At 37.6% G+C, this 122,993-nt stretch overlaps 3 protein-coding genes across 3 annotated transcripts; 1 reads left to right on the top strand and 2 right to left on the bottom strand.

Annotated features, from left to right (window-relative positions):
* Positions 1 to 1,312: 1,312 nt before the first annotated feature.
* Positions 1,313 to 73,406, top strand: LOC134796731 (actin-histidine N-methyltransferase). The gene is made up of 9 exons (XM_063768925.1): positions 1,313 to 1,747; positions 2,618 to 2,839; positions 3,306 to 3,394; positions 4,088 to 4,227; positions 64,861 to 64,969; positions 65,628 to 65,755; positions 68,639 to 68,838; positions 72,036 to 72,213; positions 73,139 to 73,406. The coding sequence occupies exons 1-9, from the start codon at positions 1,441 to 1,443 to the stop codon at positions 73,239 to 73,241; spliced, it is 1,476 nt and encodes a 491-aa protein (XP_063624995.1). The 5' UTR covers positions 1,313 to 1,440; the 3' UTR covers positions 73,242 to 73,406.
* Positions 4,258 to 29,103, bottom strand: LOC134796691 (putative uncharacterized protein DDB_G0292292). The gene is made up of 5 exons (XM_063768861.1): positions 28,469 to 29,103; positions 13,336 to 14,118; positions 8,213 to 9,461; positions 7,285 to 7,857; positions 4,258 to 6,005 (listed from the first exon to the last, which is right to left on the bottom strand). Exons 1-5 carry the CDS (start codon positions 28,613 to 28,615, stop codon positions 5,509 to 5,511), a joined length of 3,249 nt encoding a protein of 1,082 aa, XP_063624931.1. The 5' UTR covers positions 28,616 to 29,103; the 3' UTR covers positions 4,258 to 5,508.
* Positions 73,407 to 77,701: 4,295 nt separating the features above from the next.
* On the bottom strand, positions 77,702 to 105,220 carry LOC134796954 (cuticlin-3). The gene is made up of 12 exons (XM_063769148.1): positions 105,202 to 105,220; positions 101,900 to 102,090; positions 101,099 to 101,146; positions 92,358 to 92,499; positions 89,922 to 90,005; positions 84,490 to 84,623; positions 82,937 to 83,073; positions 82,007 to 82,161; positions 79,475 to 79,553; positions 78,854 to 79,016; positions 78,363 to 78,516; positions 77,702 to 77,891 (listed from the first exon to the last, which is right to left on the bottom strand). The coding sequence occupies exons 1-12, from the start codon at positions 105,218 to 105,220 to the stop codon at positions 77,713 to 77,715; spliced, it is 1,485 nt and encodes a 494-aa protein (XP_063625218.1). The 3' UTR covers positions 77,702 to 77,712.
* Positions 105,221 to 122,993: the final 17,773 nt, after the last annotated feature.

Genomic DNA, 122,993 nt, shown 5'->3' on the forward strand with positions numbered 1-122,993 from the left:
CGCGAATGCTGAGCATTCTTCGGCCGAAAGTGGGGCGAATTCAAATAACATTTCTGGGAAGCGCCGCCGCTGATGCCAAGTGCCCGATGCACCATTGCCATTGCCAAGCTTCGGTTGTCGATAGGTTGACATTGTATCGCATTCTTAACCTTTTGAACGTTAAACACCAATGCTAAAAGCCATGCCACTTAGATTTTATTAAACTATCATGTCCTTTTATGTAAATTTCCATTGAACTTATTTGGTATCTTGTTTTCTACATACTTGGGCGATTCCTGAGCCCGATCCACATAACTAGGCTAGAACCTCTGCGAGGTTCTCAGAAACTTTCATGCGATCGAAAAACGCTCCCTCTACTCTAGATTAATCAAAGGTGACCCAATATGTGAATCAGCATTTCAACAGCTGATTGTCTACTCGTTGTGTCTAGTGTACCTAGCAAAATCTTAGCTATAGGTACATACAATACAATCAACATAAGCGACTACGACAATACGTCTAATCTTATGTCCGCTACTATTGATGCTCTGTATCTAAAGCATAATCTAGGTAACGCCTTGATGGCCTTGGTCGTTCAAGGGATTACAATCAGTTACAATTCTTTTTTTTTTCAGTACTTAATACCTTATACATCCGCGCGTTGTAGTCCCCACTTCTTCTGTGCGCAATCGCATCTTACTTTTATGTAAGGTTCTGACTGTAATAAGCTGTTAGGTGTTAGATTCGGAGGTCGTTTCCTACCTACTCTTGGGCCTTAGCCTTCGCACCTACAAGTAAATATTTATAGTTGGTCAAGCAGATCTTGTCAGTAGAAAAAGGCGGCAAATTTGAAAAATGTAGGCGCGAAGGAATATCGTCTCATAGAAAATTTGAATTTCGCGCCTTTTTCTTCTGACAAGATTTGCTTGACCACCTATACTTAAGCCTTTTTCACACGGCGTATCCTTTTTTTTTTCGTCCATCTGGACAGGCTAAAGCTCTAAGCCATACTGCCTTGTCATAAGTAGGTTTTTTTGTCTTTTCAGTAAGTTCAATCCGGTAAACGTCCTCAGTAAATACTATTCATCGGCGTATCCTATGAAGTCAAAGAACAGTCACGTACCTAGCAGACTTTGTAAACTGAAACGCTGTCACAACTGTCATACGTCAAATCCATTCACATAGCCGCTAATTTGCCATTGTTCAAGTGTAAGATCTAAAATATGGCAATACAAAACTACCTTATTACAAGTATCATAAGATCGTTTTTATATTATCACAGATCTCGTATACTGATTTTTATAACGGGTACAATGTCGTGTCATAAGTCAAGTGTCAAGTGTCGTCTTTCAGGAAAACAAATCCACACGAAATTAGTATTTTAGAAACCTATTTTTAGTTTAGTGAGTTTAATAAATTTCATATCGCTTTAGTTTAATATTTACGTTATAATTAGTCACAATGGGAAGAAAATCACATTCAAAGCAATCTGCTAAGAAAAGCTCTGGGAAAGAAAATTATAAATTAAGTCAGAATATTCGAAAAGAGCTTGCGGTTTACGTGGACAAGTTGCTTAAATTAACTAGCGTGTTCCAAACTACGGTTAATTTAACCAAGAGTTGGGAGCATCACAATGACATTGAGGCGATTCTGGGAGAAATTAGGAATATTGAGTATCCAATTAACAGCCACAAGGTGTCGAAGTCACGGCAGTCACGCAAAGACAACTTCTTTAGCTGGCTGAGCGAAAATGGGGCGGCATTTGAAGGTAAATATAACCTATTCACAGTTTCTTGTAAAAATATACATTCATGATGATTTAAGTCTATAAAAAATCAAAATGTCATTAAACATATGTGTACTTTCTCTTTAAAACAGTTGTTGGTTAAAATTACATCTGATAAAAATCACTTTTCCTGTTACAATATTCTCCTGACACTTGTATTGTTATACTTAATGGGAGATTCCAGCCTTTGAATGTTTTGTTTTGTGGATTATAAATTAAACCAAATAAACTATTTTGTATTTTTGTATTATTTAATAATTAATGTCAATTATGACAATTAAGACAGGGTGAATGCACAAATTCACCAATTAATATAAGATAATATTCAAAGAGAGGAATTATCTTATCCTCCTGAGAACTCCCGGGCTACAAAAATTTGTACCGGGGGTCTCAGGAGAAGAGTAATTGAGAGTTCCAAATTCAAAAACAATACAAATACTTCTGGACTCGTTAGGTTATAATGAATTTAAATATGTCTGGTTGACGTAACTGGTGACCAAAGAGCTGGTGGCTACCTCGCACGACGTATCGGCATTGTGATACAGCTAGGAAATGCTGCCAGCATCCTTGGTACAATGCCTCAGGGGCCAATTTTAGATTTAAGCTAGTTATTCATTTCGTTTAGTAGTACCACTGTATATATCTTGTATGTACCTATTTTATAAATTAAAAACCAATTCCTTCCCAATTTATTTTAAAGCTAAAAAATATTTGATTTTAAAAATCTAATTCCATAAAGTCCATTGTACCAATGCAAATTTGTGAAATTCTGTATTAATTGCATTTTGGTTAAAGAACAACTATCTCTATATCAGTTGTATTTATTTATTTATTTTTTTCTAATATTTACAGACATTGACATCCAAGAGTTTGAAGGCTATGATCTTGGCCTGGTAGCGAAGAAGGAGTTCAAAGAAGGCTCGCTGGTGCTGACGGTGCCTCGGAAGCTGATGATGACCGAGCAGAATGCCCGGGACTCTGCCCTGTCAGAGTTCATAGCTGTAGACCCTTTGCTTCAGAACATGCCAAATATTACATTGGCATTGTTTTTGTTACTTGAGAAGAATAATCCAGGTAATAATAAGTTTTTGGCAAAAATTACATTTTTGGTACAAGCTTTTATCGCTTTTTTCTTTCCACAGTGCACAGGCAACTAATAATCATCAAGATAACTCTAAAAACCGCAAACACAAGTAGGTTGCGTCATTTTATCATAGAGTACCTATGGCCAACTTCTGTCTCCATCATCAGATCAGCTCAATTGTACCATCATATTGTATTGTCAACCGACTTACATATGCATGCAAATTTTCAGCTTCATCGGAAACGGGAAGTGGGTTAAATTTGACTTGCAAGATTTAACCCTTACAAAGAAAAAGCCAGTCTCATACATTTACATTACCTTGGATGTACTTGTACCAACATATCTGATTGCATCTGGCTGGTGTTTTTGCCAAAAAAATATTTTTGTGTCTATTACTTACTATGTTGATAATGGTGAAAAGACACTTGTTTCATGTTGTGTGTATATCCATTTCAGAATCATTCTGGAAACCTTACATTGATGTGTTACCTGAGAAGTATTCTACAGTTCTATACTTTACCCCTGAAGAAATACTGGAATTGAAGGTCAGTTTATTCAATAACCTTTAAATTGGTATTCCTGTCGTTACCAAAGGCCAAATCCTGAGTACTGAGTCATATTGAAATACAAACTTTGTTTTAAGTACACATATTCGTTAGGTAAGTACTTATCGAGTTTTCACTGTTAACTTGTGTCTATGTGTATGTAACATATAACCCATCTCAACAAGGGCACAGAATAAATAATAGTACTAGGTACAGAAGACTCACTCTCTAACAAAACGCGTCTGTTACGATCAGGACAGATATGGCCGCTAGGTGGCGACAGCGCCACGCGCGGCTTATGGCTAGCCACCAAAATTGGTGTGGGACAGATGTACTTTTAGCTACCTGTAGCAAAGCGACGAAATCGCGGAGTGAGCCACGCCTGACAAGGGTTAGGCTAAGCGTATGCTGACACGCAGGTGACGCAGTTCACCCAGCGCAGCGCAGAGCAGATTTTGTAAAGTATAGAAGGTCCTTTAGCTATGCATGCTGCATCTCAAAAACGTTCCATACTTTACAAAATCTGCTCTGCGCTGCGCTGCGTGAACTGCGTCGCCTGCGTCTCAGCATACGCCTAGCCTTAAGTAGTTTAAAATGTAAAATAATTTTAGACATCCAAACTTTCATTGTCAAGAACTAATCAAGAACATGTAACAAAAATAATTCATGTTTTTTCTTCTTCATAATTTACAGCCATCTCCAGTCTTCGAGTCTTCACTGAAATTATATAGGAGCATCGCCAGACAGTATGCCTACTTCTATAACAAGATTCATACATTAGACTTGCCAGTCCTCCAAAACCTCCAGGAAATATTTACGTATGAGAACTACAGGTATGTGTATTTTCCATTCAAACATTGTTATAGTTTTTACTTTTTTATTACAGTTTTATTTTAGATACAAAAATAGAAAACAAAAAACAACTTATATGCCACATTGCACCATGCCACATAATACTGAAAAGTAATAAATAATAAATAGGTGATAAAACGTTTTTGTTAGTTATTCTTGCAGTTAAGAACATGTTTTTTTTTATAAACAGCTAATAAATTATTATTCCTATTACTTCAGTGCAGCCACATTCATTCAATTTTCACAATAAAATTCCTATTTCAACCTTAATGGCTGAATAAACGATAAAATTTGCAATGACAAACTTTGTAAATTAAATTTATCCTATAGGTATTTGTGTGCAAGTCAAGTGTAAAAATATGGATGTAGACAACTTACTCAAAAATATGTCTCATAGTTCTTCATTCGCAGACATAAGAGCTATGGGACATATTTTTCAGTATGATTTGTGCACCCATATTTTTACACTTGACTTTACAACGGCATGCGCCCATTCTGAGCATGCTATAGGAGCATTCCATGTGTCATTCCAAATTGTCTACCGTTTGTCCCGTACAAACGCGAATTCTCTGAAGATTTGCAGGTATAAGAGTTTCCTTTTCTATGACAAATGGTCTAAAATATGCGCAGAAAAATAATCGCCTGCTTTAAATGCCGAAAAAAAAAGTCGCAACACAGGAAATAAAATGCGTTTGTACGGGACAGGCCGTGGAATGCTCCTATAGCGTGGAATTATTAAAAGGAGATAAATAATTAATCTTGCATTATTAATCGACAGTTAAGGGCTTCTGGCCAGGCTGCAATGGCGCCTCATATCAGCATTTTTAATACTCATTGTTTGACTACATATTTGCTTCTGCTATATATATAGTGTGATGCGCAATTCTGACATAATTTTACTAAAATTGGTTACAACTATGCTCTTGTGATTATCGGGTATGGAGTTTTAGAAAGGAATTCGAATGTATGTAGCCGTCCTCAGTCTAAAATAGTAGGTACTAGTATTATAATTATGATACCACAAACATTTACCTAATTTGTGCATGACATGAACATCCTACATTCTTATAAAATAAAAATGCATGTGCAAGTCTAACCTAAAAAAATCAATCTTAATTAATTTGAAGAGTTATACAATATCCCTTACTAATAATATCAGGTCACTCACTATTTAATTTAAAACTATATTAAGCATCGTCTGTAAGATTATGGTTCATTATAAAACATATCTTAGAATTTCAGTCTATGCTTATTAGAAAACGTTACTGGAATGGTTTTCTCAGAGAATTCCACATATAGTCAGGCGACTCCTTCCCGCTATTAGTGTCTAAAGTGCTCATATAAATATTAGTATTAGAAATCATGGGACTAATACTTCGGCTACTGCAGTTAGTTTTATTACCCTTTCTGTTCTCGAAAACTGGCGTAGGAATCGGTCCATCGCAAAAGCTTTCCTTCTTTCTCAACTTATTTCTTTGCTGTTTCCATTTAAACGCTATATAAGTTAATAAGAAGAGTATTGCAGCCAGACCGAGTATACTGGCTGTAGCAATAGCCACAGACCTTGTATTGTTTGGTAACTTATTAAGAATACCTGGATTTTCTGATAAATTCTCTCTTTTCCCCTGTATGTTTATTTCTACATTTTCGCCCGAACCGGATGCTACGCCACTTTGGAAGTTTTCGGGGTTCCGAAGGTCTTCTAAGATCATCGAACCGTCTTCATCCAAGTTTTCTAGAGATTCCTTTTCCTTGTTTCCTGAAATAATAAAACATCTAAGTATACAAAGTACATTTTAAACATTGAGAAATAAGTAAGTTCAGTCAATGGAGCGAGGAAATGTCCTTACTTCCCCCTTGATAAATAATAACTATAATAAAGTGTATGGGAGGTAAAGGGAGGTAAAAGCTTAAATTTTGTTACAAATAAGTTTATGCAAAGCTCGCTTAAAACTTATTAAAATGTCGTCATCTATATGTGTGGAGTGATTACTCTAAGCTTACACATTTCTGTATGTTTCAAGGTTCCGAATAGGGTATTATTAACGTACGTTTCCACCCGATCGTTTCCACCCTTATAAAATAGTTATTTGTACAACAAGAGATCAAAGTTTGATATTTCTTCGAGTGCTTATTTTGAGTCCCGTGCAAGCGAAATATTCTATAATAGATTCACGAGCGTAGCGAGTGAATCTAATTTAGAATCTTGAGCGTAGTAAGGGATTCAAAAGCGCACGAGATGTAAATAACTTTGATCTCGTGTAGTACACAAAATTTTTCACCCTAAGCAGTGAGAACATACCTAGAGGGACAGAGATAATAGAACCCAAGTATATCGAACTTGTATTAGACCCCGCATGTTGAAATGACATTTGACTATAAAGGTCACTCGAATGTCATTTTGTCTCAGTGAGACAAAATGACTCAGTGAGCAAAATCGCATTTTGCTCACTGTTTTTAAGTAGCAAAGTACCCTTGTTCGAGCTGCTGAGGTGAAAAAGCTTTTGTTATTTAAAAGACGTTTGAGCATTCATGCTAATCACATTTTCTTCTGTGGATTTGTCATGAAAGTAGTAAAGTAAATAAAGATGAAAGTAGTTGTTTGGTTTTGGTTTGGAATTTTGTTTAAAACTTGAGTAAGTGTGAAAAGTGAAGTGGTGAAAAGTAAAAGAGTGGAAGAAACCTGACGACGACCTGGCCTAGTCTGGCCTAGTGGGTAGACCCTGCCTGCGAAGCCGATGGTCCTGGGTTCGAATCCCAGTAAGGGCATTTATTTGTGTGATGACACAGATATTTGTTCCTGCGTCATGGTTGTTTACTATGTATTTATATATTATATATATATATATATATATATATATATATATATATATATATATATATATATAGTTGTCTGAGTACCCACAACACAAGCCTTCTTGAGCTTACTGTGGGAGTTAGTCAATCTGTGTAACAATGTCCTATAATATTTTTTTTTAAACAGACAAGATTGCCTAATGGTTTACTAATTATTATATAAGGGTATTATATTTATTTACCTTTGTCCAGGACCTGTAAGTCCTCCTCAAATGTACTAATGTTGTGCGCCTTCATAAACGACAGTAGTTCGTTCCAATCTTCACTGTCTCCCATTGCTCTGCTTTCCCTATTTGTATCGTTAGCGTTTGTGTCATTCACACTAATAATCGAGCTTACATACGGCGTTCCGTCTGAATCCTTTCTTATTTCAGTTTTATCTATCGTTTCTTCATTCTCAGCTATTTTGTTGAATAACGATATGATACCCATGCTTTCTCCATTTTCATTGACATTATTTCCAAAGTTCATAACCACTGGAATTTGTATATTCTTTTGTTCTGCCTGCGACGATACGGATCTAGTTGTTGTTTCGTAAGTGTTGGCTTCTAAGATGGCGCGCAATGGATACGTTTCCTTCGATATAGGTTCAATAGAAGATTTTGTTAAGAATGGTTCAGGAGGGTTGGGTTCTTTGGAGGCGTTGTGGAAAATGTCGGCTAGGTGCACGTGGCTTGAGCCCCGCTCTCTGTGATTCACTAACTCGTTTAGAGTCATGTTTCGCTCTCGTAGTATTTTTGCTAGTCTTTCTTTGGCTGAAAACAAAAAAGAAAATTAAATTATTGACAATCACTTGTTTCGTTCAGTTTTTCGTGCATTAGAGACGTTAAAATTCAATACAGAATTTCTGCACTTACTCGTAAAAATATTGGCAGACTAAAATTAATAAACTTTGATTTATCTTTAAGAAATATTATAAATAATATTAAAAAATATATGACCGGGCCGGACCGGGCTAACACCTAGACTTTTTAGCATAGGACAATAATACATTTGGACTTTTTGGCACTTTTTCACCGTTTGCGACGTTGTGCCGCTAAAAGTATTGGGTACAACACGCCTGGTTTAAGTAAGTACCTAAAGAAAGTTTAAAATGCAAGTGTTACTTACTCATTTTATCATTCAATATTTCCTGAATTTCAAATTTCGCTGTTTGTTCCGTAGTGCTTGTACTACTTGTATGTGCAAGAATTCTAGGCGTGGTTGAAGTCGTAAATCTCGAATTAGATTTTACTCCGCCTTCAACAGTTACCGGCGGCGTCTCTGTTGTCAGGAAATCTTCTAATTCCGTCGCAAACTCCGTATTATCCATTTTGAGAGTCGTATTTGGTTTCTGAGTCCTTTCTATAAATTGTGAAGCTGATACCAAATTCGCCATTCCAAGGAAATTCCTCATCAAATCGTCCGACGGATTTTCTGTTGTAGAACTTTTTTGTTTGAGACGTTTTCGTTTTAATCTGTTGTTGAACGCTTGGCGTCTGAGTGTAGAGTTGTTGGCAGTAGGCCTCATGATTGGTGTACTCTTTGGTTTTTCGATTTCGCTCATTATTTCGTCAGGCATAACTTCTATGGTAATTGTTGTTGTTGCTTCTGTGGTAGTTGTTGCGATGGTTTCAACTTCGTTATTCTTCACGTTGCTAACGTTTTTTTCGCCAGAAAGTGAGTAGGATGAATTAGAAATCTTCAAACTAGATGTCGTTGTATCAACAGGACCATCTGTAGTTGTTGGCGCGATTTCTGTAACTTCGACATTATTGTCTTCATTATTATCAGTGTTACTTCGGTCAGGCATCATAGGTACTATATCTTTCCATTCTCTAGATTTAGTAACGTTCTTGTTATTATTAGAGTACTTTCTTGTACTTATGGCTATTAAATCTCTGCTTAACTGAGCTTTAAGAGTACTATTTAACGTTGGCCTCATTCTTAGCTTTCTGCGAATACCGGTAGGAAAACGTCGTTTGGTACTTATTCTTGGCTTTGATTCTTGATTTTTTGTTTCAGTTGCGTCCTTATTAGCAACTGGTTCATCATTTTTAGTATTTCCATTACTTTTATGTCCCTTTGTATCTTCATCTGAACTTGATTCTGTCGGTGCAATTTTTTCATTTGATGTTTGTCTTCTTGTAGGATATTTGGTTTCTTCTTCATTGTTTTCCAAGTTACTTTCCAACGAAATATCAGTAGACTGTTGAGGCTCGTATGTAGCGCCATCATTTAGTGCTGAAATTGCTTCATTTCTGCCTTGCAACAAATCTGTCAATGACAAATTGTGTTGTTGCAACAATTCGCTCAAACTAGATCCATTTGATCTCTTCAAAATTTGTTTCAGCATAATCGGGCCAATCGCTTCCATTTCCTGTAATATATTTTTCATTTTATAATAGAATAGAGTTAGACCAAGATAAGTCTGCAACGATTTTGATAGCACACGCACGACACGCAGTGCAAGTGTTATTTATACGTCGTAATGTCATAGAAGTTTGACGTTTAAAATCACACCTGCATTGCTGTGCTATCAAAATCGTTGAAGACTTCTCTTGGTCTAACTCTAGTCTAGAACACAAATACAATCAAATAAGAATGTTATTTGAGTACTAAATAAATTATAACGTATTACACCACAGTTACATAGGTTACTCGTATCAGTATGTTAACTAATTTTAATACTCATGGGCATTAGTTTCAAAAATCCTACACAGGAACTTTATCAGTGCAGTGGTGGAAGAGAGAGAAGACATTTCTTTAGACTGTTTTTCATAATTACTTTGCATTTTCCATCTGATAGAAAACGACGAAAAGGCTAAATCCCTCTGGTTTTAAATAAAAAAATGAATATTAATTTAACTTCCTTTAACCTTCAAGAAAATAATGTACTCCCAACTCCCATATTAAAGGCCGGCAACGCACTTACATCCCTTATGGTTTTGCAGGTGTCCATGGGCAACGGTAATCGCTTACCATCAGGCAATGCGACTGCTCGTTTGCCTTCTATATCATAAAAAAGTAAATAGGTTGTTGATACAGTAACATAGAGGCTTGTTTAAGAGACCTAGATCTTATTTATAAGGGAACAGTTGGACAGATGATAGGAGTGTAGGTATTCTATAATTTACTAGTTCTCAATGTAAATTTGTCCACGACGAAACTGATTCTCGCGCATCGACGTTTGGTGATGAAACAAAAAAGTTCAATTCTGCGTCCACTGCTTCTTGTATTTAATGGAACATTGTCAAGTACCTAATTGTAATTTGGATGACAACTGGATCGTATCGTAAGCAAAGAGTATATGAGTTCAGCACTCTAGTAATTTCAAGAGCACTACATATATTATGTTATGGCAAGTATTCGCGACATTTTTTATATTACGTTCCAAGGCATTATCAAACGCTTCTCAAAGATGAATGCTAGGTAAGGTATTCTTATTTGTCGTGAAAAAGCTCCTTTGAAGTGAACGGAAAAATTAGTCCATAGCTACTGATATTAAAATAATAGCGCATATCGAGTAACACGGAAATTGGGTTAGACAAATGTTTAAGAATGGAATGAATGCTAATGAAATTTTATCGTTTCACGTTTATATTAGTTGTGTAAGTATGGACATTTTTATATACATTACAACCTTAAATTCTTCTGGCATGCTTACAAATTCAAAATTTTCGTCTAGCGGTAGAACAGGGATGAGAACATTTACTGTACGAGTCAATTTATTTGTGTTAATCATTTTCTTTGAAAAATATCTCTTATTTAAAGGTTTTCTGCTATACTTGATGACACCAGTTTTATCGCGAAACCGTTTTGCTCTGCTTAATGTATCTAGTAATATAACGGTTTCTTTGTCAGGTATATATGCACTATCTTCCTTTCCATCAGAATGGGTGTTTATTTCTTTTTCTTCTTCCAGTTTTGGCACAGAAATGTTTAGTTCTGTATCGCGAACGCCTAAGTTCACGTTGGATGATGTTGGATTGTCATTGTCTTTCAAACGATAATAAATGGCTATAAACTTTTTTGGCGATATTGGATAAAGAATGTAGTGTAATTTTTTATCATCATGGTCTACATAAATTGAACTATAAGATTTTCCTGTGTTAGGTTCCGGGAATTTATAAGCAGGAATACCTTTTTGTTGTGGGTGTTGGACGTGGGTGAAATCATTTATCCTTTTAGCGTCGTTATTAGAAACACCGTAAGCAAGAAGAAATTTTTCCGCCGGTATTGATAAATGTATGTTATTTGTATTTTTGTTGCTCTTCAAGTCTAGATTATTTACTAGAGGAATGATTCTGTCTGTGTTGCTGTACTTGCTATTCGAGAAGCCTTTACTTGTTATAACTTTTTTCGTTGAATAATTACTTTTTTCTGTTGGCGGTGTATTCTGGTTCCGAATATAGTAAGGAAGAAAAGCTTTTACTATCGGCATTGGCAAATTAAAGATTTTTGGTTCTTTAGGGCGATGGTGAATATTGGGTTTTCCGGACCAAAATTGTGACTTCAAAAGACCGCCTCCTGCAATAACTTCATGTGCCAATTTGTCACCGTAACTTAAACCTTCATCTTGCTCTATATCATTTTCCAAAATATCTTGTAAATTAAAAGGATTTTGCAGCGGTTTCACCAAACTCATATTGTATATTTCTTTATCTGTATTGAATAAGCTTATATTATTTGTTACATTACTTGTATTTTCTGTGATATTTTTCAAAACACTGTCTTCTTCTATAACGTTCTGTGGTGATTTGTCTTTGCCACCATAGTTAAAGTCTTCCACTTTCCACAGCGTAGACGTAACGTCAGACACAGAAACTTTGGGCAACTGTGTTGTTAAACTCATTTTGGTAGTTTGTTTGCTTGTGGGGTCTGTGTTAAATACACTATTTATATTACCGTTGGTTGTTTGTGTAACAAATAAATCCTCTAAGTGATTATAAATTTCCTCTAATGGTATTAGCAAAGGAAGATGACTGTGTTCTGTGCCATTAATTATAATACCTAACTTCAATTTGTGACCCTAAAATGAAAAGATATAGATAATTAGTCTACGCCGTGTTTTTTTTAATCCGTTAATTTCAAGGATGCATTCCTGAACTTAAATTAAGTAACTTTCTCACAGAAACCGGTATTCTAATTAACTCCATTTTGGAGATAGTCAATGATTTATTTTTGTCTGGTAAGGCCCTGCGAGCGTGTACACTTGCCTTAGGGTTGATTAACATATTGATTATCGTTTAGTATAAGTCTCGTATAAGTTTATAAACGCAAGTTCTATCTCGGACGATCGATATTCGAAATGTCATTGATATGTCATAGTTTTCCATTGTTTGCTAGATAAAATATAATGTCCGTGTTACAACATTATTTTTTATATATTTCCTACAAAAACCTACTTTGGGGCTATAAGGTCCCTTCCGGAGGGTCTGGTTGCTCCTAAAAACAACTTGCTTTGATGCCTTTTATCGACCTTATTCGGAACATCCATCAAACCTTATTTTCCCACAGCGCTAGACAGGCTAGACTATTTTAAGACTGACTGATTTATTTTGTATTTAGTTATTGCTTAAAATGACTAGATTAAGTAAGAACGTTTTAGTTTGCTCTGTATTTGTTTGACTTGTCGCATTTAACTTATAGCTGGGGTGCCGACGATGCTAAATGTGTAGTTACTCGAGCGTACGTATATACCTATTGAAATAATATTAGATGATAAGAAGAAAAAAAACTTATAGAAAGTTTTTTTTCCAGCGAGCAGGAAAGCGTCTGTAATTTTTTATTTTATTTCGGGAGATTGGTGGAGGGTTAAAAAGTCGTTAAGCAGTTTGTGGATGTGGTCGTTTTTGTCCAAGTTAGTGCTATATTTTTTCTATAACTTAATATAACACTTATTTGTAGGCATTTTCTTAATCGGACGAACACGCCTAATTTTTACATTGTAACCGTCAGATTAATGAAATGCGTACAAATAATTAACAGATTTAGTAATAGTACAATTATAGCGTTATTTTGGACTAATATGACTAAATCCACAATCTGTTTAGCAATTTGTTGAACCCCCCACCAACCAATGGCTCAACATAGACGGCTAAAAGGGGTAAAGGTAGACTACACGGGGTAGCAAGATATCACTCATATCTTAATCTGACGCGCTCGAGTAACTACAAAAATCCCCTCTTGGGCTCCCGTACTATTAAATATGCACCATAATCGATATACATCACAAAATAAATTCATCTTACCTTTGGTCTGTTTATCGTAATGCCTGAATTCTTTTCTGGATTGGATGTAGCATTTTCTGTACTCTGTGCTCTTGGTTCTTCCTTTGCAGCTTCTTCTGTTCTTTTTGTATGTATATCAAGATTATGTTCGACTGATGACATAGATTCAGATTCTGATGCTCCATTACTATATTGGTTTTTTTCTTCAGAACCGTTTGGTCTATTATAATATGTTTCATATTTATTATCATATTCGTAAGGTCGATCATTCACATCAGTTTCTAATCGTATCTTTGCTTGGGGGATCTCCGTATCATGTTCTGTGTTTAAATAGTCGTAATCGAATTGCTTATATTTAGGAAATGATTGAGGATGATCGAGTTTGGTATCGACTGTCTCAAAGTCAAAATCATCTTGATTGGGTTCAGCTAACTGTCCATCGTAATCAGGACGTTTCTTTCTTAAACCCCGTCTTCGTAGCGGTTTATCGCCGGCTAGTGCTGGTTGTTCTGTGAAGTGGGAGTTAATGTGAGCTGGTCTTTTGCGTCTTCTCTTCGGGGCATCAATTGTTTGGTCGTGGAACTCTGTAAGCGCGGCTTGTATGTTTTCTTGGTGTCTTTCGAGCGGTTCCGTGTCTGGATAAGGCAGCGGCCGGCGTTTCCGTTTCCGAACAGGTCTTCGCCGTGGCGGCACCTCTTCTACCGACCTTAAGAACTCGAGAGACTCGATCCAGCCATCAGGGCGGGTTGGCTGGTGCACTGTTTCTGGTGGTTGGGGTGGTGGGTGGTCTATCGCCTTCCAAGGCTGAAATTAAAAATATGGTTTTATTAATTCTTTTGCCTTATCTTTATTAATCCGGTTAATTTCCCTAAGAAATTTTAAAAGTATAGTGCCATTAAAAAGAAAGCATCAATCTTGGCATGCTTATGTGTAGGTAGGTAAGAAAGAAATTAGAAGAGGAAGAAACTTGTCAGGTGGATGCTTCCACCCAATCGTTTTCCTAATAACATTGAATAACTGTAAAATGGGACACAGAAGTGGGAAATACCCAGTTGACAATTTGTATCCAGTTTTTTTACTTAGATTATTATTCATGCTACGGTTAGGAATGTACTTTACGCTTACGAGTCTACTATATATTGCATACTATCTTGCATAAAAATCAACCGTAGAGACACCCGCTCAGCATCAAAATCTGCCATTAACGAACCTCAGCTTGACAGACTACGCTTAAATAAACCCTCGTGTTATATTACCTGACTAGTTCATAGTAAGTTGTACAGGTAAGTAGTTTTTGTATCGAAATATACATATATATTTCAAAATATTAATTTAAATAAATTGAAACCATACGACCTTCACAAGGCGGCTGGTAAGAACTGGATCAGAGTTGCCGCAAATCGTGCTCAATGGCGTACAATAGGAGAGGCCTATGTCCAGCAGTGGACAAGAGTAGGCTGATGATGATGATGATGATGAAACCATACGATAAGCAGGTAGCCACTGTCCTTTTTTTTACAATGAATTTAATAAGTATTCTCGTGCATTAAGAGTTACGGATTCGTGTGATTCTTAATGAATGTTACTCGTGTAAACATTTTGGCGGTCATTACCTAGACCATCTACTAGTCCTAAACGGATATGATGGTCGTTCTTGTCCACGTGACAGCGTGATACAACGGTGTCCGTCGCTTTCTATCGCGCCGTGTTAAAAAGTGACAGTTCTTTTATCACGTGGATAAAACCACCCATAATACGCCTGCAGGTAAATACCTATTTCGATTAAATGGTTTCTGTTGCATTAGCAACCGGTGTTGTTTCTTTAATTTCAAGTTATCAACAGTTTACACTGGCTATCGTAACATAGTGTAAAACTATCTATCACGGTTTCCATTAGCAAAAAAGTAATATTACGTATACTATTTCACATGACACCTCGAATTTTCGCACCAAGTCGATTTCGAATTCTCCTACGGCTCATGCCTCATCTTTACATAGATAGTTAGTTAGAATGTGAACTATATGTTGCTAATTTTAAGATTGTTTTTTTAATTACACCATACCTACGTCATGTTAATGTACCATTACTTTTTCTCATACTAGGTATTTCGTAAGTGAAAACGTGTTACGTAAAGCGTTTAGATGTATGCTCCATATATCTCATTGTGTGCTAATGGTCGAAAAAATGCGAGTCGTGTGAAGGTACGACAATGGTGCAGAATAGTCGGCAAAAACACATTGATTATGGCGTAATTAGGTAGATAGAGTTAGCATGCTCATTGACAGTGAATGTGGTTTTAGTTTGTAAGCAAATACCGTTTTATTTATACTTAACTCGTAGCTATAAGAGGCCTTCGCATGATAAAATTTGGAATAAGTACCTAAAGTTGCGATGCATGTAGTGTAGGTTGACACTCGAGTCCTTTGAGTCCTCTGCTTTAAGACTCTACTGTGTTATTCAGACTCATATAATTAAGACGAATATCAGTACTGATATAAAACACTGCATCAAAAAATTGAAATGGAACTGGGCAGGCCATATTATAAGAACAAACAAAGACAAATGGGCCAAAGATGTGATGGATTGGTGTCCAAAGTACAATAAGAGGAAACAAGAGGTCAATACTGTAGATGGGAGAACGACATAAAGAAAATAGCAGGAACAACATGGATGAGAATAGCAAAAGACCGACTGGCATGGAGAAATCTTGGGGAGGCCTATGCTGCAAAGCAAGACATTCTACAGAAACTAAATTAACCGGTGCCAAAAGATAAAAGAACAAATAATTTAAAATAAACATGTAAACATAATAATAGGTACTTGAAATATGTATGTAAGTAAGATTGTTAATAAAGGCTTTTATTATTATTATTATATAATTAAGACGAAACTCGAGATTGTTCAATTTGTTGGACTACTATAATATAGCTATTATAATATAGCATCGTGAAGTAAAATACACAGTACTGTGGGACTAGGTCGATCTGTGTAAAATTGTCCTATAATATTTATTTATTTATTAAATGTTTATCCCGAAAAGAGCCGCGAAAAGATTAAGTACCTATGTTAATTAAATAACTAGGTAGTACAACAACGACATATACGAGTAAGTAAGGAATAGGAAATAATTTAAGAGTATTTATGTTTGTTTATAAATGAGAAAGTAACCAGTGAGCTGACTAGGCAATGTCGATTCTTGTAAGATATATATGGTTAGCTTAACAACGTTCCATTATTGGCTGACTGCTTCCACGTGTTGCGCTTTCTACAAATGTGTTGTAGATTTATCCATACTAATATTATAAATGCGATAGTAAGTCTGTTTGTTCCCTCTTCACTCTTAAACCGCTGAACCGCTTTAGATGAAATTTGTTATGGAAATAGTTTTAGGCCCGGGGAAGGACATAGGTTAGTTTATATCAATCATTATCATTCCACGCAGACGAAGACGCGTACAGAAGAAAACTAGGGAATAAATATTTCATAAGAATATTTGGATTAGAGAGAGAGATTAGAGCTATATATATCATTCAGAATTTATAATACTTATTAACTAACGTTTCTGACCTTATACGGTTACTTAGTTTAATTAAAAGGTTTGATTTTTTTTTTGATTAATTCGTTTATCTTGGCTATTTTCTTTGATTTTAGTGTAAGTAGACACTTTATTATAGTAGAGTAATTTGTGCTGTAGGTAAAAATAAAAATAGGTATGTAGGTACCATGTTAAATTTTAAAGTTACCATGCATTAATTTGTTTGTATTTATAACGTTGAATATCTCAATCGTTAAACAACAATCAGTTTAAGTAATTCTAAAGATAACGCCGGTTCCGTCTCGACGATAAAACCTCTGGAGCATTAAGCGTAATGTTCTTGGCTACGATATATCGCTGGCCCAATATTACAGGGTTCTATGTTACATTTTCAAGATAGTTGAAATTCGACTTAATGTCATTATGACAATGTTCAAATTTCAGTTCGATAAAAGTGAAACATAGAACCCTGTAATATTGGGCCAGCGATATCGCAGGTAATGTACCATAGATAATGCTCCTCTACTCAGTCGGCCGTTCATCATCGATCCCATTGTAATCGATGAGTTATCGACTAATGATAATCTAAACGATGTGTACAGTCGCCATCAGATATATCGGTACAGCTAAGGCGCTCACAAATATCTGAACACGCCTCTATTGTCAGGGCGTTGAAATGCGTGTTGAGATATTGTGAACACCTTGGCTGCTCCGATATATCTGATGGCGACTGTACATTGATCTGTGATCGTTGCGTTGCTTGTTCAGTTTCTATACACATTAACGAGAGAGACGCCATGGTACAACTACTTACTATTACAGAATAAATCATAGTACTAGGTACAGAAGGTTCTCTCTCTAACAAAACGCGTCTATTAGACAGATATGACCGCAAGGTGGCGCAAGCGCGAGCGGCATCCGTGCCGTAGCGGTGCACGGCAACTACTACTGCTAGACACCAAAATTGGTGTGGGCCGCATGAACTTGTAGCGACGAGACGAAATCGCGGAGTGAGCCACGCCTGCTACTATTACGCTTTTATACACTTCTATAAACTTGCCATCAATGTTTTACTTTGAAATTCCCCTAAGGAGGTAAAATTGGGGTTAAAAGTAAGCATGGAAGTAAAGTTTAATGGCTTAGCAGGTGATGCTGGTAAAAGCGATCGCATCAATGCGATAATTAAAGAGATGAGAATAAGAACTTAATGAATGAGTAAGTAAGTAATTTAGATTTGTACAAGTACGTCGGATGCAAGATAACTACAATACAACAACAACAACTACTATACAAGCTACAGCTACAGATGTGCTAATAGTAGAAAAGTTGGAAATATCGAAATTTCAAGAAAATTTAATAGGAAATGAAGAAAACGTTCTTTTGCAAACGGAAAATTTCGATCACCATACAAAAATATGAGAAGTTTCCGATATTTTTAAATGTGGAAAGTTCTCAATTTTGGAAGGTTTCCGAACGGCACATTAGTATCTATAACCATCTAGCATTTACATCTATAGATATCCGCGTACTTCTTACAAAGCTTTCACACATGACATGACATAATTTTCCAAAGCATATTAGTAGTCCAATCACACCAACTTGTCAACTATAATTTCGTGCCTAACATAACTCTCTAAGTGTCCAAGCAAGCAAGCAATTAACTGGCGATTACTCCACGCATGTCAGACATAATTCAGTTATCTCATCGCCAAGAAAGCTGTTACAAAACATGGCATAACGCGGAGGAAAGTCGAAAGCCGACCGGTCTGACCGGTGGATCTATGACCGCTATGACTTATGCAAAAAGGTCATCTCGTGCGAATCGTGCGATGTGGTTTCGGATTCAATAAGCGGTTTCAGGCGTCATTTGCGGGGATTTAAGTTAAAAGAGTAGACTAAGTAATAGATTTTTTTTGCCTACTTTGAACATTTCATGCTTGTAACTATAATAACTGTGAATGGGTTCAAATTTTGCGTTCATGTTCGCTAAAACTGTAAATTCATATTAAACATAAGAAAAAAACAATGATGTGCCTTCTTTGGCGCAGGTACCTTATTTGCATGATACTTCCCAACAAAATATATGTTCTAATACAAAAAAGGCGATCGTAAATGTAGCCGTAATACACCTCAGTAAGTAATGATTCTTAATTCTTATAATGAGATACCTACAGATTAACTCAGCAGCATTTTATTATTTTTAAAAGGCTTAGAATTTGCACAGCAATATTTTTAAGCAGGGATATGCTTTATAAATAAATAAAGTTTAAAACTGCATAAACCACTGAAATGATTTACCGTACGGATCTTTTAATTATGCATATATTTCGCGGTGCCCGCGCCGAATTCAGTGGACCTCAAGAGTAGCATTTTGTTGTATTTCACAAATTCTACCAACCACTTTGCTGAAAAACCAGTATAAGTGCCAATACCGGTTTTGCAGGATTTTTACTGACAGCAACATACTTCACTGGACATTGATATACCTTACCATTGTAATATGGTTTACGAATAATCTGTTAAGAGGGGGCTTAGGGGGCTAACGAAAAATTTTAGTTTTTGTTATAAGATTTTAGGGGTATAAGTAAGGGTATAGGGTGGGTATAAGCCATAAAAATTCACATCGAAACTAGACTGCAACCCAAACCAAACCCAAGTGATATTTCTGACCGATCTGATAGCAAAATTTGAAAAAGAAACATCAGAGTAGGTAATTGGGACCCGCGCAATGGCCACTTCTTCCATCACAAGTTTTTTTTGCTTAAATTTCCTGGCTTAACAGTATCGACGATGGTACAAATGAGGGGTCATAATACACTAGCGATGGTCATAGTCGAGCACATATTTTTGTGAATTGATAGGCAGGAATTGAGTTCATTGTGCTTGACTTTGTTATGCGCTCTACATTGCCAATTATTGCTGAAATTTTAATTCAAGGTAAATAAAAGCTACTTGTATGGTTGTAATGGTAAATCGTGTTACCAGATTTATTTTATTGTTACTTGTAGGACTTGTACCATTTGTCGCACATACTTAATCTCAATCTTATTGGTTCATTTAGAATATATGTATCTATGTATGTATAAACTCTTTATTACACAAAACACAAAACACAAATATGGCACTAGATAGGCAGTACAAAGGCGAACTTGTAAATGGATGGGTTGAACGTAATTTATTTACTTCCTTCCAATAATAATCATATTTGATGATGCCAAAATTTAATACCGCCTGGATTAAATTATTTAAATTCGTCGGCTGTTTACGCCCACCTATAGGTACACACCTTGGTTTCGTGTAACACTTAACTCGTATACGTATTGTAGCTTAATGATTGTAGGTTGATGACAGTTCATCAAGTAAAATCCGTCTATAATCGGCGTCAATGCACTATGTAATAGCACGGTGCACTAATTGTAAGATAGATGTTCGAACGCTCCACTTACCCGGCTCCTCCCATGATTTCTAGGCAAACCAGTTTACATGAGAGTCTGACCGCTTCCTTGCTTTTCATCTTTCTATCCGGTTTTTAATGCGTGATGCGTACACAGGACTTACGTGATAACTGATAAGTTGGTGTCTTCCAGTTTGGACCTTAAGTTTTTGAAAATACGACACAAATTGAAGAGAAAGCCAAAACTAAAATGAAAACTACTATTTCATTCATCTGTGAACAAATTTTTAATGGGGTTGGCAACTGCCAAAGGTTTTTAAAGATGGCGGCAGCATAATTAAGTTTTACCTGTATCTAGGTAAGATTACCTAATCTCTACTAACGGCTCAAGTTAGCTAACGGTACACTTACTTAACCCTAATAAAAAGTAAAACGTAATTTTTGTAAATTACAAATAACGAATAGTCTTAAGTAGTAAGATCATAGTAGTTTGTGATATATACTGTTCTATTATATTATTGTACAATCAAGAATATTTTAATGTTACATATTAATTTGTAATCAATAGAGCCATAATTTACTATGCGAATGCCATTTATCTTTAATTTCAAATGCTAGTTATGCCAAGTTAGCTAAGGCCCCAAAACTCTGTGGTCCGGAACTCAACGCTCTCATCAATTTGCTACAAACTTACGTAACATTGAACTATTATGGTTATATAACCATAACGAGGTTTGATAACTTAGAAACAGGTGTTGTGATAATGATAATGACTTTAAAGGCAGTAATGGTTGGTTGCGATTCTAACCTTCACCTCGAACAAGAATGGTTTTCCAAACATTTTTTTTTAAAGAAATGTTTTACAGCATGTGTAGGTGAAGACAAAAATATACTATTTTTGTTCTCACTTTACATTTTATTTTTTTAACTAAATAATGTTATGGGCAAGAGAAAGTTAATTGAGTAATTAATTACTAGTTCAATGGCTAGAAGAGTACGTCTCATACAAGTCATACGGTCATTACTGCTGTGAAGAAGAACGAAAGTCAGTTTAGCATAGGTATTTTTCTAATCTTGAAGCGTTTACAATGAAATGTTTAACACATTAGTCGAAGTCACACATGTTGTTACACTTAAGTTAAATAAAGAAAGTGCCTAATATTTGGCGACAAGCAAGTTGCTTTTTCTTAATCCAATTTTTAATACAACTTACAAAAAACAAATCAAGAGGTACAGCAAAAAAATAAATTCATATAGTGGGAATGCACTATTGCAGCTGGGTGTACAATGGATTGAGTAGATCTATCTAATTTAGTCCCGCTTTGACATGTCCCTTCCCTTGTACTTTATTGAATGTATGTACATACAGTCAAATAGTCTATGCAGGGGAGGTCAAGTGAACTATCTCTGCAGCTGACGGTACATAGATTGACCGTGCATTTTTTGTTGCTTTTCCATATTTGCCATCTACTTTGTATGTAAGTAGAACGTGTTCCACTTCTTAAAAAAAACTTGTCTTTAGGCCGATGGGACATAAACATAATAACAAAAAAAACCGGACAAGTGCGAGTCGGACTCGCCCACCTAGGGTTCCATACTTTTTAGTATTTGTTGTTATAGCGGCAACAGAAATACATCATCTGTGAAAATTTCAACGGCCTAGCTATCACGGTCCATGAGATACAGCCTGGTGACAGACGGACGGACGGACGGACGGACAGCGGAGCCTTAGTAATAGGGTCCCGTTTTTACCCTTTGGGTACGGAACCCTAAAAAATGCAGATCAAATAAGACATTCCAAGGAATACTCAGTTTCGTGATTATCTAATCAAACGCGTGTTGTTATGAGTGCTTAGCTTGTGTGTACAAATGAACGATGTAGACGAAAAGTAAACTTTCATTGTTACCTAGCTTGCCGAATAGCCACGCATCAATAATGCACACACTCGTTACCCAAACAATTGATTTTGGCACGAATAGGTGCATTATGAATGCTTGTTTCAGTACCACTAGGTACTGAAACAAGCAAGCAAAGCAAGCAAGCAAGTGGTAGGTAGGTAGGTAGGTAGGTAGGTAGGGGTTGTTTGTTGTAGTGTTGTTGTTGTAGTTTGTGTATGTCGGCTGTACACACTCGTCGAGAGCCTCTCGCCGAGAGTCTCGGCACCGCTTCGATCCAATCGGTGAAGCGCGAGACGTAACAATGAAGAGCGAGACGAGAAGGGAGCAGCATGTACGGTCGACGTCAAAATATATTTACATTATTCGCCTTATTACAAGGGAATACGGTGCAAAAGTGTAAACATATCTTTGACGTCGACTGTACACACTCGTTCTCGACCAGTCTCGAGGTCTCTCGACGAGTAAGATTTACCAGAAAATAATGAAAAGTTCACAAAACAATAAAAGTTGCACTCTTGAAGATACTCCACTTGAAGATTTCTTAGTACCCATCTCCACCTAGGTATATCCTCAGGAGTGCCAATTCTTGTTTCAAAATCAGTGTAAATATGACCAATTTCCACCCAATGTAAATGTCATAAGAGAATAGTGAACACATGAACAGCCATGTCAGTCATTATTTCTTAAAACGTGGTCCCTATTTTCATGCTGACGTTATGTTGTGATTACTACTGTATTCCTGAGATGATCCAGTTAGAAGGTCGAACCATACTGTTCTAACTTAGTGATGGCCAGCGGGCGCCATAAACCTTCAGTAAGAAGTGTATATACTTGGAAAAATTCGACCAATGCCGACATCGGTATGGCCACATAGCCCGGTGGCCGAATGGCTTATATAGGCACCTGCCGCGATAGCAGAGGACACTGGTTTGTTTCCAGCCTGAACCACTGGAGGCCTTGGTCACTTTTTCTTAGTAGGTATATGACATTTATTTCAGTTTACTACTGTATTGTTTACATCGTCAAAAAAAGTTCGGTAGTCAAATATCACGAGCCTTCTTTGAATTTAAGATCCGTCACGTGTATTTTACATAATTTAATGTCGCATCAAAAACTGGTTTTGGTATTAAAAGAAAGTTAATGTTACTGATTAAATATTAAACTTGACGTTTATTAAGTATATTTGAGCAATAACGTAACAATCTTGTTTTCAACAATTTATTAACAGTTGTCATTTTGTGATAAATATAATAGCTTTTAAGATTTGGATCAACAACGACCTCTTAGACTGGTCGGTCCCTGCCTACTAAGCGGGAGGTTCCAGGTTCGGATCATGGTAAGGGCATTTTATTTAGTTTGTGTGTTTATCATGAATATTTTTTCCTGATTTACGAATGATAGTTATCTTATCTATATCTAAGTATTCTAAGTTTGTATTTGTCTATATAATTACGTATATCATTGCCTAGTTTTCTCTAAAAATTTACATACTAAAGCATTTTCGTACAGGCTGAAACGGAGACATTTACTCCGCTCGTTCAATAATAGATTTAATTTCAAGTCCTTCCTAGATATTATCAATTTGTAGAATACAATGCATTGTTTACATGCAATACTAGTATGCCCAATATATTAATTACCTACTAATAACATGTGTTATATGACCGGAAACGGGCCATTGAACAGTGGTAAAAAAAAAAAAAATATATCGCCGCTAACCCGCGAAATACGTCGCATTTATTTCGGTGATTATTCATTTAATTAAAAATGACATGCGCAAAGTAACACTTTATAAATAAGTTAAAAAGAAACGACGGAAGTAAATGTATACAAAATAAATTCGCGATAGACCCGCTAAAATTATGATTTAGCACGTAAAAAAGTTAATACTAAAGCATTAAACACGTTAAGTGTGAGGAACTAAAATACGGAACTATTTAACTGAAATTAGAAAGAGGTCGTGTAAAATTAGTGAGTTTAGTAAAAGGTGTAGTTAATTAGTCTGTCCGTCTTTAGCCTCGTAAGGCTCACTTCTACCTTATTACTACTACTACTTACATTATTAAGTCGATCAACTTTAAATCATGTTCAATCGGAATAGAGTTGCATTTGTATTGTTTCGTTCTATTTTCAAACAAAGCAAAATTAACTCTATTTCATACAAATATCTGGGAGACCGAGCTTTGCTCGGAAAATATATAAAAACTCAAAAATGCACGTTTTCCCAGAGATAAGACCTAGCTAGATCGATTTATCGCGCCCGAAAACCCCCATATAGCAAATTTAATCGAAATTATTAGCCGTTTCCGAGATCTACAAAATCTATCTATCTATCTACTACCTTTAAATGAGCAATTCTTGTTTATTTATTTATTTATATGTATATATATTTCGGGGATCTCGGAAATGGCTCTAACGATTTCAATGAAATTTGCTATATGGGGGTTTTTGGGGACGATAAATCGATCTAGCTAGGTCTTATCTCTGGGAAAACGTGCATTTTTGAGTTATTATATGTTTTCCGAGCAAAGCTCGGTCTCCCAGATATTATATATATAAATAAATAAACAAGAATTGCTCGTTTAAAGGTATTTTATTTAATCGTATGGCAAACATATTTTAAAAATAGAAACAAATATCTACAATCAGATGTCTACACTAAGACCATTCAGCCACATTATGGCTTCGTCGCTCAGGGTGATCAGGTCTTCGGGAGGAGGAGTCTTGTTTAAAGGTATTAAATAGATAGATAGATATAGGTTTAAAATTCTGTTTTTTTTTTGTATGGCTGGGCCTTAGGAGGCAATCTCTACCAAGTTTTTTTACTCCATTAATTATAAGGGTAAATTCAAAGGGTTTATTAACTTTATTTTGAAGATAATGAATATGTATTTTTAATTTGCATTTGATTACTCGATCGAGATTCCGCTATGCTACCTACAAATTTCCCCTACGAATTACTTTATTATTAGTTTAGTCAATCAGCCAATGCAACGTCGTCATTATTTAACTAATCATTGTTATACATTGTCATAAATAATTATGACCGATTAGTTCCATGGACCGGTAGATAGGACATGTAGAACTGAATTTCGGTTTTACGTTATTATTTACTAGGTGTGCCCGCGGCTTCGCCCGCGTGGAATTCGGTCTGTGTCAGTAAGCGGCTAATTTCTAATCCCAATTTCTCTCCCTCTCCCCTGGAGGCGGAACTTGAAGTAAAGTTGACAAATAGGACTGTAGTCCAGATAAAATATTTTACAATTAGGTACCACTAAATAAAACTACACTCTAAAATCAATAGTTTTTTTCGCCCTTATTCAAATTTTACACGTGATTTAAACGACAGAGTAGTAGGTGTATATCGGACGACACAGTACCTAAGGTATACGGATTTGTTAGACAATTTTAACAAAAGCATATTTTCCGAGTAGCGAATTTTCACATCGCATTTTATCACGATCGCAAATTTCATTAATCGTCTTTTTTAATGCAGCGATTTTTCATGTAGCGTTTTTCAATGCTCGTATATTTTACCAGTTGATCATTATATCACCAACAAATATTTCCAGTAGGTACCATTTTTTTCGAAACTTTAATTGCCATACTGAATTTTTTAGTATTCGCGTTAATTTTTATTTGTATAATTGGCGGTTCTACATAGGATATCGCATAATTCGCGTATGTATGTGTGATCCAGCAAAGTTATCTGCTACACTCCATTGCATAATTATTTTACGTCGCGTGTGTTAAAACACTCGCTACGCTCAGGATTCTATTTTCAAAACATTCTTTTCGCAGGTGGTTTGTATTCCTTTCGCTTACTCGTGTCTCAGTCATGTACCTACTCGCCGGTAAAATACAAGTTTGCACCATTGTATATAAGTTTACACCTGCAACTTTAAGTGAGAGACCAATTTCGCCCTTTCGTTTATTACCACACACGATAGGTTTCTAAACTATTTTTTTAAATTCCATACAAAAAAAGATGACGTCATAACTCCTCTCGTTTTTTTATTTGTTGGTGCTTCGGGTCAAATTGTTTCTAATGTTCTAAAGATCAATCGTACCGATTTTCATACCTTTAATATCATTTGCAGCATTTTACTGAATTTCTCGGTCTACCGCCAGCGCTATTAATAACCTGAAATATTTTAACCACGCATTTCTGAGGCCAAAGTGCTATTGCTTAGAACCGCCAATTACACAAATAAAAATTAACGCGAATAATAAAAAAATCAGTATGCCAATTAAAGTTTCGAAAAAAAAAAGGTACTGGAAATATTTGCTTGTGATATAATGATCAACTGGTAAAATATACGAGCATTGAAAAACGCTACATGAAAAATCGCTGCATTAAAAAAGACGATTAATGAAATTTGCGATCGTGATAAAATGCGATGTGAAAATTCGCTACTCGGAAAATATGCTTTTATGAAAATTGTCTAACAAATCCTGAGGAAGACCACGTGCCCCTTGTAACCTCAATGCGTTGCGAGGCTTTCGCGAATGATTCGATTTTTTTCGGGAAGGCATGTTAATGCGTATTATAAAATGCGAGTCCCAAATCGTTTGACTCCGCAAACGACCAGTGCGGGATTAAGATACTTTGATGCCCTAAGCATTTCTAGACCATGGTGCCCCCTCTCCCTAGGGTCATCAAGATTACATTGAATTTTTTTGGTAAATTGAGTGACGTTCATTGCCGCATTACAGCGAGATGGAAATCAGTCACATCATTTTATCACGAAAATTGACAGTGCCGCAGCAGTTACGTTGCAACAGAGTACCTAATGCTGCTGCAGTCGCCACCCGAATGTCACCTTTATCGTATCTTAGAATTTTATTGAAAACGCGAGCGAAGCGCGCGCGAAAATTGTTCGATATAAAAACGCAATTTGATAGACAGTTGTAGGTACATTTTTACTTTTAGTATGGAAATCAGTCACATCATTTTATCACGAAAATTGACAGTGCCGCAGCAGTAACGTTGCAACAGAGTAATGCTGCTGCAGTCGCCACCCGAATGCCACCTTTATCATGTCTTAGAAAGTTATTGAAAACGCGAGCGAAGCGAGCGCGAAAATTTTTCGATATAAAAAACGCAATTTGATAGACAGTTGTACATTTTTACTTTTAGTCCTAACCAAGCGCGAATCCAGGATTTCATACAGAGAAGGGATGGGACATGTTTCTATCAGCCTAGCTTCGAATAGGGCTCGATATTTAAGGGTCTCAGCGAGGTTGTTTTCATACAGAAAAGATGCAAGAAAGCAGAGCCGGGAATTGACCAAGTGAATTGAATTGGCGAAGTGTGAGCAAGGCAGAAGGCCCAGCTGCGAAAGAGGAAAGCTTGGATTTGGATCCACGCCCAAGTGTAATTAAGGCAGAAGATCAACTTTGCCGTAAGGCGAAGGCCTCGCATAAGACCTAACGCCGAACTGCAAAAGAGTGGTTTGAAATCGAATCTATGCATGTAATCACGACTCTTCTACTGCTCGCTCTTTGGCTTCACTCGAAAGCGCTACTTGATAGGATGCTTTTAGTTTTCGGCTTTCACAGGGCCCCTTATAACACTTTGACAGTTAGGACTCAGGATCGCGGCTAAGGAGCAACTCGGCTTGGCCGACAAATCTGGCGTGCAAGAGAGCAAAATTCGCTATAAAATCGGTAACCTATGTCGAAAAAATCGGCTGGCCGCAAGCCCGAAAGCAAGATTTTTTAGTTTTCTTGATTACTTAATGTTTACTCAGTTCCCCAAAAGATGGCACTCTGCAATGAGGAGCAGTTAATTTACTGTCGTTTAATTTTGTTGTATTATTAAATCAACATAACTATTCAATTAAATTTGTTGATATCCATACCCCTCTTCTAAACTTAGAGTTAATTTGGCAAAATCCTTCCTCGGTGGCTTATTCATGTTACAAAGTATTAAATTCAGCGCGTTCTGTTAGTTTACCAGGGTACTTAGTGGTAGCACATAGGTAGTTGAAAAAAGTTAGCGGTAGCACAAAGTTAAAAGCTCCTTCCTAAGTAGCGCCATATAAGATTCAGGGGCAAACTTAAGTCAATCGAGTGTTGTGGCTACCCCCCCTCCCCCTTTTAGGGGTTAAATTTTTATAGCCTATAACCTGGCCGGGGATTTTCTCGACAGATTAGTAAAATTTTCATCAAAATCCGTTCAGTCGTTTTCACGTGATGCGCGGTCAAATAAACAGACAAACAGAAAAAAATTCTAAAAACTGTTGGAACGTGTTCTGTTGTCGATTCTAAGTATCCCCAGCCAAATTTTTTTCGAAGCTAAAAAGTGTGTAATAAAAGTTACCTGTTCATAACTGGCCGTGTCCACGGCTCTAGGGCGCAGGTCCCTCCTGTGCCCTCGGTTCATCTCCTCCTCCGCGGAGTGCACGATGATCACCAAGGCCGCCAGCGTGCTCAACAATGGCATTGTGGACCTCCAGATTATACCCATAGTATACCAGCGACACTCAACTGTACAACCGCTTTACTATTCACTCGGTTATTGACACTGGTTTTCACTGCACTGATGCAAATATTGTAAACTTTCGCAGTCGGTAAAAGTTAAAGGAACTCGAAAAGCTAAGTCAGAAGAGGAAAGAAGGGTAGCAGGAAGCGAGACGCCCGAGGAAAACTCACGCGCACTATATTCGTAAATTTTACCAAACGTTCCAAGTTCGAAATTTTGTTAACCGTTTTTTGAACACATCATAACTTTTTATAAACTATCGTTATCGCGTTGAAATGTGCAAGATTTCTAGAGGTTACCCGCGGTTTTTTGTATGCGAGCGTGAAAGTAACTCAGCACACGTTAGGCCTCGTCGGTAGGACTGCGTGGAGTGAGCCGGCGCCGCTGCGCGCGCGGCTGCGCAATTTTTACTTTTGTTTGGCGTTTATTTTTAATCGAGAACAATAAACTTATCGATAACGAGCCTATTCATCTTTCAATAATCGCTCGCGACTAATTTGTCGAGTATACAATCAATAAAACCCTCATTTGTTTACAACTTTACATCATTTTTATCAAAATAGAAATGGTGTGCCTATTCGCAACTAGAGCAATGGTCAGTGCAGCAGAACAAAGACGCTATGAAGAATATGCATATTGCATAAGATTGATTTCCATTCGTCTCATCTCACTCACGTAGAGCTAAGTAAATGTAAAAGTGTAAATTGAAGAAATACTAGCCCCCTTATTCATATATTATATAAAACTTAGCATTCTTACCTCTGTAAATTTTGTCTTTTTCTAATAAACAGAATTGTCAAAATGACAGATAGCGACAAACAGTTTTCAACTGTTACAATAGAAACACGTTGAAATATGAACAACGCCATAGATCGTATATAGTGTAGTAAATGAAGCAAGTTGTTGTATGGAGACTAGAGATGGGTAAGTACCCGGGTAAATACCCGAAAGCGGGTATTTACCCGGTAAATACCCGATATTTACCTACCCGCGGGTAAATACGCGGGTATTTTCGTTTTTCTTCTAAATTTAATGAGTTTAATGGTATGTGAGGTTAAATAAGATTAATTTACGTATTTTTTTATAATGTTACATAAAATGTATGTTCAAACTAATTACGAAAAGGTTGCTATGAGGTGAAGTTCGATTTTAATATATCAGTACAATTATGAAAATCGTGTAAAAGCATTCCCTGGCTTCCGGAAATGTTTTAAAACGCTTTTAATATACATTAGAAAGATGAAAATAAAGACTACTTATGAATGATAATAAAAAAAAATTGTGCAGTATCACAACTTGGGAAGCTCATAAGTCAAATACAGTTAGTTTTAGGACAAAAATGTATATAACCTTTTTTGTAGAAAATTATGTCTATTTTAGTTTGTACATACAACACTTTTCGATATTAATGACAGATTTAAAGAAATATGAAAAAGTTCTATTTTACCCCCCTCCCCCCAACAACACCCCACGCTGACCGAAGTTGGAATGTGTATTATCAACGTATAAGTACGATAATTTACTCAAATCTAAAAAAATAATCTTATGACGGCCTTTTTTTAATATTTATCAATATTGCACTAAAAATTCCTTAGTAACAACTGCAGGTTTCACTAAACCATTTCATTTTAAATGACACACAATAATTACAACCATTAACTCGGTTTATATCTCCACTTTAACACAAATCGACATGTGCATCAAGAAATGAATCTACCCGTCCATTTGGGTAGATACGGGTAAATACCGGGTAGATGGGTATTTACCGGGTATTTACCTGGGTGGGTAAATTGGGTAAATACCCGCGACCCATCTCTAATGGAGACCCATGCATTAATTTCTCAGTCGATGAAATTTAGCTTGGTTATTGTATAGTATGAGCCGAGACTAACATATAAATATCCAAAAAAAAAACACTCCTAAGTTAGGTAAAAACACAAATCTGAATATATATTGAACCGAGTAATTCCTCAGTCCAAAATTATTTTACAAAATAAGTTATTTGTATCAGTATGTGATACTAGAAAAAAATCTAAAAGTTTTGTCAAACATGAGAATATTTTTTTATGATACTTCCTTTTTTTGACGCTCATTTTCATCGGAAAATTGCTCTGTCATTTTTTTCTTCTTATATGATCTTAGAATATAATTTGGCGCAGTGGGTAAAAAAATCCAAAAAAAAATGCGTATCGAAATGTATGTATTATAGAACTATTAAAAACTGAGAGTGGAAAATTTTTAGATTTCCATTTTGTAGGTATAAAACGGCAATAAAATGGCATTCCAGTGAAAAAATTAGACTGAGCAATTTTCCGGTCCAAGACACGCCAAAAATTTTAATTTTATTAATACTGGTATTTCTGCTGGGCTATTTTTTTGATATTTCATATATTGTTGCAATACGTTACATGAATATGTCTGGTGAAGAAAGTTTGAACGGAGCATTTTTCCGTAAAAAGATTTTAACAATTTAAGACTTTAGGTATTTACTTTAATTCTATTATAATTATTCTTTGGAAATTTATACAATACTTTTTATTTATTGATACTTTATCATACTGTAAAGTTTTTTCTGGCTGAGGAATTACTGCGGGGTCCACTACCTTTATTTACTACACTAATAGGCCAATCGGTACAACTGACGGAAAATTTGCTCTGATCCGAAAGATACCTTTATATTATATGAATTCGTTGTCAAAAATTGTAAAAAATGGCCGCCACTTTAAATTTCTTTTTTTTTTTGTTTAATCGTGTTAAAATCCGAACTTTTTTTTCACCAGTATCTAATCCACCACAACCTTGCTGGTACGTAGTGACATTGTAATTGATGGTGGATTCCTTCTACATTGAGTGGTTTTGTCAATCCAAGGTAAAATGTACCTCCCAAGGCTCCCTAAATTTATCCACACCTGGAATGGAGCAAACTCGGATTATACCTACGCATTTAGGACCAAATAAGGGTATTAAAATGATTTCCGGCTTGCTGGGAATTAATTTCTCAAACCGCTTTTTTTGGATCTAATTTGATTAGCCTATAACTAGTTATTTAATTCGAAACTAAAATATTGTTCTCAAATTGAAAAAAGTCGACTACAATACATTGGAAAGTTATAAACAAATATAATAGGAGACGACTATTTGACAATATCGTTTTCAGAAATACGAAACCTATGTATTGTCGTCAATACAATGTATTGACCGTCAATACATTGTATTGACGACCGGTCTGGCCTAGTGGGTAGTGACCCTGCCTGTGAAGCCGATGGTCCTGGGTTCGAATCCCGGTAAGGGCATTTATTTGTGTGATGAGCAGATATTTGTTCCTGAGTCATGGATGTTTTCAATGTACATATTTAAGTATTTGTATATTATGTATATCGTTGTCTGAGCCACAACACGAGCCTTTTTGAGCTTACCGTGGGACTTAGTCAATTTGTGTAAGAATGTCCATGTAATATTTATTTATTTATATTTATTTATGTCTTGTATACGTAGGTATGTAGGTATTCATGTTTGTCAAGACAATTCCGTACGTAGCTGACTTCAAGAATTTTTCTATTCAGTTATGACATCAAAAGAAAGGTAAACACATTTGTCGTTGATTGTCAATTGTTTATGTATCATGTCCCTATTTGTCGACAGTTGATGCGTTAGTTACATCACCTATTGTGTTGCATCTAGCTTTTCACTATTGCATATTTCTATTGATGTAACGGTGACAATTAAACTGTTCAATTATATGTATTCGTTGTTTTGGGCTAATTGTTCGCTTACAAAATTTTGTAGGCCTGTAAAAGTATTGCGCATCAGTTACGTGAAAATTGATGTTTACTGTGACAGAACAATTGCACCATAGGATTGTTAACTTGACAGGATCCGACTACGGGCTTCATTTACAGCCAGTTGCACGAAACCGTCTGTCAACAGTGTCAACTTCAACGTAGTTTGTTAAAACTTCCTTGTTGTTCCTATTAAAGCGTGCGGCTTCCGAACTGGAGGTCGTGGCTGGGACCCTGGCTCAAAAACCTTAACAAGAATGAAATGACTGAATGAATAAAAAAATCTCAACAAGAATGGTTGTCGTCTCGCGCACCTATACCTAAGTGCGGGACGGATGCCTTATTGAGACAAGTCGCGATGCATTTACCGCGCATCAATAAGCGCAAGCGATCGCATTATACCAAAACCATAACAGATTTTAAGAAGAAAATAGGTAACAACTTTATACATATAATCTCAAACAATCTTATCCAAACCAGGCGTGGCTCACTCCGCGATTTCGTCGCTTTGCTACAGGTAGCTAAAAGTACATCCGTTCCACACCAATTTTGGTGGCTAGCCATAAGCCGCGCGTGGCGCTGTCGCCACCTAGCGGCCATACCTGTCCTGATCGTAACAGACGCGTTTTGTTAGAGAGTGAGTCTTCTGTACCTAGTACTATTATTTATTGTGTGTCCTAACGCATCTATCACCTTCTTCAGTCCAGATTTACATTTCGCCGTATCACACCAACACCAAGTTCAGCCTCGGTGAAACGGAATGCGCGCACGCGCCGCCTGCCGCGCGGAATGTTGCGCATCGGCAAATCATTGTTATTGTCTACTATAATTAAATCATCGACACGCCAGGTACTTTAATTCGCTAGATGAATCTTAGATGTACCTAGACCTTGCGTCCACAAAACTCAATTCCCACCAGAAAATTAGGCAAATTTTTCGCGAACTAGGAGATAAATACAAATTTAAAAAAACCGGACAAGTGCGAGTCGGACTCGCCCACCGAGGGTTCCGTACTTTTTAGTATTTGTTGTTATAGCGGCAACAGAAATACAACATCTGTGAAAATTTGTAATCATCAACTGCCTAGCTATCACGGTTCATGAGATACAGCCTGGTGACAGACGGACGGACGGACGGACGGACGGACGGACAGCGGAGTCTTAGTAACAGGGTCCCGTTTTTACCCTTTGGGTACGGAACCCTAAAAAAACATTCGTGTTTTAAAAGTAGTTACACCACTATTTAAATTATAAACTGATATAGATGTCATATACGTAAGAATGAAATACTAAGGCTTATGTTTGACGACCGGTCTGGCCTAGTGGGTAATAGTGACCCTGCCTGTGAAGCCGATGGTCCTGCGTTCGATTCCCAGTAAATAAAGATAAAAGATAAAAAGATTTTTATTCGTGACGATCACAAAACATGTACGAACATGTACAGACAACAACAGCAAGAACAGAAGAGAACAATAAGTGTGCATCACGAAATGGACCCAACTCAGCATAATGCTAGCTATAAAGCCAGCGCTGGTCTTCCGTAGGGCCCATTCGGTGATGCCACGACAGATAACACAAAAAGATACATATTAAAACATTGCAAAAGATACACAGAAGAAATAATTAAGAAAACAGAAAATACAAAATACAAGAAAACTAATTAAGAAAAGAAACAAAACAAAATGAAAAGAAAAGCATAAACATAGACAAACATTTATAGTAGACGTAAAATTATGAACGCGACCATACCATGCGTCTACGCTTGCCTGCAGCTGCTAGCGCCAGCGGCGACTTGCGTAACTAAAACTATCTACAAGCGTGGCATGGCATGGTCGCACCATGGGAAAAGATAAACTATAAGAAGATGGACAACACAATATTAAGTAGGCGTAACTTAAAATTATAAAGAAGTGAAAAAAAGAAGCGATATGGCAAAGCAAAAGGGACAATAAACGAACGGTAAGTCTATATAAATACGAGAGACAAAACAGGTTATATGCAACTAGTGTCATGACTCAAAGTTTCCTGTGATTTTTGGTGTAAATACATAAACTATTTAAGTTTGCACCTAAAAGTGTTAACATTTTGCAGGTTCCTGATTGGCGGAGGAATATTATTCCAAATCTTTGCTGCTGCATATCGGAAACTACCACGGAACGCTGATGTAGCATGTCGAGGTGGAAGTAGATGTATCGCACACTGCCGGCGTTCACGCGTCCTATTGATCGTCAGCTTATCGTAAAGATATCGTGGGGCACTGAACTTCAAGACACCAAAAAGAAGCATTATTAAATGGCATTTATTTGTGTGATGACAGAGATATTTGTTCCTGACTCATGGTTGTTTTCTATTTATTTAATTATTTATATATTCTATATATCGTTGTCTAAGTACCCACAAAACAAGCCTTCTTGAGCTTACTGTGGGACTGAGTCAATCTGTGTAAGAATGTCCTATAGTATTTATTCATTTATTTATTTAAGTGCCCTTAAGTTGCGATCGAACCAGCGTCTTTTGCATTCGCGGCAGACGCCATAACCACTAGGCCACCCGGATTACACCCACATTTAAAGAAGCAAGAAATTAAAGATAAGTGGCCCACTGTTTTAGCTTTATCTGGTATTCCAACTAAATAACACCCATGTGATACAAACATTTTGGGGTATAAGCCTCCCTTCGATTAGGCCGACCATATGGCATCACATGCTTATTAGTCATCTTCGTGATATAAAATATGCAAAGATCAGAAAAATTTCTTCTGAACTTCTTTACAATTGAGTTAACAACATATATATATATATCTATCATAAGTATGTTTTCTATCTCTACTTTATTTATAAGCGTAGTTATCATACGGCAGTAAAATGCACGAACAAGTGCGGCTATCACCACTTAATATTGTCGATAAATTCTGTCGTTCTTGCAACCAGTTTTTGTGATATTTTCTTTCCTCATACCTACTTTAAGCCGCTTAATAGTTTTATTTTTATTTATTTATTAAGGAAATTGTGACTTGTCAATATATTTAACCATAATAAAACGGAACTATGAATTTAACCATACTTCCTATTCGCGACCTCAGCGATTTCAATTTTCACGCCTGCGCGCCGCCATTTCTCTTAATCTGTTTTCTAGCAATATACCGCTAAATTATAGCTTACGTAATCATTCGAAATGAACTGCGCTACTCTTATTAGATAATGGATACTGTCAAATGGCAATTCATCAAATGGAATTATAGAGTTGTCAATACAAAGATATTATACAAATACTTTTATATAGTAAAAATGTAGACAAAGCAATTGAGGTGTGTATTTTTTTCTTTTGTTTTTAACGATTTGCAGTAGGACTACTTACTTTAAATTGTTTACAATATGTTTAAAGTATAATACGCATAAATTATAACCATACGTCGTTATCGCGGGGGCATCAACGATTTGACAGTAGTGAAAGATTATGACAAATAAATAATAACAGAAGTGACATTCCAATCGAGTAACGTGTATAACTACCTATGGGTTCAAAATGTAGCAAAATCGAATTTAAATAAAAGTTTGGTTATCTATTACTAAAATCACATGAAATACTTTCAGAAGTAAATACTGATATAAATAATTAAATACATTGGTGACTTATTTTTCAAGCTGACACGTTGACTTATAGGTATACGTTTACAAAGTGAAATACGAGATTAATTGACCTTTTCCAGCGAAAACTTTATGCTAGATATGAAGAACATCTTACAGGTTTAAATGTGTAGGCAGTATATTCCACTTTTACAAAACAGACGTTCTGTTACATGTGTTCTTTGACAGGCTTGTTTTTGCTCCCGCGATAACGACGTATGATTATAACATACAAAACCTAACTTAAACTTTATACAGAAGCTCTACCTACTTAACTATCGTAATCGCTCTAACGCATTCTATATCGTTGAATGATAATTATCATCTACTAAAAGGCTGTCTTCTGTGAACATTTTGTTCTCAGAAATCTGCCTTTTAGTATTTGACGGCAGCATTATCATTAATCAATCATTGCATCAACTTAATTATATTTATATTTGCCTTTCCAACAGTCCAACTCGAAACGATGTCCGATATGATGATACTTACGAGTATATTGTTTCTTAGATTGTTATCATTAAAAATGGCTCTGCACACCTTTTTATCACATGTGTGATGTTGTCCATGTTTCACACAAGTATTAGACAGTCAGTTAAGAGTTTATTCCTGTTTCTTAACTTACACGAAAAACTAAAAAAAATGAAAATTGGTTAGGAGAGAGTAAAATTAGCATTCAAAACACGTAGCCTGTTATCATTTCGCCGTACTATATATCTGTAACATGTCCTCAGACTTTTTCTCACGTCGCAATTTTGAAATTGTAATGAACTAGCTCATTACGATTTACATAATACTGATGTTAGATATCAAACAAACTAATGAGGTGAGCCCACAGACGCACGTCGGAAATAGACGCCTCACATACCCTGACTAAAAGCGTTCTAAGATAACACTTTTAGCACAGAATAACTAATAGTACTACCGCTTTTAGTGAGGTTGCTACGAAAATAGATAAATACATTTTATTTTATTTTAACGGCCTCCGTGGGTTACTCTACCTACGAAGCGGAGATCCCGGGTTCGAATCCCGGTAAGGGTTGTTTTAGTGTACCTAACTGTAACTGTTTTAGTGTTTAACTTTTACGGTTTAACCCAAATATCGCAGAGCCAAAAGGAAGTATGGTACTGAATATTTTTGCATCCATTTACGTTCCGTTTACTTTGTTATTAAGCGACTTTAATGCACGAGATGTAAATAAATTCGTCTTTAAATCGTGGGTGACATAGACTACATTTTAAATCGACTAAAAAGGTTATATACGAAAAAACTCCATGTGTTGTTTGTTGTTTGTGTTTTGACCTTTAGATCGTTGGCAGTGGCACACAGTAGGTTAGGTGACCTCCTCATATATGTCTGTGCTCAGGTCATTGTAGGCGCGTTCACACGCGTACCCCGACTCTTACTTTCAGTTCGTATCGTTTATTGAGAGATCTCCGTGAGATGCAAAAAGCTCGTTACGTGCAATGTGGCGCATCTGCAAGTAATGCTTATACAATCTGTATTAGCGCTGGATCATCGTGAGCGAGGCATATTTTTATGCATGTATTGGTAATGCTGCATGTTAAATTACGTAAAAGATGTGCCGTGTAGTATAAATATTTATTTAAAGCCTAGAAAAAATAGGTAGGTAATCTGAAAAAATATTATTTAAGATTAAAATCCTTTTAGCAAGTATTTGTTTCTTTTTCTATAATTTTCATTGTAAAGATCAAGCATTTTCATTTTTAGGCCATGCTTCATTATGATAAGTTTATCAATGCACATAAACATAACGCATCATAATGGAAGCAAAGTTAGATTTATAGCGAACCAAAAAAAATGTGTAACATTTATTAAGGATTTAGGAAATTTTATTTGTATCGATGCTTTAAACACAACTACAATGATTAATACATTAATTACTTATTCGCTTTTTACCTTTCGTTTTCATATTTCCATTGTCATTCGTAACATAAACACAGGAAGAAGTTAGCAAACATTCCGTCTACCATTTTCCGTTTAAGTATACTTATTGTCACTAGATTTATGCAAGAAATACTTATGCAACTAAGTCTAAGTATTCTCTGCAATTTACTTTCATATTTCTTAGGTCTTGCGTTTGGCTAAACCACAGAATGTTTTTCGGTAATCTTCAGTATTATGCGGTTACGAAGTGTCGAGTTTATTATAAGGCCTCGTGTAGTAGCACCTCAGGTGCTATATAAGGTACCATGCAGTAATCCCAAACTTCTATATAGCCATCGAGATAATTTTAGCTAACTCCGCGTTAAGATCAGACCCCGTAGACAACATCCCAATCGCTAACTCTCCGTAGCTAACGAAACGCAACTGTCACTGTCACACTAATATGCAAGAGTGATAGAGAGACACAAAGCGATCCGATGGCGAAGCGCAAACGATTGACTCCTTGGCTAGGCCGCCAGACCAGTACATACTTGTAATGACATTGTTGGACTTACATACAATATTCCTGCAAAATGTTAGCTTAATCGAATAACGAGAAACTGGTTTCATTTATTAGCAGACATCGTAAATTTTATAGCATTTTCGGTGCAGCGGAGTGGTGTTAACGGAATTGGTGTAAACAATTTCAACCCTAATGATTAATTAGCGTTAATTACGTTAATATTAACCTTAATTTACCATTTCAGTTGGAATTATACCAATTCCGTTAACACGACTCCGCTGCACCAAAAATGCTATATAATTTACGATATCTGTAATTATTATGTAATAGACAATAAACATTCAACTAAACAAAAGTTCGTAGTAACGCTTGTATTTGTTTAAGTTTAATCGTTTATCACCACGAAAGTAGTTTCGCTTGTACAGTAGGGTGGTCCTTATTTCGTCTTCTAAGTACGTCTTAAGAAGTCTTAGAACCCCTAAAATATGAATAAATAATTTAAAAAAATCAGCGGCGTTATATTATGTTTAGTTGCACATTAATACACCCTGACTCTTCACCCCACAACGAAAAATCGAAAAAGAAAAAAAAAATGTATGGAGGGTCCAAATTTTCAAAGTGCGGTATCGACTCCTAAAATGTAAGTATTTAATAATTCTGAAAAAAAATATATTGGTTTTTTAGGGGTAGATTTTACATTAAGCGGGTGCCCCGTAGAAAAATATGACATCGACTAAGGACCACCCTATTGTACAGTCAACGTCAAACATATGTTTACACGTTTGCACCTTACTTCCTATTTAGTATACTGTGAAAAATGTACACATAATATCTTTGACGAAGACTGTAAACGTAGCCTTATACTTAGAGCCGGGTGAATGCATCCTTTAATGCTTTAACACATCGTTTTTGCGAAGTCCGCGTTTACTTCGATTTATTACCGATTACTGTGTGTGTAAACTCTCATTCATTACGTCTAAGTATTTCGTAATTTTTACCAACTCGAAGTGTTATGAAATACGTTCGTAAAGTGACATCAAAACTAGTTTTGTTTCATGTAAATGTATAGTTTACAAATATCTAATGTTACATCATGTTACGTATTGTTGATGTTCATTATACTTTAATGAGCTTATCTATTAATTTAGATAAAAATCACAATTAATATTAGATGTGCAAAAATACGACAATCTCACGGGAGCATAATAAAACAATAGACGAGCGAACAGACGACCTTTCACAGACTCCTCGGTATGAAGAATTACCGAAGACTCGCGGTCTCTGCCAATACGCTCTTTTCCCTCAAAAATCATTACACTATGAGCCGCACCATTATATTGCATTCTACAACATTTAATAACACGACCCGAGATCCAGAACTCATTTTAGCGCGCGGAGGCCTGTTTCACGAAATTGCTTACCTAAGAAGTAGTGTCCGACCGAAGGTTCGGTTTCGGTTTCGGTTTCGGCCAGTTTCGGCCAAAAAATCATGTTTCGGCTGTAGTTTCGGTTTCGGCCAAAAAACGGCCGAACCTTTCGGCCGGGCCGAAACTTACGAAGTGGTACTTCGGACAAAGACCAATAGTTTAGACCAATAAGTAGGACAACAATATTAATACTTACATATAGGAATACTGATTCATGTATATGTACAGAAATTAATTGGTTTATTATAAAACACAATTCCAGTAATGAGGGCGCCACTGGACGGTCGACGCAGTCTTAAGAGGCTGTCAATACCTATAACGCGCACACTGTCTAATTGTATCGGAGTGAATGAGATAGCACTGTCGCATGTTACTGGGCCCTGGGCAAGAGAATAATAAGAAAGCTCATCATCTTCCTCGCGTAATCCCGGAATTTTTGCCGAGCCGTGGCAATGGGAATGGGAACCTGGGGTCCAATAGACAACTAATCCCAAGAATTGGTGTAGGCACTAGTTGTTACGAAAGCGACTGCCATCAGACTGACCTTCTAACCCAGAGAGTAAACTAGGCCTTATCGGGACTAGTCGGGCTTCCTCACGATGTTTTTCCTTCACCGAAAAGCAAATAGTAATCAAATATCAAATTCGATGTCTTTTTCGCTCTTATTCACTCACTTATTCAGTAATTTTCCTATCTACCTCTAATGGCAAATTTTAAGCGAGGCAAAAGGCTACGCTCAACTAGTGCCGCAAAGTTGATTTTCTCAATAGTTAATATTTAGCAAGGCTGAACAGCTGACTATTGATTAAAACGAAGAAAAATCCCTTAAAAATATTCCCAGTACAGTTTTCATACGAATACTCGACCTTAGCCTCACTTTTTACCTCAATTTGCCATTGGTTTGTGTTAATTATGTTCCACATGTCCTCTACTTCAGCTTATCCTTTGGCCTCGCTGAGCCTTGCTCGGCCTGCGGTCTCGCTTTTTAATACAATGGACATTGGTTGGAGTATGTGCTCAACTACTTATCCTGAAACCTGAAGCACGGCTTTGACTTCGCATGAAAGTTCGCCTCACTGGGGCACTTCGGACTTTTAGGCCCAGGTGAAGATCGGTACCCGGCCTTGCGATATTGTTAACAAAAAATTTCGCGCTCGCTGCGCTCGCATTTTTGGTTGGTTTTATGGTTGACCCTGTATCTACATGTTAGCTTGACTGGTGAATGAATAGAGTTAGCCCAATAAAATTCTGCAATGATTTTGATAGCATACGCAGTGCAACTAGTGCAAATGTTATTTATACGTCATAATTTCATAGAAGTTTTGACGTTTAAAATAACACTTGCATTGGGTGTGTTATCAAAATCGTTGCAGAATTATCTTGGTCTAACTCAAGTAATTTTCTTACAAAACTGCTTAATTAACATCAATCTCAAGGACATTTGGGTATTGACAGCCCCATAATATGTGTGTAAAAGCGGTTTTATGTCATTTTTTCAACGATTTTAAGAAGTCTAGAAAAGTTTCGGTTTCGGTTTCGGCCGAAACTAGAGCCAAAGCCGAACATTCGGTTTCGGTTTCGGTTTCGGCCAAAAAACATGTTTCGGTCGGACACTACTAAGAAGTTATAGCGAAAAGCTCGTTTTAATTTATTTTAATAATTATCAGAAAGAGATTTCCACATTGAAAAGTTTCGGACATTTCTCATATTGTTGTATGGGGATCAAAATTTCCGTTTCCAACATGAAAGTTTCCTTAATTTCCTATGAAAGTTTCTTGTAATCCTTGAACTTTTTTGAAACTTTCCGCAACTTGTACATCTGTCTACGCTCCATCTAGGAGGTAAAGTGATCTGCCCACGAGTGTCAAAACAAAAGTGAATATTTACGTAATTAAACGCAAAGTAAAAGCTTGCCTATAACGCCTATTGTTTGACGAACGCAGCTTTGCTAAGATGAGAAAGATGACTCTTAAACAGCTTTCCCCTCTTAATGAAGCATGGTAATACTAAGCAAGAAACGTATTATTCCTCGTTATGATAGCTGCGTTGATTATTGTTTTATTTAACTCTACTCCTAAAATATCTGTGCTTTTCTGGTTATCTTTTTAGGGTTCCGTACCCAAAGGGGAAAAACGGGACCCTATTACTAAGACTTCGGTTTCCGTCTGTCTGTCTGTCTCCAGGCTGCATCTCATGAACCGTGATAGCTAGGCAGTTGAAATTTTTACAGATGATGTATTTATGTTGCCGCTATAACAACAAATACTAAAAATGGAATAAAATAAATATTTAAGTGGGGCTCCCATACTACAACAAACGTGATTTTTTGCCGTTTGTTGCGTAATGGTACGGAATCCTTCGTGCGCGAGTCCGACCCGCACTTAGCCGGTTTTTAATGGACTCCGGGTTCCATTTGACTTTCAATACTCAAGATTTGGCTTAGCTGCAATCTTGATGAAAAGGCCATATTCATAGGCAAATTAGGACTATTATAGTCCTAATATAGGCCTACAGGCTTATATGTTCAGGTACTTTTCTTAAAGACGAAGAATATTATATTAATAAGAGCTGTGATTCTAACACTCGACTTTCGGTATGCAAGCCCATCTCTTAAGAGCGCTATTACATTTCGGCGTTGAGCGAGTTTAGGTATTTTACGCGCTGCGGCAGGCCGTGCGAGCTCAGTATGCCGATCCCTTCTACCACACTCGCACTACAATGATGGATTAAACATTCTTGATCCTTCGCGAAGCATATCATATTGAAATCAACCATAACAACACTAACTGTACTTAACTTTTAAAGTTCTAAAACTGTTATTTGGTAAGTACGAAAATACTAAATGCAGTGCAAATGTACATAGGGGCTGTTCATAAATTACGTCATCTATTTTTGACGATTTTTGACCCCCCCCACCCCTCAAATCATCCAAAAATCAAGCTTCGGATGAATCTGTTTCCTCCGTCATGTTACCATCATCCGATGTCCAGACCCCCCCCCCCCCCCCCACTCCTCCCATTTGAAACGACGTAATTTATGAATAGCCCCATACTCGTACTTATGAAGGTATATTACTCGAAAGAAATTATAGGTACCTACTCGCTTATTTACATGTTTCGTCATTGCATTTGGTACCTATAGGTTGTAAAGTTTGTATCAACGAGGGTTTAAAAACGAACTGGTACTGAGGATCTGATGATGATTAAGGTGGTCACGGATACCAATCAACCATGTAGTAACATGATTAGGCTCGTTTGATTCGTCTCAACAAGATATTTGACACTGAAGATACACAGGGTCTGATGATGGAGCTGGAAGGTGGCCACGGGTACCAGTCTATCATGTAACTAAACAACTTCGTGTTTGGGCTCGTTTGATTCGTCTCAACAAGATCTTTGGCACAAGATAATACTCAGGGTCTGATGATGGAGCCGGAAGGTGGTCACCGGTACCAATCAACCATGCAACTAAACCACTTCGTGTTTAGGCTCGTTTGATTCGTCTCAACAAGATCTTTGACACAAGATAGTACTCAGGGTTTGATGATGGAGCCGGCAGGTGGTCACCGGTACCAATCAACCATGCCACTAAACCACTTCGTGTATAGGCTCGTTTTATTCGTTTCTATAAGATCTTTGACACAAGATAGTACTCAGGGTCTGATGTTGGAGCCGGAAGGTGGTCACCGGTACCAATCAACCATGCAACTAAACCACTTCGTGTTTAGGCACGTTTTATTCATCTCAACAAGATCTTTGACACAAGGTAGTACTCAGGGTCTGATGATGGAGCGCGAAGGTGGCGACGGGTACCTGTCTATCATCATCAGCTCCATCATCAGACCCTGAGTAGTATCTTGTGTCAAACATCTTATTGCGACGAATCAAACGAGCCCAAACACGAAGTGGTTCAGTTACATGGTAGACTGGTACCCGTGGCCACAGTCCAGCTCCATCATCAGACCCTGAGTACTAACTTGTGTCAAAGATCTTGTTGCGACGAATCGAACGAAGCCAAACACGAAGTGGTGTAGTTGCATGGTTGATTGGTACCGGTGACCACCTTCCGGATCCATCATCATACCCTCAGTACTACCTTGTGTCAAAGATCTTGTTGCGACAAATCAAACGAGCCCAAACACGAAGTGGTTCAGTTACATGGTAGACTGGTACCCGTGGCCACAGTCTAGCTCCATCATCAGACCCTGAGTACTAACTTGTGTCAAAGATCTTGTTGCGACGAATCGAACGAAGCCAAACACGAAGTGGTTTAGTTGCATGGTTGATTGGTACCGGTCACCACCTTCCGGATCCATCATCAGACCCTCAGTACTACCTTGTGTCAAAGATCTTGTTGCGACAAATCAAACGAGCCCAAACACGAAGTGGTTCAGTTACATGGTAGACTGGTACCCGTGGCCACCTTCCAGCTCCATCATCAGATCCTGAGTACTATCTTGTGTCCAAGGTCTTGTTGAGACGAATCAAACGAGCCTAAACACGAAGTGGTTTAGTTGCATGGTTGATTGGTACCGGTGACCACCTTCCGGCTCCAACATCAGACCCTGAGTACTATCTTGTGTCAAAGATCTTATAGAAACGAATAAAACGAGCCTAAACACGAAGTGGTTTAGTGGCATGGTTGATTGGTACCGGTGACCACCTGCCGGCTCCATCATCAGACCCTGAGTACTATCTTGTGTCAAAGATCTTGTTGAGACGAATCAAACGAGCCTAAACACGAAGTGGTTTAGTTGCATGGTTGATTGGTACCGGTGACCACCTTCCGGCTCCATCATCAGACCCAAAGTATTATCTTGTGCCAAAGATCTTGTTGAGACGAATCAAACGAGCCCAAACACGAAGTGGTTTAGTTGCATGGTTGATTGGTACCGGTGACCACCTTCCGGCTCCATCATCAGACCCTGAGTACTATCTTAAGTCAAAGATCTTGTTGAGACGAATAAAACGAGCCTAAACACGAAGTGGTTTAGTTGCATTGTTGATTGGTACTGGTGACCACCTTCCGGCTCCATCATCAGACCCTGAGTACTATCTTAAGTCAAAGATCTTGTTGAGCCGAATCAAACGAGCCCAAACACGAAGTGGTTTAGTTGCATGGTTGATTGGTACCGGTGACCACCTTCCGGCTCCATCATCAGACCCTGAGTACTATCTTGTGTCAAAGATCTTGTTGAGATGAATAAAACGAGCCTAAACACGAAGTGGTTTAGTTGCATGGTTGATTGGTACCGGTGACCACCTTCCGGCTCCATCATCAGACCCTGAGTACTATCTTGAGTCAAATAAATACATATAGAATGTCAGGTCCTTTCAAATATTTTTAATCCTGTCCGGTAGTTTATTAAACTGTACCATTATAAATTATAATACTATAAAAACAGTGCTAGGATCAAAGTCTCTCGTTGCGGTTTACACGCACACAGTATAGCGTTTTACACGGCGCCCGCCGCACACAATGATAAAAAACCTCGTCGTCGCCGTTGAAAATGTGCGGAGCCGACCGACACACGTCCTGCCTCTACAAGCTCTGCCGCGGCACTGAGCTGGCGCAGCGCGCGTCATCGGTAATATAGAGTAGTTTTCAAAAAATTGCCAAAAAATTATAGTAGAATTTCATAAACACTAATGTATACCAACAGCATAAGCAAACGTTGCAGATTGCTTGAGTATGAAAATGACTTCGATATTAAGTAGATTTTCGTAGGAATTGACACTTGTTTCGGAGAGAAAATCGAGTTCGTTTTACTTTGATTTTCTCTTTCTCAAAGGTATGTAGGAAAAATATAGTTTGATATGCCTAAAGTACAGGGTATTAGTAACACAAAATAGCCAGGTTTAGCAGAGTAAAATTCTCAACATTTCCAAATAAGAGCTCGCCATTCAGTGCTTCACGGGGTTTTTCGGAAACGACCATCAGAAAAAAAATCATTACTAATTTAATAAGTCCTTTTTCTAATATTTACAACGATATTTATAAAGATAAGAAGACGCTTTTACTGGAACAAGTACTCATTGTTTCTAATAATGAGCGCAAAGTCCTGAATTTCGTCGACTAGTATCATCAATTTTGCATTATTTCGACTTTTCTTGTAAGAGCGCTCTTAATTACCATAGCTTCCCTATTTACTTTCGCTTTAAAGAAATCTTAACAAATAACTTCAAATAATATATATTTTACGGTAAATAAAGTATCTACATTAAGTAAATAGTTTCTCTGACAGGTTAAATAACTGTAGAACTTTATAGCTTTTTAACACATTGAATATTCATAGGCACTTTGTATGCAAATATAATCTCAAGAGGCGCTTTATTGATAAAAACAAAGAAAGAAATAAACAAACATAATAAAACTTAAGTACCTCCAGATAAAAAATTTGGCCCAGATCGCCGTCAACGGGCAAGGTACCCAGAAGGCTAGCCGTATTTCCCCGCTGTATGGCGATACTAATACGCTGGGCGAAATAGTGGCCAGCCCTCTGGTAATTCTTGACAGCAAATGAGTTCTGTGTCGGAATTTCGTGACAATTGTCGTATTTCTTGTGACAATTGTCATTAGCTTCGCAAAATAAGTACTTATTAACTGGCGATATAGTGGAGTTTTTTTTAATTAACATGTTGGTGGCAAACAACCTCACCGCCTGTCTGATGGTAAGCGGTTACCGTAGCCTATGGAGGCCTGTGACGTCAGTAACAGTGATGTCGACAATTGTCGGACCTGTCACGTTGGTGAAATAGGGGCCAGAAGCCTCTAGCCCGCAGAGCAGCCGCAGCGGCTCGCCAGCAGGAGACTGATAAACTCCAACTTACCTTGCTGGAGTTGAAAATATCCAAGGAATCTTGTGCTCAATTGCTCAGTGAAAGGGAAGACAGTGAGAAGGAACTATTATTAGTACTTAATAGCAATGATAAGCTTAAAAAGGAACTTTGCTCATTAGAAACTGACTACAATAATGTAAATTCAGAGCGGGCCCGGCTTCAGGAGACGGTTGACAGGTTCACTGAGTGTAGTGCTGCGTATGAGCAGGCCCTGAAGGACATCAACTCATTGGAGAGAGCACTGCACGACGCCCACGAACAAATCTATGAGCTACAGGAGGCCCAACACAATGCAGCAGTGGCACACTCTCAGAGCTTGTTCGAAGAACTGGTCCGGCCCGACTCTCAGTTGGTTGCCGCACCAATTGAAAACCTTGTGGCCCCTACAGATTTAGCCTATGATACTACCACACCAAGGTTAGTAAATTGCAGCGGGAACAAACTAAAGAAATATATTAAATTAAATAGACTAATAAAAAAAAACCGAAACTTGTCAAAAATAAATAAATTGTTTTTTAAAAAATTGAGGTTTTGTAAAATTAATGTTAATTTAGTGGATAAGTTAGATTTATATTCTGCCCAGTTAGAAAATAGTCAATTGCAATATGAAACCGACACACAGACTTTAAAATTAAAAATTCAGAGTTTGGAGGATTCCATAGAATCCTTAGAAAAAATAAATGAGAGTTCTAAAAAGGTGATTAATGAATATTCTTTGGCCATGGATGATTTAATATCCCAGATTAAGCTTAATTCAGAACGGTTTGAGTCACTGACCAATGCCCAGTCATGTGCAGTGACTGAACATTCCTCGACCAGTTTACTCGACCTAAGCCTGTGTGACGGTTTACCACAACAGCATGTAAATGATAATAGCTCCTTCCACACTACACAACAAAGCACACCTAAACCTAATGTTATTATGTATTCTGATGAAATTGGAAGCAATATGAGCTCATTTTTAAGCTTTTACCTAAAGGGACTTAGTACAATCAGCAATTGTCTGCCTCACAGTAGCTTTGAAAATATCTTAAAACAAATTTTAAATGACAGTAATATTAATTCTAAGACAACACTGCTTATTCTTATGGGGAATAGGGGTAATGTGAACAAAAATAATTTAATTAAATACTTTGAACAATTAAACTCGCTTGCAGTGCATGAAATTATTTTTTTCACATTCCCCTATTGTGAGCAAATGTCAGAGGCAGAAAATACCACTAGACATAAGTTAAATATATCTCTATATAATCTTTGTACATATAGTAGTAAGTTTAGCATAATTGACACTAACAATTTTGTTAGTAAATACCATATGCCTATGGTGTTTTTGACTAAAGGCAAGTGTTGCCTTTCAAATTATTACAAAAGACAAATAGCTTTATCGCTATCATATTTACTTGACATTTCTGCCAAGAATTTGGCAGACAATTCTGCTCCTATTGAGCAGCCCAGTATGAACATGGAATTGGTTCCAGTCATAACCAATGATTTAATAGATTTAAACTAGGTGTTAAGACAAAAGATTCTGTCTCTGGCAATTTAGTTTTAAATAAATATAATGAAAAATACTGCAAACATGGAAAGTATATCCACCTGGTGCATCAAAATATTCAATGTATTAGAGGAAAAAATTTACAGATAGAACTTTTTTTGAATGATTTTAATATTGATATTTTATGTCTTACTGAACATTGGTTAAATAATAATGAATTAATGCCCCAATTTAATAATCACCAGGCGGGAAGTTCGTTCACCAGACTTAGTTCCATACATGGTGGGTCATTAATTATATTAAATAGTCAGTTAAAATTTAAGGAACGTAAGGACATTGTATCCATGTCTGTTGAACGGACTATAGAACTAAGTGCAGTAGAATTAGAGCAATTTATTGTTGTCTGTGTGTATAGGCCGCCATTAAGTAATTTTGAATTATTTGAAAACATAATGGAATCTGCCCTACTTAAAATATCATCTTCTAGTAAGAAATTGCTTATATGCGGCGACTTTAATGTAAATATTATGGAAAATTCAACAATGTCTTGTAGATTATTGAATCTTTTTAAATCTTGTAATCTCAACCACATGTTTATGGAGCCCACTAGAGTGACTGCTACTAGTGCAACCTGTATAGATAATATTTTCACAGATATTTTTCCTATTGCTAAAAAAGTTATCAGCAATTTAGAATCAGACCACTTAGGTCAATTAATGGTATTTGAGGCATTAAGGAAAAATACCATGAGAAAACAAATAACTTTTGTACCAGTAACCTCGGACCGCGTGGAAAGAATGAAGCTAAGTTTAGTTCAGGCGCTACCCTTTTTGTCTTCCGATATGAGTCCTAATAGTATGTATAATTCATTCTTTCACACTTTTATGGATCATTATAATGCGATATTCACCTCAAAATCGGTCGTAGTTAGTGGTGCATCAGTTTTTAGTGAGTGGGCTACTGCGGACTTACATCAAAGAAGACGTGAACTGTATGCCTTATATGAGGAACGGCGGTTTAATCAGAGTAATGAATTTAAAGAACATGTGAAGGAGTATTCGAAGAAGTTTAAAGTAGATTGTCATATAGCTAAGCGAAATTATCTAAGTCAGAAAATAAAAAGTAGTTCCGACATTGTTAAAGCAACCTGGAAAGTTATAAATGTGGAGACTGGTCGCTCTAAACACACAATTAAAGAGCTTAAACTAAACATTGATAACAAAATTATAGATTCCAATTTAGAAGTAGCTACAGAATTTGAAAAATTTTTCACCGAGGTACCAGTATCCACAACTAAGGATTTAAATTCATCACCCTCATCTGCTGTTACATTATTAAAACATAACGCTCCAGAGTGTTGTGGAGACCTTCATTTTGAACATGTTTGTACCTCAGATGTAATAAAGGCGTTTAAATCAATTAATGTCAAAAAAACTAATGACCTCTGGGGAGTCTCTGTCCATGCTGTCAAATCCTTAGTTGAAATTGTAGCGCCTGACTTGGTAGTTATATTTAACAACAGTGTTGATTGCGGCGAGTTTCCTGATCTAATGAAACATAGTAAAGTAATTCCTTTATTTAAATCTGGTAGCAGCTCTGACCCCACTAACTTTAGACCGATATCTGTGCTACCAACATTTAGCAAGATTTTTGAAAAATTAGTTCTTTCTCAATTAGTACGACATTTTAACGTTAATAATTTGATGCATAATAAGCAGTTTGGTTTTACACGGGGTCGCTCAACAACCGATGCCGGTGTTGAGCTAATTAAGCATATTTTCGATGCCTGGGAGGAGTCACGAGATGCTTTAGGTGTCTTCTGTGATTTATCTAAGGCCTTCGACTGTGTTTGTCATGAAACATTAATCAGGAAACTTCATTATTACGGAGTTAGAGGATCGGCACTGAATTTACTTAAGTCCTACTTAAATGGTAGAATACAAAGGGTCGATGTGAATGGACAGCGATCACCTGGGTCATTGGTCTCTATGGGTGTACCACAGGGGTCAATATTGGGGCCTTTCCTGTTCCTTATCTACATAAATGACTTGCCATTCCTTGTTAAGACCCACCATGATATAGTATTGTTTGCAGACGACACCTCACTTATTTTCAAAGTCAAACGACAGCAACAAGCTTACAATGATGTAAACAATGCCATTTCAAAAGTAGTAAATTGGTTCAATGTTAATAATTTATTGTTAAATGAGAAAAAGACTAAATGTATTAAGTTTGTCACTAGTAGTAACGTAAGGCATGTGCAAACAAGTGTCATTGTGAAGGATGAGGAATTGGAATTAGTTGATAGTACAGTTTTTCTTGGCATAACTTTAGATTCTAAACTCCAGTGGGGTCCCCATATTGCTACTCTTTCGAATAGACTGAGCTCTGCAGCTTTTGCAGTGAGCAAAATCCGTCAGTTAACTGACGTGAAAACAGCTCGATTAGTATATTTTAGTTACTTCCATAGCATTATGGCATATGGTATTTTACTGTGGGGCGGTGCTTCAGAGATAAATACCATTTTTGTTCTGCAGAAGAGGGCTATTCGAGCAATATACAAAATGAACCATAGAGACTCACTTAGAGATAAATTTAAGGAAATTGACATAATGACAGTGCACTGTCAATACATTTATGAGAATATTCTGTATGTACATAAAAATATTGTAAATTTTAGGAAAAATTGTGAAATTCATAATATTAATACTAGAAATAAACATAAGCTCGCAGTGCCCTTCACTCGGCTCCATAAAATTAAAAAATCATTCATGGGTAATTGTGTAAGATTTTATAATAAACTTCCAAACCATATTACTGAATTATCTATTAATAAATTTAAGAATTATGTAAAGCGTAAACTTATTTCTAAAGCTTATTATACCACACAAGACTACATGAATGATATTACAACGTGGGATTAATTGTTATTCGAAATGATTATTTATTTATTAGGTACATTTGATTATTGATGAGGAAATGGATATTCCGATGTAATACTATCTACTTCTTTTGTTACTTATGCTTTTTTTTGACATTTAGATTTTATTCTAGAAATTCTAGACTAGTATTTTTTTATACAATCTTTTTAATGTTTGACGATTCTTTTGTGAAATTCTTAGTGTTAAATTTGATATGTATAATAATCCAATTTTATTATAGAATAATATTAACATCAATAAATTGCTCAATAAATTGCTCTGATAATTAGATTAAGATTAATTACGATTCATAAGAGCTTGTTGCTAGGCCTACATGAATAAAGTATATTTTTGATTTTGATTTTTGATTTTGATTTCTATTAGGCGCGCCGACAAGTCTTTGTAGAGTCGACGCGCACTTGGTCCCCACGGCCCCAAAGTTTCGAGTGTATTTTTTTATTTTTATATTTTCATCTCAAGTGTATTAATGCACTTCATAATAAGGTTTTATTTTATAGCATAGTAGCTTTTAGCAGGCATTATAGTAAAACCCGCTTAAGAAGATTCTGTCGGTCTAACTCGACTGGACAACTCCATTGCGCACCGCGTGACCGACTGACCGCATCTTCAAGACAAAGTTTGGTTTTGCGAGCCACATTAGGGCATTTTATAATCCGGATAAGAATTGTTGATGGAGTCGCCATTGCCGGATAGAGTCTGTGCGGATAGAGAAGAGTCGTAGAATGTATTGGACCCCATACATTTCACGACTCTTCTCTTCTACGGCAAAGAAGATTGATATGCTGGTACAGTCAGCGTCAATAGTAGCGGACTGTGGATCAAATAACGCGCCATTACAAAGTACGAGTATCTGCCATCCCTAGAATACTCTTACAAATAGAGATAAATCTCTAGATACAGTTCGCTATCCAAAGTATCTGTTATTTTGCAATGGCAGTGCAAATTACCATAAAATTCTTAAATAGCTGTAGCTAGTGACTTTCTTTCTTTCGTATATTATACATTCAGGGTGATTTTGTTGTGTCTGACCATACTCTGAGGGATGAATATGTGGGCTACTTAACTACCTTTACTATGGTGCCAACCCCGACATCGAAAAAAAAAATCTGCCCTCTCATACATTTCGGTGAATCACATGAATCAGATGTTTTTCCAACGTACTCGTTCAAATTGACAGAATGTAGGTATGTGACTATGTACGTATCTATTGATGAATGGCTCGAATGTGCGATGTTGCGTGATCTGTTCCTATTCTAGATCAATCGCTTCCTATATATGGCAACATTTATCTGTTCTCACTAAAAACCGTTGCTAATCGGCCATGGAAGAATGTTTTATGTTTCTTGTGCCTTTGGCTAACTGCCCAAGTTACTTTGTAAACTGATGTTTAAAAAAAATGTGGGTCGGTATACTCGCTATACAGACCTTACCTTTGAATAAAAACTAGATTATCACGTATCTCTAATCTAATATATTTAAACGAGCGAATCTAATATCTTTATTTGTTTATTTATTTATATATTTCGGGGATCTCGGAAACGGCTCTAACGATTTCGATGAAATTTGCTATATGGGTGTTTTAGGGGGCGAAAATCGATATATCTAGGTGTTATCTCTGGGAAAACGCGCATTTTTGTTTTTTGTATGTTTTCCGAGCAGAGCTCGGTGTCCTAGATATTTTTGTAAGATAAATTATCACATTCTCAATAATGCGCCGATTAATTAATTTAAAATTAGAAAACCGGCCAAGTGCGAGTCGGACTCGCACACGAAGGGTTCCGTACCATTATCTATAAAAACGGTCACCCATCCAAGTACTGACCCCGCCCGACGTTGCTTAACTTCGGTCAAAAATCACGTTTGTTGTATGGGAGCCCCACTTAAATCTTCATTTTATTCTGTTTTTAGTATTTGTTGTTATAGCGGCAACAGAAATACATCATCTGTGAAAATTTCAGCTGTCTAGCTATCACAGATCACGAGATACAGCCTGGTGACAGACGGACGGACGGACGGACGGACGGACGGACGGACAGCGGAGTCTTAGTAATAGGGTCGCGTTTTACCCTTTGGGTACGGAACCCTAAAAAATTAACACAAAATTTAGTGACAGTTTGTAACATTTTAAGGTTTGTTTATTATTTGATTTAACATAAAGTTGTAACATCTCCCACCTCTCTCCTCTAAATAACCCTACTTACCCTACTTAGCTAGACCTAGACCTACCTAAAATACTAAAAATTCCAATAAGAAAATCTAAAATTCTAAAAAACCTTAAAATACCGCAAACCGTATCTACCTTGACTAATTATTATAAAATAATGCAAATAACCTAAATAAATTCTAATTAATAAGTTAATATCTTGAATTGGATCAGTAGATTGGCCAAATGATCGTTTAGTGTTTATGTAGGACCCTTCGTCGTAACCGCTAATAGTAACCAAAATCCTTTTCGCATAATAGGAAAGAGTTATGAATTATACGCCTATAAATCCTAATAAAGTTAAGTAATTATTAAACCGTGAATTATGTCAGAGTAATAAGAAATATCATTGCAGGTTATAGTAATGTTTGACTTAATCAGATTAAGTCTGTAATAAGATGTAATCAATAAGTCAATAGTAAGTATGTCAAAATCAAATAAGTCTGTAGAATGTCATAGTTAAATTGTCAATAAATTATGTCATAGTCAAATTGTCAGTAAAGTATGTCAAAGTAAGTAAAGTCTGTCAAATGTCATAGTCAGTTGGTCAAAGTACAACTACTAATAAATGTCACAATATTTTGTTTTTGGGGTATAGATATCGCCCCGCCTCCGCGACACCCGTGATCATCATCCAGTTGCAGGTCAGAATCCCCGCCCCAGTTCTGAAGGAACTATATTGTGGTCCAGAAGGGACATCTTTTAATAATGACAGGCCTATTCCATCATTCGACCATGTCATTATTTTGTGACATTTTTCGTCAACAATGAGAGGACATTCAAAGGGACAATTTAACATAACAAAATACTGGTAGTAGAGCAGCTGTATTTGATCCACTCAAATTCTCCAGAATACTGTAATTTTGTAATACATTTTAGTAATCAATGAAGTAATATTAACCAAACTATAATTGTAGTCATTTTGAATCACACTTTCGGACCAAAATAAACCACGGATCTTGCATCTGCCTCGATCTAGCCTGGATAAATCACTCATTGATATAATTTCAATAATATATGACCCCGTATTTTTAAGGTCAAGTGTTAAAATCACAGATAATCTGCAGAAAACAGAATGTAATCGTCATACAAACTGCTAAGGGACAGGCAAAACAAATATTTCTTTGTAAGCAAATTGATTCTACAATACTACATTATATTGTGGTTATTTACTTTAGTTTTTCCCACAATATATTTCTACCAGTAGCGTTGCAAAGGAACAAATATATACAGTCATGTCATAAGTCAATATGTCAAGTTTGTCAATAAGTCATAAATAAATATATGTAATAAAATCCTAACAATCCCTAATCCCACACTACATCCTAGCTAACGCTAAACTGAAGTTAACCCATAAACCCATAATAATGAACAACAAATACAATAAAATAGCCATAAATGTATCGAAAAGGAACCTAGCTACCTACTGTAAATATCTAATGGCTTTGATATATTAAAATTATAAATCTAGATCAATCCTACAAAAGCCCTAGACCTGATAAATAAAAACCCTAACCTAACAGCTAATCTATCCAACTATTCTACCGATATATTTGAAAACTAGCATCCCGGGATGCACATTTAATTTACTTACGTAATTACTCACGTAATTACTCAATGTGCAATGAGTAATTTCTATGCTATAGCTAACTAAGACGAGTGGAGACACCTCGTTTTAGACCTAAAAATCCTATTTCTCCGTGTGCTAGCCATACTTCCACACAGTGGATTGGGACAGCAGAAGTAAGGCCGGAAAGGGGTAATATAAAAGTGAATATATAAGTATATAGATACGGGATAATTGGACTAGAATCTGGCTTTTTTAAGAAGTCTAGATGACAACCCAAATCTTCCAGATCCTAGGGGGTGACCCTGTCTTAATAAATGCAGGAACTGCCAGGTCCCCACCTGGGTTTTATCAAAAACACCGCAAGTTAGTAATTTGGACTATAGTTGACACCGTGAGGTTACCCGTCCAACTTACTAACCCCCCAACACTATGTTGGATCGGAACTAGTTCTCTCTACCCCATAAGAAAGATACGAAATAACTCACGAAACTAAATTTAAATTAATATATAGAGTATTCCAACCAAGTTCATTTCAGTGCTAAATATCACTAAAATAAACCAGGCCAAAACACTACACATATTTAACACAATTAAAACACAAACTAATTAATTTTCACTGGAAACAACTCAAGATTTTACAATCTTTAAGACTCTATTGACTTATAACTTAGACTTCACTTAGTATATTATAACACACTAGCGCTTGTCTAAGCACAAATCAATTAAAATTCTCTATATTATTAAATCCACTATGAACAATACTAACTTTACAATATTAATAAGTCTATTGATTTATAATTTAAACTTTACTAGTACAATATTAAATACTAGCACTTGTCTGAACCACAAATCAATAAACAACACAAAAGGAATTAAACTCACTAAAATTAACACAATTTAAATGTACTTCTCTAAAATTATTCAAGTAAAACCCCACAACAAATTACACTATATTATGCTCCAATCCAAACTCTACCAGAATCATGAGAAACTAGCAAAGTCCAGGTCAGGACACAATATAGGTAACCTAGATAGACCTAGCTACCTAAATCGAGAACACGTCCGACAGTTTGCTTAAGGCCACGAAGAGTGATCTCGTAAGGGACTCTATTGATCCCTACCTTAGATCCCGTCATCCCTGCTATTTCCCACTTCCTTGTACGTCATTGGTTTCCCCATAACCAATACTGAAGTTCATAATTTCGTACAATCCTCTCACTAATTACACCTTATTTCCTAATTAAAATAAGGTCCAAATTGACCTACTTTTGGGTGTGGTTTAAACTATTTCTTTACGCCTATGGGATTGACACTACAGTTTTTATTCTAACCACCGTTTGTTTTTCTATATGAGCACATATTGTAGAACTCCGCCCTTTCTTAATTCTTTATTATATGGTTCAAATTTGCATAGAATATTTTAACCAAAACAAACATTATTCATTCATTTTTACGACGACGTGTGAAATACGAGTCTAAGCCCTTGAAACATAAGAAACCAAACTGATTTTTAACAGATTTTTAAACTACAAAAGCTTTATGACATTGAAATAAAGTTCAAATTATTTTATGAATAGATATCTTAATATATTGGTTTACTATAAATTACTAGGCCCTCCAAACTTTGTTTCTAGAATTTCAGACGAAATGGCCCACTTGAGATATGAGAAGAAATATAAATACTTAAATTACCGTGGGACACAATATTGGAAATTTAACCGACTTAAAAATAGAACAATACTATGTTCACATATAATGTTAACATGGAAGGGAGCCTCTGACATGTTACAATCGCCTCCCAAAATTTGCTGTAGCTTAAATATATTAACTATATATTTGCGAAAGTAAATTTTCGAAACAAATCAAAATAAGTATAAAATAATAATCGTAATCAAAAATAATGCAATTAGATTATAATAAGAACCCTTTTAACATTCTTCCCTTCTGTGTGTGCCTTTTTTTTTTGTTGCGGCTGTGTGTGGTGTGTGTTTAAACCAAACTAAAGAATGAACATTTCTGAAAGAATAAGTTTCTAAGTTCAGACATGTTAGAAATAAACAATTAAAAAAACGCAACCAGTTCAGCTTGCCTCAACAAGAAAATAGAAGTTGTGCTTGTAGGACATTTGTCCTAACCTTCTATCGATCCGAATGATACATACGACGTTTCCGACTTTATGTCTATATTTTAGCGACCAAGAGAGGAACTGACGTATCTCTTTTTAAGACAAGATTGAACCTTTTACCAAGGAGCATTTTATGCCACTCGAGGGGTTTTTAGGGCATTCTATGCCACACATTTTCTTTAAAAGATTTAATTCCAACACCGTAACTCAAGACTTAAATCTTCCAAAAAGCCTTTCCCAGTCGGGCGCATGTTCATCATTAACGGGACGTTAAAATTAAAGATTAAACTAATGCTTAACCTTTCGTTTCTACAATGAAGCGCTAAATAAATAAGTTTATTTGTAATAATTATTAAAATTCCTAAATAGTACTGACCAATAAAAAAGCACAACTAATCATTAAACGGATTCGAAATGAGCTACATAATACATATTTTCATTAAAAGTTCTAAGCTCACTTCGCATTATGCTTTTCCATATGAAGAAAGTACTATGACGTCACATTAATGATGGGTGTGTGAGTTCTAGTTCTGGTGTTGTGTGTAGTATAGAGATAACACGGAAGCAGTTTAAACTCTGCAAGTATGCTCTTTTTTTAGCGAGCCTAACCTAACTCCAAACTACCGTGTTACCTCCCTTGTATAGTGTAGTGTTCCAGTCAGAATGTCAAAAGAAAGTGTTTTGAATTCAGTTTTGCTATTTTCTCAGAGCCCTGCATAAACAAATATATTTCATGCAATTACTAACATGCACTAACTCGTAGTTTAACATTCATCGAATTTATTCGTCTTCATTCTTTTTTTTTCATACATCCCTGAAAATTTAACAATACTTTCGCAAAAAAACAATTAAAAAGAAGTATTAATAATGCGTAATCTTTTTTATGAAAATTTACTGATAGCAAACATACAATCAATACATCCATTACAACAAAACTATTTTTTTTTTTCAACTGCAGTTTCACTTTCAGTGCAATATACTACATAGCAAAGTTTATATATTTATACCATCTTGTGATAAAAAAAACCTAAACAACATCTACTTGCTATAAATTGTAACTATGGAGAGCCTGGCAAAATAATAACAAACTTGTTAAACTTTGTAATTATTTAAAATTAACAAAATAAAATTAAATAGGTAGGTATTTATGTCATAAACATGAAAAGAAACTATCTAATGTGATAACCTGATAACCATCTACATTACCAGCTATAAAAATTAAATAATACTTTAAACTGTATTTAAAAATTACTAAACTTCAAAACGTAAATAAAGAATAAATAATATGTTTGTAATGTAATACATTATTATTATTTTTATTTTAACCTAACCTACTTGTATTGACCAATATATTGTACGTAATTAAATATAGAAATTTCATTATTTATGTGTATTTTAGTCTAAATTTATTAAATTCACACGTAATTAGATCTAAATGCAAACCCAGATTAACTAAACCAACTGCAAAAACGCCCTTATTATAGGTGTCACAAGCTTCACAAATTACCTGTTTGTGGATATAAAACTATTTAAGTCAACCCAAAATTGTGGCTTATAGAAAAATGTTTACTGTACTATTTACTCATAAATATTCCTAGCATATATGTGAATAATGTAAACATATATGTGAAAAATGTATGTATACCTGAAAAGGTAAAGTCTCAAAATAAATGAACGTGTAATTATATACTATGCAACTCGATTTTTATATAGGTGCCATAAAAACGTTGAACTTTAAAATACTTATTGTCATTTTATATTTTAAATTATTCGCTTTTACAATTCTAGCTCAGAAATTGTAATACTATTAACAACCTATGTTTACATATATAAGAACAATAATAACAAAAGTAATAAGCCATTTCAATGAACACTAGATAAAATAAAAACAATGGCTTAATCGCGACCGAGTAACTGACGCATTTCTATACCTACTCAATGATTTCAATAATAAAGATAGACCCATTCATATAATGCCGAACGAATATGTGCACCAACAAAATGTGTACAAACTCCATTGCGTACCAATTATCTAGTCCACTTTGTTATGTTCGTGAAACCCGTCTGTACGAAATAATCTATGTAAGTCAATGTACCTTTCCTACGGACTTTGTCAAAAAAAAGTTAGTTTAAAATCGCAATATTCACAAGATTGAGTGTTAGTGACCTACAGTATTTTGTGAAATAAATAATTGATGTTAATACTCAATTATGTATGTATACAATTTATTACTATACTTTGATGAATTAGACTATTATCGTAACCAAATATAATTAATCTATTAAAATAATACTATCCTAAAGCACTAAGCATAAAACCAACCCATAAATATGTAGGATATAAAATTTATTTGAATTCATACCAAACGCTATTCCCTACATGGTAAAAAAATAAAACATTCAAACTTTAACTTTGAGCGATAACAAAAACAACACTCAAGTGGTTTGGCACAACACTTTTTGTAATTCTTCGAATGATTTCAACTTTAAACTCAAATTTCAGTCAAGTGGTCGGCGCGACATGCGACATTCTCGATAACTTTTAAGAATGTCTCGAGTGACGCCGATAACAAATGAACTATAAACATACAGAGTTAAAATAACGTATTAACTTATTTCAACGTGACTATTTTACGTACCCTACTGTACTTACATAATCAGTTTCATAACACACTAACGTAACCTTTGGTCTCCTAATAAGCCAAAATTAAGTGTACGATAAGTAGGTAAACTAGTAATACCTCTGAATGACTAACCCTAGTATAATTTTTAAAGCTTTATAATACTACACTTTAATCAAGTAATTATACCAAACAACGCAATGATAAGAGTGTACTAAATTCTGTATGAATACATGTTCATGATTTATAGAAACAGAAACACAAGACACAAAGTTACAATGTAAATTAATGCAAAAAATGAACTTATCCCTGAATGATAATCTCCCTAAATGGATAATTTTGATGGATAATTATTAATAATATTATGTGTAGTATATAACCGAATTTTTAACAGTAATTAATTAACTTTTATTTATGAAAACAAACAAAATGATGCCGTTTTAAATTTGCTTTAAAAATCGCAATACTATCGTAATCAAATTTGCCCGTATTTTTTTCCAACTTTTAGTAACTGACTGAAACTATTGTCCTACTGAAACTGTAATATCGAACGTATATCCCGAAAACAACAAAACTTCATTCAGCCTTGCCAGTTGGCAATGATAATGTTTGTGTTGTGTTAAGTATACTAAAATATACATTAGTATTAAAATGTTTTCTGACTTTAACTATCCCTATTTTAAGCCACTGCATCTGGGAATCGAACCCAGATTTTATTTATTGTAATTACACAACTGACTTCAATACAAATTCAACACAAACTAAGGCTACGTTAGTTTACATTAATATGCCTTAGTTTATGTAAAAGTAACGTAACGTAACTTTATTTTCATTATAGTTTGATGAACTAATTATTAAACAAACTGATGGCAAAACTTAACATGAAATCACTTTACGCTAAGTGAACCTTAAATGTCTAATTTATGTTAGACGAAATAAAATATAAAAATATAGACTTGTGTCTCTAATTTCTATCTACATTGTACATATGTATAAAATTCATATAGAAATCTAATAACAACAAAACCGCAATTTAAGACTATTTTAAGCATTACTACGTACGCCTCCCCATGTATACAACTTTAATAATTTTAGCTAACTACTTTTCATAAAACAATTCTATAAATAGACCAAAATATATTTTCATAAGTTCTAGTATTTAAACGCGTAAAAAACTTGTAAAAGCTATGACTAACATGGCATACGCAAAAAAAATAAAAATCATAAAAACGTTCTTAATTTACACAATACCATTAATAACTCTATTCCAAAATATGCTATCCGTCTTCACAACAACAATTGTGTTGCTATAATCGACCGTTTACACAAATCAACTATAACAACAACTTTGATCCAAAACAAGACATGTAACTTACAATGAAACTAGTAACGTTAATAAAAATAATTAAAACCGAATTATATAGACTCGCGGCATAATTACATAAATATACGAATTATTATGAAATATACTTAATATATTAAACTTTATCCTGGTCTTACGAAATCAATCGTATTAAATATACGAATTATTATAAAATAACAGACTTAATCCTGGTCTCAGACAACAATTTTAATAAATATACGAATTATTATAGAATAATCAACTTAATCCTGGTAACTACGGCACCAATTGTAACATCTCCCACCTCTCTCCTCTAAATAACCCTACTTACCCTACTTAGCTAGACCTAGACCTACCTAAAATACTAAAAATTCCAATAAGAAAATCTAAAATTCTAAAAAACCTTAAAATACCGCAAACCGTATCTACCTTGACTAATTATTATAAAATAATGCAAATAACCTAAATAAAAAAAAAATCTTGAATTGGATCAGTAGATTGGCCAAATGATCGTTTAGTGTTTATGTAGGACCCTTCGTCGTAACCGCTAATAGTAACCAAAATCCTTTTCGCATAATAGGAAAGAGTTATGAATTATACGCCTATAAATCCTAATAAAGTTAAGTAATTATTAAACCGTGAATTATGTCAGAGTAATAAGAAATATCATTGCAGGTTATAGTAATGTTTGACTTAATCAGATTAAGTCTGTAATAAGATGTAATCAATAAGTCAATAGTAAGTATGTCAAAATCAAATAAGTCTGTAGAATGTCATAGTTAAATTGTCAATAAATTATGTCATAGTCAAATTGTCAGTAAAGTATGTCAAAGTAAGTAAAGTCTGTCAAATGTCATAGTCAGTTGGTCAAAGTACAACTACTAATAAATGTCACAATATTTTGTTTTTGGGGTATAGATATCGCCCCGCCTCCGCGACACCCGTGATCATCATCCAGTTGCAGGTCAGAATCCCCGCCCCAGTTCTGAAGGAACTATATTGTGGTCCAGAAGGGACATCTTTTAATAATGACAGGCCTATTCCATCATTCGACCATGTCATTATTTTGTGACATTTTTCGTCAACAATGAGAGGACATTCAAAGGGACAATTTAACATAACAAAATACTGGTAGTAGAGCAGCTGTATTTGATCCACTCAAATTCTCCAGAATACTGTAATTTTGTAATACATTTTAGTAATCAATGAAGTAATATTAACCAAACTATAATTGTAGTCATTTTGAATCACACTTTCGGACCAAAATAAACCACGGATCTTGCATCTGCCTCGATCTAGCCTGGATAAATCACTCATTGATATAATTTCAATAATATATGACCCCGTATTTTTAAGGTCAAGTGTTAAAATCACAGATAATCTGCAGAAAACAGAATGTAATCGTCATACAAACTGCTAAGGGACAGGCAAAACAAATATTTCTTTGTAAGCAAATTGATTCTACAATACTACATTATATTGTGGTTATTTACTTTAGTTTTTCCCACAATATATTTCTACCAGTAGCGTTGCAAAGGAACAAATATATACAGTCATGTCATAAGTCAATATGTCAAGTTTGTCAATAAGTCATAAATAAATATATGTAATAAAATCCTAACAATCCCTAATCCCACACTACATCCTAGCTAACGCTAAACTGAAGTTAACCCATAAACCCATAATAATGAACAACAAATACAATAAAATAGCCATAAATGTATCGAAAAGGAACCTAGCTACCTACTGTAAATATCTAATGGCTTTGATATATTAAAATTATAAATCTAGATCAATCCTACAAAAGCCCTAGACCTGATAAATAAAAACCCTAACCTAACAGCTAATCTATCCAACTATTCTACCGATATATTTGAAAACTAGCATCCCGGGATGCACATTTAATTTACTTACGTAATTACTCACGTAATTACTCAATGTGCAATGAGTAATTTCTATGCTATAGCTAACTAAGACGAGTGGAGACACCTCGTTTTAGACCTAAAAATCCTATTTCTCCGTGTGCTAGCCATACTTCCACACAGTGGATTGGGACAGCAGAAGTAAGGCCGGAAAGGGGTAATATAAAAGTGAATATATAAGTATATAGATACGGGATAATTGGACTAGAATCTGGCTTTTTTAAGAAGTCTAGATGACAACCCAAATCTTCCAGATCCTAGGGGGTGACCCTGTCTTAATAAATGCAGGAACTGCCAGGTCCCCACCTGGGTTTTATCAAAAACACCGCAAGTTAGTAATTTGGACTATAGTTGACACCGTGAGGTTACCCGTCCAACTTACTAACCCCCCAACACTATGTTGGATCGGAACTAGTTCTCTCTACCCCATAAGAAAGATACGAAATAACTCACGAAACTAAATTTAAATTAATATATAGAGTATTCCAACCAAGTTCATTTCAGTGCTAAATATCACTAAAATAAACCAGGCCAAAACACTACACATATTTAACACAATTAAAACACAAACTAATTAATTTTCACTGGAAACAACTCAAGATTTTACAATCTTTAAGACTCTATTGACTTATAACTTAGACTTCACTTAGTATATTATAACACACTAGCGCTTGTCTAAGCACAAATCAATTAAAATTCTCTATGTTATTAAATCCACTATGAACAATACTAACTTTACAATATTAATAAGTCTATTGATTTATAATTTAAACTTTACTAGTACAATATTAAATACTAGCACTTGTCTGAACCACAAATCAATAAACAACACAAAAGGAATTAAACTCACTAAAATTAACACAATTTAAATGTACTTCTCTAAAATTATTCAAGTAAAACCCCACAACAAATTACACTATATTATGCTCCAATCCAAACTCTACCAGAATCATGAGAAACTAGCAAAGTCCAGGTCAGGACACAATATAGGTAACCTAGATAGACCTAGCTACCTAAATCGAGAACACGTCCGACAGTTTGCTTAAGGCCACGAAGAGTGATCTCGTAAGGGACTCTATTGATCCCTACCTTAGATCCCGTCATCCCTGCTATTTCCCACTTCCTTGTACGTCATTGGTTTCCCCATAACCAATACTGAAGTTCATAATTTCGTACAATCCTCTCACTAATTACACCTTATTACCTAATTAAAATAAGGTCCAAATTGACCTACTTTTGGGTGTGGTTTAAACTATTTCTTTACGCCTATGGGATTGACACTACAGTTTTTATTCTAACCACCGTTTGTTTTTCTATATGAGCACATATTGTAGAACTCCGCCCTTTCTTAATTCTTTATTATATGGTTCAAATTTGCATAGAATATTTTAACCAAAACAAACATTATTCATTCATTTTTACGACGACGTGTGAAATACGAGTCTAAGCCCTTGAAACATAAGAAACCAAACTGATTTTTAACAGATTTTTAAACTACAAAAGCTTTATGACATTGAAATAAAGTTCAAATTATTTTATGAATAGATATCTTAATATATTGGTTTACTATAAATTACTAGGCCCTCCAAACTTTGTTTCTAGAATTTCAGACGAAATGGCCCACTTGAGATATGAGAAGAAATATAAATACTTAAATTACCGTGGGACACAATATTGGAAATTTAACCGACTTAAAAATAGAACAATACTATGTTCACATATAATGTTAACATGGAAGGGAGCCTCTGACATGTTACAAAGTTCCATTGCATACAGGCTGCTCTAAAGTAATTAATCGTTTGTCGGTAAATACCCCATTCCCAACTCATTCATAATCTTTACCTAACTAAGACTGTCATGGTGGGGAAGTTGGGATTAAAAGTTTCTTCTTCACATAATATTTATTTATCGAGTTTCTCTAATTGTCGACAGATGGGCAGTATCCACGGTAATGACTCGTCAGAACAACTTGGAGCAGTCAACCACGGACACGACCGCGTTCATTCCTCTATGGGACATGTGCAACCACGAGCATGGCAAGGTACTGTTTATATGTAGTACATATATATTGATATAGGTATAAGCGTCCACGGCGAAGACTTGTCACAATCTGGAACAGTCAAGTATCGCCTTCATACTGCTCTGGGACGTGTACAACCATGAGCACGGCAAGATATATGCACTGCTGACAGATGAGATACGGTGATGACTCGTCACAACCTGGAGCAGAGCATGGACGCGACCGTCTTCGTTACGCTCTGGAAAATGGTTTCCACGAACACGGAAAGGTACAAACATTGTTGAGAAATGGGCCATGGTGTTGACTTGTCATGACCAAGACCGGGTTCAGTACAATTTTCCCATTTTAGGTACTAACTCATTAAACTGATCATGTTAAACTTTATTGCGACAAGATAACGTCTACTGATGGTCAGTTAACTGTATTGTTGTTAGTAACACGGACATGTGTCTAGCTTTCTAGTAGGCACATGAACAATGCAGCTGTTTATGGTTTTCCTCTGTTGTAGGAAACTGAAGTGCATTGAACTTTGACAGTAAATTAAGCTGCGTTTCGACAGATTCGTATAAGCTGATACGGCTATTGTAGCTGTGGTACTTTCGTATCCGACAGTTGCTATAGTGACATTCAAAGATTGAATGCCATTCCTTTATCTATGCGTCCAAATGTTTGTTTCCAGTTAACAACAGATTTCAACAAGGAGCTGAACCGAGGCGAATGCTACGCGTTACGGGACTTCAAGCCTGGGGAACAAATCTTCATCTTCTACGGGGCTAGGCCTAACGCTGATCTCTTTCTACATAACGGGTACGAATTTCTATCTTCTATATAGGATTGTAAGGTTCAATTAACGTTGTGGGACTTCAATCCTGGGGAACAAATCTATCTGGCCTATTCGGATTTCGAGAATCACAATATCTTGAGACGATTTAGAGATCAACTAGATCTACATTAGATATCGACTAGATGTGACTTGGATATCTAAGTCATAACTTGTAGAAATCGTTCAAGAGGACCTCCAGAATCGCGGAAACGTCAAATTTGACATATCTATCTTACAAATATCTTTAAATTATCCGTATCGTAACTTGTCGAAGTCTAGTAGAAATCTAATTCATTTTCCGAATCGAGTCGTAAATATGTTCTACAGTGCCCGGCCTAACGCCTATCTCATTCTGCATAACGGGTACAATTTTTTTACAGTCGCATCTTTCAGACTGAATCTGAATCATCTTTTATGTTACGCTCTGTCTGTACTGTCTGTAGTCACTTTCCAACAGTAGAAAAAAAATAGTTTAAAATAAATAAAAAGTTATTACCACGTCCATTTAATAGTGAATTTGGCGAGGACATACTGAACTTTTGTTTTGTTTAGCTTCAAAAAACATTGATTGTTGATTTTAAAAACTCAGAGTAACCTAGCAATTTACTCGGTTCGCTTATTGCACCTACGTGACGTTACCTACTGATATAGTGGAAGTCATAAAACTTATTATTTGTAGTCATAATACCACGATTCTTGCCAATTACGTCTAGAAAGTCTTATTTTAAAGGATCACGTCACGTGTTTCCTCTCCAATATATTTTAACAAGGACGATGGCTTGTTTTAATGTTTACTGTTTTAGTATTATATTACTGATATTATGTTACTCGTTATGAGGCATATTTTTTCGTCTTTATTGCACTTTCTCATAAAAAAAGTATCGTAAAAATTTGCAATACGCTTAACATGGATTATGTTTTTATAAGGCATTTTAAATACGATTACGGTGAATTGTATTGCTTCATACGGATATCACAACGTTATGACTTAACATGAAGTTATTAACATGTTTACTTTACTTTTTACTTTTCTTAAGCTTTGTTTTTAATCATATTTTTCCGGTATATTTGTTTGTATTGGTGCCAATTGTTTTATATCGGATGAGGATTAAATATGTATGTTACAGAATCTCTGATTTCGTTCCGTTTATATTCATTAGCTGTCTATAGGTTGTTTTTTCGGTACTTTAACTTTCGGTATTTAAAAGAATAAAAACAAACATAATCAGGTGGCTCATTATGACAATTATCCCATATTTAGAATAGTACAACCTGCCTACCTAAAAAACAACCTACCTTATATAATAATGTAACATTTTTCAATTTGTTTGCTTTACCTGGCGGTAATGTTCTGTGGATCTCGTCAGAGTCGTCTCTATAGAGTGTAATATACCTATTGACGTACAAAAAGTACCTACAGGCGATGGCAGTATCGGACTATAAAAATCATGTTTTGGCCGAAGGTGTTTCTTGGTGTCGGCCAATTAACTGCAGAACCTTTCGTCCGCGCCGAAATATATAAGGTAATGTCAGGCCTGAGTTTCGGTTCCGGCCAAAACTAGAGCAAAGGTTTCGGTTTGTGCAAAAAATCCAGTTTCGGTCGGACACTAGACGACAGTAAACGCTTGAATCAAAGAAATAGAATATTGTGGCTTGAAATTGTATTATTTAGATTTTTTAAGCCATTAGGGCTGTACAGAAAACTCAATTCTGTATTCATATAACGTTGTCTTGTTTATTGTATCAGTGCCGACAGTATTCGATAAGTAAGCAACATTGTTCTATTGAAGCGTAGGTAAGTACCGGGAACAACACTGACGTAATACTTGCGCCCGCGCCGCGTCACACTGTCACAGCATCGATTACATACGCACTTTATTGTTTTGTTTTTGTTAGTTTCGCTAAATATGACTGAGAGAAATTTCCAACGCTCAAGTTGGGCAAGCCAACTCGTGCAACTAAAACGTAAATGCTGGCCAAAAGTTGTTGACCAAGATTTTTTACTGTGCGTAGGTATTGTTGATAATTAAATAAACTTTGTGTTTGTGTATCAAAATCAAAGTAGAATATTTTGAAGATAATACGTTTTATTTCAATTAAATGTTTGTAGTTTTAATTTTAATGACATCTTGTAAGAGATGTGATGTGTTTTCTTTTTTCAAAGTATTTATAGCCCTCCTGTATTCAGGACAACATCACTACTTTCATGAAAACCCTAACAATAGTTTTTTCAAAAATAAGTAGATTAGTTTTTGCTTTCTGTTCGACATAACCGCTTAAAAGGTTATAAATGTGGTAAATGTGGTCAGAGTTACCGTTACTTTGCCGCCCTCTATTGTACGTGTGCTTTTGCCAAAATATCTACAATACAGCTTTCAAATCGTTACATAACATTTGAAAGCTATATTTTACAGATTTTGGCAAAAGCACACAATTTTATAATCATTCATAGAATAGTTTGAAACACCGATTTTCCGATCCGATTTTATAAAGCTAATAATTACAATGTCCTGGTCAAGAAAGTGCCAGTCATGTTAACGTCATTTACAAAATGGTTACTTACATTTTTATAGCGGCCCCCAGGTCTAGCCAAGATGACTCGTCCCTACATTACAAACCCCAAACGAAAAGAAAAAAAATATCGGGATGACAATTGCTACGAAAAGTCACGAGACTAAGTATTTCCATACATTATTTAAGATTCAATTCCCGTTTTCTATCAACGATTGCCATCTTGGCTAGGCGCCCTGGTATGATTACAATTAGAAATGTCGAAACAGATTTTTTTTTATCTTAGATACAAGATAACTGTTTTGTACTTTCGAAGTTTACATTTATCCTGACTCGAATACTATTTTCCTTTTCAGTTTCGTGTACGCAGATAACCAGCACGACAGCCTCTCCCTTGCCCTCGGTGTTAGCTCAAGCGACCCTCACCGGGACACCAGAGTAGCCCTACTCAGCAGATTGGGGCTCTCCGGTGTCACTCACTACAGCTTATACCGTGGAGACAGCCCTATCAGCGCCGAACTACTCGCTTTCATTAGGATATTCAATATGAATCAAGGTTTGTTACTACAATACTCACTAGAGTGGCTCTATTGAGCAGATTGGGGTTTGGTGTCACTCACTATAGCTTGTACCGTGGAGACAGTCCCAGCAGCGCTGAGCTGCTGGCTTTCATCAGGATATTTAATATGAATCAAGGTTTGTAGTAGCAACACTCACTAGAGTGGCTCTATTGAGCAGATTGGGGTTTGGTGTTACCCATTATAGCTTGTACCGAGGAGACAACCCTATCAGCGCCGAGCTGCTGGCTTTTATTAGGATATTCAATATGAATCAAGGTTTGTTACTACAACACTCACTAGAGTGGCTCTATTGAGCAGATTGGAGTTTGGTGTCACTCACTATAGCTTGTACCGTGGAGACAGCCCCATCAGCGCCGAACTACTCGCTTTCATTAGGATACTCAATATGAATCAAGGTTTGTAGTAGCAACACTCACTAGAGTGGCTCTATTGAGCAGATTGGGGTTTGGTGTTACCCACTATAGCTTGTACCGAGGAGACAGCCCCATCAGTGCCGAGCTGCTGGCTTTCATTAGGATATTCAATATGAATCAAGGTTTGTAGTAGCAACACTCACTAGAGTGGCTGTATTGAGCAGATTGTGGTTTGGTGTTACCCACTATAGCTTGTACCGAGGAGACAGCCCTATCAGCGCCGAGCTGCTGGCTTTTATTAGGATATTCAATATGAATCAAGGTTTGTTACTACAACACTCACTAGAGTGGCTCTATTGAGCAGATTGGGGTTTGGTGTCACTCACTATAGCTTGTACCGTGGAGACAGTCCCAGCAGCGCTGAGCTGCTGGCTTTCATCAGGATATTTAATATGAATCAAGGTTTGTAGTAGCAACACTCACTAGAGTGGCTCTATTGAGCAGATTGGGGTTTGGTGTTACCCACTATAGCTTGTACCGAGGAGACAACCCTATCAGCGCCGAGCTGCTGGCTTTTATTAGGATATTCAATATGAATCAAGGTTTGTTACTACAACACTCACTAGAGTGGCTCTATTGAGCAGATTGGGGTTTGGTGTCACTCACTATAGCTTGTACCGTGGAGACAGTCCCAGCAGCGCTGAGCTGCTGGCTTTCATCAGGATATTTAATATGAATCAAGGTTTGTAGTAGCAACACTCACTAGAGTGGCTCTATTGAGCAGATTGGGGTTTGGTGTTACCCACTATAGCTTGTACCGAGGAGACAGCCCCATCAGTGCCGAGCTGCTGGCTTTCATTAGGATATTCAATATGAATCAAGGTTTGTAGTAGCAACACTCACTAGAGTGGCTGTATTGAGCAGATTGTGGTTTGGTGTTACCCACTATAGCTTGTACCGAGGAGACAGCCCTATCAGCGCCGAGCTGCTGGCTTTTATTAGGATATTCAATATGAATCAAGGTTTGTTACTACAACACTCACTAGAGTGGCTCTATTGAGCAGATTGTGGTTTGGTGTCACTCACTATAGCTTGTACCGTGGAGACAGCCCCATCAGTGCCGAGCTGCTGGCTTTCATTAGGATATTCAATATGAATCAAGGTTTGTAGTAGCAACACTCACTAGAGTGGCTGTATTGAGCAGATTGGGGTTTGGTGTCACTCACTATAGCTTGTACCGTGGAGACAGCCCCATCAGCGCCGAACTACTCGCTTTCATTAGGATACTCAATATGAATCAAGGTTTGTAGTAGCAACACTCACTAGAGTGGCTGTATTGAGCAGATTGGGGTTTGGTGTTACCCACTATAGCTTGTACCGAGGAGACAGCCCTATCAGCGCCGAGCTGCTGGCTTTTATTAGGATATTCAATATGAATCAAGGTTTGTTACTACAACACTCACTAGAGTGGCTCTATTGAGCAGATTGGAGTTTGGTGTCACTCACTATAGCTTGTACCGTGGAGACAGCCCCATCAGCGCCGAACTACTCGCTTTCATTAGGATATTCAATATGAATCAAGGTTTGTAGTAGCAACACTCACTAGAGTGGCTGTATTGAGCAGATTGTGGTTTGGTGTTACCCACTATAGCTTGTACCGAGGAGACAGCCCTATCAGCGCCGAGCTGCTGGCTTTTATTAGGATATTCAATATGAATCAAGGTTTGTTACTACAACACTCACTAGAGTGGCTCTATTGAGCAGATTGTGGTTTGGTGTCACTCACTATAGCTTGTACCGTGGAGACAGCCCCATCAGTGCCGAGCTGCTGGCTTTCATTAGGATATTCAATATGAATCAAGGTTTGTAGTAGCAACACTCACTAGAGTGGCTGTATTGAGCAGATTGGGGTTTGGTGTCACTCACTATAGCTTGTACCGTGGAGACAGCCCCATCAGCGCCGAACTACTCGCTTTCATTAGGATACTCAATATGAATCAAGGTTTGTAGTAGCAACACTCACTAGAGTGGCTGTATTGAGCAGATTGGGGTTTGGTGTTACCCACTATAGCTTGTACCGAGGAGACAGCCCTATCAGCGCCGAGCTGCTGGCTTTTATTAGGATATTCAATATGAATCAAGGTTTGTTACTACAACACTCACTAGAGTGGCTCTATTGAGCAGATTGTGGTTTGGTGTCACTCACTATAGCTTGTACCGTGGAGACAGCCCCATCAGTGCCGAGCTGCTGGCTTTCATTAGGATATTCAATATGAATCAAGGTTTGTAAAGTAGCAACAATCACTAGAGTGGCTGTATTGGTGTCACCCACTATGGCTTGTACCGAGGAGACAATCACATCAGCGCAGAGCTGCTGGCTTTCATTAGGGTATTCAATATAAATCAATCCACGCCACTCTAGAGTGGTCCTACTGAGCAGATTGAGGTTTGATGTCAGCCACTTAGCTTATGACGAGGAGACAACGCCACAGGATCTTCAATATGAATCAAGGACTAAGGTATGTAAAGTAACAATCCCAAGAGTGGTACTAATGAGCAAATTGGGTCTAGTTGATGTCACCAACTATAACATGTACCTATTTAAAGTGTAATTCTTTGGAACTTGCTAACAATGTAAACAAAAGTCACTATGAATTTACATTCATCATTTTACACAGTTTCAAATGTTTCAATATGGCGGTTTGTTTACATAGTTAGCAAGTTCCATAGAATAACACTTTACTGGCTTTTATGATTCGTCTTTATTGTTAATTTCATCTACATACTTAAATATCAACACAAAACTGCCTCAATTTCAGACGAACTGACAAAATGGTCGAACCACGGCCTCCCCGGCGACCTAGTGTCCACGGAAGCGACCAGCGCGGCGGCGGTGGGCGCGGAGCTGGACCGGCGCGCCTACACGTACCTGCTCACCCGCTGCGGACTCATCAAGGCCATGTACAAGACTAAAGATACCACCGATAATACGCACACGTATGTATTTTATTAGAAATTTCAGTACTGACACGATGGTCGAAGCTTACCCGACGACCAGATACCGTAGCCGTATCGAGAAGTAAAAATTTTATCAATAATGTTTTATTTGCTATATTTATGAATGTGAAATGAGAGCCAAGTTCAACATTAACCTTTTGAACGCCAAACGGCGCATCCATTTGCGGTGCCACTGACGCCACGGGGGTAAAATTTAGTTTTGTGAATAAATAATGCCAACCTAAAAGTGGGGTGTTTTTCAGCAGATTTTCATCAAAAAACGATCGACGTCAAATGCCGTCTTTGGCATCGTTGTAACGATTTTGCGTTGACGTCAATTGCCGTCTGTGGCGTTCAAAAGGTTAAGAATATGCGTCCTTGTTGACTTCGCCGGAAAAAGAATTGAGATCTAGGTAATTAAAGTTCTGGATTTGACTTGGCTAGTTTTTACGTACACGCTATATTTGTCTATGTTACTTTTCTAAAATCTAGTTTGTTGGTATAATCACAGAATAACTAATAGTACTACCGTACAGAAAATTCACTCCTTCACAAAAGTCAGATTTAGGTATAAAATTATACCTATATACCTACTTGCCGACTGCAGCAAAATCGAAACTTATAACCGCGCACAAACGGTGAATCTTGTTTGCGCGAGCGCCACGTGACACGACCACCGTGCGGTCGAGCGGCGCCCGCTGCCCCGCGCCGGCCCGGGCGGCGCGCCGGCCAAATGTACCTAAACTGCGTAGTGAAACCCCCCTGGTATAATGCCATAGCCATTCAAATGTTTTAGGTACTTTATCAATTACAACATTTTTAACACCGTAAAAGCATTGGCTATTATTCAAATTTGCGGACGGGGTATATTTATGTAGGATATTCAGTTGCTACAAAATCCTAATGCGATGTCTTTATTTTGCAGCAAAAACATCAAACTACTGAAGCAATGTGAAGTGCAAATCTTAGACGGTGCCATAAAGTACTTGGAAACCGAACTACAGAAGCTACCCGCCGCCAACAACTGAGACAGGTACATATCGACGATGTTTTTAAGGTACCTCACGTGCAATCCCTATTTTTAAATGTTTATTTATAATGAGACAAGTAAACGGTACAGACTGTTAATCGTTACGACGTTTGATCAGTGAGCTCGTCTTGGTCATTTTTAAATTCCGTCTACGTCAATTATGGACTTGGCAATGGGTAAACACAGAATGAAAGCGCCAAAATTTAATGTTTTCGCTATTTAGCGAGTTCTCTTCAATCTTTGTCAAGCTTGCACTGATATAGGAATGGCAATTTACAGAGTATGGAAGCACCACATTTAATGAATCTTATTGCCTAGGTTATAAGAATGACTTATAGTAACTAGAGCTACAAAAATCAAGATACCATGTATAATAATGATGAGGCACTCGGCTCTATGAAGAATCGGAGATTAATCGTCTGTATTATTTATTTGTCCCTCTTTTTGTGCACAAAAAACACGGTAAAAGGTATTTTAAAAACATTGTTGATATAAATAGTAAAATACAACGATGGATCCTACATGGTCCTTTACACAATTATATGATAAAGTTAATGATAAGTATGAATCATCATCGCTACAGTCAGTGGAGGCAAGTACATTCAGCAGCAGAAGTTGCTAAGCGGACGAGGTGTTCAAAATGATCTTGACGCGACTTTATTGTTAAGAGAATAAGAGCGTGTCAAGGTAATTTTGATCACCTCGCCCGCTTAGCAACTTCTGCTGCTGACTGTACGCATTTTGTATTTTGAAAGTAGGTGCAGTTGTCTCATCTGCCGGGCTAGCACATGATTGGTGCGACAGTATCTCGCGGCGAAATAGACTACCCGTCCCTCTTTCATTAACATAGAAAAATACGGGTAGTCTAACTCGCCGCGAGATACTGTCGCGCCAATCATGTGCTAGGCCTACTCATCTAGTTAAGTAGTTAATACAATAGCCGAGCTCAACGTATAAGGAAGGCCATTTTATGCTGTATAAGCTTCAGTCCGGGCAATGTAATTAATTAGTTATATTATAAAGTAAATGTTATTTGTTGTTAACCGACTTCAAAAAAGGAGGAGGTTATCAATTTGACCGTATGTTTATTTTTGATCTATACGAATATAATTCAGATCGAATCAAACTATACTCTCTTGCAAGCAAATTGATTAAATGTTCATGTGGCCTGTTTAACATCTTATATTATAAGCATAAAATATGGTGTAGAATAATAAATCAATTATGAACAACTGACTACAGTATTTTAACACTTTAAGGCCCACTTGCACCATCCCACTAACCCGGGGTTAAGCGGTTAAACCGTTAACCTAGTGTCAAATTGTATGGGTAACCATGGCAACTACAGGTTTAACCGGTTAACCCCGGGTTAGTGGAATAGGGCAAGTGGGCCTAAATGTATTTATAAGGGCATTGTTTTGTGCAACGAATAAACTCTTACACGGTGGGTATAATTTAACAAAAGAAAAAAACTATCAGGATAGAACTTCAGGTAAGCCAGACCTGAGATGCTATGCTGTATGAGTTGTATTCACGCGCGCGACTCCATACGTCGAGCGCGACTTCATGTATGGACTCGCGCGCGAGAAAGCAACTTATGCTAGACCGCCAGTAATAGGTACCTATATGATCACGCGCCATATTGCGGAATTTCATTAGAACTAATTTTTTCATACTAAACTGAACAGTCACTATATACATGAGAATAACAGCGCGCTCTTGACAATGATCATAATATTTCTGGTCGGGCTTTAATTATATAGCGACCCGTCCCAGCTTCGCACGGGTTAACAAATTATACACCTAACCCAACCTAACCTTCCTCAAGAATCACTCTATTGATAGGTGAAAACCGCATGAAAATCCGTTCAGTAGTTTTTGAGTTTATGGCGAACAAACATACAAACACTGAAACAGACAGACGCGGCGGGAGACTTTGTTTTATGTGTAGTGATTCAATAATAACCTTGATTTGACATTATTGCTATTTATAATGTTGCTCGCACCGTGTAAAGAATTTAATTGTGATTTCTCTTTTGTGTGCATTTTCTATGTTGTTTTTGTTATGTTATGAATCATGACATGTACTTACAAACGTATTTTAATATACTTTGTGTTGTTGAAACGTTGTTTTATTTTACATGTAAAACTAAAATTTTCAAGGTTAGATAAAATAATATTAAGTTGCTTTCATTTTTTTATTTTTTATTTCCATTTCACGATAGGCAGTTTCAGAAGTACAAAATTTATAAATAGAGTCTAAAAATATAACCTAAAGTAATATTTACAAACATTTTGTATGTACACTCAGCAAATTTGTATACAGGGGTGCTACGCTAATAGTTTTGCTGCATGTACCTACAAAATCTAACTTACAATAAATTGTATATAAAACCTAATAAATAACATCTAGAGTTCTATAATTTATTATTCTAAAAATATAAATGTATTACACTTATTCGAATAGGTTTGTATCGTTTTATCACAACTTTACTGAGAGAATTCTGGTTTATACTTAACAATAGACAGACAAACAGAAGGAGGTATATTTTAAATAAAAAATATAAATCCTCTCAATTTGTCAATATTTTACATTAAACTTAAGTAAAAAAAAGAGTTTACGTAAAAAAATCTAAACTTGAATAATCTAATAATACCTATTCTAATATTTTTCGACAAATAACAATATATGCCCAAAATTATGTCTCAAACAATTTTCCAAACCTCTTAAGGCAGTGGGGAGACACTCCTACTTTCGGGCAAACTCGGCTCCATTCGGCTGAGCATTGCTCAGAGCAATTATGAGGGTTGTCACCACTTGACGTCCTTTTGCGTGGACAACCACAGATAAGATAAAGACTTGAATTTTGACAACACGCTTACGCTTTTTAAAACAAACTACTTAAATTCGTTCCAATTTACAGAACAAGGTTCAAATTAAAAATAGGAAATTTTTGTATAGTGGCGGGTCTTACGAGGTTAACTGTCGAATACACTTTCGATCGCGGTAGCAATTGGCTGTATTTGTCGATCTAAATAACAGGCCATATCAGATATTAGACCATTACTACTATATTTATCTTTTATACCTACTCGTATCTACAAGTTTCAAATGCCCTAAATTGTGATACCTACAATTAGTTTCTTCATTCTCTGAGTATTGGCTATTAGATCAATTTTATATGGAATATTAAACTATCGTTTAGGGCTTAAAACAACAAATAATTTTACGTGTGAGTACCATATATTTGCGTAAAATGTTGTCTTAGTTATGATAGTCATAGCTAAGACATATTCATAACATAAGGATGTGACAAAACTCTTTCAAAGATTGTTTTCTTGAAGGCCATATTTGTCTAAACGGTTTGAAGACCTTATACTTTAAAATATCTCATTTGGACATTGACTTAACAATACTTGTATAGGCCTCCTGGACATACAGGCAACTCTAGTGGCATATTTCGAACGTCACAACTTAATATCTAGCCTACTAAAACATTTAGGTACTTTATCCGTCCCTTATGCGGTTCAGCCTGATGCGGGGAACGGGCCTCCGCCTTAGCGAGCATAATAGACGGAGAGCTAGCTACGGAAATAGGTTTGCAATTTATAGAGCAACGAAATCCCTCTAGTTAGTGTGCCATACTATCATTATTTATTACTTCGGGCGCCTGGCACCTGTTCAGCGGTGGGTGTGAGAGGTGTCAAATAAATTGAAGGTGTACAATTTATAGAGCTCTGAGTTTGGTGTGATACAATAGCTAATTATGTGTTTAATTCGAATATAACATTGCCAGGCGTTTTAATTGGGGGAAAAGTAATGCCAGGTGACGTCCAAGATGCGCGAAAAAGTGCCAAGTCATCTCATTTACTGGGTCAAATTTTATCGTGTTTCGTTACCCAAAGGGTGAAAACGGGACCTTATTACTATAAAGTCCCGTTTTTGGTCCCCTATATAAATTGCACACCTTCAATTGTTTTTACACCCGCTTTGTTACCCAACCACTGTCACACCCACCGCTGAACAGCTGCCAGGCGCCGGGATTAATTAATAATGATAGTATGGGATTTCGTTGCTCTATAAATTGCAAACCATTTTCCGTAGCTAGATCTTAGACCATAACAGCATGGCCAACAATGCGAGGCTTATGGAAAAAATGGGAACGCAAGACAGCAACACTACAAAGTGACACTGACTACTTTGCACGAAAAGGTGAATAAGTGACAGAACCCCTAGTGTAAATTATCTATTTTTGTACGGGATTTTGAACAACGCGCCAAGCAGGACGTTTTGGACACAAAATCCCATACAAAATGACACTTACCGCAAATGCGTACCGTCACGTTATCGAATGAAATTTACACCAGGGATACAGAACTGCCTCAAATATTGTCAACCGGAAGGCCATGCTTAGATTGTTGCCTATTTTGATTATAATTATGTAACCTAAGTAATCTAGCATAAAGATTTACTTTATCCTCCCCTTATGTGGAACATAAGCGTGGTGCGGGGTACGCGTTTCTCGTCTCCTCCAACCTCGAGCGGCTACCAGCAGGGCACCCACTAGGGCTGCGATGAGGACGCCGCATGAGACCAGCATGGCTGATAATGCGGAGGTTTTTAGACACGTCTGGCCTTCCACTGGACCTGAAAAGAAAATATTTTATTGAATTATATATGTTTAAGTTTTGTGTTGACTGATACAGGGACGAACCTCAGCAGGGTTATTTCGGAATTTTCACTTAACTAACTGTGTAGGTACCATGAACGGCTGGTTAGCAATCGTCACAAAACTGACAACTGATTTTGTCAGGATGTGACGGTTAGAACTTAAGTCGCGCCAGTTAAAATGAAATTGGCCAGTTATCAGATTCGGTCGTTTTCTAAGATTTCCGTGTCAGTTATCAGATTCGGTAGTTTTCTAAGATTTCCGTGTCCCCTTGTGACGATCCTTTAAAAATTATATCTCCTTGTTGAAATAGCTTCATACTGTTAGGGTTAAGAAAACCATGGTGATTTCGCATTTGAGGAAGCATATATGCTAAGGAATATATTCCTTTGAACTTGCTATTTACCACGATAGTAGGTACCTATAATATAAGGTAGTAATCTACTAACCACTGCGGGCGGCGAGTTCGCTATCCTCCTCTCCCTCCTGCAGTACGCGGAGTGACTGGAACAGCGAGATATTCTCAGATAACTGCGGCGGTGCGAGAGGTTCTACTGAGCGCCGACGCACCGATTTCATGTTGCGCCAGTGACATGGTTGAGACTGAAACAAGACAATATAGAAAAATTAGACAAAAAACTTTAGCAGTACCTACCAGTGTGTGGAAAAATGTTTTTGTCTCATCGTAGTGTCTTAACAATTATCCGATTTTAGTGGTGATTTTGCAGTGATCTAAGTAGGACTTTTAGGCAATGCTTTCCAAATATAAAACAAATTGTAGCATGTGACGTGTTCTTTAGAAAATCTCCTTTAGTACAAGGCAGGGGGAGGCGGTGAATCAAATGTCTTCGTGTAAGCGAGCACTTGCGTCTCGAACACCTCGGACCAAAAGCCGATGAAACGAGGCAGAATGTTCCCAACAGAGTATCACTTTTCTTACCGGGCATCTCCCGTGGCACATCCGCACGTCGCACTCGATGTACAAGGCAGGGGAGCCGGTGAACCGGAATGTCTTCATGTACGCGAACACTTGCGTCTCGAACACGCCCGCCTCGGACCACGAACCGCGGAAGCGAGAGATCAGCTTGTCGTCCACTGGGCACCTGGAATCAACGATCAGATATAAATAAATATTATTGGACAATTGTACAAGGCTCGACCTAGTTTTATTATACTAAGCCTGTGGCAAACAAGCATACGGCCCGCCTGATGGTAAACGGTCACCGTAGCCTATGGACTCAATAAACCTTGTGTTGTGGGCACTTGTCGACGATATATATAATAAAAGTACGAGTATATAAACACTTATATCTTACATAGATTAAGTATAAATCCCACCTGGGCCAACATTGCTAGACTTAGACAAAAAAAATAACTCCGCTGCTATTTTTCCGAGACAGAAAAATTAGAAACTGAGGGCCTACCGCGAACTACGTTCGACGTGTTACCTCCCTGTCACACCTACGAACGAATTTACAAGTGTGACAGGAAGGCAACACGTCGAACGTGGTTCGCGGTAGGCCCCCTAAGTTCTTTAGAGTTTTTCGAATGAATAACTTACCCATGCTCGTCAATAAGTTGAATACGTTTCGTAGCCCCATTATGTGCGAAGCAATCGTTCACAACGATGTCGAACCCGTCTGCAACACAAATAAGTACAAAATTTGTTTAATCATAAAATAACCCTTCGGGTGTGGTATGTTATAAATTGTCTGTTGACATCGTGAAATTCAAGTTGAAGTTAAAAGTCGATCGGTCGACAAAGATCTTGAGGGGCTGCGGCCAAAATCATCAAATGGAATAAGTTATCTGCCTCTGTCGCTCGAAAATAGAGAACGAGATAGAGGTAGAAAACGATTTTAGATTTTTCCATGATGGGATGATGATATCCATAATAGACGGTCGGTGGAGACCGACGAGTTGGAAAAACTATATAAAAATTTGTAAATAGACGAAAATGCAACAAGATAGGTGGGGTAAGGGTAAGACTGCCATAGTTTATTTTGCTCGGGGCAAGACAAACAGAATGAGGATTCCATACAAGTGATAGTCTTACCCCACTTTGCATAGTTGGGTCAAAAACAAAACTGTGTTCGCGTCTTTCCTGTAGACATACACAAGAGTTAAGGGATATAAAGGTTAATTTTCTTATTTAACCCTTATCCACGTGAAAAGGTCCTCCTTTTATTCAGAGAACTGTGATAAAATCATTACTTACCCACATGCCCACAAGCTGTTAACTATTGCCCACAGGAGAGAAAAATGTACAGTTCGCGCGAACACGCTAGTTTTCTCTCCTGTGGGCAATAGTTAACAGCTTGTGGGCATGTAAGTAATGATTTTATCATAGTTCTCTAAATAAAAGGAGGACCTTTTCACGTGGATAAGGGTTAAATAAGAAAATTAACCTTAATAGTCCTTAACTCTTGTGTATGTCTACAGGAAAGACGCGAACACAGTTTTGTTTTTGACCCAGTTATGCGAACACAGTTATTTTGATGCTTTGTGTTATTATGTGTCTATATCAGGGATGTTGCGGATGCAGATTTGACATCCGCGGACGCGGATGCGAATGCGGATATTTAAAGGCTCACGTCCGCGGATGCGGATGTCATGATTCGGTACTTAAAAAACGTAAAATTTTACATTTTTAGTATTGTTATTTAAAAAACGAAACGTTTAGTATTTGTGCAAGAATATAGGTGCGTTATATTTAATAAAGAGTAACTTGGCCGACTTTTCTGGATCTAGACGATTTCGTTATAGGTAATGACGAAATTACCTAGCTCTACGCCGCCACTAAGACGTTCCTGTACCGACTTGTTCGACACCCGCATCCGCATAAGCTCCGCATCGATTTTATGCGGATGCGGATGTTGAAAATACCTAATGCGGAAGTTCCGCGGTTGCGGATGCGAATATTCGCAACATCCCTGGTCTACGTAAAAATAATTATGTAGGTACATTAAAGTTCACTCTCAGCCCAGCAAACGTTAGTTATTAAATTAACGGCATTGATATTGTTCGAGATCGTATCAGGGTTCTTTCGATTGCACGCACGTTTGGCACGCGACGATGCCGGATTTGGATGATGCCGTTAAATCCAGTGCCCTTAGCGGTGCATGTTTAAATCTATTACTAACCCATTGTAAAATTTCACGCTATTAATGTAGCGTTACACCAGTGCTATAAGTATAATACTGCTCGAAACAAAGAGCTTTCTCATCCAACCGCTTTCAGCAAATTGTTATTTCATAGTTCCAGTACAACTATTTATATGAACGTATTTTTTTGTTTTTTTCATTGATTATGATAAAGGGTCACTCAGTTTTTTTGGTCATAGACCACTAACTAGGAAGTAAATACCTATGAATGATGATTAAATTCAACACAGGTTTGTTCTGTTTAAGTTCGAGGACAACTTCAAGTACTTTCAGAGACCATCTGTGGTCCGGGGACTACCGGTTAAGAACCACCGTATTAGAGGAACATGTAGATTGGACAGGAAAGAAAGGCACTGACTACGGCCGCGCACTGAACTAGTTGATAACGTCTAGCATAATCTTAAAAATTAATACCTACGTTTAAATAAACAGACCGTAAATGCATGCGTTGGCCAGAAGAACTAAGTCTACTACCTAGTAACTCCACCTACTTGTCTGACTATGAACTGACCGTAAGAGCTCCCCATGTAGGTTAGCACCGTGATGGGATGCCCAACCCGAACGGGACCTGATAAGCCTCCTCCACACTCGTGCGCGAATCACGGCGCGAAGCCGCGAACGCGAGTGTGGAGTCGATTTACGCAGACAGCGAAATCGACTCCACACTCGCATTCGCGGCTTCGCCCGCGATTCACGCGCATAGTCTGGAGGGGGCTATACGCACGCGCTGCTAGCGCCGCAGCCCGCACGAATCTCCGTGTAGCACTCTATCGGTTATAACTTTTATAGCCTACGTCACTAATAGGCTCATAATGCGCTGACCACTGAGCAACCTCGCTGCTTAACCTCGTTCTGTTGTGTGAGTTACATCAGGTGTCCTGTCAATAAGGTAACTCTACTTGTCTACGCTATGAACAGTATGAACTGACCGTAAGTGCTCCTCATGTAGATGAGCAACGTCAGCGGGTCTCCAACCCGCACGGGACCCGACACGCGGGCTCCGCTCGCCCCGTAGCCAGCACGGATCTCCATGTAGCACTCCGGCGGTTGTAAGGTAAATACCACCGGGTTGCCTGTCGCCACTCTATAATCATCGTAAACAAAACATTGTTGTATTTATATTTCATTTCCCTTTTCTCATACGAGTGTTTGGTCAAGCAACGATAGGATAAGTAAAATTAGGTAACATGATGGTTAGGATATATAATTTTTAGGCCTAACAATAATTAGGCAAAAAAAAGAATTATGCTACATAACATTAGGATAAATTACTCAATATGGAAAGTGCCATTAGGGAAAAACGTATTAGGACAAAAAAAAATCGGCCATTCGATAATAGGGAAACCAAAATTAGGGTATACGAGTGTTAGGACAACTGATCATTATGGAAACAATATTAGGAAATGCAAAAATAGGAGAAAAAACTTTAGGGCTTCTGATATAGATCCGCCTTTAGCAGGTCAATAATCCTCACACTAGAACCTATTGGTCGGTGAGAAATTTCGTTCTGAAAATGTTCGCCTAATTATGCTTATTAACTTTTAAAAATTACCCGTTAAAATTAAGAAACGCAAACGAATCAAAACTCACTCAACGTCCAAGAAGAAAAGGTGACGGTCTTCCAGAAGTCGTATCCGTACTCGAAGGTGACCTTGAAGTACTCATCTAACTCCTCGATAAGCGGGATGATGTGTTCCACATCAGGTATTGAGTTACAATGAAAACTTACTCAACGTCCAAGAAGGGGAAGATGACGGTCTTCCAGAAGTCGTATCCGACCTTGAAGTGCTCATCTAACTCCTCGATCAGCGCGGGTTGATGTATTCCACATCAGGCATTTAGTTACAATGATAACTTACTCAACGTCCAAGAAGGGGAAGGTGACGGTCTTCCAGAAGTCGTATCCGTACTCGCAGGTGACCTTGAAGTGCTCATCCAGCTCCTCCTCGATCAGCGGGTTGTACTGCACCGTGATCGTGTTCCACATCAGGTTCTTCTGTAAGAGTTAAACATACGTGTTAACTTCTAGATACATGGACTCCATTCCCCTTAGTCTGAATTTGTTAATTTACCAATGTTTTATCCCTTTCTTACAAATACATTGAATACATAAGTCAAAATTACAGAATAAAACAAACGATTAATAGCTAAATTGAGGCTTGTAGCGCATTTACCTATAAATAATGCCATATAAAGCTACACCACAGCCTCGAACGTGACATCATACTGGGGCAAGTTGAAGGCAAGCGCGCTAGAGGAAGAGCCCCTGCAAGATGGTCGGATTCCATTAGACAAGCATGTGGTTCCATGCAGACGGCAACCGACATAGCCCTTGATCGCGTTAAATGGAGGGACATAGTTGTTGGTCACGATCCTCAGCCATGAGGGAACGACGAAGAAGAAGAAGAAGAAGTCACGATCCTCAGCCATGAGGGAGCGACGAAAAAGAAGAAAAAGAAGAAAGCTACAAGTTAAAAGTGGCTACAAAGCTAGAAGTGGTGGTAACACTAGTCATTTTGACTAGTTGACATTGGACAAGCGTGTGTTTAGTCTAATTAGTGTTACCGGATTAGGTATATAATTAAAAATTGTAACATGTAGGTCCCATACTTATTACTTATTACCTACTTAATTTACAGCAATTTTCGACATGTCCGGCTTTAACAACATAGATTAAGTAGCGGAAAATTGCCTAAGTAATTCTAAGTACCTACCTACCTAGAAATCGGTTCCTACAATCATCCCGATATAATATTCAACGTCAATACATAGACAGGTGTTGTTTTAAAATAACAAATTTATAAATGCATTGTTAAGCAATACTTCAGCCAACGTCATCAACCATCATCTTGATACGATCTAGAACACGCCTATCCAAAAATATATAGTTAATTAAGTTAAAGTAAAGTTACTTTGGCTTAAACAGGCGTATTAACCCTGCTCTCATAGTGGAAACTAGCATTCACGGTCTAATATTTTCTAACTACATGCACATGTACTGCACTCGTTGATCGTTCTCACTTTCTGTCCACGAATGAATCCTAATTTTCCTCTAATTTTTTTGCAATTTTTAAAACGATTTTTTCTGCTCTATACTCTGTATCTTTAGGTATTTAAATAAAAGTAAACAAAATCTACCCTCAAATGACTCCTTAAGCCAGTAGACGAAAACAGTACACGATCAAATAATGTAATTTAAAGTCAGGTCGTTCAGTGACAAATCCAGGCGGTTTCGTATTTTGTTGGTTAACCAATAAATGTTATAACTACCCGAAAATTTACAAATTGTTTGTTTACTTTTATTTAAATACTTACCTAAAGATACAGAGTATAGCTATGGCACAACCAATCTTCGAGCAAACGATTTTAGACATATAATAGGTTTATGTACTAGAACCTCAAAGCAACTTACAGTGGGATGTTTCCTCGAGTCGTCATGCTGGCTGTTCCGTCCCAAAGTGCCGCAGCGATTCAGCTGGATGTAGAACTCGTAGTAGTCGCGTCCAGACCCGTTGATGTACATGCAGTCTGGGTCGTACGAGTATCCTGATAAACACAACCGGATGAGGAATTGATATTTAACACATTCATTGCCACCCAGCCAAACTAAACATCCGAGCCAGGCAACAAAAATATAGTCATAAAAAGCTGTAGTACAACGAACCCGACTATCGGGTCGTCCGGCCTGGGAACGAAATCATAAAATACCGATAGTCGGGTTATCGGACGTCAGTGGCATGGGAAATCTACAACTGTAAAGATATATTAAATTATATTAGGGCTCCAAGGCGCCGAATTCGATATAACAAAATAATAATTCTACAGCCTGGCAAAAAAGAGTAGAAATTAAAAAGTGACAACACTGTAGTGTCGTCCCTTTCAAATCAATATATATAAGAGAACGGGACGACACTACAGTGTTGCCACTTTTTAATTTCTACTCTTTTTTGCCAGGCTGTACGTTCAGAGATTCGTTTAACTATTAAAGCTGGTCAAGCAAATCTTGTCAGTAAAAAAAGGCGCTAAATTCAAAGTTTCTATGGGACGATATCCCTTCGCGCCTACATTTTTCAAATTTGCCGCCTTTTTCTACTGACAAGATCTGCTTGACCAAGTATACCTACCAAACCAAACAACTTTTGATAGCTTAGACCAGCGGTCGGCAACCTTTTAGCAGCCAAGGGCCACATAGTAGTTAATGAAGTGGACGCGGGCCGCACTTTGTTAATATTTATGACTTTATCAGACATTGTCATTTGTCAATGTTACATACAAAATAGCCAGGGAGGCTCGCGGGCCGCAAGTGAGAGGTTCGCGGGCCGCATGCGGCCCGCGGGCCGCTGGTGGCCGACCGCTCGCTTAGACAAACCACACGCCGCGATGCGGTATACTCACATTACAGAGGAATTCTTAAATCGACATCTATTTCAATGTATTAAATTTAACTTGTATTTAGATGTATTAAATTTAAATCCATGCCTAAAAGCGTCAAATTGGCACATTGACAGTTGAAAATGTAATTTTAATGTTTGCTTAGAAAATAGATACAGGTATCAGCAGCAGAAGTTGCTAAGCGGGCGAGATGTTCAAAATTACCTTGACACGCTCTTATTCCCTTAACAATAAACGACGCGAGCTTGTCAAGACACTTTTACTATTGGGTCGTGTTTAAGCTCCAACTTCCCGCTTGAGCCCCGAAGCAAAACCAACCCTCCCAAGTGTTTTAATAAGCGAAGCGGCAGCGAAGGCCGAAGGCCGAACTCCGCGTAGGGCCGAAGGCCCAGAGCGTCCCTTACGATTTCCCAAGCACACGAGGCCGAAGGCCGAGCTGCGGGAATGAAGTGCTCGCATGCGAATCTTTTCGTCCTAGCAAAAAAAGAAACAACTTTATTTCTTTTTCCGTCAAGATCAATTTGAATACCTCTCCCGCTTAGCAACTTCTGCTGCTGACTGTACACAGTTATTACACTAATAAAAGTAATTTAAAAACTCTACTTAGGTATTCAAGCACTTCGTGGATTTAAGCTGAACCAAATCTATTTATTCTATTACATTTAATCCATATATCTCACTCGTATGTTACCTACAGTAACACACTCAATCCACCAAAAAAACAATGGGTAATTGTCATGGTCTGTGGTCACTGTGTCATTTTAAACCGACTGCAAATTGGTAACTGCCGGAGTGGATAGCTTTATGTAAGTAGGCAAATAGGCCAACAATTTCGATAAACCGACAAGCAATTTTAAAATTAAGTACCATTAAGTTGCGGTTAGACCTAAGTTTTACTCTAGGTCGTTTTGGTCGAACGCGTAAGTGTTTTAAAAGGTTCAATTGATCCTAAATATTCTAGCTATTTAGGCTAAGTATCTATCCATTTTTTTTACCGTTTACTCCGTTTAGCCATTCATTTTATTTAACCAAATTACCAGACTGACGTACGAGTATTTTTGAATTAGTAATTATTTTTTTGAGATTAGATCACCGATAGAAAATGTAGATCAACGTAGGTCTACTCTGATATGCTAAACCACATATTCAAATAATTATGAGTGCGAATTGCTATAGGTATACGTACCGAAAACAAACCACGGACCAGTAAGAGCATAAGAGTCTGACCTATTTACTTAAAGTTGGTCAAGCAGATCTTGTCAGTAGAAAAAGGCGGCAAGTTTGAAAAATGTAGACGCGAAGGGATATCGTCTCATAGAAAATTTTAATTTCGCGCCTTTTTCTACTGGCAATATTTGCTTGACCATCTAGATATAATCTATATTTAATTTTTATGGACGTCAAGGGTGGCAACATTCTTATATATTAGGTCATTACCTATGAAATTGGCGTTTTGTTCGGAGAATTTCAACGAAACACGAATTTCCATACAATTAATTTTGCGGATATTTTTTTGATGGCTAATTCAAACCAAACAAAATTTTTCCAGTAATTTTTGACACCTTTAAGGTATGTTTTCAATATCTCCATTTCTTGAAAATTGGTACCATTAGAAAAATATAAGTAATTTTAATACTCGAACCGACAGCACATGAAAAGACCTATTTTCAAGGCTTAATTCTGAACACTTAACAATAAAAAATAACAATTAATTGCTGTCAAGCAGTTTGGCGAAATCATATTGTAGTTTTATTGTAATTGTGTATGTACTTTTGTAAAAAAAAAAAAAACTAGGATCAGACTTATATCTATGAACAAAAACGCCAATTTCATAGGTAAGGACCCAATACAATGTACAATAGTGTCGATGCCACTTATGTAGTGAACGTACCCAAAGCAACTTACGCAGCCTACCGTACATATATGTATCACATCATCGGGAGTCAGGAGCCAATCAGCGCCGACATCACGTCATCTACACTTACATTACAGCCTCTGTGATTTTGTGAGGATGTAGTAGAATATGTTTTATTATTCTGCTTCATCTTTTAAGATACTGTGAGAAATAATCACTAGGTATATTAAATTGTAAACTGCAAGAGACTCCACGGCCCGATTCTAACTTTAAGATACGTCAATTAATAGATCTAGAAACGATATGGATTAGATATGTCAGTGTCAAATGAGACGTTTCTTCAAACAAATACGTCACTTTTGACATTGACACATCTAATACATATCGTTTCTAGATGTATTAATTGACTTATCTTAAAGTTCGAATCGGGCAATAAAAGGTGTTCTGACAGCGAAAGTAAACGAAACCGCAGGCGAATTCCCGGCTACAATGTTGCTTTGAACGCCTTATGCCGCGGTCTATTTAAAATGGATCGCGAACTTGAGATACAACTGCATGCACGGCTTAGATAGATGTGTAACTTTTTATTAGTGGTGATATTTATTCAGAACCTTTATTCAGTTTATCTTTCTACTAATATGTACATAAGACAATCTGTAGTAATGCTACTCTAGTCTTGCTTACCTAACGGTTTTCTTTAAAAACACTCGTACTTCTGTAAAACTTAGAAGTCGATTTTCAGACCTGTAGATACGTATTTAATCTTCTTTCAACGTACTTAAATATTTTCTAAGTGAAACTTCGATGAAAATGCTTATGGATCGTGTATAGAAATAGTTTTAACTTTATCTAATGTTGACCAACCAAATCAAGTAAAGTTTTTTTTTTATTTATGGCAACTATCATGAAACATTATTTCTCTATTAAATATCAACGAAGAAAATTTAAACTTTTTTTTATGGATACGCAAAATCACGGCATTATTCCTAGGCGACAGTATTCAGCCTCAAGTTGGCCTTTCCCGCTCATCGCGAAACCGCGAATTGTTTTAATTGCTGCGTAATCGCTTTATACAGCTTTTATTCAGGCTCTGCGGTAACGGTTATGAGAAAAAACACTCACGCGTCTCACGACTCCTAGACAATGTGGTTTATCTCAAAATCGGTATGACTAGTCCTACGGAACTCAGGGCTGTTACAGGTACCGCTGGTTTTTAAAAATGTTTTTGGCGTGTAGATAAATCTTAGAAGAGTCCTAGGACTAGCCACTAACAAACATTTTACCCGCAACATTCTCATCATCTAGATCTATACAGTCAGCAGCAGATGTTGCTAAGCGGGCCAGGTGCTCAAAATTATCTTGACGCGACTTTATTGTTAAGAGAATAAGAGCGTATCAAGGTAATTTTGACCACCTCGCCCGCTTAGCAACTTCTGCTGCTGACTGTAGGTATTCTGCCAAAAGGTGAAATGATATAAAACTTAATTTACAACCTGCAAACCCTGATAGGTTTCGTGAAGGAGCTAGAGTGGCTAGAGTAGCACTATCTCGTATTCATTTCAATTTTCAATTTGCCGAATTCGCTTAGTAAAACTGACTAACTAACCTACATTATCACCAAGGTAACATTAACGTCATTACGCCGTCATAATTAGTTGCATTTACAACTACCTTACCCTTAACTTTTAACCCCTTAAGCTCAACACGAGCCCTATCTACAATCAGCTCAGAACACCCAGACGTCCACAATCTGATCTGGCCATGCACTATCAATGCTTACCGAGCGCTGGCAATACAAACATTTAGGGAGACCAGTATACGTGCTCTCTTTTACAGCGCTTATTCTGCTACAAATCTTAAGATCTTACTCAAACTGGGTAGACCGGGATTTTGAAAGGCTTTTGCTTTGTGAACGTTTGGAATTGCTACAGCAGACAATGTAGAGACAGAGACACTAGTTAGTACGTCATATCAAGTAGGACAGTAACTGGATATGCGGTTTAATGAGGAACATGGGCTTGTCAGAATGTTCATTATTTTCTGGTGACCTATATCTTAATCTAAACAAGTGGCTGTAAGAGTTAAGGCTTTATTTACTTGATGCTATATGAACGAATGAATGAATATTTCTTTATTCAGGCAATAGACCCATTACATAATTTTAAAATTAAAATACAATAAATTTAAAAATAAAAGTAATGAAATGTAAAAATAAATAACTACTAAAAAATAACTAAAAAAAACGGTATATGTGAATGTAGTCTACGTATTGTACTATTGTACCTATGTGTGTATTTTTTTAATATAAAAAAAAATAAAAAATAAAAATACTTAAATATCATTTATTTCAAGTAACCATCAGACTCACATTTATGGTTAGTATGTGTAGGTACTTTTAGCTATATTAGAATCTACATATACACCGTAAGGTGCGGTAAAGAGTAACATATTTCCTTCGGGGCAAGACAAACAGTATGGATTCCATACAAGTAATAGTCTTATCCCGGTGATAGTCTTACCCCACCTTACCTTACTAGGGCTTACTGTTTCTAGAAGAATAATTATGTTTTATATTGTGTAGTGTTTATATAGTTTACCTGCTGAATAAACCAGGCCTGCAAATGACCCGTTGAAGCCCACTCTAATCTTCATGAAATCGTCTTGGCACTCTGCTTCGATATCTGTGAAATAAAACAAGAGTCAGTTTGCAATATTGGAACTGTTGGGCAAATAATCGGGTCAATCGTTGAGACGTTTGAATATGAAATTGGTCACGATAATCACATCTACTTGGCACAACTACTTACTTATTCACAACTTAGGCAAAGACTATTTTTATTGGTATTGCGATTAGTCGGTACCAATTTAAATAAAATAATTTTAATTAGACATATCGTGGTTAATCCCTTCAAATTATTTTATTATTAAATGTATGTTTATTAAGGATTGAATAAAGTTTGGGTAAAAATTATGTGCCAAGAGTTTGGTGGGGGGACTCGGCTGAAATCAATCACAGCACACGCTACTGTGGCATAAATGTCAACTTTTCCGGCCTATAAGGCCTACAATTATAAATTACCAAACCAAAGGCGCCAGGCCTTTTGGCCATGTATTGTATAGGTACTTAGGCATCCCCCAAGGATGTCCCCAACGAGCGGTCTTGGCCTTCATACAACGGTTCTTTGCGATCTTTATTTTATCAGCATACATCGTACATTTTATAGCATTTTCAGTGCAGCGGAGTGGTGTTAACGGAATTGGTATAAACAATTTCAACCCTAATGATTAATTAGCGTTAATTACGTTAATATTAACTTTAATTTACCATTTCAGCACGTCTTTGCGCTAGGAGTCTTTCCGTGACCACAGCTGGTGCAACTCAGCTGAAACGTCGGAATTAAAGGTAAAAACAATGAAATTATATCGCGGTAGACCCGTTTGTGTAATTAAATATGTTTACCATTTCAGTTAGAATTATCTATACCAATTCCATTAACACCACTCCGCTGCACCAAAAATGCTATAAAATTTACGATGTCTGTTTATCAGTCAACCGTGATATACTTGCTGTGCATATATGTACTCAGTTAAATCAGGATTCCTTGACTTTAAACTAGTACGGTCTAAAAAGCATCGAGTATTTCTTCACACTAGCTTCCGCTAATTACATATAGTCTATATATAAAAGAACATTAGAACGAGGCTCTCCACTGTTTGCTCCCAACGTGTACTTGGTTTCTTCGGCCATCTGAGCAGGACAGGGCCAGATAGCCTGGAAAAGCTCCTTATTACTGGCCGCATGGCAAGGAAGCGTAGGGGTGGACGTATGGCCACGCGTTGGGCGGACCGAATAACGTCAGAGACAAACGCCACATACCAGGCTAGCATGCACTGGGCCCAAGACAGAGCGGCTTGGAGAGCGCTGGTGAAAAGTGTCCACATTCGTCACGTCCCTCAGCCATGAGGATACGACAAAGAAGAGAGATATATAAAAGTCCTATCCCTGAATGAATGGCTCAATAAAGCGGTATAAAAACAAACAAAGACTTGCACAAGCGCTCGCGGCACGCGCTAACATCGATACTATCTCCAGATCTCCACACACCACCAATTTATATAAGACATACCTAGTAGTTTGTATCACAATGACAGAAAGTTTATAACTGCTTGATTCATAAGTTTATTAAATTTGTTAGACTACCAGTTTCTGTATGCGTTGATTCAAGTCCTTACCTCCCAGACATAAAGATTGAAATCGTAATGTATGCTTCATAATTAATATGGTAAAGCTGTTTCACAAGAAGTTTGAATGAACATTCATACCGTGTCCAGTAGCGGTCGGAACTGTCAAAGGTAATCTCTAGAATGACTGAATTTAGCATAATAGAGGTAATATTGTTAGGGAAGGTCGAGGTGTGAAGTAAATGATATTGGTATTTAAGGTCAGGTAATTGTTATTTGTCCAAACGGAGATGGCGGGATGACCTGGACAGCTTCCTGAACAACTGGCAGGAGGAAACACCAAATCGGGAGTCGTGGAAATTAAGGGGACAGGCCTTTGCCCAGCAGTGGGACTCTCAAATAGGCTAGGAAAAAAAAATATTTGTAAGAATTATAAGTCTAGAAAAACAGACGGCATTGATAGCTAATTTAAGACTGGCCATTTTATTGTGTGTAAAAAATCGCTTTCTGAAGATAATAGGTATATCTACTTATATTACATTCATAAATCGACTTTTAAGCCAGGGTAGACTAGGAATAATTGTCTCACGACACATCATAATTATGTGAGGTGCGCAATGTCGCCCGACATGTACTTGTCTAGCGAAGTCTGGCAAACGTCGCGGCACTTCACCCGACGTCGCTGGCAACAGGTATCGTGGGACAATTGTTTTGTCCCTAGTCTATCCCTGGCTTTACGAGTAGGTACATTAAAATATCCAAAGCTACAATTCAAACGAACTTGCTAAGTTTTTTTTTCATACCTATTCCATTTATAATCTCAATTAGATAGACTTGCTTGCAAAACTTACATTGTACTCTACTGCCGTTGGTCCGATGACGACGATATTCGCGCTCCCACGCCGGAGGTTCCCGCCATGTAGTATCCGCGGGGGGAGAGCGGGGCTTGATGCTTACTGGTATGTAGCTGTTCTTCTCCGATAGGAACACCACCTGGTTGAAGAACAAGCAGATTTTATTCATATGCTTGTTGTAAATTAGTTGCTCTCAATTGTAGGTAAAGATCATATTTTGTAAGCTGCATGTTCTAAATTAATGTGCGGCTTGTGAAATGCGTCTTCAGTCCTAATTTGCAATGTTATATCGTTTATTAAAAATACTTTATTTTAGAACCGTAAAAATGTTTTCCAGGACTTAGAAACATAATTTTGGATAATAACTATACAACGTAATTATACACATTTGACTTCGTATTATGAGTGAGGGTACATTCCACCGTAACTGACGTTACATTTGACGCGAAATTGCGAATTTCAATTTAGGATACAATGTAATTATAAACTTTCAGAAATTGAATAATAACTGTAAATGTAATTAATAAAAATTCCCTTAATGTGGACACTCAAAATAATAGCGAAGTCTTTTGCATGTTTTGTAAAATATTGAATTTAATTGTTGTAATTGACGTTACGAAGGATTTTACAGCATGCAGCGTCTAGCGGAACAAATAAATAAATAAACATTTATTTTTATTTAAAGTTTATTGCGCAGAAAAAATATACTTAATTTAATGCTACACGGCATTCTCTACCAGTCAACCTGTAGGCCAAACAGAGAAGCATAGTTGGTGCGGGGTATGTAATAACACTCTAAAACTTGATGCTTAAAATTAATAGCCACAAATATTTTGATAAAAAATAACTACCGCTAGAAAACTATCTTTTAATAAAAGAAACCGCATCCAAATCGGTTCACCCGTTTAAAAGCTACGGTGCCACAGACAGACACACAAATAGATGTCATAGCCTAGCAACAGCAATTACCTACTTAAAGAACTCTTTAAACACCTTCTAACCTTCCAGCCCTCGGTAACTAACACTAATTATGACATGTTATCAAGATTAGACCAACAAAATGCCGGTGCGGATGCGAGCCTTGCGAAACATCAGATAGCCATGAGATATGACGCGCGTAACCACCTCCTTCCGCGGACGACTTTTGGTGAACCTTCGCCTGGTTTCAACTTAGTGTAGGTTAACTTAAGAATGAATGAATAACTGGGTCCAAATTCTACATGTACCTACAACTGTCAGATTTCGCATCCATGTAAAATCAACAGTTGATTTTATTGCATGTTGATTCTATCAAGTGTTGATCCGATCAACTGTGGATAATATCATTTGGTACAACCAAAACTCAACTCTGAACTCGGGGTGGTTAAATTTGGTTTGGTTGTCACCTAACTGTGGATTGCTTATGTCAAATTTTGACATTGTACGTATTCGAGAACTTATGATACCACGATACGTCAAACTTCGCTTGTCGAATAGGGGTCCTGAATATTTCAATTAGAACCGTTGATTGGGAAAACAGGTGATGAATGACCGAACATCTGGTGGACCTAAACACTCGAGAAGCAAATCATGGCTTAGTAAGGTTAGCTGCTGGAATATAGTTGTTGGTGGTAGAGTTAAACCGATTTTTAAATTAACGTCTGTACCAAAGTCGATATATCTAAGTAGATTAGATTTATAATTTATGGTCGATAAATTTAATTTTGGTATTAATATAAATTAATTATAGGACAATTTTGATCATCTATTTACGATACAAAAATGAAATATGTTTGGCAGCAGCATAATCAACATTAGTAGTATATAGTGGCATATAATATTAAACTAGCTGTCCGCCAAGTTTTGGATGTTTTACTCACAACAGCAAAGGACATAAACGCGCCGGCCATACAAACATAACTTAATTGCATGCAAAGTTAATATTTTTAACTCAATTTGATATATAGATTCAAAATTCCTTTCAGTGCATCTCATTCGCTCGGCTCCGCTCCAAAATAACTGGCAGGTTGAACGTACTACGCGACCTTGATAACGGCACAATTAAACGAAGACTAATAACTATAAGTACAAAAATAAAACTTCAAAATTAAATAAGTACTTATATGTATCGACAACGCAATCGAATTAGGTAATAACATTAACTAGTTAGCAAAGGCTTAATGCACAGGTTTTGTAAAACGTATGTAACATACTGAATTATGAAGTGTCATTACCAGCATTCAATTCGCATTATGTTTTAAAAAATATGCAAAACGAGCATAAAAAACAATCTGTCCATTGTCGTGATTTTATATCTTCAATTACCAACCTTAACCCAATTCTTGATTTTAAAATAAAAAATCAACAATCGGTCGAATCGTTCGACGATCAAATCGTTTGCAATTTTGATTTTAACTCTAAAACGGTTATCTATTTGTCTATAGAACTGCATTACCATAGCCGTCACGATTAGTACAAAAAGTCCTAAAAGTCAGTAAGTGTGCCAGGGCGGTTCGCACGGCGGCGCCGGCGCAGGCACGCATTATGGCAACTGGGGCACTGGCACTGTACCATTAATGCCAGTGGTTTCGCTGACTGTGGACATTATGACTGGGCTTTTGATTTTTTGCTTATTCGGGGAAAGGTACGTTGAAATGCGTTTTTTATTGCTTGACTGCCTACGTCTATTTTATTTTTTATGAATGACCAATTGAGCATTGCTAATGCAATAATGTAGACTTTGATCAAACAAACTTGACTATATTACTACAAATTCATAACACGCGCGGGAGCAATATAGGCCTTTGTCCTTTAGTATACACCGCACGGATATGATGGTCGTTCTTGTCTACGTGACAGCGTGATAAAATGGTATCCGTCACTTTCTATCTCGCGGTGCTAACAAATGACAGTTATTTTATCACGTGGATAAGGGGGATCCATAATAGGCCGGCTGCATGAAGTAAGATCTTTTGCAGTACATATATAGTCCTACTTACCCGCACTAGTGCGTGAAACAGCACTTTTCGTGTCACATGTCAAAAGTTTAAAGGACCATATGTATCTACTGTAAATCGTTGTACGATACACGTGCGAAAAAGAAATTCGCAACGTTTAGCGCGCTAAGTGTAAAAGCTGTATTTTATGCACTATACAAACTACCTCAGACGCATTGTCACTCCACTCCATAAAATTGGTCCAAAAAGACGACGACAGAACGCTCCGTTGCATACTACTTACCGTTCAACGTTTTGTCACTTTAGTGCAAATGGAAATAAAATAATGACCATCGAACTGCTAACACAGTTCCGTAAGCTTTCAATTACTTAATGCAATGGAAAATTATATTGTGGAGAAAACAAATGCTTTATAAGGTATGAGTCGGGACATTCAAAGATAAATATAGCTGCATTTAACCTTCTCAAATTAGTAATTTTAACGGTATAGCATCGATGATATCTTCCTTATAAGTATTAGTATTTTTGTGTATAACAGCCTAAGATGGAAAATAAATAAAGAATACAAATAACCCAATAAGAGTATTTGGAATAAAAAAGTAGATGTTAAATGCGTGCCGATAGGTTTTTATTGCACCTACATTTCTTAACATGGCAAACGAAACAAATTTTTGGCACCACATTAGGTCTACACCTAGGTATGGCTAACGAAAGGCACATACATTTAGGTGCATGCAGAACTAACCAGGAAAGGTACCCAACTGTCCGGCTCCGATTTAATTTATTTTTATGTACGTTATAGAGTTGTTTAACGTTTAAAAATAACAGACACGTATTTTTTTATCTGTCCAAACTCACAATACCTATTGAGAGAAACCGTCCGAAGTAGGTACTAAAAAGTGACCTGAACCGTCTCACTTTTGTAGAGACTTTTGTTCAAGCAAATTGCTAGTTAATTACTGGTTTAATTATATGTTGGAGAACATGAAAAAATAATGGACACGTGTTTTGTTATTTCGGGTCAAACTCATATTTTACATAAAAAAACACACTTCAAAGTTTCATAGGTACTTCTCAATACCACCTAACCTATTACAGTTCGTATGAGACAAACTTACGATGCCACAGACAAACACAAATACATAGAACACACATGTTATACTAATAACATTCCTCTTTTATTTACGTCGAGGGAAATAGTTTTCACTTAAAGAAAATAAGAATAAACTTTGTTATTCACAATAGTCCAAAAACCAACCCTCGTTATCGCATGTGGGACATACGGTTCACGATGACGATGTAAGTCACATAACAGCCACCACGCACGCTGGCGCGTCAGATGGGTATCTCCCACGTAGGTACTTCACAGGTTCACAGCAGACCTGCTAGCATGAGTTGCGTTGCGTAGCGCGACTTCAAGTATAGACTCGCGCGCGAGAACACAACTTATGCTAGACCGCCAGATCACCTCAACTACTAGATGGAGCATTCACAACTCGCGATTACACTTGGGTATTCCGTACTAATTTAGATAGGAGCGTGGTTTAGAGCCTTTACTGAGATAAACATTCTAGTGCTCGACGTACTAATATACCCCCTAATGCTCCTCTACCTACCTGTCATCTCTATGGACAATGACTTTTTGAAAACAACATGTAAGTACTGGGACGGTGATGAGCACTAGAACTATCTGTCATATAATAATAATATAGGACATACCTACAATTGCTAACACCCAATAGCTTAGTTCATTTTAGATTCCATTAACTCTAAATAATCCTGGCGGGTGCGGTCTCTGCGTGTGGCGTGTGTACCATAACACGGGCAAGGGCAGCCTCCGCTCGGTGTACACCTAACATTTCATAACAGTGTCAAAACACCCTCTACGTGTTGGCTTCGGCTTCGCGCACTCCTTCCCAAATTTCCGGAGCACCATTGTTCCGTAATGGGTATAAAGACCTATAATATGTACGATTTATCATTTGATATTTACCAGTCGCTTTTCGGTGAAGGAAAACATCGTGAGGAAACCGGACTAATCCAATAAGGCTTAGTTCCCCTCTGGGTTGGAAGGTCAGATGGCAGTCGCTTTCGTAAAAAAAAACCGGGCAAGTGCGAGTCGGACTCGCGCACGAAGGGTTCCGTACCATAATGCAAAAAACGGCAAAAAAAACCGGTCGCTCATCCAAGTACTGACCCCGCCCGACGTTGCTTAACTTCGGTCAAAAATCACGTTTGTTGTATGGGAGCCCCACTTAAATCTTTATTTTATTCTGTTTTTAGTATTTGTTGTTATAGCGGCAACAGAAATACATCATTTGTGAAAATTTCAACTGTCCAGCTATCACGGTTTGTGAGATACAGCCTGGTGACAGATGGACGGACGGACGGACAGCGGAGTCTTAGTAATAGGGTCCCGTTTTACCCTTTGAGTACGGAACCCTAACTAGTGCCTATGTCAATTCTTGGGTATAGTTGTAAAGCGGACCCCCGGCTCCCATGAGCCGTAGCAAAATGCCGGGATAACGCGGGGAAGATGAATATGATAGGACATAAGTATTTCACTTCACATTATGTGGGCTAGATATTCAAGTCATGCCTTAGGAGTCTGTGACTACTACTAAATACACATTGACAATGAACCACGATTCACAGCGTGTCTATGTTATTCGATCTTGTATTGTCTGTCTGTCCATCTAGATTGCTAATTGTATGGGAAATGTGTGGCATCTAGATTATTCATTTACATACACTATATTTGCATTATCTCGATGGTGTCAGCTTACGGTATTTGAAGTATTTTCCACCTGTATCATATTTCATTAGTAATGTCTTGAGATGTTCTGAGATTAAGAATATTTAACCCTTTTACCTGTCTGACGACCACGTTTTTCGAGAATAAGGTTTATTTAGTTGAGTAATTCCGAATCACTTCAGAATGTCGGATAATTACGAAAATGGAACTAGATAGTTAGACTTATACCAATAATCTAAGTTGGCAACCATTTTGATAGCCCAGATAGTGCAAGGGTTATTTTAATCGTCAAACTTCTATGAAAGCATGACGTTTAAATAACACTTGCACGGTCTGGTCTATCAAAATCGCTGCCAACTTAGCTTGGTCGAACTTTATGATGAAATCGTCAGGTGATAATTAAAACTCGAAAATTACTATCACAACTTTAGAGCCATAGTGAACCTAGTTAGTACCAAAATAAGGTTAATTTTTGTTTAACCATGTTTTTGCAATTATATACCTAGTGAATTGTGGTTGTCATCTATCGAAATTGTAGGTGATTTTTGGAAATACACGACATTCGAAATTTATTCCAAAATCAAAATTATTCCAACGCTGTACAGATGCATGGTCTTGTAAAAAGATGATGAAAGAACTTACATAAACATCCCAATTGAGCAGATTTCCATTACCATCAAATTGAAAACCTGCGTTACCTATAATTACGTTTCCAAATCTCGTAAACTCACTGGATCCTCACAAAAGTTTTACGCGTGAGTTGGTCAGGGGCTCAGGGCACGTTGCTTAACCCAGGCCTACTAACTACAGGCAACTGGGCACTTGTGCAAGGCCCGTGTGGGTACAATATCGCCAGCTTATCTCATTGGGGTATCGCTACTGGAACGAATTTGCAATTTTTAATTGTTAAGATCCTCTCTTCCTTTTAAGCCGGGGTCGGTTTGCTAAAGCTGCAATGAGGTCTACCGGGAGTATACCTACTGTCTGTGCGTACTCTGCTTTCCAAAGTCCTTTATTTAGGACACAGATCTGTATTTATCAGACATCGTAAATTTTATAGCATTTTTGGTGCAACGGAGTGATGTTAACGGAATTGGTATAGATAATTGTTTATACCGATTCCGTTAACACCACTCCACTGCACCGAAATTGCTATAAAATTTACGATGTCGGGTATTTACTCGTATTTCATTCCAATGCCATTTCTATCTCCGGATGCTTCTTTTTCTTTTTTTAAAAACATTGATACCATAACAAGCCTTTCAAAGTAAATAACTAATTTGGGTCTTGGAAGAGATAATTTAACGGTTCCGGAATAACGCACTGATAAGTGGGAAATAGGATAAGTAGCTAATTATGGCAACCAAATAGATAAAGATTAAAATGATGGTGTTGTGTTTAGATAACTGTAAGTTAACAATTGATAATCATACTTTTTGTTTAATTGCAAATCTGATTAGTTAGAATGTAATGTGAGAACAGAGTCTTTTATTAGGGGGTAGATAGGATAATCGTGGGTGTTTTATTATCCGAGCTTTCTTACAAGAGTTCTTTGGCTTATTAAATCAATTAATAAGCTGACACTGTTTCCACAGCCCGTCGCACTTATCACCAGATTACAACCCATGCATCACTTAACAATGGAGCTAGATCATCGCTTTACAGACTCACTTTCTAATAAAAAAACAAAAACGCATCGTGTACCCGAAGTGCGAAAAAACGAGTATTCAAAGGGGCGCTAGTATTGTATCTTTGTATCTAATTTGCTGGCTTTGATGTGGACTGGTCGTCACAAATTGCCAAATAGCTTGTCAATTATTCTGTGGACGTTGAACAAATGGAAACCAATTGGCGTTAATGAAACGCCTTTCACCTGTTTCCCTGGATAGATAGACATTTACCGATGACAAAGCGTATTTTGATCGACACTTGGCGCCCTCAAATCGGTTTAGTTAAAACTTTTTTTGTGATTAAGTGAGAGTAAGGCCATGGAGCTTTTTACGGTTTACGTTCTTTTTAACCCCATTTTGTTTATATGCGTCAGCTGGAACTCGTAAAGATGTTGTTGTTGATTTTTTGAGTGCTTCGAACTTTCGTGTTTTCGAATAGAACCATGGGTACCAACACACATACCATACCTATACATAACATCAATCTACCTAAGATTTTCCATTGTTATCAAAAAAAATGCCTGGGCACAGACTTTTGTTTAGCCGAAACAAAGTTGTCACAAGTTCTATGCTTTCTTCTAATACCATGATTTAAGCTAAGAACCAAAACCATTCTGCAAGACAACATGGAAAAATGCTCTTTTTCAAAAATAAAACAGCTAAATCGATTTCTCACCAACCTGATTTTAAGATACGTACCATTAATTTGTAAGATACGTACAATGTCCATACGTACAAATATTGCTTATTTAATTCCATATCTAGTAGGTAACACAGAGGTGTAATAAAGCAGGTATGAAAACTTTCTTAAACGACAGCTGAAGATGCACCACATCGCACTAATTAACTCGGCGCCTGCTCAATAGGACGGTCATGGTACAGATGACTTTCGTAATCCGAGTTTGACATTGAGCTACATAACAATAGAGATTTGTGGGACCATTAAACACTATGAAAGAGTGCATAGTACGGCACACTCATTGTTTAGTATTCGTTACTTGCGGGGCTGGTACGGGAAGAATATTTATCGCGATTTATATACGACAGACACTATCTAAGCCTGTTACATGAACAGTAACTTGTAACAAACACAAGTACACGTATTTATACAGGTTATTGTTTTATAATTGTAAGAACTGCTTTATTCGCTCAAATAAAACAAATAAAGGATACATCTAAAAACATTCATTTCGCATTGCACTCAGCAAACCTAAATTCTAATAAACATGACGACCGATCGGATGAGAGGTTCATACATTTTACCTATAATTATGTATATCGTCGCCTAGTACTCATAGAACAAGCTTTGCTTAGTTTGGAACTAGGTCAATCTGTGTAGGTTATCCCAAAGTATATGAAAGGTAAATATGAACTTACAGGGTCTTGTTCGCTACCATCCGTCTTGAGCGCTTCTCTCGTCTCATTCTGAAAAAGATGAAAACACAAATGTATTTATTTTATTTAGATATTTATTAGCTTTAGATATTGACTCAATTTGGAATTAGTACCTAATTATTTAGTAGAAATTAGACGCTAACGCTAACGCTAGAATTCACCCTTTACAATTTTTCATTGTCTTTTTTGCCGAAATTTGCAGTCTCTGCTCGAGAAGAACGTTGTTAGTGGTACGCTCTCGAGGGCCTGATATACCCATTTTTGCAGTAAATATGCGAACACACGAGATACAAGTTAACGCCTCTTTGACGTAATTATATCGAGCGTAACAATAGAGGCTGAGTTCTCAGAATCGTTCAATGATGTTGGCAACCGTCAAAGGTTTTTATAGGTGGCGCCAGCATAGGTTTTACCTATCTCTAGTTTTGTTATATGAGATTTGGCTTAACTAGCCTTTTAAGCCAAATCTCATATAACAAAACTAGAAACAGGACGTACAATCCCAATAAAAACATGAGAATTTGATACTGTTCGTAAGATTGACAGGGTGCCTAGCCAACGTGCCAATCGTTTACGCTCCGTAGCGTATTATCTTTCTCTATTACTCTTCCATATTAGTGCTACAGACAGTTATGTTTAGTTCGCTCCGGAGCGTAAACGAGTGGCAAGTTGCTTAGGCACTATGTTGGCTCCATGTGTAAAATACTTCGACCGGCCAACCCCATGATCTGAAAGGGCTGACATAATTCAAACAGGGCTCCGTCGAGGGATATAAGCACGTACCTTTGCGACAGACGTAATTGATGGCTCGGGAGGGTCATCCCCGGACCCTTCGTGTACTTCGGTGGAGCTGGATGAGCTGACAGACACCACGGAGATCTCCGTCGATGCCTCCGAGGAATCTTCGTGGGGAACCGCGCATTCAGCTTGCTGTAGGTATAAAAACGTGTTAAGTAATACACTTTTTCTAGGGGCTAAACAGATTGCAATCGGGAGCGACGTCCAGCAGAGGAAAACTTTTCAACACACCAAATTACGACTTTTCCTTGGAATTTTGACACTATTTTAGAATTTACACGTGCATCGTAAAAAGCTTCCTGATCTGGGGTGCCGGTGTCCTTTCTCAACTCAAAAACAGGGCCAATTAAATAACATATTGTGAGATTAAAAGTCCAGAATTATCAACTTTTACTGTCTAAATAGGTTGAAACTTTGGGACAAGTTTTGTTTTAAGAGCCAACGGGAGTGGTCATTTCTCCATACAAACGTACTCCTCGTTTTCCTCCGTGGTTTTTGAAGCTAGAGCAATGATTTTTTCAACACAGATTAATATTGTCAATATCTGTGTCGGACCGTTTTGCTTTTTTTGATATTTTTGTTTTTTAAGGCGCTAGAGCCCTTCAAAAATGGCCAAAATGGCCTAATTGACTATGCCGCAATGAGAGGCGTGGCATTCAAAACTGATATCAATTAGCCAAAAAAGCAAAACGGTCCGACACAGATAATTTCATAATCATTTAGATTTCCAAATTTGGTTACGATTGGTTAAGTTTTGGAGGAGGAAACAGAGGAGTACGAAACCTCGATTTTTGAGATTTTTACGCAGGATTTTTCGCCTTGTCCTTATCGCACTACTTTTAGGTGCCGCTTCCGTTAGCGAGACGGGTATATTTACCTAAAATATTTAAAACTCAGCTCCTGTTTCGTCTTAATTCACTGGATTCATTTAGGTATACCCACGTACCGGGTAAACGTTAAGATACTCACTCTAATGATTAGAAGTACACTGCATAACACGAGCCACCTGGAACAACAAATACTGCTTCAAATACAGTTCAGCAAAATACCTACATTACGGTGTACCACTGTACACTCATTGATAAGTTAACGTACACATCCTACAATCATGTCAGTGTTATTATTTTATTAGTAGACGAAGAAGAAAGCTTGTGGATTAAGTCAATCTGGGTTGGGCAAAAATCTACACTATTCTTAAAGTTATAAGAGCGTTTACGTAGGCTTTCATTTAGGTGTCGTACTTTACTGATTTTACCCTGTTTGATTTTCTACGTTTGTGTAATATTCAGAAATGGACTTTAGGGTACGAGGATCAAGATTCCTTTTATATAGTATCCAAAGAAATTGCCAAGAATTCGGTTAGGTTCAATATCGGAGCTTCTGGGTAATTGCAAGGTAGTTCCAGCCGCAGGCGAACCACGTATGCAGTTTGAACCAGTTTATGTTCGCTCTTTGACTAATACGCTAGGGCCACTTGCACCAACCTGGGGTTAAGCGATTAAACCGTTAACCCAGTGTCAAATTGTACTGGTAACCATGGTAACTCCCGGTTTAACCGGTTAACCCCGGGTTAGTGGAATGGTGCAAGTGGCACTTTGTGTCTATGACAAACTACTTGTAATTGAAATTACGTGTCGAGATGTACAGCCGAATTCAAATACTTAAATAGCACACCGTTGCAAGTGTAGAAAGTTCTTCGACATCACACTGTCAAATCAATAGATATGTATATCAAACACAAACTTCTAACTCACATTAAACATTATTTAAATTGCAATATCACTGACCATAATAATGTGATTTGCGTTTACAAGATGCATAATTTAGTTATTTGAGAAATGGTGAATTTACCAATCCAAAGCGTAAGCAAATTATCGGAGACCAAAACGTTACGCATGGTTGCCTAAACGTTCGACTGCTAAGCTTTGGGAATACACGGAGGCGGAGGTCAAAACACGAAGGGATAATGACAGGGTGAGGAATGGAATCAATGTCTACAACGATTGCCGTGATTGTTCAACCACGTGCCGTCGTGGTTTGTGAGGTTGAAGTCGTAGTGTAGGTAGCGTAGCGTTTTGTGGCGAGATGTTCAAGTTACTACAATTCGTTTTTAGAACCCCGGTGAAAGCCAGGAGTTAGGTACAATTTAATTACCATGAGTATTTTGATAAAAAAAAATTTAGTGTCAGTTTACTGCAAATATTTTATATGAACATTACGAAAAGTTTAAATAAGACGTCAGAAGAATCTAGTAATCTGTGTCAATATTTATTATCAATTTCGAATAGGTTCCTGTAAATATATTACTACCTTCTCTTAGCACCGATACAGACGTACTGCAACCCTACTGCAATTTGTATGGGAACTGCACGCCAACTGCAACGTCGGCGTGGAGTTGTCGTACAAGTTGCAGTCGGGTTGCAGTCAGTCTGTACCGGCCCTTACCTACCTATCCCTTACTACCGTTAATTGCGGATACCGTGCCCGTTCGCGAACATTTCCACAAAAAACGTTTCTAGAGTTAGACCAAGACAAGTCTGCAACGATTTCGATAGCACACGCAGTGCAAGTGCAAGTTTCAAACGTCAAACTTCTATGAAATTATGACTACAAAACACAAACCATTATTTTCGACAGTGTCACATCACTAATCATAGGCAACACCAAGAATCCATCAACGTCCTATAAGCTAGTTGTATGCCGACGTCATACAAAAGAACCATCGTCTTATCTGATAAAACCATTACAAATGGTCAAGGCCGAAACCTGTAAATCTAAAACAGATTTAATTCCGTCCGCAACGGACGCCGTTAGAAGCTGGTGTGAAGAATGGACCCTTCGTCACGCCGATTAACGATTACCATCCGTTTCCACGTTTAATAATTGGGTCAAACAGATCACTGTGTTATGTCTTTCCTGTAGACATACACAAGAGTTAAGGGCTATATAGGTTAATTTTCTTATTTAACCCTTATCCACGTGAAAAGGTCCTCCTTTTATTTAGAGAACTATGATAAAATCATTGCTTACATGCCCACAAGCTGTTAACTATTGCCCACAGTAGAGAAAAATGTGCTGTTCGCGATAACACGCTAGTTTTCTCTCCTGTGGGCAATAGTTAACAGCTTGTGGGCATGTAAGTAATGATTTTATCATAGTTCTTTAAATAAAAGGAGGACCTTTTCACGTGGATAAGGGTTAAATAAGAAAATTAACCTTTATAGCCCTTAACTCTTGTGTATGTCTACAGAAAAGACATAACACAGTGATCTGTTTGACCCAATTACTTGCCTCCTCGAGCGCCATTCCACATTGTTTTTGGCAGCTCGTGATATTGCACGTTCTTTTTGCCAAGACTCCACCAGATCACAAAAATTGCCGTGTGTTTGTAAGTTCGTGATCAAATCAAAAACTAATACTGAACGGATTTCCATGTGGTTTTCATTTATCCGTAGAGTGATTCTTGAGGAAGGTTTGTGTATAATTTGTTAACCCGTGCAATGCCGGGGCGGGTTGCTAGTATTTTATATAAATCGTGATGTCGATATCTCATTGTCTTAGTGGAAGCACATTCAGAGATATAACCACATAACGATTAACCTATCTAACCTAACCTAACGTGTTTGTAGACTAGGCGAAAGAATCTTCTGCACTTATTCAAGTATCCTAATATTCCTAATCTATCCTAATAACCCTAATTTATGGAGCAACATGAAAGAGACCGACGTTTAGGATATTGGTTAGTAATTAATATCGATGACGCTTCGCCAAACTGCATATGAAGCCGATGGGCCCGGGTTCGAATCCCGGTAAGGGCATTTATTTGTGTGACCTACACAGATATTTGTTCCTGAGTCATGGGTGTTTTCTATGTATTAAAGTATTTGTATATTATATTATATACCTATCGTTGTCTGAGGTACCAAGACACAAGCCTTCTAGTGCTTACTGTGGGACTTAGTCAATCTGTGTAAGAATGTCCTATAATAATAATATCTAAACTGACCAACGTAATCAAACCATTACTGGCTCCAAATATTGGTGGGAACCATGTTTTTAGGCACGAGTGGCATAATGAGCCCGTCACCGTTGTTTATGGTTTGATTCGGATCACCGCTGTGGAGAAGGCCGTCGGTTGGAAATTGAAAAATTATAAATTAAATACTTAGAAGTATTTTCCGGATCTAATTTATGTTCTAATATATTTACTTAATATCAGGAAATTTTAAAGGCTAATTAATTTTAAGGTCGTAAAGTTTTTAGTCATGATTTCTGTAAAACTATCGTTCGAATCTGGCTCTAGGGCAGCGGTCGGCAACCTTTTAGCAGCCAAGGGCCACATAGCAGTTAACGAAGTGGACGCGGGCCGCACTTTGTTAGTATTTATGACTTTTTCAGACATTGTCGTTTGTCAATATTACATACAAAATAGCCAGGGAGGCTCGCGGGCCGCAAGTGAGAAGTTCGCGGGCCGCTGGTTGCCGACCGCTGCTCTAGGGCTAAGGCTCATTGTCATCTGGTAATTTTGGATAAGTACTTATAAGGACATAAGGCAAAACAATGTAAAAATGTGCCATTTTCAAACAAAAGGGTACTTATTGTCGGTTGTCAGTAAGGGGTTGTGCACAAATCACGCGAGGTTTTCGGCTACTTTTTGACCCCCCCTCCCCCTTGGTGATATTTGGTGAGGTTTTTGGCTACTCCCCTCTCCCCACACAACCTCACGTGTATTTTTTGTAATTTTTTCATTCGACCAAATTTTAAGATAAATAGTATTGTATATAGAAAATCTTGTTTATTTTTCTATTTTCGTTAAATAGACTCGCTATTTTGAAGTGCAGAGTGAAGATTTATGTTTAACGAAACCGAGAAAAAATTCTACTCATGTGGTAGGTATTTTTTTCTTAGTTTCGTTCACTGTAGAAAAATACACGTGAGGTTTCCTTATACCCGCCTCCCCCAACGTGATCTATCGTGATTTTTTCGTGACCCCCCTCCCCCTATCAAACCTCGCGTGATTTATGCACAAGCCCTAAGGCCCTATTTCCATAAAGCTTCAATTTGAAACCATCCTTATCTACAACCGACAATGCCGTAGCTTTTAGTTGAAAACGTCACATAATGGACAAAATTGATAAACTAGGTACATTCAAACAGAAACCAACGGACCCAGTTAGTTAATAGTTACAGTAAATTATATTGTTATGACTATAAATATGAAAGCTCAGTTTTAAAAAGTCATCTTTCAATTATGCAAATGACCAAACCTCCACACTAGCAAAAGGTAACTTTTAAAACAATGGAATTCACAAACATTTCAATCCAGAGCCGCTCAACGTATACTCAGTAAAAAAATAATTGCAAGAAAACACCAACAGTTATTTAATTTCAGTTATTTGCATTATCTAGAATAATTAAAATTTAAAATTCAACTTAAATTCCCTGGGGTCGGCAACCTTTGGCCGCCGAAGCGTTACCTGGGTATCCTTTATTCGAGAAATTGATTATTGGTGGCGCGACAGCGAATCATTGGTTTGCGTAAACAGTGGTTAGTCTCAATTACATCAGTTGCCAGTTTACCGAACTTGGATTCCAATGCTCCACCTGCCTCACGGGCCAGAGAATATTCTCAACTTTTAAGTACGAAACACTCACTTTGATACTTTGTTTTGATTCAATGACATTGACCGAAACAAAATCTTATTTCGAAATATTATCTATCAGTGCCACAAGATTTTTAGAGGCTTATTTGAAGAGTTCATGGAAGAAAGCGGTCATTCTCACAAAATATGTCTGCGGTATAATTGTCGCGACCCGTACAAAATGTATGAAAAGAGTCGTTGCAATTAGACGCAACCGCAGACATATTCTCAGAGAATGACCCAAAGAATATAATTTATTTTATTTTTGTAACAGCACATGTGGAATACATATATTGAATCATTTTCTCATTCTTAGCTGTGAAATGGAATAGCAAAGTAAAAATGCCACCCTCGTGTTAAGCCAATGATAAAAGCGCTTTAGGTTTTCTGCACTTTATATGCCACCAATTTAGACCCCCAATGCACATATAAAAGGGCCCATAGATTACCAGTTCGCCGGACCATCTTAGCCTGTCCGTTGTTCAGAGCTGTCAAATTTTGCGTTTAAGAGCGCTATTACATTTCGGCGTTGAGCGAGTTTAGGTATTTTACGCGCTGAGGCAGGCCGTGCGAGCTCAGTATGCCGATCCCTTCTACCACACTCGCACTACAATGATGGATTAAACATTCTTGATCCTTCGCGAAGCATATTGAAATCAACCATAACAACACTAACTGTACTTAACTTTTAAAGTTCTAAAACTGTTATTTGGTAAGTACGAAAATACTAAATGCAGTGCAAATGTACATAGGGGCTGTTCATAAATTACGTCATCTATTTTTGACGATTTTTGACCCCCCCCCACCCCTCAAATCATCCAAAAATCAAGCTTCGGATGAATCTGTTTCCTCCTACGTCATGTTACCATCATCCGATGTCCAGACCCCCCCCCCCCCACTCCTCCCATTTGAAACGACGTAATTTATGAATAGCCCCATACTCGTACTTATGAAGGTATATTACTCGAAAGAAATTATAGGTACCTACTCGCTTATTTACATGTTTCGTCATTGCATTTGGTACCTATAGGTTGTAAAGTTTGTATCAACGAGGGTTTAAAAACGAACTGGTACTGAGGATCTGATGATGATTAAGGTGGTCACGGATACCAATCAACCATGTAGTAACATGATTAGGCTCGTTTGATTCGTCTCAACAAGATCTTTGACACTGAAGATACACAGGGTCTGATGATGGAGCTGGAAGGTGGCCACCGGTACCAGTCTATCATGTAACTAAACAACTTCGTGTTTGGGCTCGTTTGATTCGTCTCAACAAGATCTTTGACACAAGACAGTACTCAGGGTCTGATGATGGAGCTGGAAGGTACCATTACCAATCAACCATGCAACTAAACCACATCGTGTTTAGGATCGTTTGATTCGTCTCAACAAGATCTTTGACACTAGGTGATACTCAGAGTCTGATGATGGAGCTGGAAGGTGGTCACCGGTACCAATCAACCATGCAACTAAACCACTTCGTGTGTAGGCTCGTTTTATTCGTTTCAACAAGATCTTTGACACAAGATAGTACTCAGGGTCTGATGTTGGAGCCGGAAGGTGGTCACCGGTACCAATCAACCATGTAAATAAACCACTTCGTGTTTAGGCACGTTTTATTCATCTCAACAAGATCTTTGACACAAGGTAGTACTCAGGGTCTGATGATGGAGCGCGAAGGTGGCGACGGGTACCTGTCTATCAGCTCCATCATCAGACCCTGAGTAGTATCTTGTGTCAAACATCTTATTGCGACGAATCAAACGAGCCCAAACACGAAGTGGTTCAGTTACATGGTAGACCCGTGGCCACAGTCCAGCTCCATCATCAGACCCTGAGTACTAACTTGTGTCAAAGATCTTGTTGCGACGAATCGAACGAAGCCAAACACGAAGTGGTGTAGTTGCATGGTTGATTGGTACCGGTGACCACCTTCCGGATCCATCATCATACCCTCAGTACTACCTTGTGTCAAAGATCTTGTTGCGACAAATCAAACGAGCCCAAACACGAAGTGGTTCAGTTACATGAGAGACTGGTACCCGTGGCCACAGTCCAGCTCCATCATCAGACCCTGAGTACTAACTTGTGTCATAGATCTTGTTGCGACGAATCGAACGAAGCCAAACACGAAGTGGTTTAGTTGCATGGTTGATTGGTACCGGTCACCACCTTCCGGATCCATCATCAGACCCTCAGTACTACCTTGTGTCAAAGATCTTGTTGCGACAAATCAAACGAGCCCAAACACGAAGTGGTTCAGTTACATGGTAGACTGGTACCCGTGGCCACCTTCCAGCTCCATCATCAGATCCTGAGTACTATCTTGTGTCCAAGGTCTTGTTGAGACGAATCAAACGAGCCTAAACACGAAGTGGTTTAGTTGCATGGTTGATTGGTACCGGTGACCACCTTCCGGCTCCAACATCAGACCCTGAGTACTATCTTGTGTCAAAGATCTTATAGAAACGAATAAAACGAGCCTAAACACGAAGTGGTTTAGTGGCATGGTTGATTGGTACCGGTGACCACCTGCCGGCTCCATCATCAGACCCTGAGTACTATCTTGTGTCAAAGATCTTGTTGAGACGAATCAAACGAGCCTAAACACGAAGTGGTTTAGTTGCATGGTTGATTGGTACCGGTGACCACCTTCCGGCTCCATCATCAGACCCTGAGTATTATCTTGTGCCAAAGATCTTGTTGAGACGAATCAAACGAGCCCAAACACGAAGTGGTTTAGTTGCATGGTTGATTGGTACCGGTGACCACCTTCCGGCTCCATCATCAGACCCTGAGTACTATCTTAAGTCAAAGATCCTGTTGAGACGAATAAAACGAGCCTAAACACGAAGTGGTTTAGTTGCATTGTTGATTGGTACTGGTGACCACCTTCCGGCTCCATCATCAGACCCTGAGTACTATCTTAAGTCAAAGATCTTGTTGAGCCGAATCAAACGAGCCCAAACACGAAGTGGTTTAGTTGCATGGTTGATTGGTACCGGTGACCACCTTCCGGCTCCATCATCAGACCCTGAGTACTATCTTGTGTCAAAGATCTTGTTGAGATGAATAAAACGAGCCTAAACACGAAGTGGTTTAGTTGCATGGTTGATTGGTACCGGTGACCACCTTCCGGCTCCATCATCAGACCCTGAGTACTATCTTGAGTCAAATAAATACATATAGAATGTCAGGTCGTTTCAAATATTTTTAATCCTGTCCGGTAGTTTATTAAACTGTACCATTATAAATTATAATACTATAAAAACAGTGCTAGGATCAAAGTCTCTCGTTGCGGTTTACACGCACACAGTATAGCGTTTTACACGGCGCCCGCCGCACACAATGATAAAAAACCTCGTCGTCGCCGTTGAAAATGTGCGGAGCCGACCGACACACGTCCTGCCTCTACAAGCTCTGCCGCGGCACTGAGCTGGCGCAGCGCGCGTCATCGGTAATATAGAGTAGTTTTCAAAAAATTGCCAAAAAATTATAGTAGAATTTCATAAACACTAATGTATACCAACAGTATAAGCAAACGTTGCAGATTGCTTGAGTATGAAAATGACTTCGATATTAAGTAGATTTTCGTAGGAATTGACACTTGTTTCGGAGAGAAAATCGAGTTCGTTTTACTTTGATTTTCTCTTTCTCAAAGGTATGTAGGAAAAATATAGTTTGATATGCCTAAAGTACAGGGTATTAGTAATACAAAATAGCCAGGTTTAGCAGAGTAAAATTCTCAACATTTCCAAATAAGAGCTCGCCATTCAGTGCTTCACGGGGTTTTTCGGAAACGACCATCAGAAAAAAAATCATTACTAATTTAATAAGTCCTTTTTCTAATATTTACAACGATATTTATAAAGATAAGAAGACGCTTTTACTGGAACAAGTACTCATTGTTTCTAATAATGAGCGCAAAGTCCTGAATTTCGTCGACTAGTATCATCAATTTTGCATTATTTCGACTTTTCTTGTAAGAGCGCTCTTAACTGACAGGCCGATATCGTCCGGCGAACTGGTAATCAGTGGGCCCCTTTCGCATTACAATATCATGCCTTGCAAGCATCCATAACCTAATAGTAAAACGGATAAACACGATCCTAAAAAGTACTCCTGGAAATTTACTATGTTCCAGCATATTTGTGACTATTCTTGTTTCAGCACCTAGCCCTACCGAGATTATACCGCAATAGGCAATCCGCGGCGAAACCTCCGCGCCGGGACCGCAGCCCGAGCGCACATAATACCTACGCCTCTGCGTTGCTGTGCCGCCATGACAGATGGTTGTCAACAAAATGTTTATAAACAAGATATATCTTTAATACATGTTTCTCTTCGCGCTTATTCTATAAACTGTGCTGTGCCCTTCCGATACACCGTAATCACATTGCTACGCATAATAGACCTGGAAGTTTTGCAAAGGATTACTTCGCCACAGACTGACCGGTGCCCTTACCCCACAACCCCAGGAGATCTTACAGGACAATTGTGTTACCTTAATTTACGATTATTTTTTTACATCCTTTATATATTTCTGTAAGTTTCATACTTTATTCTACTTTATCTATAAGTAATTTTTGTTTATAAGTAGCTTTTTGTTCAATATTCTATATATTAAGTGTGAATGCAGCCCGCGACGCAACCTGCCGGCAATAGCACGTCGTACATATGTCAGTTATGCCAAAAGTCTTTTAAGAGCACTAAAGGGCTTAATATACATACAACAAAAGTCCACAGACCTTGTCTCACACAAAATATCCCTCCAATAGACAACAGCCAAATTAATCCGCCTCCCTTCCTCGCAGCCGCCCAACCTACCACTCCATTTCATCTTCACCTCAGCCATCTTAAAAACAATGTCTCCATAGTCAAAAGAATACCTCGCGGAGCTAGAATAACTGTCGCGTCACATCTTTCTCATCTCATAAACAAATGCACCGAAAACAATACTACCGCAGACTGGCACAACCTCCTTCTTTTTCCCTACCACACCCTGCACGCCCAAGATGATGACCCGAGCATATGCCTGACCCAAAAAATAAAAAACAACTGCATTAACAATCCACCGCCGCCCACATATAAAAATAAGACAAATATAATGTACGACCGAAAGAAACACATAGAAAACAAAATAAGCGACGGCGACCTTAAAGGTGCCGCCCGCCTCCTTTTCTCTAACGACGTGCTATCGCCGGATACCCCCGACACTCTTTTGGCCCTACAGACAAAACATCCCCCAGGTCCCACCACCCCGCACTTTTTGGACCCACCAACGGCAAACCAGGCCTGCCTACAAATAAAAAACAGAGACGTAACTATAGGTATCTTGTCATTCAAAATCGGTTCTGCTGCAGGCTTGGACGGACTCTCACCCCAACATTTAAAAGACCTCACTTCCCATTCCGTCGGCGACGCTGGCGAGCGTCTCGTCGACTCCCTTACTAAACTGATCAACCTCATGTACACAGGCAACGTGAACCCAGAAATAGTCCCGATCCTATACGGGGCAAATCTCATCGCACTCACCAAAAAGGACGGAGGGGTGCGACCGATTGCCGTTGGTTCTACTATAAGACGTCTCGCCTCCAAAATTGCAGTCAGGTATATCATTTCCAAATTAAAACCACTTTTCGAACCTGTTCAGCTCGGTTTCGGCATAAAAGGAGGTTGTGAGGCAGCCGTCCACGCCTTACGTACTTACCTCTCAAATTCACCCTGTGATGTGCTGGTCAAAATTGATGTTCGGAACGCCTTTAACTCAGTAAACAGGGACACCTTGCTGACAGAAATAAAGAACAACATTCCCGAAATATACAACTATCTCTTGCATTGTTATGCTGACCCTACAAATTTGATCTACCGTGAAAATGTTTTATCTTCTGAAGTCGGTTGTCAGCAAGGTGATCCTCTCGGGCCGGCAATATTCAGTTTGGCTATTAACCCAATTATTCAAAATTTAAAATCAAAATTTAACGTCTGGTACTTAGACGACGAAACCCTGGGAGGCGACCTCGAATCAGTACTGTCAGATCTCTCAACTATAAAATCAAAATTTGAAACAATTGGTCTAGAATTAAACTATAGCAAGTGTGAACTTTTTATTAACAATACCTCTTTAAATTTTTCGGATATAAAACCAAAATTTGATCTGCTTACACCAAACATCAAAATAACAGACAAAGACTCTCTCTGCCTCCTTGGGTCTCCTATCTTTGAAGAATCCTACTCAAAATTCACATGCGATACTACCTCTAAATTTCAAACTTATGAAAGTCGTCTTCTCGAAATTAGTCCGCATTTCGCTTTAACTATTATCAAATTCTGCCTTTTTGTACCAAAATTAATGTATGTACTTCGCTGCTGCCCTTTTACAAAATTTCTAAATTTATTAACCCCTTTGGACGACTTGATAAAAACTAATTTGGAATCAATTTTGAACCTGCAGTTTAGCGAAGAGTCATGGACCCAGGCATCCCTTCCCATTCGCCACGGTGGATTAGGGATCCGCAAAATTTCAAGTGTTTCTACACCGGCGTTTTTATCTTCCGTTCATAGTTCAGCAACTCTCATAGGTAAAATCCTGAGGGCCTGTCCTCCAAACTATGAGATTACTGGCTTAACGGAGTCTAAAAACGCCTGGTCCATCGCCTGCCCGGGTAAGGATTTTCCCGAAAATCTAAATTCGCAAAGGGCCTGGGACGACATACAATGCAAAATTACTTATGACTATCTTTTAAGCCGCAGTACAGGTTCTGCACGCGCCAGACTGCTAGCAGCCGGTTCCAGGGAGTCCGGCGCCTGGCTGCACGCCTTCCCATCGGTGCATACCGGCACTTTCCTGGAGCCGCACACTCTGCGCGTTGCGGCCTGCCTGCGACTCGGCGTCCGGGTCTGTGCTCCACATAGGTGCCCCTGCGGCACTGACGTCGACGCCTTCGGATACCACGGGCTCTCCTGCCAAAGGAGCGCCGGCCGCTTCTCTAGACACGCCGCGCTTAACGATATTCTCCGCCGGTCTCTTACCAGCGTCAACGTACCGGCTCTTCTCGAGCCTCCTGGTATTGTAAGAGACGATGGTAAGAGACCAGACGGAATGTCACTAATTCCGTGGAAGATGGGTCGGGTGCTGGTGTGGGACGCCACCTGTGTGGACACCCTAGCCCCGTCTCATCTCCACGGCACTACTTCAAAAGCCGGCGCGGCAGCAGAGGCGGCCGAAAAATTAAAAAAGACCAAATATAGGGGTCTCGGCCCCGAATACGATTTCGTACCTTTTGGTGTCGAGACCCTTGGCCCGTGGGGTCCGAACGCGTCTACCCTTTTTAAGGAACTATCAAAAAGGATAGCTGACGCCACTGGTGACCGTAGATCTGGCAGCTTCCTCGCACAAAGAATAAGTATTGCGATACAGCGAGGAAATGCTGCCAGCATCTACGGCACCATTCCGCAGGGGGATATTTTGTAATTTTTTTATTTTAAGTTTAGTTTTATTTATTTTTAGATTTATTTTTTAAGTTTTGTAGGTTAGTTATTTAATTATGTTTTTTTTTTCTAGTTATGTATATTAAGTTTGTATGCACCAGTAACTACATTCAATATAGTAAAAGGTTTATCACCACATCGGCAACTTTGCACCGAGACCTAGAAACAATAGAAGTTTAGAATACGCCCTAGGCCGGAAAATGTTGCATTAATGACTGGCCGAGACAAAACAGTAGTTAGCGTAGTAGCCATTAATCAAAGATGAATGGACGTGTCATAGAGGCGTCATAGCCGTGCCTATTACTGATGCATAAATTACCGCTTTTTCAGGCATCAAAGCGAGAGATGTCCATGAGATATTATTAAGTGCCTCGCAGGTAGAGATGGGTCGCGGGTATTTACCCAATTTACCCACCCAGGTAAATACCCGGTAAATACCCATCTACCCGGTATTTACCCGTATCTACCCAAATGGACGGGTAGATTCATTTCTTGATGCACATGTCGATTTGTGTTAAAGTGGAGATATAAACCGAGTTAATGGTTGTAATTATTGTGTGTCATTTAAAATGAAATGGTTTAGTGAAACCTGCAGTTGTTACTAAGGAATTTTTAGTGCAATTTTGATAAATATTAAAAAAAGGCCGTCATAAGATTATTTTTTTAGATTTGAGTAAATTATCGTACTTGTACGTTGATAATACACATTCCAACTTCGGTCAGCGGGGGGTGTTGTTGGGGGGAGGGGGGTAAAATAGAACTTTTTCATATTTCTTTAAATCTGTCATTAATATCGAAAAGTGTTGTATGTACAAACTAAAGTAGACATAATTTTCTACAAAAAAGGTTATATACATTTTTGTCCTAAAACTAACTGTATTTGACTTATGAGCTTCCCAAGTTGTGATACTGCACAATTTTTTTTATTATCATTCATAAGTAGTCTTTATTTTCATCTTTCTAATGTATATTAAAAGCGTTTTAAAACATTTCCGGAAGCCGGGGAATGATTTTACACGAATTTCATAATTGTACTGATATATTAAAATCGAACTTCACCTCATAGCAACCTTTTCGTAATTAGTTTGAACATACATTTTATGTAACATTATAAAAAAATACTTAAATTAATCTTATTTAACCTCACATACCATTAAACTCATTACATTTAGAAGAAAAACTAATATACCCGCGTATTCACCCGCGGGTAGGTAAATATCGGGTATTTACCGGGTAAATACCCGCTTTCGGGTATTTACCCGGGTACTTACCCATCTCTACTCGCAGGAGAGGATTTGAGATCTTGTTAGTCTTAAAGAATATCCCTGGTATTAACGTCAAGTATTTCTGGGGGAAAATAAATTTCTCATGGAATATTTTTTTTTATGTAGGCTATGTATGACGCAGCGTCAAATAGCGTTAAATTCTGTTGCTTTTAAAAAAAAATTATACATTTTGGATATATGTACACGTACTAACATTATAAACAACTAGCGGCTAGCCCCGGCTTCACGCGCATTACAAAAAGATCTTAACAAATTAACACCTAAACCTTTCTCAAGAATCACTCTATTGATAGGCGAAAACCGCATGAAAATCCGTTCAATAGTTTTTAAGTTCATCGCGAACATACATACACACAAACAGATAGACGCGGCTGGGGACTTTGAGGTGTAGTGATACTTAAAATCATCTTTTGGCAAATTGGCACAAAACTTATTTTTATCAAAATAACCTCGGTTTACGGTCCGTTAAATCCACGAATGACGTAAAGTCGTGTACACGCTGACTGACTGGCATGCCAAACTAAAATCGCAATGCTCCAAATATTGGCCATATCTGAACTCTGACCGGGCGTGACCGCGGTCACAATTAGTCGTAACCGAACGTAACCGATTGTAACCGATTGTGCCCGATTCCGAATCGTTAGCTCAGTTATAATCGCTCGATGTCGTGATCGGAGTTGGAGCCGTTACCCGTGCATCCAGTGACACGCGGGGTTTTGCAACAAGCTAATTTTATTGGTATTTTTTTTGCCGTCATCGAAATAAAAATCAAATCATCGAAAATCGAAATATATGCCTCAATATGCAAGAGCGAGAGATACGCAGATGATTTCGATTTCCGATGCTTGCGGTAGGCCCTCTGGCCTCTGAGTTTTATAAATAAAATCATTTTATTACAGAGAATACAGTCCATGTCATTAAAAATCTCTTACATCTAATCTAATGTAATTTAAGTATCTGCCTCCTCATCCTCCTTTACTCCTCTGTTCCTTTGTCTTCTTTTCTTTATGAGGATTAGCTTAATCAGAATCGCAAATTTTTATTCGAGTAATAAAAACAAATGACACATTTTTAGCTTTTTAGGTGCAAATGAAAACAAGTTTAGAAACCGGATCTACGGCATTTTGTTCAGCTTAAACAGCGGTTTGGTTCAGCGGTATAAGCGTAAGCAGAGTTACTTTTAGACATGCGCAAAATGTATCACTGAAAAGAAAAGATTGATATGCATCTTTCGTACGCCGTGAAGTACTTCACTCTTTTAGTTCACTAGTTCAGTTTGGTTCAGTAGCTCAACAGATCCATCTATATCAAAAGTATTGGTTTGATTTCACTCATTCGCGAATGTATTGAGTTGAATGAAGAATTTGATAGATAATTTCATTCAATATGAATCACTCGAGTAAATTAATTTATGAATCGAAGGTTTAACATGGCGTCCTTGTCACTCTCGAAGCGAATGAGCAAGTAAATGAACGGGTTTTTAAACTGAACTGCTGAAGTAAAGAACTAAATGAATCCGCGCTGAACTAGTGAATGAAAGAGTGACATCAAGTGAAGTACTTCATTTGAATCTTTCATTCGCGAACTACTCATGTCTAGTTACTTTTACGTCTACGAGTAAGTAATAAAATAGTAAGTAAAAAATACCTATATTAAAAGAAATGCTTGCATTTTTTTATTCATCAGTACTTTCCCTAGAAGACGTCATTCTTAAAAACAATAACGGTACGTTAAAGCTGCGCACGCGTTGATGTCTACGCCTCGCGCGCAGAACGATTACGATTTACTTACGCTAAGCAAAACGTTCAGTTCCGACACAGTTGTTATGGGCGGTGAGATTAAAAGGCAAATTAAGTGTATGTACTTACGAGTTCTGCTAACAAGGATTTTCCAAAAGACTACAGTATGGGGTACTTCAAAAAAAGTTATGCATCCAAGATCCTGGTAGTTGCACGTAAGATTTGTTTTCTAGCCCCAATGATAAAAGCCACAATATATTTAAAAAAATCAGACGCATAAGCGCACCTTTTGCCTTGCACCTCGCACCATTTCCTCCCGGCCTCGCTCGACTTCCTAGCCGAACCGCAAGTACATTGAGATAAATTTTACTTCGAAATACAATAAAAATATTAACCATACAAAACAATTCGGGCCGCAATGTATAGCAACACACAAGTTACAAAATACGAGCTTTTTAAAGAAACTGTCAACGCTTGTTGGCTGTTAGTGCTGTTACTATAAAAGGCTCGTATCTCGTAATGTCAAGTCATGTACAGTCGACGTCAAAGATATGTTTACATTTTTCGCCTTATTACAAAGGAACAAGGTGCAAAAATGTAAACATACATTTGACGTCGACTGTACTGATGTCTCGCTATGTTTGCAGTACCTTGCTGCTCGATAATTTTCAAAACTTAAATGAAAAATAAGTTCTTAATTAATGATTACCTACACAGATTAATTATAAATCTGGTTTACCTAGCATAATTTAGTTCTAAGACTATTGCTGTGCCCTACCAGGGTCCATGTGAAACTCACTATTACTATGTAACAACCATGGATGCAATAAATAAATTATGAATTATGAATAATTTTTTGCCCGTACTGGATTTACACACTATATAATTTAATATTAAGATAATAAGATCAAAGTTTTTTCATTCATATGTCCTTCACCTCCTCCTTGCTTCGTACTCCTCAGTGCTGAGGGTCGTGACCTCCTAGTGGAGCACATGATTCCAGATTGCAGATTTCCAGCCTGTCCGATCCCTTGCGACTTCCAAGGCATCATGGACCTTCATGGATACCGATTTGCTAATCTGGTCGGACCATCGCGTTGGACTGCGGCCCCTTCTCTTTCCTTCAACCGAACCTGTGACCATTAGCTTTTCCAGGTTGTCTCCAGTCTTCCTGGCTATGTGTCCGAAGAACTCAAGTACTCTCCGGAGACATGTGGTTGAGAGCCTGGTGGTTACTCCGAGCTCCTTGAGTATGTCCTTCACATTCACCCACATTTATTCGGCATTCGCTAATCGCCGTAAACGTGCGTGTGCGCACCGGTGCGTGCGCGCCGTTACACCACGCGTCGGGTGACATCGCGGGCTCTTCGCACCTCATCTCTATTATACTGTAACAGCACAGAATAACTAATAGCAAAGAGGATAGATAGTATAGAGGGGTCCTGTCATAGTAAATTTTGTAGTCACAGTAAATTTACTGCCATCTATCGACACACGACTAAAACTCAAAGTGAAAACGTATAAAATTATCAAAAAAATTTATATATATGGATAAATGATTTTATAATATTTGTATCATTTTGACCCATGTTCATTCACTGATATCTATGTGTTAAAATTGTTAAATATGAAACGGTGTCGTCACGCCATCTAGCCGAGCATAGGCCAAAGGTGTGTGCGGTATCTATCCGAGAATGACTTTTTCGTGATTTCCGAGGCACGCTTTTTCCTTAGACTTTATTCATCTTATACGAAGTTACATATGTCTTTGCTAATAGTAATACCATACAGAAAGGACACTTCCTACAAACCCGAAGTTTGACAGCGGTTCAGGGTCGAATCATGCTACCCCTTTCTAATATATAGCACTATCCCTTTCGGCTATTTAGGGTTGTCAAAATTCAAGCCATTATCTTATCTGTGGTCGTGCACGCAAAAGGAAGTCAAGTGGTGCCAACCCTAATAATTGCTCGGAGCAATGCTGAGCCGAACGGAGCCGAGTTCGACCGAAGTCAGGAGTGTCTACTGGTAACAGTAGCACCCTTTGACAAGAGCGGGCGATTCTGAAGGTCTATCGCTAAACAAGAAAATCTCGTTATATGCCTCTCTATAGTTCGAATATACAAGAGTGATAGAGAGGCAGATAAAGAAATTTCAATTTTCGCGGTAAACCCTCTGTCTCCGTCTTAGATTTCCGCTGTTGAGAATTAAATGTAAACTAGCGACCCGCCCCGGCTTCGTACGGGTTAACAAATTATACACCTAAATCTTCCTCAAGAATTAGGTACTCTATTGATAATTGAGGTGAAAACCGCATGAAAATCTGTTCAGTAGATTTTGAGTTTATCACGAACATACATACACACAAACAGATAGACGCGGCGGGGGACTTTGTTTTATAAGGTGTAGTGATTCGAAGGACCAACACGTTGACGGTGACATTTAGTGCCTATAAATTTACTATCCGGCACATAATGTAGGTAAATGCAATATAACTTATAAGAGATAGGTAGGTACATAACATAATGTAGGAAAAAGTTGACTTGCCAGAATGTACCTACTTATAGATGTAGTGCATAATTGTTTTCCATCGTATTTTCTCGGAAACGTTTGTATTTGTCATGCTACTTCAGTGAACGTCAGTACTTTTTGTACCGAGACTGACTGAAATAGCAAGACATGTTCGTACGTTTCCGTGAAAATACGATGGAAAATAATTATACACTAACTGTATGTGTATGGGGTTCTTTGTAGCCCTTAAGGACACCTTACAATTACTAAGAAAATTTAAAAAGCAGCATACTTATGTATGCACGACTTGCTATTGCACATTGCCTAAAATATTGACATTTATGATTTAACACCTTGAGATAATTTTGGAAGGTATACCTTTCATTTTTCATATACAAAATTTCATTGAAGTTTTATGAATTAATTTTTGACAAGCAAAGCCAATCCGTCCAACATTCTTAACCTCCAGTCTATACACAATAAATGCGTTTATAAATCTTAGGTCGCCACGCAAATTTAGCGTAATCTCAGAGGATCGGAAGTGAGGGCAAATGCTTTTTACAGCGATCTACCGTGGCGGGGTCGCGAAACTTGTTGTTGAATTATTTTTCGTGTGGTGAATCATTCATTGATTGTTTGTGGTTAGATTTTTGGGTTTGTGGACAGAATAATAACAGTTAATCAGAATGGTTCAAAGAAATGTTTAGAGCTACGAAATGTAACACTTTCCATTGTATTTGACTATCAGTGGTTTTCAGTTTTTGTTTGTATAGCTTAATTTAGGGTATCTAATGTATTTATTCTTGACCTGGTCTTTCTTCTTAGAATGTTCGATTTGGTTGGAACAAATAATTACTTTCGTTAAACACTTTTCCTAGTTCCATTGACCTGTTATCAAAAAGTTTTGACACCTTTATACAAGACATCACATCATCATCATAATATCGCAGCGTTCGTTTTTATCTTTTAAGGAGCAAAGACATTTTTTATCAGCAGACGAATCGCCTGATGGTAAGCAATCAGCGTCGCTTATGGACACTTGCGATATCAGAGGGGTTGTAAGTGCGTTGCCGGTTTTTGAGGTGGGAGTAGGTACGCTCTTTTCCTGAAGGCTTGAAGTTCATATCGGTCCGGAAATAACGCGGGCAACACAGTTTAATAAAATTATGAGAGGCAGGAAGTTTCTTAAGACACTTCTCAAAATAAGTACAGTCGACGTCAAAGATATGTTTACACTTTTGAACCTTCTTCTTCTCTGTCGTATCGCTCTTGACAGAGCGGTCGTGGTCGCGTTGAGGCGTCCGCATCGGTAGTAGAGGTGGACACAGCTCTTCGCACGATCTCCCGCCATCTCTCCCTCTTGGCAGACTGTCTGACTCAGTCAGATACGCGGTTTCCCACTGCGGACTTTATTTTGTCAGTCCAGCGCATAGGTGATCTGCCGCGCCATCTGGTTCCCTCCACTTCCCTCTATGGAGTCGTTATCTCGCCTAGATACCTTTGCACCTTACGCCTTTGTAATAAGGCGAAAAATGTAAACATATCTTTGACGTCGACGTACACTTAGATCACATACATGATCAACATCAGCTGCTGGATCCAGGTCGTGTTTCATGTGTGAATGGATAATAAAGTAAATGTATACGACCTACAAGAAAATGCTCTTAAAGTTAATAGTCCAATTGCCAGATTTTTTTTTGTTAATTCGTTAGACTAGGTACCTTTAACTCTACCTATTCATAAAGTGGAGAACTTTGAATTAATTCTAACTCCAGAAATATATGAAACTGTTTGTAAGTTATTCAAAAAATTATTTTATAAATAAAATGACCCACTCGTTCATTCATAATCATCTACTAGCCCTTATAATTTGCAATTAAAAATAGTATCAATTATATGTATGTTAGTAAAATATAAATAACTCCCTGAAATGTCATACTCCACTTACCTTACACTTAACACCATTTTGCACACACTTAGCGTTTCTCACTTGTCATAAAACTGTCATCTAATCTATCGCCACTGACACAATTAAAAAAGTAAATTAAAAACAAAACTAACTTTTTAAATTGAATAAAGAACGCGTTCGGAAAATTTTCAGCCGCGCGCGGGAAAAGTCTGACGCGGAGAGCGGGCGATGTACGCTCGTCTCGGCTCTCTGTTGTCGAATGTTAGACTGTTGCTTGCAGCCTCACCGCGAAATGCTCTTCGCACAAAAGCGAATGCCTTAATCACTTCCTAAAACGAAACCCCTGCGTTTTGGGACGTTACGGTTAATCCGCTTATTGAGACCGCTAATGGCAGTTGGGAAGCAATTAGTGAAATATTTAATTAACTACCCCGTTAGTGAAGTTATGCACTCTGCTGCATAATTTTATTTTATAGGTATATAGAGTATATGTTTTAG

The sequence above is a fragment of the Cydia splendana genome, chromosome 14, assembly GCF_910591565.1.
Source record: "Cydia splendana chromosome 14, ilCydSple1.2, whole genome shotgun sequence".
Taxonomy (NCBI): Eukaryota; Metazoa; Arthropoda; class Insecta; order Lepidoptera; family Tortricidae; genus Cydia; species Cydia splendana.

Bases quoted from the DNA above. Each gene is read 5' to 3' on its own strand.
- LOC134796731 (XM_063768925.1), top strand. From the start codon at position 1,441: ATGGGAAGAAAATCACATTCAAAGCAATCTGCTAAGAAAAGCTCTGGG. The intron at 3,395-4,087 runs GTCAGTTTATTC...CATAATTTACAG, and splicing joins AAGAAATACTGGAATTGAAG to CCATCTCCAGTCTTCGAGTC. The intron at 68,839-72,035 runs GTTTGTTACTAC...CCTCAATTTCAG, and splicing joins GATATTCAATATGAATCAAG to ACGAACTGACAAAATGGTCG.
- LOC134796691 (XM_063768861.1), bottom strand. From the start codon at position 28,615: ATGGGTATAATCTGGAGGTCCACAATGCCATTGTTGAGCACGCTGGCG. The intron at 14,119-28,468 runs GTAACTTTTATT...TTTTAATTTCAG, and splicing joins ACACGGCCAGTTATGAACAG to CCTTGGAAGGCGATAGACCA. The intron at 9,462-13,335 runs GTAAGATGAATT...AATATATTACAG, and splicing joins TTACGATAAACAGACCAAAG to GAAATGGAAGCGATTGGCCC.
- LOC134796954 (XM_063769148.1), bottom strand. The intron at 101,147-101,899 runs GTACGTGCTTAT...CATCTTTTTCAG, and splicing joins CAATTACGTCTGTCGCAAAG to AATGAGACGAGAGAAGCGCT. The intron at 79,554-82,006 runs GTCAGTTCATAC...TTTGTGTTGCAG, and splicing joins CTACATGAGGAGCACTTACG to ACGGGTTCGACATCGTTGTG.